The sequence below is a fragment of the Cololabis saira genome, chromosome 14 (assembly GCF_033807715.1).
Source record: "Cololabis saira isolate AMF1-May2022 chromosome 14, fColSai1.1, whole genome shotgun sequence".
Classification (NCBI taxonomy): domain Eukaryota; kingdom Metazoa; phylum Chordata; class Actinopteri; order Beloniformes; family Belonidae; genus Cololabis; species Cololabis saira.
In genome coordinates, this window is record NC_084600.1 from 12193533 (window position 1) to 12315655 (window position 122123).

Consider the following 122123-nt stretch of genomic DNA (forward strand, 5'->3'; position numbering starts at 1 on the left):
AAGCATTTGCTATATGAAGAAATATCCCGTCTAAATAGTCCATCTGAAAGAAGTATATGCAGTTCTTCTTAGCCCTTAGTTGAAAAATGGATGGTATGTGGGTTAGGATTTCCCTTATTTTAAAACCGTTCTGATTCAAGCTACATTGACCTTGTTTCATCACCTGATGCCCCGTTTAACTTCACAGTGCAAATCCTTTAACTACACCAGATCAGCACTCCACCAATAGTGTAAGGCTGCAGCTCCAAAGTGGATTATTTAAACTCTTGAAAGATCTAGCTTTTATTGAAACTGATCATCACTGATATTCTGCTTTTGGTCACAAGCTCAAAACTCTGGTAGTACTGTATCTGTGTTTCTTTTTTTAAAGTCTCATCCGTTAACGTTATTCAAAGCTGTGAGACTGCATGGGTGGGGATGATGAGTGAGATGGTGACGGTGCGACAGACGACCGACAGACACAGTGACATGTTGAAATATGGTGCTCTGCTCAGTACTTCTGCTTTTGTTAAAGTGAGCCTGCAAGAGTTATAAAAGCAAAAACACACAACTTAGCAGTGTCATACTACAAGAGAGAAGCCAAGCACAATATAATACATAAAGTTTAGGTAAGCATCGTTTTGGAAACACAAAGCATCAATAATCACATTGGAAGATCCTTGATAATACTTCTGTGGAATATAGCAACAGTTATTTTACAATACTATAGACCGAATGTAATGTCATCACATTCAAACATTAGTAACTATAGCGATACATCTGACTCCTTACACTCTCTCTTCAAGTTGCCATGACAAAAAAGAGAACATATCAGTAAGGCAAGGAAGTAAAAAACATATCGCCCCCCCACTGTTAACAAAATTGCACCCCAGCCCTGTTCCCCGCCTAAAAATGAGAAGAAAGAGAAATTACACACAGATGTCGGTGTCTCTGCACAAAAAGTTACCGTCACACAGTTCTAGTGGGCCATAAATAATGATCAGTTAACAGTTTACATGAGCCTTCGTAGGGCTGGGCGATATATCGAGATTTTAATATATATCGATATACTTTCAAACGCGATATGGTATGAGACAATATCGTTTATATCGATAATTAAAAAAAAAAAATATGATTTTGATATAGCTTATTTTGTGACAAATTGACTTGAATGTTTTATTTGAGATTTGCACAAATGTTTTGTTATTTGCACAACTGTCAACCTCAGTGGAAAAGTCTGCCTGTTACTGTCCACATTGTATTAATTTCACAGTGTATTTTAATTTAATTGTTATGCAGGAAAGGAATATTTGTTTTATTTTATTCAAGAAGCATTTTTATTCTATATATGCAGGCAGTTTATTTTTATTTCATTTGTTTTATACATTTTGATAATGTGCAGACCTCTGTTAATAAAGGAACCTGTGTGACATTTGGCACGAGGCTTTGTATTAAAACTGACTGTTTTTTTAAGGGTTTGCCTCAGAAAAAAATGAAGCTAACAGAGATGCTATGCTATAATGCTTTGGGGGAAACGCCAATTATGGCACAGAAAAAATATCGATATATATCGAGTATCGCCATTCAGCTAGAAAATATCTAGATATGACTTTTGGTCCATATCGCCCAGCCCTAAGCCTTCGTGTTGTTTTTAAATCACATTCTACTCAATAATTCTAGCATAATTTAAATGAACATCAGCCACCAGCTGAGATGTGAGCATTTTGATTTTCGAGAGCACGTGTTGCTGATCTGTTGTGTTGCAGCTGCATGGGAGTTTTTTACACCCCTGACCTTTCTGTCATGGTGTTGCAACACGGCTGCTTCCTGCGCCCTCAGTTTGCACCGTGTTTCTCAGTCTTGGTCCTCAGGACGCACAGTCCTGCACATTTTAGAGGATTCCCTGCTCCAACACATCTGAGTCAAATGTGCGGGTCATTAACGGCCTTGTGAGCATCCGTGTTAGGAACATAAGTGTGTTGTGGAAACAACACATTAAGCAATATGCTTGCGTGATAATATGCTGTACAGTATGTTAGCCAGCATGTAGCAAGAAACGTTATAAAAGCTCATATCAGATGCATAAAACTAAGATTGCTTGCTTTTATCTGCTACCTCGGTCTCTCGTAAACTGGTGACTACATTTATTAATCCGTGACATTCTATACACGAAGAAAGGATTTCCTCAATAAACGACAGATTAATCAACAGTTTAAAACAATCATTATGTGTAGCCCTACTCCAGGATCTTATATCTTTTAGAGTCAAACCTCCTATTCAAGCTCCTTTAGATCTGCCTCAAAAATTCAGTTGTGGAGCTTAAATGCTTAACATACTGTCCCCCCTCTAAAGCATGACGTAATCTAATGCAGCTTCTCCACGAAGGATTAAGACAAAGATGATGAAATACAGTTACAGTGAGCTCTGGGAAACTACGGTGGATTTTTTTCTCCTGCTTCTAGCATTTTACAAACAAAATCAAAGCTTCAATACTGTTTGTCTTCATTATTTGTCATTTTTCTTCATGAAAATCATTAAAGGTATTGTGACATCATTTTTAACATGCTTTTAACACTATTAAAAGTCTTGGCCAACATCCCTCAAATGTGTCTAAAAGAGTGTAACAAGAAAAACTTCACTCTTAGTACTCTTTTCCTGGCTTTTTATTACAGTGTTTTTTTGCGCCGTGAAAAATGCTTCCATTTCCCCCTTTCCTGTCAATCATTGCTCCGCTCCTCCTCCAAACCTCCTCCTCCTCCAGCCATACGCTCACAGCGGCGTCGGAGAGCGACAGGCGAAGCATGCACGGAAGAGCAGCAGGGAGAACCACAGCAAACAATCATAAAAATAAAGGCATGCAAGCAGCACTGTCCCCTTATCTTAAGTCCAGTCAGTGGCCGCGGGCCTTCTTAGCAGTTTTCCTCCGGTGATTAGAACAAAAGACGCTCTAAACAGCTCCGTGTTAAGCCTCATTTATGGTTCCGCGTTAAATCGACGCAGAGCCTTCGCCGTAGGGTTCAGCGTATGTTGCGCGTCGCAGCGTAACCCTACGCCGTAGGCTCTGCGTCGGTGTAACGCGGAACCATAAATCAGCCTTTATGGTGCGCTGGAGAGGAGCGGAGGCAGGGAGCTGGGTGGAGGGGGCGGTGATTTAGCGGATCGTTACGTAACGATCCGCCACCAAACCAGGTGCGCCGTTTTTGCATAGTTATGCGGAAAATCCCAGAAAGCACACAATACACTGAATGTTAAAAGTTTGTTGTTTTTTGGGTGTAATTGATGTCAAGACACCCAACAAAACACAAAAAATCAAGAAAAATGTGTTTTTCATGTCACAATCCCTTTAAACCGGATAGCCTTTGAGACAAGATCATGATTTCAAGCGAAATGCCGCAACATGTTTTGCATTTCTTAGAAAATGTGACTATAAAAGTAGCAAAAGCTCTCTTCATCCCCTTTCAGTTACATCCCTATAAAAAAACAGGCCAGACGCTCCACGCTGATGCAACAAAAACAGCTCTAAGAATTAGAGTCAACTGAGCAGGAAACACCGTCTGTCCATGCAAATTTTGATTCATCTTGTAGACGCTTTTGTTTAGAAGTGCAAAAAGGAAGGAGACTAGTAGAGAAAGTTTGTTACTCAATCTCAGCCTGAGCTGTGCCGAGTGGCATCAGCGGTGTATCACACCACTTAGACAAGAAATCAATTTCAGCCACTTGAGAATTTGTGAGTGCAAAAGAATAAGAAAGGTGCCAGCAAAACAAAACTCGACTTCTGTAGCCTCTCGGGAGAGAGAGCTCCGTTTGCTTCCTGCTTTGTTTGAGCGCCAGAAATGCTGGTAGGTGTTTGTGTGTGTGTGTGTGTGTGTGTGTGTGGGGGGGTCCTCTTCTGTCCATTGAGGTGCAGAACAACTACAGTGTTGACAGAGCAGAGGGGGGGGGGGGGGGGGGTGTGCAGAGGGACCAGGGAGTGTGTGGGAGACCAGAGAAGCATGCTCCGCTGGCCGTAACCGAGTGGGAGAAGCCTCACGTTGCCGTAGTGATTCAAGCTTGTATCTACGTTGCTGGGGTGATTCACACATGCCTCTTCTTGCCTCCAGCGATGACGCCGCCAGAGAGGAAAGGGAGAGTTTCCAAAACCGTAATAGGTCTGGACTGGGTGACCGATTCATCAAGATGCGCATGATCAACTCTGATAAACTGACTTCTGAGTAGGGCTGTTCGATTTTGCCCAAAAATAAAATCTCGATTTTTTTTCTCTCAAAATCCGATTTTCGATTACGATTATTTTGTGAATTGACAAAAGGCAAAGAAATTATTTCAAATATGCTGTTTTTTTATTGAACATTTGCCCCATTGGGCTTTAAGTGCAAACTTTGCTCTTATTAAATCAAAAATTAATGAATAAAGTGCAAAACTCTGTAAAATAAGTTGAAAACAAGTTTTAAAAAATATAATAAAATATAAAGTTTTATCTCTGAAAAAAAAAAATCAGCAAATCAGCACTTGCAAACATACAGTAAGTTATATTTCCAATTAAATAAAACAAGACATTTTCTAATTAAACTAAACTGGGTCTCTGCATGCTAAATAATAATGCAACCCATGAAGGAGGTAGAGGTGTGTAATGTCAGTCATTACATTTGCTATTCACATTTGCAAGTTTTTTGCAAGGAACACGAGCCGGTCTACCGCATCTGGCTTGAGGGATGCCCGGTGGCATGTTACAACGCCCCCTCCTACACTAAAGAGCCTCTCCGATGGGGCACTTGTCGCAGGTATTGAGAGGTATTTCCATCAATCATTAATATGGTATCAATCATTAATATGTGTGCAGACAAGGTAAAAAAAAAAAAAAAAGTGGTGAAAAATCGATTTTAAGAGTTTCACGTTTTAGCATCGTTCTAATTACATAATCGCGATTACGATTTAAAATCGATTAATCGAACAGCCCTACTTCTGAGTAGTGTTTCTAAAACTGGACAGTTTACAGAAGCTACAAGACTTTTCACTGGTTCTGGGTAAAAACATACTGAGCCAAAAGGATGTTCTCGGAGCTCCATAAGCTGTGATTATGTTGCAGTGGACCAGTGGGCACTCATCACACATCTACCTTCCTGAATTCCCTTGGCCTACACGATATAAATAAGATAAGATTGAAATGTTTTGGGTTTTTCCAGCATATATTCAAGAAAATACGAAACCTGAGTCCTCATTTTATTACTAACACATGGAACTATGATATACAAAATAAAAAAAGCCAGACAACAGGAAATAAAGCAAAAGATGGAGGATTTACATGCCAGCACCACCTTTTTAAAGAGCTCCAAGCAAATCCTGCTGCGTGTTTGCATGTTATCACACTCATGTAATGTACCTGTTGTGTAAGCAGCCTTTAAATAGTCAAACGCCCTTCTGCCACCTGTTAACTAACTTACATGTGAGTGTTCTTGTGTACATAAGAGGTTCGTGGCAGCTTCCTGGAGATTTAAGGGTGTGATATAATGAAAGAAAGAGCTGCATTAAGCTATTCTCGTGTACATGTTGGTACAGTTGTAGTCAAGGAGTTGCTGAATCCAGGCAGTGGTGTCTTTATAATTATAGGCATTGCTATCATGGTGTTTTCCACTGTGCAAACTAAAAAAAATAGAAAAAATTAGACAAGGATAAAAATGTCATCTTTTTTCTTTGGTTTATCTCAATTTGCTCAGGCATGTGAACATTCATAATTTTTTCTGACACTGGAAATGTATGCTGTGAGGTCTTAGCTATCCATTTAGACCAAGATTATGCATATTGTCCTTATAATTGTGGAGATATTGTTGATTTAATTTGGATAGGCCTGTTCAAGTGAAATTCAACTCAAAACAGGTTAAGTAATAAGACATGGTGAGTTTTCTTTGTGACCTTATGAAGAGGTCAGATACATGTAATGTGTCAAACGTATCACCTGACTTATGCATACAGGAGACAATGAGAAGTACATGTGAACACATTGTGCTTATGTTATCTTGTTTGGAAACGTTTTTGTGCGTGCATCTGTGTTTTGTTTCTGCAGCTCAGATAACACAAACGCATCAGCACTAACATGGCTTGTTCGTCTGCATAATATTTGTTTAAACCTTTTCCTATTTTTCATAAATGTTACCCTGATCTGTACTGGAGTATTTGTACGTGTGATTCTGCTGCTTGTTCGATGTCACAGCATATTGTTTCTATTATTTAAGAAAATAAAAACAAACCACAAAAGTGTTAATTTGCCCTGAACTACATGTGAAGCCAAGCAAAGGAACCCCTTCCAGTTTGAAACGATGCACGATGATCACTGTGCACCTCTCAGTGATATCACCATGAAGTGAAAGAATCCTGCTCAGGGTTGGATCTGTGGTAAAAACGTGTATAGTGAGTCATGCACTTGAAGCATTTAACTGTCATCTGAATTTTCCGGGACTCCTTCACTCCTCCATCAGTCCCTGCAGCCTGGTTACTCAGGCTGCATGGTGATGCTGAGCTCAGTACTGGACTAGTGCGATTCACGCATCTCATTCCGTGCTCACCAGGCAGGCTGACATAAAGATGTCAAAGGGGAGAGAGCTTGACGCAGATCTGCTGATAAGTTGGTAACATTGATGTATTATCATGTGATTCAACAGGGCCTATGGATTACATAAATAAGAAGACACCGTAATGACGTGATGCATGACTCATAAAAGCAGCTGTCACCTTTCAGCATCTTTGTCCCCGTTTCTCACACAAGCAGCAGCAGTGAACTTACTCTCGGTGATCTTCTGCAAGCCCAGCACGTCCTCCGGGGTGATGCCCGGGCTGGACAGCAGGTCTTCCTCCGTGGTCACCGGGACCCCCACGTCGGTGGAGTTGCAGCCCTTTTTCACCCTCATCTCCGCCGTTTGGCTGCTGCTGCTGCTGCTGCTGCTGCTGCTGCTGCCGGAGCCGTCCGTGCCGCCGTCGGTTCCTGCGCCGCGTCTGGCTGGATCAGTGCCGGCGGGCGGCTTAGCGCTCGACGGGTCCTGGCTGGTTCTGCTGGTACAGGAATAGCTCATTCTCCTCCCCCCTCCTCACCCAGGGCGCTCGAAGACTGGAAACTGTTGCCCCCCCCTCCTCCTCCCTGGAGGAGGATGCAGAGTTGCTCTCTGTTATCCGGTGCTTAATTGAAATCCGCTTCGTCTCTGTGATCCAACAGTGTGTGCAGACGCGCTTGCGTGCGAGCGGCGGCGCGTCTGCGCGTCTGCGCCTCTGCTGCGCGTCTGGTCTGGTCTGGTCTGGTCTGGTCAGTGTTGGGGTAGTTACTCAAAAAAGTAATCCATTACATATTACTAGTTACTTTTTAAAATCCCTTACACTTCTTAGTTACTGGTTGTGGAAAGTAACTAGTTACATTACTTTTGGATTACTCCGCAATATCACCTGAGCTGCATCATAACTCGATTGCCAATGAACAACATTTACAGGACTGTCTCATAAAATTAGAATATTGTGATTTTCTGTAATGCAATTAAAAAAACAAAAATGTCATACATTCTGGATTCATTACAAATCAACTGAAATATTGCAAGCCTTTTATTATTTTAATATTGCTGATTATGGCTTACAGTTTAAGAAAACTCAAATATCATATCTCAAAACATTAGGACATTCTGGGAATCTTAATCTGTAAACCATAATCAGCAATATTAAAATAATAAAAGGCTTGCAATATTTCAGTTGATTTGTAATGAATCCAGAATGTATGACATTTTAGTTTTTTTTAATTGCATTACAGAAAATAAAGAACTTTATCACAATATTCTAATTTTCTGAGACAGTCCTGTAGTTGGAACCTTATTACTGCAGTGACCAGATCAGCACCAGAACTCCCGTAAAATCCCGTAAAATCCCGTAAAATCACGTTAAATCACGTTAAAGGCTGATTTATGGTTCTGCGTTACACCAACGCAGAACTTACGGCGTAGGGTACGCGGCGACGCGCACCGTACGGTGTGGTCTGGTCCGGTCTGGTCTGGTCTGGTCTGGTCTGGACTGGTCTGGTCTGGTTTGGTTTGGTCTAATCTGGTCTGGTTTGGTCTGGTCTAATCTGGTCTGGTCTGGTCCGGTCTGGTCTGGTCTGGTCTGGTCTAATCTGGTCTGGTTTGGTCTGGTCTAATCTGGTCTGGTCTGGTCTGGTTTGGTCTGGTCTGGTCTGGTCTGGTCTGGTCTAATCTGGTCTGGTCTAATCTGGTCTAATCTGGTCCGGTCTGGTCTGGTCTGGTCTGGTCTGGTCTAATCTGGTCTGGTCTGGTCTAATCTGGTCTAATCTGGTCTAATCTGGTCCGGTCTGGTCTGGTCTGGTCTGGTCTGGTCTAATCTGGTCTGGTCTGGTCTAATCTGGTCTAATCTGGTCTAATCTGGTCCGGTCTGGTCTGGTCTGGTCTGGTCTAATCTGGTCTGGTCTAATCTGGTCTAATCTGGTCCGGTCTGGTCTGGTCTGGTCTGGTCTGGTCTGGTCTGGTTTGGTCTGGTCTGGTCTAATCTGGTCTGGTCTGGTCTGGTCTGGTCAGGTCTGGTCTAATCTGGTCTGGTCTGGTCTGGTTTGGTCTGGTCTGGTCTAATCTGGTCTGGTCTGGTCTGGTCTGGTCTGGGTCTGGTCTGGGTCAGGTGGAGTGAGACGTCTAAAGCCGAGGACACACCAACCCGACGTCACCCGCTGTCGGCCGACTGCTGTGTCGCCTCACGTCGCCTGTGTCTGGCTGGGTCGGGCTCAAAAAGAAGCACTTGAACACACCGCAAAGACGACACCCAACGGCCAACTAGCACGTACGTTCTGCGCAGTCTGCGTTTCAATTTGCTGCGATGTTTTGGGAGAAGAGCCGCCGGTCTGGGGCGCAGCAGCAGCAGCAGCTCACGTACAGACGTGATCACCAGGTCAACCTGCCGTCATCCCGGGGAGAAACCTGCAGCTCTGTGGAGAATTACAGCTGGCTGAAATAAATCATTTAGGAAGATAAATGTTGGTTTAATAGATGAAATCTAACAGTTGTAGCTACACCTGTTAAGAAATTTGCTCCGAAAATTTAGGGATTTCTGCCTTTAGGTGTATCTTTCCAATAACACGGTAACCAATCAACCAGCTTGTCCCTCGTGTTGGAGCTCATCTTTTGAGCTCTTTGAAGAGCATAAAATACAAGTCGTATAATTTTCACACTTATGGACAATAAGTATCATCTCAAGCTCCATGGATCAAGTCATTTTCAATCTGAAAAAGACCAGTAGCATCAATTCAAACATTTTCCATCCTGCACAATGGTAATCGCTAACTTGTAATAGTTTGCAACACAAACCATCAGCCACAAAGACTAACAGCGCCACTTCATCAACTCAGGAGTCAAGAGTTCAGATTGTTTTAATGCGTCATCTTTCTTTATATTCTTCATTGTCTCTCAAACATTTAGCAAGTGATAAAATCCAATTTATTAAATACTCCTTACTGCAAAGATTTCATTATCACCACTTCTTTTTCTTTTATTCCACTTCCTTTCATGTTCAAATAAACGTATGTGCCTTTTTAATGCACTGTTGAGTGAGTGTAATTGGGCTAAGTCTAAATATGTCATCTGGTGAGCAGGTAAGATTCTTAGGATACTGTGATGTCACAGACCCACGCCAGAGTAGAATGACCCACCTTTCTCACCACTTAACTTCAAGTCATGTGAGATTTATTGCACTTCAGAAGTGCAAGCACAAGGCTCTAAAAAGATATGTATTGCTGTTTCCTATAGTTTTTTTTAACCTAAACACATAATTAAGACTTCTTAAAATTGTGTCAAACTATTTTTTTTTAAAACAAAGAGCAAAACTCGTTTGCTGAAACTATGCCTTAACCACCGCTAACATTCTGTGACATTCCTCACCCAACAATTTTAAATCACTAAATGAAATAAAATAAAAGTGAAAGCCCTCTCAAGAAAAATAAATACAAGAAACGCTGCAGGCGTTGATGTTTCAAAAAAGAAGAAGTTATTTTTACATTGAAAATAAAACATTTGTGATTATGTGTTAGTGTCGTTATTTTTTCTGTATTATCATTTCATCATGACTGGGGCTCTGCCTGACCTTATTTTTACTATGTGTACGCAAAACTGAGTAACCATTTTAACATTAAACTCAGTTGAGAAAAGGCAAAAATAAATCCATTATAATAAAAAAAGAAGAATGTACGGATACTTTCTTTCTATGTAGCCACATTATTTAATTCCCAAATGTATGATTTTATAAATTCTTAATTAGCCTATATGGCCCCCATTGCTTTAAAAAAAAAAAAAGGTGCTTTACAGATCTGTTTGTGTTTTTTGGCACTACTATTTTTCTATACAATAACAACTGTTCAAAAGTTTGAAGTTAGGGGTCTCAGTGAGCAGTCCTCTCATTTTTAAATCTTTAATTACATTTTTCTGGCCGATACTTCAGTACTTGAGAAGGCTCTTGAATGCAACAGTTTTTAATTTAACTGTATATGTAATTTTCATGACTTTCACAACACAATCTTTAAACATTGATTCTTTTAGCAATAACCATTTATTAACTTTAAAGATATACATTTTCCATTTGATACGGTTTACAAATGAGTCTTTATGCACTTGCTTTTAAATAGCCCATACCTTTTTTGCATATTTTGAGTGTCATATTTACACTTTTTTTTAGCATTTTGCATGTCATTTAATGCTCCTGGTAATTGATAAGGCTAAAAACATTGCACCTGCATTAGACATGTGTCGCCTTTTGTCTCTCTCCAAACTAAACATGAGTAAAAAACATCAGTCTGTTTATCTGAATACTATCAGAGACCACTCTGTAATGGTCTAGGCCGGGTTTTTGTTTGGGGTTTATTTTCTATTCTTCTGGTTTCTTGGATTTCTGGTTTGGTCTCGTGCTTGACTTGTTTCCTGTTTTATTCTCAAAGTCTGGTTCCTTGTGTGTTGTTCCCTGTGTGTTATCCCTTGACTTCCCCTGATTGATTGCACCTGTGTCTTGTCTTTCCGTTCTGCTTTGCTGGCCCATATAATAATACTGAATGTCTCCTGTTGCCGATCCCTTACGGGTCCCTGGGGCAGAGGCGCTTCAGGCTTGGTTTTTGTTACCATTTTCATCCCTGTCTGCGTAGTGTTTTGTTTATTAAAGAATTTTTGTAAATTCCTCCTGCATTTGTGTCTGTAACACATTCGTTTAGGAACAACGTAATAGAGGCTAATTAACATACAATGGAAAATGTCTGACGGAGAACAAGGAGAGCTGTTTAGGACGAGAACATTACATTCCTTCTGGAGCATGGTCAGGGTGGCCCCTAACCAAGTATCCTTAACTCCAAAAAAGTAATAAAAAGTGTCTTGTGGTGTGAGTCTCAAATCCAGCTCTGGGGTCAACAGTAGTGATACTTCTTCAGACTTTACAAGTTTGCTCTTGCCACTGTGGCAGAATATGACGTGTGACAATCAAGTGTTGTCCACATATCAATGACAGTGACTAGATGAGCCTCATGGATCTCCGCCGTGGTCCACTTCCCTGTCCAGCCCTCAGATATAGTCAGGCCCATGTCCAATGGCCTTTCCTTCCTCCTTTCAAGCACTTTAGGCAAAGCCAGTGCTGTCTAAAGTGAATGTCATCAGGCGGTGAGCGTGCCCATGCTGTGATGGATGTAGTGAGAAAGAGATGTTGTGCATCAACATCAAGTAACAACAATTAGAATATCCACATTATCATGTTTTTGGTTGAGTCTGCAGGGAAAACAGTCATTTTTAAGCCTTTATGATGAAACTGCAATGTTTGCTGACATGGAGCCATTTCACTATTAACCCTTTGCTTCACTGGATTGATCTGAAGAGTACATGGGGCAAAAAATAAAACTATCTGTAAAAGAGGTGTCAGAATCTTCCCGGAGCGCAAAATTTCAATATTTTTGTAGACTATTGGAAAATATCATGATTGTGGTGTTGACTTTTATTTTTTTTATCCAAATATGTTGAAAAAGTCAACTTTATTACTTTATTCACAACCATCTTTTATTGGTTAAGAATTGGAACCTAATCTCTATCTTTATTGCAGTATTTGACAAATCATGGTGGATATAGTGGCAATCTTTCCCCCTGTACATCTATCACTGATTGAAATGATAAACTCATTCTCGATCTGTAAACAAATCTCCAGAGCCTTGTTGAAGCTGAGAAGTACGGAAGAGTATTAGGGCCAGGCAAGAGAAAAAAAATTTGAGAGTGGAAGATTTTTTTATATTGTGCACTTCGCGAAAAAAGACGAAATGTCGAGATTAATGTTGAAATACAATTTTGAGAAAAGTCGAAATTTCCTTTTTTTTTCTCAACATTTCGACTTTTTTCTCGAAATTATACTTCAAGAATATTCTCGACATTTTGACTTTTTCCTCAAAATTGTAGTTCGACATTAATCTCGACTTTTCGACTTTTTTCTCGACATTTCAACTTTTTTCCTAAAAATTCGACTTTTTTCTCAACATTTCGACTTTATTCACGAAATTTTGACTTTTTTCTCAAACATTTTGACTTTTTTCTCAACATTTCGACTTTTTTCTTGACATTTCGACTTTTTTCTCGAAATTCTACTTTAACATTAATCTCGACTTTTCGACTTTTTTCTCGACATTTCAACTTTTTTCCTAAAAATTCGACTTTTTTCTCAACATTTCGACTTTTTTCCCAACATTTCGACTTTATTCATGAAATTTTGACTTTTTTCTCTAACATTTCGACTTTTTTCTCAAACATTTCGACTTTTTTCTCGACATTTCGACTTGCGCATAATGAAAAAAAAAATCCTCCTCTAAAACATTATTTTATTTTTCTCCTGCCTGGCCCTAATACTCTTCCGTAGAGAAGAGAGCAGAGTGATACCAGCGGTGGGAAGTTTTACCTCCATTCCTGAACCTCTTTCACTCTCTGCTGGTGCATGTGTAGTCCCTGCAGCCCTCACTGCAGATCTCAGTCACACATTCCCGCCCACAGGGCTGCACGGTGAGGCTGTGAGGGATGATAACAGTGTTAACACACCGCTTCCACTGAGAATGTGAGGAGTGTGAAAATCGTCTAAATGAATCACACTTGAAAACTAGGAGTTTAAGCAGGAACGTTGCACCCTACAGGCGGTCTACGTTTACTGAGAAATCAGTTTCTAAATCCACTTCTGGGTTATTGATACTGCAATAATGATTGAAGTGATTACTAGCTTTTGTTGATCACTAAAACCAATCCTGAATAATTCTATCGAGCTAAGATCTGAGCTGAGATGAAGAAAGTTCTATGAGAAAACTAAGTTCCATTAAACATGCAGACTATTTCTCTGACCGTGTAGAGACGCCGCATGTGCTGCAGGATATGTGTAGGGTCTTTTTCTGGTATATGTCAACCATACAGAGAAGAAAGTGAATTTCAGGGGCGTGCACGTGTGTGATGTCTGATGTGCGCGCTGAGAGTCGGCTATATGGTGGCGGTGGGCTCTTCACATCGGCCTGCTGAGTTTGCTTGTCCCTTTGTCACGTCAGAGCGGCTGCTGCTATCATCAGCAGAAACGCACAAGCAAACACACATGCATATGTTCCCATTCCAGTCTCACATTCAGACCTGAATGAATCCCCTTTTCACCCCACAAAAAAGTTTCATTTTGATCTCATTTGTGGGTGTTCTAGTATTTCTCTCCCTTATTGTGTTCTCAGACACAATCAGGAAGTAACAAGGACATGCACATGAGCACATGCATATCCAGGCTCTCACAGACAGAGAGTCTGGGCAATGTGCTGACCTCAGTAGCCCGTTCCCTAAATGTTTATTGTTCAGCTCAGGGCGAGGAGAGAGGAGGGTGAATGCTCTGATGTATCTCCCAGCACTCAGTCTGCTTTTACTCTGTGTTGTTTTCTATTTTTGAATGACTTGTAAAAAAAATGAATAAATAAAACTGTTAAAACATGAGACGATACATATCAGGTCAGCTTCCTCCTTCTTCCTTCTTCTAATTACTGCAATATATTTCCTGTGTGATATCAAATCGGCCGTGTTTTGAAGGTATCGGAAGCGGATGCTGCCAGTTGCAACTCACTCGTCGATGCCACAGCACTGCCAGGTTTGCCACAGGGCCGTTCACATGGTGCCGCTGCCCCCAGTTAACCCTAAAATAGCAACAGGTTCTTTCTCATCTCACAAACAGAAAAAAAAAATCAAACAAAAACAAAACTATAGTAAACAGACCCTAAACAGATGCAGTTAGGCTGGTTCAGTCTCTGTACCAGACAAGATGAAGGTTATAATCTGCTGCCGTTTGATCCTGCTCCTCTTCAACCTGCATGGTTTGCAGCATTACTGTGATCAATAAAGAAGTTTGATCATTATTTATTACCAGAACCAGAGGTGTCAAAAGTATTCACATTCATTACTCAGGTAGAAGTATAGATACTAGAGTTTAAAAATACTCCTGTAGAAGTTGAAGTATCAACTCAAGTTTTTTACTCAAGTAAAAGTATAAAAGTAGTGGTTTCAAAACTACTTAAAGTATAAAACTAAAAGTAATGTAAGAGGGAAAAAAGCCATTAAGGACAAAAGCCATTGAAAATGAATGCATCTTAGTATAATGCACATATATTAAAGAACGGTATATGTGTACTATTGAGCATTAACATGTGTTTCAGAGAGCAGGAGATATGATGACTAGTTGCCTATAAGTATTGTAATGGTCCAAAAAGTCAAACTTCAGAGGCATGTTATCATTTATCCTAACCTTTATTGGAATGTACATCCAAGTTTAGTTGCAGGAATCTGAGGGAACGGATGTAAGAACAAAACTGGACAAGAACATCTGAAACAACCACAACCAAATTCACTCTATCCGGATGGAGCAATTTAACTGGATAGTTTTTTTTTAAAGGCCGAAATTAAATAGAGTAACGAGGCTGTTTTTAAAATGTAAGGAGTAAAAAGTACAGATAATTGCGTGAAAATGTAAGGAGTAAAAGTAAAAAGTCGTCTGAAAAATAATTACTCCAGTGAAGTATAGATAACCAAAATTTCTACTTAAGTAAGGTAACGAAGTATTTGTACTTCGTTACTTGACACCTCTGACCAGAACTGATCTAGTTTATCCAGGAAACTGGCTAAAAAAGCTTTCAAACTGATCCACTCACTAAGTACAAATGGATAAAGATGGAGGGACTTTGCATGTTGACAACAGTAGTTTACAGTTTTATTGTGGTCCCTCCGACACCTCGACTTCATGAATCTCTGTTTATGTGTGTGGTTGGATTTGTGACTCTACTGTGACCTACTCTGTACTGCCTGCTGCAGTGTGGAAATATATTTATTTATTTATTTAAAAGGAACAACGCACATTGATTGACATGAGTTAATCATGTAAATGTGCCAGATTTAGCCATACAGGCTAATTTACATCTGCAGTCCCTGGCAGGTTGATGGCATATGTAAAAACACACACTAAAACCTTAAAACACAGAGTACAATATAAACACCACAAACTGTGTTGATTTCTCATCTCTGAACATCTTTTAAAGTATGTTTAGCACAGCTGTAAGCACTGCATGTATGTTTTCCAAACATATAGATTCCCCCACTGAGCTGTAGGTAACGCATTATAGCCGCATAGTCTCTTTGTGTTTAGCGTGAATCGGTGTGTGTCTCCGTTAACCCCTCTGTGGCTCACACAACGAAACAATGGAGTCCAAAGCAAAGTGCTGACATGAGTCCAGGCGTGCCGGCCCCCCGGCCCCTGACACCGGTGGGTGTATATATACACCCCTGCACACACTGTCTCTACAGACTCGTTAGTGGAACCCCCACGGCACACAGATCACCAATTGTGGTAGGTCAAAGGAGTTAAAGTAGTCAACAGTGCAGTACAGTTGTACAATCTCTGATTTTGTCAAGCAGAAATGGTTCCTATTGGTTGACAGGGGTAAAAACTAGATTGGCTTGCTTACAATCTTTGCTTCTCATAAGAGAGATCATTTGAAACAGGGGGACTAAACAAACAAGAGACTATCAGGAGGCATTGGATTAGAGGTTCATTCTTTCCTCTAGTAGTTTCGTAGTTATTGAGCCTTAAAACAAAGAAATCTATTAACAGCCATGCTGGCACAAGCCATACAAAGATTGATAAGAAGAAGCTGCTGTGCATCATTTTCCAAAACTCATGTCCTTGTCCCCACAGGTACTCCTGGAAAATAAAGACAACATGGCTCAGACAAACCCTATCCCCATGGGCCCTTGGAAGGTAAGAAAATGCATTTCACATGATCCAATTTGAGCACCAGGGATAGAAACATGATCAGGGAAAGTCTTTTCAGCTATCGTTTATCTAAAATAGGCAATTACTTTTGTGTTTCCTGCATTGCAGATCACTGTGTACGACCAGGAGTACTTCCAGGGCAGGCGTATGGAGTTCACCGCCAGCTGCCAGAACATCATGGAGTGTGGGATGGAGAACGTCCGCTCCCTGAAGGTCGAGTGTGGCGCGTACGTAGAGCTTCTCCTTGCTTCTGTAAAATGGAGAGATTTTTGTGGATATTTTTGTGGGTCTTATGATATTGCTATTTTTGTTCCCCCTTGATTTCTGACCTGCAGCTGGGTGGGGTATGAGCACTCCAGCTTCTGCGGCCAGCAGTTTGTTCTGGAGAAGGGAGATTACCCTCGCTTTGAGGCCTACAGTGGCAGCAACTCCTACCGCATTGAGAGAATGATCTCTTTCAGGCCCATCTGCTGTGCTGTAGGTTCAACATAGCACTCCTATAACAGCGTTAGCCGCCTCCAGCTTCAGCCCAGCCTGTGGTAAACCTGTGTTTCCCGCCCTTTTCGCGCAGAACCACAAGGAGTCCCGCATGACCATCTTCGAGTCGGAGAACATGATGGGTCGTCAGTTTGAGCTTTGCGATGACTACCCCTCTCTGCAGGCCATGGGCTGGATGAATAACGAGGTTGGATCCATGATGGTCCAGAGTGGAGCGTAAGTATATTTTCATGATGTTTGGTAGAACAAACTTCCTGGGTCTTACCTTAAAGTATGACACAGTATAAAAGCACCATTTTGACCATGTGTTTTCAGCTCTGTTTGTATCAGCTAGCATAAGGGGTTATGGTTAGCATCACTGGTTTGAATGTGTGTCCCTCTTTTGACATAGATATTAACTTGCACCAACCATTTCCGAGGTACGGCTAATGCAGCAGGATTTGAAGTCGATGGTGGATAAAGATTAAAATTGGGATTCAGATTTGAATCTGGGTCTGTGATGTCACAGTCCCCTGCAAATCTCCCCAGGTTATTTACAGTCTTAGGTAGCCCCCATAAATAGACTAGGATGTGATATCTCAGAGCTGTGATTCTGGTGTCAGACACTCAAATCAGCTGTCTCTGGCATGAAAAAGAAGAAAACTCAGTGTGTGTGTGTCATAGACTGTGTATAACAATGGATGAAGCAATTGGTCACGTCACCCTTTGGGTTTCTGAAGACCAGTTTTGAAGCACATTTTCATGAGCCGACAGGACCACGCCCACTCCACGTCAATGAAAGTTAGCTTTGCTTCTAGCTCCTTCGGCTATAATATATTGGCTGAGGATGTATCATTTTTGACGGCTGCATTTAGCCAAAGATTACGGATGAGGAAGTGATAACAGCTAGCAACTCGCTGAGCCGACTGCCAAACAATCATATTAGAAATAAATGTATTTCTTTTTATAAACTCTCCTGGCGTGGTACAAAAAAATTCATCCTTCAGAGTTTAGACCAAAAGGCCTTTTTGAACCGGGCTGTAAATATGTTTATTTCTGCTCTAAAGTTGGACGTTTTAACGTGGAAATCAGTGGGGACTGAGTTGCTTTTGGAGCACGCCTCCATCAGTCAGCCGAGGAACTGCAGCGAATCTTAGTTCTGCATGAGACTCAGTGTGGAAGTTAAAATGGTTGGCGCTCAGTTTGTGCACATCCGTTTTGAGATCCCTGACTATTTTAAATATTAACATCACTCTTGCATCTATGTTTACTTGCTTCTATCAGTATTCAATTAGCCTGTTGTTGTATATTCCTTTAGCTTCGTGTGCTACCAGTTCCCTGGTTACCGTGGCCACCAGTACATCCTGGAGTCTGACGTCCGCGGAGGAGAGTTCAAGTGTTACCGTGAGTTTGGCTCCCACTCCCAGACTCCCCAGATTCAGTCCATCAGGAGGATCCAGCACTGAGACGGAACCACTTCCTTTGCACCTCCTCATCTCCTCCTCTCTCTCTGATCCTGCACTTCCATCTTTCCTTCCCTTCCTCCTCTCCTGCAACCACCATCTCCCCCACTTCTGTCGGTCCGGCTAGTTACAAGCAGGATCCAGAAGTGGACATCAGGTGCTTACTGACGTCAGTGGTTCACTGCACGTCCGCTTTTTTCTTTTTTTCTTTTTTTTTCTGAGGAAACATCATCAAGAAAGGAAATGTGAGAAAGACAGAAAATAGGAATGACAGAAAGTTGGATAAGGGAAAAAGAGAAGCCTCGTCTGCTGAAGTTCACTGCAGAACGGTGAAAACAGCACAAGGCTTTTCTCCTCTTTTTCATCCCCACCATCGATGGAGCCATCGTCACTGTCCTCTTCAGAAACACGCCCACCAGTCTTGCTGTTTCTGTGATATCCATGACTGCCTGTGTTCAAGACGATGAATAAAGAGAATAAACCAAGACTCAGAGAGATTCACGACATTGACGTGTACTTTAGTTACACAAGTGTTTTCTTTTCGGTTTAAATTATTTTATCATACTCCTCATTATTATTATCATCTGTTTTCAGTACATTCAGTACTTCTTTGGTGAATCATTCACATAAAGAGTTAAGGTATAAATGAGCAACATCCTTTACCGATCAATCCTCTTACTTAACTTACTGAACTTAAATTCAGTTAATCCTTTCACTTTTAGTTTTACATCAGGCTAAACTGAGAAGAAAAACAGTGCAGATGAGTTTTTAAATATTAAAAGCTACTTGAAGGGAGAAACTCTTCATTTAATAAAGTTAAAGTGACCTATTTCACTTTTCACTCCATTTAAAAAACACATTTTTAAATAAGAGTAGAGGCAACTAAACTTAAGGTAAGGAAGATTTGAGTCCTGTCTGACATTTGTGGAAACTATAAACATAGTACACAGATGTCAGCCTTAGGATGCAATTGGCATACATTCAATGTGTCTGAAGTAGAAGAGTCACATACTGTATATCTTTTCCCTTAAGATGTGTCTCCTTAAAGTATTTTTAATGAAGGAGTTAATCTTGTTAACCTTGATTAGCATGACATAGACTTACACCATCAATGAGAATACATTTACATTATTTTCAGTTTGAAAGGATTGCCAAAGTCATTTTGTAGATCTTTAAAACCTCTAGTAGGTTATCTTGTACCAGATAATGTGTATTCATCTCCATATACACTAAATATCTTATAAATATATTTATATATATTTCTCAAATGATTTTTTTCTTTTAAAAAAATATTGACTTTACTCAAATACAACTTTTTTCTTTCTAATTATCACGCTATATTGCTACACACTGAACATCATGATGAATAATGTAAAATCTATATCAATATAATAATTCTACCTGTGAAGTATTTCAAAACGACAGGCCTGTACTCTGTGATCAGTGAATATGATAAAAAGAAATAAACGCACACTTCTTGATAAAAAGAGAGAAACAAAACGTAATACAGCGATGTATCATTGATTTCATCCATCCATCCATCCATTGATGGAGCCCATGACCCTGTCCCAAAGGAGGAATGCTCCCTGCTCTTATAATTAGTTAATTTCAGGCCCCTTTAAGGTATTTCTTTTAACCTAGAGTTACATTTTGGTGATCTCGCAGCAGTGGTGTAGTGGCCAGTCTCTTGTCGTCCAACTTCAATCTTGCGGAATCAGTCCCCACAACTGTTGTGTCAGGAAGGGAATCCAATGTAAAAGCTTTGGCAAATCAATAAGCAAACCACAACGATCCACTGTGTACAACTCCGACAGAAAGGGAAAAGCTGAAAGAAATTGCCTTTGTTGATGAAAAGGTTTTATGTCAAGAAGCCAGTAGTTCCTACTGTCAGGGAAAACTAACGGAATAAACAGTATTAAAAAATAAAAAGTAAAAAAAAAAGTAGTCAAACTGTTTAAAACAATAAAAATCTGAAAAAATCTGAAAAAAACTTACAACTGTAACTTTCCACTGTTTATGTCTTGACCTTTTTTTAACCTTCAGGTTCAGTGACCTATACTGTAAGAATTTCATTTAAATTGCCATCTCTTAGGTGTTAGACATGCAAAAACCATTGTATATACCATAAGAACATAAACACTTGTATACATCTATGTATCTATATATAAATAGATACACATACATGTGTGCACACATACATTTTGAACATATAAAATCCCTTTTAAATAAATCAATATAAATAAGTGAATCTATGTTTAATGAATTTACAAAAAATAAATAATTGTATACTCAATGTGCATATGATGGACATAAATGGGTGTTCCATGTGTGGCCACCAGGGGCGCTGTGGCGTCAGGAGAAGTTGCGACAGTTGTCGCTCCTTTACGGCCGGTGATGACATGTCAACAACAAATATGGCAACCAGCAGTAACTACTGGGAGGGTATGTTATAAATTAAATATAAAACAGCCTTTTATTTGTACATTTAAACTGTTTTCGTTCATTGAAGCCACACACTTATATCTACTTACGAAATACAACACGTTAATTAAGTTTATACCTGTGGAAAAAGACGCTAACACTTCCGGCTAATCTGCTAGTTTAACGTCCACGTTGAAGTTTTAAAGTTTTTATTTGCTTGATTTTTGTCAACAGTATGACAGTAAAATGGTATTTTCTTAGTTGACTTCATTACTAATCAAAAAGTGCATTACTTGAATGTTTATTCCAGTTTCGAAGAACTTTTGACTAAAGTAAGACAACACCAGTGGACTTTTATGTAAACTAATCTGGTTTAGTGAAACTGTTTTATCTGTTTTTAACACATTAGGCTTTTACATTATTTCAGTCAATGTAAACGCGACAACACCATAAAAAACGATAGCTTTTATGTTTATAAACATTGTTGAACTGGATTATAATTCAGTTTAATTGTACTTTAATTGGAGTTTTCTTTCATGCAGTTTCTATGTGAAAATAATCATAAACAGTTAAATTATCAGTGAAGTCAATGTTGTTTATTTAACCGCCTCAGTTGACTTATATTAACTTATTGAGTTATGTACAGTAGAAACAATGTATATATTATCAGAAATGCACTATTCCATAAATGTGCATTAAATATATGCTGAAAAAAATCATTAAACAACTACAAATAAAAACAGGAATGAATTAAAATAAACAGCATGTGCAATAACATCTAAGGTCTCATACGAAATCTTGGCCAGAAGTCATTAAAAAGAGATGGATTTTCAACGGAGTTTTAAAACACTCAATATCTGGAACAGTCTAATGTAAAAAGGGAGTCAGCTTCACATTTCACCACCGAAAAAGCTCCACGTGGATCAAATGTAATTTCCCTACCGTTATAATGAGTGTGTCATGGTCAGTCATTTATGGCTTTTATTTTAGAGAGTGCTAATGAAAGCTCTCTCTCCAACTTCAAGAGTTAATGATAAAATCCATATACAGCCATCTCAGACTTTAAAGGATTTAAAAAATATATATTTATATGACCTGCTCATGTTAAATTCACAATATAATCAACAAGATCTCATTCTCGACAAAGTAATGATGCTTGCTGATGTTACAGTGGTATAGTCCAAACAAATAATTTAAAAAAGGTGGGATATTGATCTTTAAATGTTTTTATTTTGTGGTCTTCCTCTGTTTCTTCTATCAGATTTACGTAAACAGGCCAGACAGCTGGAGAATGAGCTGGACCTGAAGCTCGTCTCCTTCAGTAAACTTTGCACCGGCTACAGCAGCAGCCAGGAGCAGCGGTCAAGAGACAGCAGGTAGCACCACACCATCATTAACAAAAGGATTGCTCTCTGGCTCAAAGAACATCTCTATACATATTTAAAATTTATGGAAAACATTATGTAGCAAAATCCTATGTTAATGTTTTTTTGTCATTATTTGACATTTTGAATACACTCTATTCTATACCTCTAACATTAAAAAAAACACTCATTGCTAAGTAACTTGGCAGCAAAGTTGCTTTCAGTGCCATTGACTCTGTTCAGTTTTAATAGTAATAATGATGCAGAGTTTTTTTTCCTTCTTAAATCAGGTCTGATTCGTTTGGTTCATCTCAAGACGGAGTGCTTGTGCCCATGACAACTGAGCTGGAGCAGCTCTTGGCAAAAGTAAGTTACATATCACTCATGCTGGATGACTACAAACAACTGCAGAACATGTTTAGATTATGTTTACATGTTAGGAGAATAGCTGTCTGTTTCTCACCGACATTAACTGGTAGAACTATCTTCATGCTTTTTTGTGATACATGTGTGTTTATTTAAAAATAGTTTTCTCTATTTTAATATGTAAAATTTCAGTCTGTCATTGCATCCAATGCTTAATTTTTATTTTTTTTGGCAGCTTACAGTGACCAATGACAAAATGGCAGAATACACAAACTCCCCAGGAGCTTCACATCATAATGCAGCAGTAATGCACACCTTACAGAGACACAGAGACATTTTAAAGGTACTGCCATCTTCTCTCTCACTCTCAAAAGTGTCTCACCGCTGCATACGAGTCATTTTGTAAACCTTTCCGGTATTGTATCATGTTTTCTGACTTATGTTTTTTTAAATATTTTAATTAATGGTGCCGTTTTTCCATCTTTAACATGCCTTGATGACAGTGTTGCCTTGGTAACGGCAGTGCTTTATCTTGTAGGACTACACTCATGAGTTCCAAAAAACCAAAAGCAACTTCTTCAGTCTGCGGGAGCGAGAGGACCTGCTGGGCTCTGTTCACAGGGACATTGAGTAAGAACTTTCAGACATCTAAAAGACATCATATTTCCTGACAAAATATAACTTTACAGCAGCAGTTATTTTTAGATGCTGTTCATGACTTGTGCACCTGGCAGGTCTGGGCCAAAGTTAATGATCATTTTCCTGAGTCTGAGTTGCAATTTCATAATGTTAATATTTTTAAAATAGTTATCACTCATAATCACAGCATGCCACTGTGACAATAAAGAGCATATTTCTCTAAATAAGATAGATAAGATACACTTTATTGTCCCACGTGTGGGAAATTCGGGTTGGGCTTTAACCCATAGAAACACAGACAACAAGAATCAACAACAACAAAGGACAGGGACTTCTCAAGGACAAGAACATACACAATGTTTACATAGAAATAGACCACAGAGTGTGTGTACTAGATGATACCGTTTCAATAACACAGTTCAAAGATAACCCTCCTCCATATTTCATTTGCTGCTATTAAGTAGCCTTATTGAGGACGGGATAAAAGAGCTTTTAAATCTATTTAGCCTCCAGCGTGGGGCCCTAAACCTCCTCCCTGATGGTAGTAACTGGAACTCACTGTGTAACACGTGGGAAGGATCGCATATGATCTTGTTGGCCAGCCTTAGAGCAGCCTGCTCATGGGTGGACTGCAGGTGTGGGTGTTCCTGTACACCTGTTATCTTCCATGCCGTCTGCATGAGACCAACCAACTTGGACCTTAATTGTACAGACAAATTACCGTACCAAGCGGCGATGCAATATCTGATAAGACTCAAACAAGACTCAAACAAACGGCATGGTAAAAAATCAACATACATTTTTGTTCTACACCATGAACTCTCAATCGCCGCAAGAAGTGCAGGCGCTGTTGGAGTCTGCTACAGAGTAATGATAATACTCCAAGTAAGCGAGCTATCAATAAAAACACCCAGATATTTAAACGAGGCAACCTGTGAGATGGCTTCATTGTGTATGACCACAGGCCTGTGGTCACCCTCTCCTCTGGGGTCAAAAACCATCTCCTCTGTCTTCTTAACGTTCAAAAACAAGTGATTCTCATCACACCATGAGACAAAAAACTCTATTTCTGAATGATACTCCAAAATATTAGGCCTAAGTTGGCAGTGTCGTCTGAAAATGTAATGATACAATTATCACTGTTGCGGCTTCTGCATTCATTAGTGTATAATGTGAAAAGGACAGGTGAACTCACACACCCCTGGGGGGGCCCCTGTGTTCAAAATTTGGGGTGCAGACATAACACCATTAACACTACCAGTTTGTTTACGATTGGTTAAAAAAGAGTGGTTACAACTCTCTTATTAAGTGAATTGAGACCCAGGTTCCACTGGGAACATTAAGTAATAACTCAGATCTGCTCCTGGTCAAATACACCTGGCTCTGGTGATGAAGTGATGACCAAGTTTGGTTGATATCAAATTCAGTGACTATCTGGCAATTACTCCTTCATATTCACTTGGATATTTGGTCATTGCATGATCAGTTATTGAATACTAAGAGTACATTTTTTTTAACTCTGCAGGCACAGGTTGATGTATTTTCTTTGCTTGTACTGTCTAACCAAACCTAAAAAGTAATTTCAATTAAGAAGCTGGAGAAAAATAGTAGTGTTGCATTCTTTTCCTTTTCTTTTTTGTAAATGAGCAAATAATTTAAACCTCTGCAGGGTTAAATTCCCGTCGAGCAGCTTATAAACTGATTATAAACTTGAAGCAGTAACATTGTTACTGAAAAAAGGAAATTAGTTTAAAAAATACTTAAAAAAAAAAACTATGAATCCCAGATGAAAAAAAAGAAGATTTTATCAGTCACTTTCCTGTCCTGAAGTCTTTCCGTTCTTTTTTTTTTTCTCCGTACAATTTCTTATACCTTAATACATCTCTCATTTAATTTGTCTTTGATGATAAATAAAGTATTTTTGAATTTGAAGTTGAATTTGAATTCCTCTCTGAGTCTGATTCACGTTCCTATTTTCTTCCTTACCCTCCTCCGCTGTGGGTCTTTGAAATATTCTTCTTCACCAGCAGGAGGCAGCAATGCACAGTTTGCTTCTAAATCCCCTCCACCCTTGAGCATCCTCCATTTCCTCCATCATTAGTTGCCCTCTCATAGGAGGCTCCGGCTCCTATTAGCCACTCTTCCATCCTTCTCTCTGTATCTGTCTCTTGCTGTCAGCTTCTCCCTCTTTCTCCAGGGGATTTCCTTCCTAAGTGCTTTCTACAGTAAATCAAACCACAAGGCTTTCATTCACCCAAAGTTGATGGAGAATGGTTACATCAGGGCTGCCTCGGACAGAGACGTGTTCTATCAGGGGAGGAGAGGGAGAGTGAAACAATCAGGCAGAAGGAGAGAGATAAGTCATGATGTGAAGCTGACTGAAGGATGAGAGGGAATTTTGATCATTATTTGATTATTTTCATGTTATCCAGGAGTGTAGGTGTGTGGTGTAATCAGCACACAGACAGTGGCTAACAAGAGGGAGTGAAATACCTGTTTCAGACTGAAAGAGAAACCAGAGACAAGCGTGTTTATGAGGTGGCGTCTTCTGTTAGCCACTCTGGTGATTCCCTTCTCTTGTCAGTGGTTATTTCTAGCTATCTAACTACCACTTTTATTTGGTCATAACTCTCTTTAATGCAACTTAGACAACATATTTAATTAAGATTTAGTAAATAGTCTAGCTTCGTAGCTGCATCATGTCCTCTGATGTTTAACCCTGGTGTGGATCTGGGTTAAATTTTCATTTCTCTTTCACACACACAAGTTTTCCACCTGAAAAATGACAGTTTAAGTCAGAATAAGAAACGAAGTGTAACTACAAATGCATGGAGTGCTGCTGGGTGTGAGAAAAAAAAGTATACTTCAGGTGCTCTTCGGCATGGGGATCAAAAAGATTGAAAAACAATTTAGAAAAACCGAGGCACTCAAGAAGATAAAAAGCCTTTATTAAATCATGGCTTTGTAAAAGTTAAAAAATGCCAACAGGTTTGGGCCATGTAGGCCTTCTTCAAGGCAGATAACAAGAAACGAAGTGATCAAATTTTAGCTGAAAACATTCTCAATTCCTTGTTATTATCTCTTTTCTGTTCTCAGGTCCTACAAGAACAGCACGGGGGTGAATAACAGAAGGGCCGAGCTCTTTCTGAAGGAACATGAACATCTCAGAAAGTAAGACATTTTAAGATCACCCAGCACTCTGCAAAAACCCATTTCCAAGTACAAAAAAAAACTACCTTTAAGAAAACGAGTGGACTATTTTAGACTATTTTGCTAGTTTAACTAGTCAAGTAAAATGTTGTTGACGCTTGGACAAAGATATTTTTCCTTAAAATCAGACCATTTTGACTAGATTTATGAATAGTGTGCTTATTTCCAGAGGGGCAGAAGCTTGATTTTAGTTTGTTCAAAGGGATGAGAAATTGTTTCCTGTTCTCATTATAGAGCAGCACAGTTGTGGTTTTATGTCGGTGGTTCTTAGTTTACCGTGGCTGAGAATGTGAGGGTAGGAGTGAATGTGATGGACACACTCCGACATCTCCGGAGCGTGAGCTGCCTCTGGACTGGTGACGGCTGGGATAAGCTCCAGCAGACCCCCGTGACCCCGGACAGTAGGGATGGGCGGTATGGACAAAAAAATGTATCACGATAATTTCTGGCATTTATCCCGATAAAGATAAAAATGACGATAAAAGAAATACCAATTCAACTCCATCTTTGTAACTATAAATCTATCACCACATTCAGTCTTTGGAGCCAAATCACTGCTCTAAAAGAATACTAAATGCTACTAAACTACACCAATTAAATTGAATTATTAAAAACCAATTAAATGAGTTACACCTGTACTGCAAAACTGGAATGACTCAACCTCCTCGCTAACGGGAATTTATCTTTCTTTCTTTCTTTCTTTCTTTCTTTCTTTCTTTCTTTCTTTCTTTCTTTCTTTCTTTCTTTCTTTCTTTCTTTCTTTCTTTCTTTCTTTCTTTCTTTCTTTCTTTCTTTCTTTCTTTCTTTCTTTCTTTCTTTCTTTCTTTCTTTCTTTCTTTCTTACTTTCTTTCTTTCTTTCTTTCAGGCTCATATCTTTCTTTCTTTCTTTCTTTCTTTCTGGCTCATTTCCTTTCTTTCTTTCTTTCTTTCTTTCTTTCTTTCTTTCTGGCTCATTTCCTTTCTTTCTTTCTTTCTTTCTTTCTTTCTTTCTTTCTTTCTTTCTGGCTCATTTCCTTTCTTTCTTTCTTTCTTTCTTTCTTTCTTTCTTTCTTCTTTCTTTCTTTCTTTCTTTCTTTCTTTCTTTCTCTTCTTTCTTTCTTACTTTCTTTCTTTCAGGTTCATATCTTTCTTTCTTTCTTTCTGGCTCATTTTCTTTCTTTCTTTCTTTCTTTCTTTCTTTCTTTCTTTCTTTCTTTCTTTCTTTCTGGCTCATTTCCTTTCTTTCTTTCTTTCTTTCTTTCTTTCTTTCTTTCTTTCTGGCTCATTTCCTTTCTTTCTTTCTTTCTTTCTTTCTTTCTTTCTTTCTTTCTTACTTTCTTTCTTTCAGGCTCATATCTTTCTTTCTTTCTTTCTGGCTCATTTTCTTTCTTTCTTTCTTTCTTTCTGGCTCATTTCCTTTCTTTCTTCTTTCTTTCTTTCTTTCTTTCTTTCTTTCTTTCTTTCTTTCTTACTTTCTTTCTTTCAGGCTCATATCTTTCTTTCTTTCTTTCTGGCTCATTTTCTTTCTTTCTTTCTTTCTTTCTGGCTCATTTCCTTTCTTTCTTTCTTTCTTTCTTTCTTTCTTTCTTTCTTTCTTTCTTTCTTTCTTTCTTTCTTTCTTTCTTTCTTTCTTTCTTTCTTTCTTCTTTCTTACTTTCTTTCTTTCTTTCTTTCAGGCTCATATCTTTCTTTCTTTCTTTCTTTCTTTCTTTCTGGCTTGGCTCATTTCCTTTCTTTCTTTCTTTCTTTCTTTCTTTCTTTCTTTCTTTCTGGCTCATTTCCTTTCTTTCTTTCTTTCTTTCTTTCTTTCTTTCTTTCTTTCTGGCTCATTTCCTTTCTTTCTTTCTTTCTTTCTTTCTTTCTTTCTTTCTTTCTTTCTTTCTTTCTTTCTTTCTTTCTTTCTTTCTTTCTTACTTTCTTTCTTTCAGGTTCATTTCTTTCTTTCTTTCTTTCTGGCTCATTTTCTTTCTTTCTTTCTTTCTTTCTTTCTTTCTTTCTTTCTTTCTGGCTCATTTCCTTTCTTTCTTTCTTTCTTTCTTTCTTTCTTTCTTTCTTTCTGGCTCATTTCCTTTCTTTCTTTCTTTCTTTCTTTCTTTCTTTCTTTCTTTCTTTCTTTCTTTCTTTCTTTCTTTCTTTCTTTCTTTCTTACTTTCTTTCTTTCAGGCTCATATCTTTCTTTCTTTCTTTCTGGCTCATTTCCTTTCTTTCTTTCTTCTTTCTTTCTTTCTTTCTTTCTTTCTTTCTGGCTCATTTCCTTTCTTTCTTTCTTTCTTTCTTTCTTTCTTTCTTTCTTTCTTTCTTACTTTCTTTCTTTCAGGCTCATATCTTTCTTTCTTTCTTTCTGGCTCATTTCTTTCTTTCTTCTTTCTTTCTGCTCATTTCCTTTCTTTCTTTCTTTCTTTCTTTCTTTCTTTCTTTCTTTCTTTCTTTCTTTCTTTCTTTCTTTCTTTCTTTCTTTCTTTCTTTCTTTCTTTCTTTCTTTCAGGCTCATTTCTTTCTTTCTTTCTTTCTTTCTTTCTTTCTTTCAGGCTCATATCTTTCTTTCTTTCTTTCTTTCAGGCTCATATCTTTCTTTCTTTCTTTCTTTCAGGCTCATATCTTTCTTTCTTTCTTTCTTTCAGGCTCATATCTTTCTTTCTTTCTTTCTTTCTTTCTTTCTTACTATCTTTCTTTCAGGCTCATATCTTTCTTTCTTTCTTTCTTTCAGGCTCATATCTTTCTTTCTTTCTTTCTTTCTTTCTTTCTTTCTTACTATCTTTCTTTCAGGCTCATATCTTTCTTTCTTTCTTTCTTACTTTCTTTCTGGCTCATTTCCTTTCTTTCTTTCTTTCTTTCAGGCTCATATCTTTCTTTCTTTCTTTCTTTCTTTCTTTCTTTCTTTCTTTCTGGCTCATTTCCTTTCTTTCTTTCTTTCTTTCTTTCTTTCTTTCTTTCTTTCTTTCTTTCTTTCTTTCTTTCTTTCTTTCTTTCTTTCTTTCTTTCTTTCTTTCTTTCTTTCTTTCTTTCTTTCTTTCTGTCGATTTAACGCAGAACCATAAATCAGCTTTACACAAAAACGTCATCAAGGGGAATTTATCGTTTTTACTGCGAGATGACAAATTCTTACTGTGGGGAATTTTTTTGACGGTATATCGTGAACGGTAAAATATCACCCACTCCTACTGGATAGGATTGCTTTCGATGTGGAAAATGGCTGAATAATTCAGACACAGCCCAAGTGTAGTCACACCCTGGTTTTACCTCGTACCGAGAGGCTAGTGTGTTGGAGAGGCAAAGCAAAAATCTATCCATACAGAAAGAACCTGGAAAGAAAACCAAACTTGTCTGAACATGCCAGCACAACTGTAAAACAAAAGAACAAAATAGATGAAACTACAGAATTGAGAATTTGTAAAGTGAAAGTGTCTCGAGCCGATAATGGCCACAGATGGAGTGTGTCTCCGTTTCACGCAGAGCTGATTCCAGCAGTGTGCAGCATTACGGCTAAAAGCCATTAAATCATGTCTGGGTTTGAAAGCACGCCAAAACTCTCTGATCCCAGTCCCCGCAGATACGAGGCCTACGAGGCCTGTACTCAGGAAACGTATCTCTGTCATTTGGGCCGATGCAATCAAAGCCTCACATTTTATTGTGTGTATATTTAATCTGTTGTTTTCTTTTACATTTGATTCAGGCTTAAGCCATGGTTTGTGATCAGTCCCTAAGAAACAAAAGAGGGCGGGGAGAGAAGGAAGAGCAGTATATTTAAAAGAAAAGTCAAAGATCGTAAAACGATATTGATTGTAAAGAACTATTGTTTCATCATGAACCAACATGCACATGAACTTCCTTCTTTCTTCAGCTGATGTTGATGTTCTTAAAGGTGGATAACTGCACGAATAGGATATGATTTTGATAAAAATGGATTCAACCACAGTCAGAGGTGGTTTTATTAAAAATAGGAACATATGGTGTGCACATTCCCTCTGATGCCAGTCGTTCTTCCCTCGCTATCAAAGGGTTGTTTTACTGAGGTGAAGACTCTGCTTTTATGTCTCTGGAGGTTTACTGGAACTTCACATGTGTCTGTTTTGTTTTATTTTTATTTGACATAGATCAGCTTTCCATTGGAGCCACATAACTTATTTCATCAAATAGATGTGTATTTGAGGCAAGTACTACTCTTCATAGAGAGGGAAGGGTTTTAGAGGCTGGATCAGCGCTTTTCAGGCATTATAAAACCATATGAATGAATAGACGCTGGTATAAAGTGCTTGCATAAACACAAGAGAGAGGAGTTTCATAAGGAAAGCAAGAAAAAAGCACAGCTCTATACAAGCAGAAGCCTGTGGACTGTGCCAGCTAATGTAGGGTCGACAGAAAAGGCGGAGGACGGCTTTAGATAGATAGTGGAAGAGGTGGATGAATAGATGGAGGAAATATAAAGCACAATATTGATTTTCGGTCTCCAGTGGAGTCTGAAAGGATGCTCACTGTTGCCCATATACGCTCGGCTAAGCCTTGGACTGAACACTTCATTTTTCTGACCGTCGCTTTTCTCAGCGGTCAATGGCAGTCGGAAAAAACCTGGTAGAGGTGTTTGTTCAGGCTTTGTCTTCCATCCATATCCCTCACGTACTTAACACGAACTAAAGCACACTTGACGGGTCAGGCCACCACCCTGAAATGTAAACGTGTTCAATGACATTAATCGATGGAAATCCTATATCAAGCAGCATTTACTCCTCTCTGAAGGGACCTGAGGAAGTGCTTTATTTCTTCTTTTTAGTATTATTATTATTATGATTATTATCGTTATTATAGGGCCAACAAACCAGACCATGTTTCTGTTCATGATTCATAATAACTATAAACTGGATTTTAAGTCATCTGATAAAGTATCTTCAGGATTCAGGATGTATTTGACTTGATCTTGCTTTTATCTTTATTGTCTTTGTTTTTTTTGCAGCTCTGATAGCCTTATCGACAATGCAATAAGGTAAGCTTTATTGCTCCATGTGCTCTCTGAACACACACACACACGTCATGGGGAAACAGTTTATTCTGGTCGATTAAAACAGACCTCCTTACTTTGCAGCTCATCAGTAGAAACATTAAAAGCAGTGTAATGTGATGCTGTGGGGATGGCTATATTTCTCTTTTCTTGCTGCTAATCCCCCCCCCCCCCCCCCCACCCCCCTCTTCCCCGTCAGTATCGCCATGGCTACCAAAGAGAACATCACATTTCAGCGTGGGATGTTGAAGTCCATTCAAACCAGGGTCACAACTTTAGCCAGTATCCTTTCATTGCTGAAACTGATTCTTCTCCTGCTCTGCATCACTTTGTGTTCCATTAAAAATGTCCGCTTTACTGTATATCCACTGAAGATTTAAAAAAAAAAAAAACAGTCTAAATGTAATCTGGGCGGAACAGTGCAACAACCTCCCTCGCTGTCTTTATTCATTTATTTCAGCTTGATTGTGTTCAGAGTCCATCTAATGCTTATTTTTGGTCTCTGATGTCTGACTTGGATGTTAATTATTTTCCTTCACAACGCTTCCCCACCCTTCAGATCGTTTCCCTGCCATCAACAGTCTTATCCAGAAAATCAATTTGCGCAAGAGGCGGGACTCTTTAATTCTAGGTGGGGTGATTGGCGTCTGCACCATATTACTATTGCTCTACACTTTCCACTGATGGCCGGGGAGACGTTCATGCAACTCAGATCAACCCATGCCAGGGTGTTTTTTATGCTCTTGTGTTTTCTTCTTAATGTATAATCCCTCCCTCCCCCCCCTGAAAAATCACAGTTAAAAGAATAAAAGGGTTTAATTTGTGTATTTGGTATGTTGTGGAGGAACTATTTCCCTCACATTGCGCTCCGGTGATGTTATCCTTTCCTAATGGAGGCGTCGAGCTCACTTCCAAGCAGGTCATGCTCATTCAAGTTTATTTCAGACATGCAGAACTATGGCACAATAAACCAGTCATACAGTATAAATGTATAAACATGAACATCGGAGTGGCAAGATCAGTGCATACACGGGGAACAGCCCCCTTCATCAGTTGCAGTATATTGTAAACATAACAAGGTTTGGAGTCCAAAGAGGAATCAGTACAGTTTATCATGTTAGCGCGCGAAGCAGGATACGACACAATGACTGCAGAAAGGCATTGTTGTAATAAATATGTGTTAAACGTCGTGTAAACAGTGTATGAAAAGAGCGTATACATCTTCTCATAGCCGTGGAAGTCCAGTGTGAAACAAGGGAAGGTCTTCACTGCAAATATCAGGAGAAACAGGCGGCGGGGGCGTTGCAGGCTGGAGGACTCTGGTGTGTCTTACACATCATACAGTTGTTTCTTTTTTAACAATGATTGTTATTTTAAATTCAGAATTAAGAGCTTTCTTTTCAGTGGTTGTTTGAGGGATTCACTTGGTGAACTCATTACGTGTGACTTGATCTGTGAGCCGTTTGCTCTTTTTCCACAAACTGTCTTAACCCGACAGTCCCACACGGTAACTGGGAGCATCCTTCCTTTTCTCTTGATTCCTGAGTTTGTGGAGGTTAGTGGACATAAAGATAAAAAAAAGATAAATGATTTGTACTTTCATTCCTTTTTTCTTTTTCTTTTTTTTAAGTACATTGCAGGAAAAAAAGAAGTTGTTCATTGGAGTCTCTTCAGCCAGTTTTCGACTCATATTTGTGCTTTTTCATCTTCAAAATGACACCATCCTCTTTTCTTCTGTGCAAATTCCAGATCCGATGAAGTTAAAGGAGACTCTCTCCATCCCACACTTCACTTTGCGGTCTCTGAGAGACAGAGCAGAGACATTAGGACACACATTGTTGTACGGAACCGTGTGTGTGTGTGTGTGTGTGTGTGTGTGTGTGTGTGTGTGTGTGTGTGTGTGTGTGTGTGTGTGTGTGTGTGTGTGTGTGTGTGTGTGTGTGTGTGTGTGTGTGTGTGTGTGTGTGTGTGTGTGTGTGTGTGTGTGTGTGTGTGTGTGTGTGTGTGTGTGTGTAGGGATGTTTCCATACCTAATGTGAACACTATGAAGATGATCACAGCCACACCCAGCAACATTGCCAGAACACTAAGCATCATAGAGAGACGGCCGTATTTCTTTGCTCCATCAATATCTCCAGTGTGGAGAACAGTCCTCGACTAACGGGGAAGGAGACCAGCCAGTCAATAATTACATTAAACACAGGAGCAAACCACCTGTACGGCTCACAAACATTACATTTATAACCAGTACTCGAGTTGTAAAAAGAATCAGGGGGGATGGTGGATTTTATCATATGGGGACAGATAATTTGTGCTGATTACAAATAATATAATATATTACAAATAATAGCAGTGACCAAAACACCTGCAGAAATACTGCAGGAATGACATAGCAGCAGTTAAATGCAGCCTTCTGTAAGCTTTAAATATCCACTGGGCTTACATCAAATACATCAAAACACAACAATAAAAAACACTTTTCTGAACTTAACAATATGATTCTGTCCTTCACAGGATAAGTAAAATGGATCACTGCAAAAACTCACAATCTTAACAAGAATATTTGTCTTATTTCTAGTTAAAATGTCTCATTTTAGTAAAGAAAATCTCATTACACTTAAAACAAGACTCCTCACGGGAAAAAACAACAATTTTCACCTGGTTCAAGTAGATTTTCACTTGAAATAAGTAGAAAAATCTGCCAGTGGAACAAGATTTCTTTGCTTGTAATAAGATACATCCCACTTGCAGATTTTCCTACTTATTTCAAGTGAAAATGTACTTGAAACAGGTGAAAATTGTCAAATAAGGTATTTTTCTGGTGATGACTCTAAATGTTGAAATAGCAGTAAAACCACATTCATTGATGAAATGACATAAGGGATGGAAAGGGGGGATGGCAGTTTTACAGGGGGGATGATTTGGACCGTTTTTATTTCAGGGGGGATGCAAATCCCACCTCATCCCCCCTCAACTCCAGTACTGTTTATAACATTATTCAAGATATGCCCTAATAGGAAGCATGCACCCCCAGTAAAGGTGTAAGCACTCACCACGTTGGCGTACCAGAGCGCGCACATGTTGAGCGGCGCGGCCGGGCAGAAGCAGGACAGCACGGCCAGCCACAGGTAGCTGGGGGGCGCGGAGCCGCGCGGCACCGGGGACGGCAGCTGGCCCAGGCTGACCCGGGACGAGGACCGGGGCGGGGTGGCCAGCTGGCCCACGGAGCCGGACTTGAGCGGGGAGCGGTGGCCGTTCAGGTCCGCGTCCAGGGAGCGCACGCTGCCGCGCAGCGTCAGCGAGAAGGAGTCGCAGGGCTTCAGGTTGTTGCTCTGGCCGCTCGGCTCGGTGCCGGCGCTGCCCCCGCCGCCGGAGCTCAGCAGCTTCTCCGTGTCCTGGAAGTCGCTGGGGTTGGACACTTCCCTCTCCCCAAGTCCGCTTTTCCCAAAGGCAGCATCAGTGTTGATAGCCATCTTTGAAATGTGAGAAGAATGATGTCCAAGTCCTATTGTTTGTGCTGAAGACGGGGATGCTGGAGAGTCTTCCCTTAGATTTTGTCCATTGGGGGGTCATCAGATTAGATGTTATAAATTCATAAAACGCAAAACAGTTGAAGAACCTTATTTAATTAAGAATCCGGACTCTAAATGTTGTTATTGATGAGGGAGATATAATTGTGTGTGTTGTCTTCAGCTGGTGGCGAGCGTCCGGACGCACGCCTTGCTTTTAACCCCCACCTCCCACCACCAACGTATCGTGTTGTAGAGAGGTATTAGCGCATCCCTGCATCTCCACAGCACATCCCCAGTTGCCGGGGGGCTTACTTAAGCACCGAGCCAGGCGTGGGACAGGCACAGAACTGCATTTAAACCTCTTTTTTTGGAGTGAACGTGTGGCGCGTAAAAGCTTTCCATTTACGCACGGGGGTAGTAGCTAAATCAGCATAAAGGACACAGCAAAGAGCGTGTGATGGAGAGAGGGAGGGAAGCACACGCAGAATCAGAAGCCTTTTCAGCATATTCACGACCTGCTGAGTCAGAAACTCATTTAAAAGTCTATTAAAATTAGGCTTTTAACAGGAAGCGAACTGTCCTGAAACACTAAGAACAGCAGATCAGAGACATGTTAAGTCAGAGTTGCACTGTTGGCTTAGAATTTTTGGAAGGAAAGATAGAACATCTTCATGTTTTTCTCCATCCATCCATCCATCCATCCATCCATCCATCCATCCATCCATCCATCCATCCATCCATCCATCCATTTTATTATCTCGTCATGGGGCCAAAGTTTTCTGTCAAGGAGCCAACAGCTCCTTGAGCTCTGCACTTTGCTTTAACAGAAGACTAGATTGAGCTTTTGCACTATGTAACTGTTTCACTAATGAAAATTATACAATTAATCTTGTGTAAAATAATAAAGTTGTGTGTCACAGCTGTGAGTTTGTTTGTTTTTTTTGTTTTCCAAATTCAGCTGAATGAATATCCTTCAAGAATCATGCATCATCATCTGAACTGAAGTGATATTTAGGATCAGGGGAAGCTTATGTTACCAGGCGAGAGCAGGGGTGCACCCTGAACACGTCACCAGTCACAAACAAGCATACAAACTAGAGTCAGTCAGAGTTAGACCTAACAAGTTTGCTTTTGGACTGAAGGACCCTGCACAAGCACAGAGAACATGCACCTCCACATGCAGGCCCCGGCCGGGATTCAAACCAGAACCTCCTGGCTTTCCTCCATGTTGCCCCTTCAAGAAAGGTGATCCCATGTTTTGCCATGAGTGTTTAAGGGGAATGAATGAGTGCTGCATCAATGTCAGATGCACAAACGTTGCAGCTCACACACTCTGGATCATGCATACACACATTCTTGGAGCTGTTTAAGTCGGAATTTAAACAAAAGAGACCGTTTCACTCAAATTAAATAAGGATTTATTTTTTCTTAACTTTAAAAAGATACTTCTAAAGGCATGTTCCTGAAACTGATTGCAGCAGTTGTCACATTATATATAGTGTTTATATTTATGTGATTACTATTTTTCTTTTGACTATTTTGGTACTTTTTCTCCTGCTGCTGTTGTAACACAAAAATGTCTCCACTGTGAGACGAATGAAGGAGTTTTTATTCTTATTGTTCTTATTCAACGTGGGCCATGCACCAGGACGGCTTCTCTGGGGTTGCTGGTAGGTTTTTCCGTTGCGACTTGAAGAATAGAAGAAGTACTTAGCTATTTCCTGATTTACTAGCACTAGATTACAGTTCACATGTCAAAAGTCAGACTTCATTAGATCTATCTTTCTCCTGATCATTTTCATTTGAGGCCTTGTGACTCAAGAAGCTTTCTATTCATTAGATGCAGATAAAAGAGGGATCGCTGGCCCTTCTTCCATACCATTTTGTCATATTTATTCCAGGCTCATTTGCTCTAAATTCAGAGAGACGATTGCCTCTTTTTTCCACTCTGCAATACATTTCCTTTTTGAGATTCCAGCTCTGAGATGCCAAGTGAAACAGATTTCCTGACCAGTGTCTGCTTCATATTCAGGCCTTTCTTTTCTTTGCTGTTGGTTTTATTCAATTGTCAATGTAATTATGAGACAAAAAATGTGTTTTAATATGTAAACTGATGAGCAGAAAAATGCTGCAGCATTAATGGCTAAAGAAGCTCATGGTGTGGTTATAATTCCACAATAACTCTGATTCATAAAAAATACCCATGCATATGCATGGCTTAGTAAGATGTGTAATATGTTGTATTAGTCACAACACTGAGTCGTGCATGTGGCTCCTCCTTGCCTCCACAATCACCTCACCCGAACCCGGCTGAGATGAAGATGAGTGAAAGGAAAGTCATTCAACACTGACAAGCCTTCCAGGCGATCACCTCATGAAGCTCCGTGCGTAAAGTTGCCATTAAAGCAAAACATGGCTAGTTCTTATTAAGATGACAAAATATGAAACACTTTTTGGATTTTATAACACTCTCTTTATCACATGATTCCAACAGGGTTATTTCATTCTCTGATCCATTTCAAGTATTGTTTAACCAAAACCAATAAATCCACTGGTGTGTCCAGATATTGCCACCACATGTGTTTTAGCCCATGTGTGCAGCTGGGGGAGGCTACTGGGCAGGAGTGATGCTGGCAGCAGTGTGCAGGGTTGAGTCTGGAAAATATCTGAGTAGGTTTCAAGTGTCAGACATCCATGATGTGCCAAAGCCTGCACACTGGCATACACGACGAACTGTGTTTATTTACTTCAACTGTCAATGGTTTCAATTTCAGGGCTTATCAGTGCAGAGGAAGTACTTAATCAATGATAACAGATTATTTATTTCGGCAGGTTTGTTGAAAATGGCGGATATAGTTGAACTTCAAACTTTAAAAATAATGTTTAAAGCAAAAAATAGATCTTTACCAGAACAGTTACAAAATTTGTTCAGATTGGAGGATGAGGACAACAGACTTAAACTTGATTTCAAACATACTTTTGCAAGGCTAAACATAAAACAAATGTAAAATTATGGCAGGGACAAGGCAAGGAACTGAAAAGTTGCACAAGTTTGTATCAGCTTAAGAAAATGTTTAAAAAAGAAAAGATAAGTGCCTGCAAAAAAGAAGAAGGAGAAAGAGAAAAAAATAGATAGAAGAGTGGTATTTTTGTTTGTTTTCTTTTTTTGTATAGATGTCTTTATTGAGGGCATTAAAAAAAGAAACAAGATTTACAATAACAATATAATTATCAATATTTTCCCCCCCTTTTTTTTACTTTTCATAACATTAATTAAACCAAAATAAATAATAATAATAATAATAATAATAATAATAATAATAATAATAATAATAATAATAATAATAATAATAATAATAATAATAATAATAAAAAATAAAAAAGTAAATAAAAATAAAAAACAACAGCACACCCTCTCCCCTTCCCTCCCTCATATGGTCAATAAATTACATCATTCAAAATTATTTAACATATGTCTATCAATACTAGATATACTTTGTTTGTTTTCTTGTTATAAATATATGTATAGATAGATTGGTGTTCAGTAAGTGAACGTAATTGTATTAAGTACAGAGAGGGGCAGGTATCATAAGTTTTTTTCTTCCTGCTCCTTTTCTTTCATGGTACACATTCTTTCAATGTGTACTTCATGGAATTTTGTACAACATTATTAAGAATATATACCATGAATGGAATAAATGAAATGAAATGAAATGAAATGAAATGCACTCTTACATTAGGAAGAACCCGGCAGTCTGCCACTGTGGTTCTGAGATGCTGAGAGTCCTATTGTGAAATGTTGACCCTCACTTTCACCATTACTCAGTGCTCTACAAAGTGTACATATCATTTTATTGTCAGCATGTGTAAATCAGTAACAATATGTAGTAAACAAAAAGGAACATTTATTATTTCTCCATTAATAATTTAGACAATACATGTGGAGCTAACACTCTGAAATTGCTCTGTGTACTATTTGAGTATAGTGAGCTGAGTTTCCCACATAAACCGTTTTAATGTTGCCATCATGTGGTTCCTTTTAGATTGCACTATGAATCTGTGTAATCACTGGAACTCCTCTTAAGCTGCACGCTGGGCTTTCATTTAAGGCAGTTGGTATTATATAATGGCATTATAGTTTACATCAGCATCTGCCCTTGAGCAACCTGATCTGGATCTGAATGTATTTGCTGTAAGCAAACATTCAAAAACTTAAACCTAAGCCATTTTCTGAAAGTTTTCAAGCATGCAACATTTACTTATCAAACCTAATGCCATTGCAGCTAAGGTGGATTTGCTGTCCTTCCTTTATTAACCTGTTCAATAACAGCAGCATCACCGACTCACTGGGTGTTTATAATTAAACAGTTTGATTTGTAGAAGTAAAAAGGTCAGTGTTTGGAGGTTTTGAAATCTCATTCTCCACATAAAATTTAGTGAATTACACTATTTTAAAGGTGTATTTATCATAGAGACGAAGCCTGGCTTTAAAATGATGAAGCCGTTATTGACAGACTTTCTTGATATTTTTCAAATGAAGTCTGAAAAAAACCTTCCTGACATTAAATGTGGCGGATTGTCCAGAAACAAGTGGATTGTGACAAGATGAAGGCGGTTTGAGAAAATCCTCTGATTACATTTGAAAAGAAAAAGCATCTTGCATAAGAAAATTATTTCTATCATAAATTCTTTTCTATTATAAATTATAAAATACTGGCCAAATGAGACTTCACCATGATATGAAGTCTGTGTTTTACTGTCCCGCGGCGAGATGGGGGTCCCTGAACGCCTCAGTCCATATTCAAACTCACTTTTGCACTATTATTTCATCTGGTGGTGATTTCGGGAAAGCACACCGGCCTTCATACTGCAGATTTAACAGAACTTGACCAAATCAAATCCCCTCAGCTACAAACTCATATTGGTCAGGAACTTTGACACAAATGTATTCAAGTTTCCACATCCACTCTCCCATCAGATTTCCAACAGAATAACTCACCTCTGTTTCAAAAAAGTGTGACTTTTAGGCTAAATCCTTAATATTGTGTGAACATTGTCCATCCAGGAACATTTTCGGTAACCCCTCTCAGTACCTCCACCAGTTTGAGTCTTGTGACTTCACAAGTGAACATGCTGTGAAGGAATTCCAGGAAGCAGCTGGTGATGCCTTCAGGCCCCGAAGAACAGACATTAGGTAAGTATGTTTTTTTCCACGTCTCTCCCTTGTTTATATGGAACAGCAGCTGAACTGCATCGACTGCTCTGACTAAATATGAGCTTGTTGACTCATTACGCCAGAGAAGGCTTCAGTAGGAACACAGGCTATACGAAACCAATTAATGCACAACTTTACTCTTCAAGAACATTCAAACTCTTTTTTTTTATTGTATTTTTATTGAATCAACAGATTCTACCGAGTTAGTGTGTTTTAAAACTAACATTTCACATCAGGATTTCTGAGAACGTCTTATTTCTGAACAAGAGTAACTTCAGTGCTGGTATGCATTTTATTGCCTGCAGTGTGCGGTTGACACAATAAAAGTTCTGAGAGAACATTTTGTTCTTTATTGTAAGGAGGGGGAAAAAAACAAAAGCTCATAGGCATTATTTAAGCAGCTTTGTGAGAAACAGACATCATGTGTGACCACAAAACCAATAAATATTCTCCACAGCACAACTAAAAATAATAGAGGCTCAAATCTGGCAGGATACGAAACTCCAGTCGTACTACTGAGTCTTTTATCCGCTTCTCCTACTCGAGTCGTCCGGGGCAGGGCTGGCCAGAGCAGTTCTTCAGCTGGCAGCTTTAGCATGTGTATAGGAACATAAAGCTTGCCAGTGAAGAACTGCTGTGTGTCAGCCATTTGAGGGTGAGAGGGAGTCGGCCGTGGAGCACGAGACTTCCACACGGGCCGCGCGGGGTGACGCACAGTCCCGTTAAAGACCCAAACGCCGTCGGTGGCTTCTTCTTCTTCCTTCTTCCCATTTAGGTGTGAGTGTTTCTGCAGAAAGAGAAGAGGAGACTGTTTAACTTCCCCATGTAAAGTCCCTGCTTCAGAAGCGTGGGCATGAGGTGGCCTGCAGCCAGTCACACACGTACGGCAAGTGGGTGCAGGCGAGCCGGAGTGTGTGTGATCAGCTGTGAGTAAGTGGTGGAAATAAGATGGTATATGAAAATGCCCGGGGAGACGCACACACTGGCCGTGCCTCAGAGTGCTCGCCTCTCCCAGCTCTGCCCCGAGTGCGTTGCATCGGGCCGGGCCAGAAAGTCTTACATTTTCTCCCATTTATGATGGCTTAGGAAAAGAGAAAAATAGACCAGCCTGTTGGAGAATTATTTCCGTCGGTTACCGTGGTTACAAAGGATGAGTGAGAGCCAGTGAAGAGGAGTAGACAGCCTGCACATGAAGAACGGAGATCTTGGAATTCTTTGATCAGCTCAGAAAGGGCCACTTGTTAGATAGAAGTGGATATTCAGAGGTAGATGCTCAGGAGTTCTCTGGTAGAGTCGGCAATAGCTACACCTGATATACAGTCACATGAAAAGGAAAGAACAGTCCGTTTCAATTCAGTTATCTCACCCTAACTTAAAATAAAGAGAGAAAAACAAAAACTAAAATGAACCAAACACAAGACAGCACATCATATTATACATATATAAGAAATATATGATGTGTTAAAAGGCAATGGACGTATGGTCTGGGAAAACCAAGTGCACCCCATAATTCATTCATTATAGCATAACGTGTAGCAGAAGTAACTTGAGTTTTGGCCCACTGCTCTTTGAAGCATTAGTTTGGTTCATTGAGATTTGTGGAGGTTTTAGATGAAGTAGGGCTGGGCAATTTTGGACAAAAATAAAATCCCGATTTTTTTCTCTGAAAACTCGATTTTCGATTTCGATTTCAATTTTTTTGGTAAAACTACAAAAGACAATGGAATAAATTGTTTCAAATATTCTATCTTTATTTAAAAAAAAAAATAGCAAACAAATTTCCCTATTGGGAATGAAGTGCAATTGAAAGATACTGTAAATCCTCCTTGAGTTTAGTAAAGTGACAACATTTACAATTTTCTTGACCAAACAAAGATGACTAGACGAGTTCTGTCTGTAATGCAGACAGCTGCAAAAAAGGAAAATCGATTTCCCGATTTTCCTTTTTTTAACATCGTCTTGAATAATAAATCCGATTTAGATTTAAAAAAATCGATTAATCGCACAGCCCTGATGAAGATGAAGTCGAGGTCTGGGCTTTGGATCGTTGCTACACCTTGATTCTTCTTTAGCCATGACCTTGTAGTTTTTGTACTTGGGATCATCGTCCTGTTGTATGATCCCATTCCAACCTTTAGCTGTCAGGCAGATGGCTTCACATTTGACTCAAGAATACACTCTTAGCCAGAGGAGTTCATAAGTGACTCACTGAATATAAGGTGACCAGGTGTGGTCTAACAGTAGGCATGAAGGGTTTGGAACTAACCCTCTTCTTTTAGGGAGTATTCCCCCCCGACAACCTCTCAAAACAGGCCTTGCTGAAGTTTTTCTCCAACTGTGCCATCGTGAAGTTTATCATTTAGGGAGTTTTTGGGATGCAGCTCTCATGTGTTTCCCTGAGTATTGCAGAGCCTTATCTACAGGTAAACCTGCTGACATGTCTACTAAAGACTGCCAGTCTTCTCAAGCACAACACTGTCAGCCTCACTGAAGGTGTGACCGATGGCCGCTTGGAGCCAAACACACTTAATGCTAACAGGTCTGTTTTCTTTTTTCTTTTAAGTTATTATTGCCTTCCAAGGACCTAATCTTGTGTTGATCTTGAGATATTGAGAACATTTTCCCATAAGAACGATGAGTAACACATGCTGCAGCCTACATTCCTGCAGTCAGGGGAACCAGAATAATTGCAGGTATTTGAGAGCTCTGTTAACTGTGTACAGCAGGGTGTGTCCAAATCAACAGGACTTATGAAAATATTCAAGAAAATCCTGTGCGAGGAACCTTTGTAACACGATCACTTCATCCTGGGAGAAATGCATTTGCATTTGACGAGCAACGCACCTCCAGGCGCATGCATCAGTGACACATGAAAGATCTCTCCTAGCTCGGTGAGTCAGCAATAGGCCCGTCCGCCTGTTCAGACTTGTGACTGACGTAGGTTCAAAATGTACCCATAATCAAATCGAACTGAAACCCGCCAATGCCGTGCCAGATTTACACTTGTTCTTTGGTAAAAATCAAACTTGTGTTATCCAAAAATGAAGGCAAATATAAGCTCGGTCCATCTTGCAGCCAGTTTGAACATACGCCCCTGACATCCCATTAGGGATGGGCGGTATGGACTAAAAATTTTATCACGATAATTTCTGGCATTTATCCCGATATCGATAAAAATGACGATAGAAAAAATACCAATTCAACTCCACCTTTTTAACTATAAATCTATCACCACATTCAGTCTTTGGAGCCCCCAAAACAAGTTTTCTTAGCTTATAAAATCACAAAGTAGAAAAAAATACAACTTGATAAATAAAGAAACAGGACAAATAGATAAAAGTTCACTGAAAATAAAATCCTATCAGTGATGATGACCTCTTCTAATATAAATAAAATGTGCAAATTAACCTGTGGTTGGAACATGCCACAAATTAGATACAATTGCAATTTTTTTTCATAATGGTCAAACGTTATATCAAAATGTAACAACCATTTCCTTCTGTTTTTGCAGACTCTGCATATAATAGATGATGTTTGTTCCTCGTCACTCTTTTTAAATCCAAACCAGTTCCAGATAACGGAGCTGGAGCCTCGTTTAACAACGAGCTCCTCGCTCTCAGATCCGCCTTCCGCCATGTTTGTTACACAAAAACGTCATCAACGGGAATTTATCCTTTTTACCCCGAGATGACAAATTCTTACCGTGGGGAATTTTTTTGACGGTATATCGTGAACGGAAAAATATCGCCCATTCCTACTGTCCATCCATCCTAGTTTTATATGTTCCAGTATTGTCCTCTGAAACAGGAACAGGACAGTCTGGCGAGGCGGCTAGGCCCCAGCCGGGGGATCATGGGCGGCTAGACTGAAGCTCACCGGTGGTCCCGGCCTCCAGCCGAGACCTAATGTTGGCCGAGAACTCTGCCCAAAGGCAGGTAGCCAGTCGGGGGCTGTCAAACCCAACCGTCCAGAGGCTAAGCTGCCGCCGCCGGCCTCGGCCTCGGGCTAAAGGCTGCTAGTCGCTTCTGGCTACTGCTGGTAATTCAGAAAATTACCAAAAATGGACATAGTTAGATAAAAGGGGATGACAGCTAAACATTTTAACATCACACACTGGAATGTTTGCCATTCAAAATGCCCCTAATTGTGCATACATTGGTAACTTAATACCGATTCACCCAGTTCTCTTGAATGGGGAATTTAAATATGAAGCCCAATGCTATTTCTTTTCGTACAAGGCTGCAGGTTTCTGCTGTCAAGTTGGACATTTTAACATGTGTTGATGGAGATGGACCCACTTTTATAGTCAGCCCCTTGTGGAAGTTGCAGGAACTCCACCTATCAACACTTCCTCGCGTGAGCCGGTTAGCAGGCTGCACGCAGACCCCCGTTTCTCCTCCGTCAGCATCTTCCAGTGGCAGCAGTGCTGACATGTGTCAACAGTTAGCAATGGCATCTTAAAAAGAGGAAGGGGAAAAAAAATAAAAGCAAAGAGCTTCTCTAAGGGGAATGTGTCTTTTCCATGTTCTCCCAAACATCTTCACCCAGATTTTGATTTACTCGCTGGCCGCGCTCCGTTGATCTGGTCGGTTGGAATCCCTCCACGATAGACAGATGGGTCATGCAGTCATCTACAAAGGAGTTTTAAACCGCCTACCCTTTTGAAAACCATGTCTGCGATTCTCAGATGGTTTGGACAAATCCTGTGGCTACATGTGTTTTTAACTACACCCACCCATCCATTATTATAGCTGCTTCTTCCTATTAGGGGTCACAGGATCTGCTGGAGCCCGGCCCAGCCGCCTTCAGCTGCAAGGCAGGGGTACATCCCCGACAGCCCACCAGTCCGCTTGCAGGGCTACTTTTTACTCTTACTTTAGTAGTACTAAACATTTTATGTACAAATGTGTCGATAGAACAATATTTGGAGTCTCTGTGGATGTTACGCCCCACAAGCCAGGGCCTGCGTGTGAGCCAGGAAAAGAGAACTGCTCACGCGCTTGAAGTTCTGAGGGTACTTGCATAACTTGTTTGAAGACGACGCTGTGTAAGAAGATCCGCCATTATTTAAAACTATTTCAGTCATTGAAACCGTGGACCCACACAGACAAAACATAAAACATGTCATGATTCCATCCATGTGCATCCAGTCAACAGGAAGTCAACCAGTGAACCTCAGAAAAGTCTCACAGCTTCTCTAGCAGCGTTACCGAACAGGACGCTGATATAAAACTATAAGGATCGCCTGGAATAATTCAGGCATCTTATAAAAAGGTAGTTTACAAATATTCCTCCAACTCCACACTAATGGATATCTTTTATTCCAATGAATGAAGCATCATCTTGTAAACTAACTAATCTATGATATACAGGCATGTTAACACCTCTGTGAGGCTGCACTAAAGCCAGATGTTGTTAGGTAACGTACGGGTAAAGTTAATGTGCAGATGTTTGCCTTGGCGAGCATAAAGAAAGAGATTTATCTTCCAGACACCACATTTGTCTCCGTCTATCGTCATATAGTTGGTGGTAAAGTTGGTGGTATGATGGATATAACTGGGTTTACTGCAGAGCGTAGTCAAAAGTAGTGAACTACTAGGTTAGAAAAATGGAAAACCACTCAGTGTGGTTCCATCCACATCTAAATCAAGCTATTGGCAACAATCTAGCTAAGGATTAAACTGGAGGTTCAGACAAATCCAAGTTTACATGTGCGAGAAGTCAACTGGTTATTGAAGGAGGTGCGTTCGACTCCGTGCTGCTAGGTGGCGCCACACGCACTTTCGCGTCGGCGTTCTTCTGTTAGTTGTTTGTGTTTTGTCTTCTTCTTCTCCTACTGAGTTGATATTCTGGCTTTCGGGGTGTCATCACTTCCAGAAGGGGGGGTCCCGGGGAAGTCGCTAGCTCGGCTAAGCGTGGGTTGGTATACAAACCGGAATAACTCGGATTAGGACCCGTTATCTGGCACCGATAGCTCGATCTCAAGAGCTTCAGTTTGTTTCAACTACAGCCCGACTAAGGTGTGTACATGGCTGTTAAAACGTCCATATCGGTCAGATTAAGGCAACGTACTGAATGAGATCCAGAGGTCTTATCTCCTCAATATCTAACCCAGTTACACGATCAACATGTCGATCCCAACTTGACGCTTGGTGATGAGCCCTTTGCATCTTTTTTATTTAAAAACACAAAGGGTGCCTTAATTTTTTTCAATTTGTAGGTCGTGTCCCAGCTGTCGACCTAATTATCATGGGATGCATCACCCTGATGATGCTGAATATGTCTGCAAATTATTATTCTTATATTGAGTAATTAATTCATTTACTTACATTAAACTGGCTATTATTTTAACAATAAAAGTTATTTCTGCTGCTTTAAAATATGTTTAATTTCATTTGAAGTATACTTGCTTATTTTATGGAAGTGTTGTTCAACCCTTGCAGTCTCCCGTACCGATAGTCGACGACCAAAGTAACTTTGAACTCTCGTTCCAGTCGTCTCTTGGCAAGTAACATTTAGGAAAATAAGTCTTCAGCGTCAAAAGTAAATGTAGACGGTGTCGCAGAAATAACTCGACCTCCACTGAGCTACAACCTGCACAAGTTCCTTTGTGCTGCTTTAACACTTAGGCATGTTTCCATTTTCAGTGAGAATCCCATGGTTGCTGATCCTGGGACTACCCTGCCCCCCCCCATCCAACCTCATTCTGAACACGTCCTGTTCAGGTTTTTCTTTGTAGGTATTCCAGTTTTGGAAGCAGGAGGAGACCTGGACAGATGTGGCGAAAGAGCAGATCCCTTGGTGTCAAAATAATGATGGCAGAGGGACACGAGCGCATTAAAGCCACCGTGAAAGACTCCGAGCGAAGCATCTAAGACAACTAACACATGCTGGGAATGAGTGTGCTGACACGCTCATGCTAGTGTTAGTTTAAATATGGACTGGGAGGAGTGCGTAGAGTTCAAGGGAATCCACGCGGCCACTGAAAGATGCAGCAGTTGGCCGTCATAACCTCTAACTACATTACTAACTATATTTTTAACAGTTTGAGCACCCTTCTCTTCTGCCATGCCACTCTTTTCCATATTTGCTAATTTTTTTGTTTAGTTTTTTTAGTCTTTCCTGACTCGCGTGTCCTCTCCAACCTCTCTCTCTCTCGGTCAGATCAGACTGTCCTGCATTCCTGACATTCCAGCTGCGTACGTTAGAAATTCCATTCGGCTGCTGTGGGTGCGCACAGTCTCCTCCACTCCTCCTTTTCCATCCCGACTCCGTCTACATCTGCTCTGCTCGGGACGAGTGCTCACTCCAAGGTTGACCCTCGCCTTTTTCTCCAGCGCCCACCCTCTTCCTCCTCCTCCTCCTCCTCCTCCTCATCTTCAACCGTCTGTCTGCCACATATAAGAAAGAGGGGGAAAAAGCCACATGACAGGCAGTGTGCAAGGCCTTGAGACGGGCCTTTATACACGGGGTAACAATGTAAAGAGAGATAACGCACACAGTCCGACACACAAAAGACTGAGCTTATCTGGGACCTTAACACGCACATTCTCTGCCACAGCAGGGCGGATAAGAGGAAAGACGAGCTGCAATTGAACAAGCAGGATGTGTGCGTGTCTGAGAAAATGGGAAAGATGTTGTGTAAACGCAAACAAGAAAGGAAGCTGCTGACATTTCAGCTCTCGAGAAGATTGTCTTATCAATTCTTAGTCATAAGTCCGAGAGCAGAGCTTGAATATGTTTATCTCGAAAATATGTTCCCTAAGTGACTCATTCAAAGAGGAAATGGAGAGGTAGCATACATCTGATGAAGCTAAAGAAGACAAAGAGAAGGCGGCACGCTTGACCTTTCTGTGTTTATGTGAGATATCGTGAAATGAGGAGATAAAAGTGCTGCGGCCGTTAGCTTGACTTTGGTTTTGCGCCAGCAATTAAACTACATGACAAAATGTGCAAAAAACAGAGAAAAATGTTCACATTGCAACTGTGATACATGATAATTAAAATGTTCAGCCCAGGTGCATTCCTTGGCTGTGGGTGTGGCCCGGCTGAGGAGCGTTTGCTGCTCCAGATTGCATCTCCACACAGACCGGTCATTTCAGAGTGGGAACGGGGACAAAGGCAAGCAAAGGGCAGCAGCTCACTGGGGCAGAGAGCCTCTTAAATGCCCCTTCCTCGCTGGACTTTAAATGCTACACCCCTTTAACCCCTAGATCATCACAAATAGGAGATCTGTGTTGAGTCAAAGAACAGCCGAGGGCCATTTTCAGTTCATATAGCCGGCTGTAAATGGTAACTTGCTGCACGAGGCCCACGGACCCGTCCTCAGGCGTTCGCTGCCATTTTCTTTAGGAAAAAAAAGTGCCTTTTCTTATGAACCCAGATAGCACATCCCGTCTTGCCCCATCCTCCCTTGACAAGGCATGCAATAGGAATGAAGGGTGGAACCCAGGTTGAGCAAGATGGCTTCACTTCTGCAAATCAGAGCAGCATTGAGGACGCTGCTCATTTTGTCAGGACATGAAGAAAAGCGCACATGTAGGCTAGATGGACTACTTTTTGTGTGACTTCCTGTAAATGCCATGTGATTCCTCATTGACAGGGTAGATTATGTCACACTCTGGATTGCAATGGCATAAATGCAGCTCGTGACACAGCCTATTGCGCATTCCTACCGGCATGCTGAACTCTGGCTTCACAATTATGTAAGACAGGCCCCATCGATGTAAAATCCATAACAGTAATCTTTCCTCGCCAACCTTTTATCTAACATAAAATGTTTATACTGCATTTCAATGTAAAATAATAATTAAAACTATACACAAGTAACATTAGGAGACCTGGGAGTAAAAAGCTAGACATCTTAAATACTTGTTAATACATGTTAATAATGTTTTATTGGTTTTTAAAAACAACAACATAAACTTAAAGTAGTTCAACAATGTTCCATCTCTGTCAAATGACTTCTGATGTCACTGCGTTTATGAGAAATGACTCTGCTTCAGTTATCCTGATTTTCACCCATCACCTACTTGAGCTCAGGCTTTTTCATTGGCCTATCATGACCTCAGCACATTTTTTAAAAGCATTTGGAGAAAGATATTTCTTGACAAGTTACACAAACACAAACCTCATCTCCTCACCTCAGCATCCTACAAATGGCCCATTAATCCATCAAACGAAATGCATTCACCCGAGATTTGATAGATTGATAGCTTTCATTACACACAGTGGATTAAAAAAATGGCTGTAAAACTATATTGATCTTTTCATCAGTGATAAAAAAATCCCAGCACGTCTATGCAGACTCCTCTGATCCCCTCACGTTTTTTACCAACTATGAAGCAGCTCTTTAGCTGCTGTGAGTCTTCATTATATAAATGCATGAGCACATACCCCAGTCTATTTAGGAAGAGCGAAGTTAACTAAATCTCTATTGACACTTTTTTAAAAACCGGAATTAAAAGAATGTGGGTTGTGGTGGGGTGGCCAAAATGTCAAGTTTCTATTGTGCTCCTAAATCTAAATGAGACGGGCCTTCAGCCACCACCCAGGAACATCCACCCAGGGACATCCACCCAGGAACATCCACCCTGATCCAGCAGGATCCTGCAGGACCAGGTCTGCAGGATCCAGACCTGGGTCCTGCAGACCTGGATCCTGCAGGATCAGGGGGATCAAACCAGACCCGCAGTGTGGGATCTTACTTGATTAAAAACCCGTCAAACACCGTTTCGCAGTTGCCATTTCCATGCAAAGTGGGTCACGGAGCCATCCCTGCGTAAAGCAGCCTAGAGTCAGCGGCAGACAGCCTCACGGCCAGCAAGGAAGTTAATACCCCACCTTGATCCCCGTCCTGGCCGGGCCGGGCCGGGCCGGGCCGCTCCTGCAGGCTCGTGCCCGCGGCCGCCGGCTCCTGCCCGCGCGTGCCCGCGGCCCCGGCTCCGCCGGCCGGACCTCGGCTCTCTCTCACGCAGCCAGGGCGTGGTGTCGCTGCCCGCGGCTCCGCTGGACCTCCGCGGAGCCGGGAGAAGGAGTCAGCCGGGGACTTGTTCTGCTCCTCTTCTCCTCCTTCTCCTCCTTTAAACCCGCCGCAGCGGCGCAAAGGAGGAAACGCAGGACTTCAGTCCCCTTTCCACAACTCCTGCTCGCTCCGCGCTCCCTCCCTCTATATCCTCTCGCACACACTCAAGCCGGATTTATGGTTCCGCGTTAAATCGACGCAGAACCTACGCCGTAGGGGACGCTTCGACGTGCACCGTACGGCGTAGGCTCTGCGTCGGTGTGACGCAGAACCATAAATCAGCCTTCACTCACACACGCCCAGCCCAGACGCTCACCCGGCTTCCACTAGATCAGCTGGCGGCGTCATGACGTCATGACGCAGGCGTCACGAGGAGCGCGCGTCAGGACCTGCACGGATCTGACGCGCGCACGCGAGCCAACTGTACGCCATGAGGCAGCACATTGAACTATTTATAATATTTGTCATACACCTATAAGGAGAGTTTTATTAGCCACAGCTCGGAGCTTGTAGCCTTTTACAGCTGCAGAGGAAGGACAGGGAGCTGTTAAACACGTTAAACCCGCCTCATTTACGTGTTCTGCTTTAAAGATGAACTTTATGTTCAGGTTGATAATGTATTCAATTCAATTCAATTCAATTCACACTTTATTAAAGACACATCTCGAGAAGAGGTCCATAGTACCATAAAAAATTATACATATAACACACAATATAAAAGACAACAACCTATGATATAAAAGACAACAAAAACCACAATACAGAAGACTTAAAAACAACAGTGACACAAAAAGAAAACAGTGTCAGGCGCAAGTGTACAGACATGAACGCCAGTGGTTCCACAACGTAGACGTGAACCTGACTGAGCTGAGTGCAGGATTCATTAAGCAGGTAATAATGCTATTTAAAGGGTTATATACTCTACATATACATTTGTACATCAAATTCCGTAGCACAGCAGCACAGGTTGGTACTCCAACACTAACGAACAGATGACTGGCACTAGTACAGCTCCTTGGGACTTTAAGAAGCAGCCTCAGTATCGTTTGCACGAACTACTTTAAAACAAATGTGTATTTCAGTATGTGGTTTAAAATTATGGAACTCCTTAACAATTGATTTAAAGGATTGTAAAAATATTCACCAGTTCAAGAAATTGTATAAAGACAACATAATCACACAATATGAATTTAATGGGTAAAATATCTTTTGTTGTTTTTTTTTGTTTTTGGTGTTGTTGGTGAGTTATTGTGTATGTTTTCTTATTTTTTGTCTTGTTTTGTTTTTTTAATGTTTTTTTTTTTGTATTATATAAGCAGTGACTGTTGAACAGACGGACAGACCATCTTCATATGTATTGTTTTATTTTTTTGAGAAAGGGGCTTGTAATATAAGGCTTTCTTCTTCTCGCCCCTTTTCGATCATGGAATGGAACATGTATGTGAACTACCATTTCCATGATAAGGAATAAATAACATTGAAATGAAATGAAATTAAATGAAATTATAAGCCACAGTGAGCCTCTGCATGCTGCTTTTCCTGTTGCGACACCACAAGTGGCCAGTGTATAAGGATGTACAATATGTTTTAAACAAAGACATTTTAATATCCATGTGTATTCATACACAGGCGTATAAAACATTGATGAAACATCACATTTGGACAGCCTGGCACACATTTCAAAAGCTCACTCCTGTGCTGACACTGTGCACGACCATGTGCAACTCACTTCAGTAGTGATCTCTTCCTCTCACAAATAAACAGTATTTTTAATTACATTTTTCATTGAACCTTTATTTAAGCAGGTAAGTCCGTTGATAACAGTTTATCATTAAGGCAAGGCAAGTTTATTTGTATAGCACAATTCAACACAAGGTAATTCAAAGTGCTTTACATCAACATTAAAAGTGGCAAGACACAATTCAACAGTAAATAACAAATAAAATGAAATAAAATGATAAGAAAAGAGGTAAAATAATAAAAAGCACAAGTTGTTAAAAAGTAAGGGCAGTAGAGTAAAGCAGGTACATCTCATTCTTAAAATGGCAAGAATTACGTTTCTTTACGGTAAAAACGTACAAAGACCAGGTCAAATACAGTATTACAAAAGTAATCTGTAACAATTTGTACGGTGAATTAAACCAATTTGACAATTCTATGCCACAATGCCTGTTTCCAGGTCTTATTTGACACAACTGACGAGAATTACGTTTCTATACGGTCAAAACGTACAAAGACCGGGTCAAATACAGTATTACAAAAAGTAATCTGTAACAATTCGTACGGTGGATTACAATGACGACCTGGGCAGGAGGCAGCACAAAGAGTCAAACACATACAATCAAAGCGAAGCAAACAATCAAACACCATAAAAACACACAACACAAAACAAAAATATGAGTAAAAAGTGGCAGCGCTGGTCCGGAAGAGTTACAAACATGTGCAATGATCACAGATGAATGTTGGGAGTGTATTTTTGGAGGAGGAGAATGGGATGGATGTGTGAAGTTTAAGTGTTTGTTGCAGATGATTCCAATCACTAGCAGCAGAGAACTGAAATGAATGCTGGCCGAAGGAGGTGCGGGCTTCTTGAATGACCAGGTTAATGTAACTGCTGATGTTGATATTAAGTAGTGAGCCAAGATATGAAGGGGGGCTTCCAGTGATGGTTTTGTAGATGAAGTGATACCAGTGGATCAGTCTACGGTAAATTTCCCTTTCAGGCATTAAAAGAACTGGACTGGCTCTTATCGGTGGTCACTGGTATCGTTTTACAGCAGAAGCATTGTGTTTCAGCCAGAGTCATAAATGTAGAGACAAGCACTAAAACGAGCTGATTAAATCTCTTTCCTGTTGACAGAAGTAGCATTTTTTTTTTCACAATCAGCAGTCTGGGGGTTATGCAGAACTGTTACATCCAGTAACTGCCGCCTCCCCCCATGGGAGAGTTTCTGATGGCGTCAACTTTCAGAGATAATCAGTTTAGCTGCATTAGAAAAAGCCTGTCAAATGTAGGCAAATCAACTTAAAGGTGGGGTAGGCAATTTCCGCATTGTGGTCATGCCTCTTCATATTAAAAAAAAAACATAAACACAGCATGGAGAGGTAGCTCATGCCTCTCAACTTCAGCCTATAGGGTTTCCTGAGGACACACGCACCACCTTTAGAGTGCACTTCCACTTCACATGCACAAGCACCAACCCTTGCCCTGCCAGTGGTTGGCTGGAGCAAGGTTTGTTGTGGGTTGCTTTGGGGCGTGCCTCACTATATTTTTTTTTCGTTTTATGGCACGAGAGCTCTATATGATGACTTATGATGATGATTTATGAGATAGGCGGCTGAGGGATGGTGAGACAATGTTCGCTAAATGTGATTAAAAAAGAGTGTTCTGGTTTAGAAATTACCTAGAATTGTCAACTCTGCCTTTATGAGTAAAACTAAATCAGAAATTTGCTTGCAGACATGTGGGCCGTATTAGGCCAGAGTCTCATAAAACATGTCAAAAGACTAAGACTTATCTGGCATTGAAGTTGAGAAGAAGTGAAGAGGTTTTCATGGACTTTCTGTTCAGGATTTTTAATGCTGGTTGGAAACAAGGCATGGAGACACAGCTGGGTATCAGGCAAGCCAACACCAGCCCCGTCCCTAACGGTCCCAATGTTATAAACACGGCTGCTACCATGCATTACGTTGCATGAGCCAAATATTCCATCCATCTGTTTGTCTAATAACTAGCTGATGAACAGTTCAGCCTTCATCACAGAAATACAGTTTTCCTTGATGCCTGACTTTGCAGGATTTGTCTGCTTAAATTGCAGAGGAATAATGAGAGAAATAAGATCTGCATCCATTTTACAAAAACTAAAGTGGAAATGCAGCACAGCGGATGTTGAGGAGGGTACACACAAGCTAGCTATGGTCAGTAAATCTTCAGAAAGCTGAAGTTGGTTGCTCCAGAATTTGACATGCATGTCGTTACTGGAGGGAATATGACATCACTGATTAATTTTGTGGAGACACAACAACTGGATATGGATGTCTAATGGCTATGCACCAACTAAGAGCACCAAAGTTAAAGGTTTAGGTGAAGGCTCTGTCCTCTGGTTATGTGTAGTCATGGGGATCAACAGCTAATCCCGGCAGTTTCAGAAACTTTCACAGAAGAAGCCAAAGACATGAATGCAGCTCTGCTCTTGGCCTATCTGGTTCAAAGCATTAGGAAGAAAGAAGCAAGACCTCCACCTGTCAACATTCCAGCATCTCCAGCGTGAGTTTGCTGAGACATCAGCTGTTAATGTTTCATTTGGAAGTTGCACTAATTGCACAAAAGCTGTGTTGCTGCACCATTAAGACATTGTAAGCGTCTGCAAATGGCCCCTGGAGACACACGCGGGTAGAGGTGAACCTGTTACCCTCCCCATGCTGACGCATACAGACACACACACACAGCGAGGAGTGGAAGGCCAGGCTCTCTTTCTCTCCCCCCCGTGAACCTGGGCTTGTCAGTCTGCAGCTTTAAGGTTACTGCAGCTTGAAAATTTGCTTCTTCACTGTCACCTGACACAGCGAACACACAGTAAATCCACGCAATGCACAAGCCGCTCTCCTCAGCGGCCTGTTTAGTAATGACTCCACAGATCCTATTAAGAAAGCAACAATATCAGGTGGATTTTCCTGAGGACATGGATATATATATGGTCTTAATTCCAAGTCTGCATCCACGTCTTCCGAGGCTGCGTTGACCTGCCACATGCTGTTGCTGTGGGATTGTTAATCACTCCACTCTTTGCCGTCTCTCAGCCTGTAACCTTGACTGCTTTCTGAGTCAGACAGAATGTCCTTTTTAGAAATTTGTGGGGGAGGAAGTCATTATGAATCAGTGGCTTTCATTATAAAGCTGCATTATTTTGGATCAGTATAGAAAACAAAAGAGCAGAAGTCCATCCTATGGCTCATTGTGTTATGTAGTGTAAACCCCTTATTTCCTCATACATAAACATCCTGATTACAATCATGTGCCTTTTCTTTGCTCAGTTAGCCTCCTGTGAAAACCTTTTGTTAAGAGCTCACCAGTTAAATAACTTGTATATGATTATATAACATTCACTAATTTAAGGTACCAATGATCTCAGAGACGGAGCTGTGCTCTACATCTGTTACTCAATATATTAAACGCAGAATAACCTACTTCAGTTTGTAAGATGATCTAGTTGCTCTCTCAAAATATCTGGAGTGCCTGGAGGGATACCTTTACCCCGACTGAACTGACATTTATTTTATGTTCAAGTCCCTCCTAATAAAGATGAAGATTGCATGTCTGTAAAAGCTGTTGAGTAACTGTTAACGATGCCCTGCAAACGGATCGCTCCAACCTCAATGTGTCTACTTTTCTACTGACGGCCAGATCAGAAAGAGAAGCATGAGAGTCACGTGCTCCCCCATCACTGTCGGTGACCTGCAGGTTCACTAGCAGAAGATACGATGGAAGCATGGTTTACAATGCAGTAGAAAGAGAGAGAAAAAGACTTTTGAAGCGGAGATTGAAAAGTGCAGGTCAGAATTCATGTGAAAAGTATTAGTTCAGTCCCTTTAGCCGTGCTCGTATAAATCTGTGACGTATCATTCTGTGGAAACGGGTTTCTGAGAGCCACCTCTGTCAGTTCAAGAAGAGGGCCCTAGGAACACTTGTGTCGTGTCGGCGTCTCAGTGTGAACTTTGTCACTCCTGCGTGGATAAATGCTACGTGTCCTCTCTGACTCAGCATGATGATTTATCCTCCTCCCGTCAGTCCTTCTGACTGCTGGATATGTGGGGAAATACAGAAGCTGAACACACTTGTTTGAGCTCTGACACTGAACTATTCTTAGCGCCGGTGCGAGCGGTCAGAGGTTAAATTGGGATTTGTTACTGCGTGTGTGCCGGCGCGTGTATGAGCGTAGACTAGAAACACTGAGTAATGCGATTTGACGAAATGTAAATAAGAGTTTGACGAATACCTTTGGTCTGCTGACCAAACAGAATCATTCTTTGTACATTTGTGCAAAGAGTGCACAGCTGATAAGAGTCAGACATTTCCTTACATGCACTCATGTGTCTGGGTCACAATAATTGTTGCTATGGTACTCTGTACAAAAGAAGATGATAAGAATGTAAAGATATATGAGAAGAACATCAGAAGGATTTCATCACCATCACTGTTCTCCATTATTCTTGTAGTTTGTTGTTTGGCTTAATGTTTTTTTCTCCCACTAGGGGAGTTTTTACCTGTCATTGTTTATGTAATAATTGCTTGTGGGTCATGTTCTGGATCTCTGGAAAGATCCTAAAGACAACTTCTGTTGTAATAGACGCTATATAAATAAAACTGAATTGAATTGAACAGTCTTTTACTTGATTCGTGACACACAAACTGATGAATACCTCACGGTCGGTTACAAAACACACAGGTTGCATTTACGTTTTGGACATTTTTTTTATTGCTTTTCGTAACTTTTCATAGTACCATAACGTTTCAGAAACCAGTTCATCTCAATCTAGAAAAACAGTGAGCATATTTTCAGCAAATATCCAAGGTACTCTTTCAATATGTCTGAAAAGTTGCCATTTGTTGAGAGACCACTGGGTCAATCTCTCTCGACACCCACAGGGAAACTTCATAACCATGGCAACAGTGTGGGGGAGGATGTTTTTACCACATCATGTAAAACTATAAAGCACGTAGGCTATGTATAATCGGGGTGTGGTGTTGTGATTGACGGTACACATAGCCATGGGCTAGTTGTATTGTATCTGTATTGTATCTGATTTGTAACTTAGCTTTTAGCAACTTAGTAACCTTTAGTAACCTAGCACATCCTCTGAGTCGTGAAAAAAGATCTAACAGAGAATAATCATTCACATTTTAAATCAAATGTGTTCTGTTGTGCTGCTAGATTTACGAACAAATCCCCATGACTGGCTGTGGGTTGGGCTGGAAGCATGGGTGCAGATCCTGGGGGGTCCCCCCCAATTTCTGAAAAACATGAATTGTCCCCTCCAATAAAAATACCCTAAATTATTCAAAATTGAACAAATGTATTTTCAGACTTAAAGGTTGAATATGTAGAATATTTATTAAAAATATATTTCTAAAAACATAATACATCCACGGTGCGTTTTCATGTGTACAGAATGAAAGTATTGCTACTCCATAAATCTTTTTTTTTTTAGTCTGAATTAATATTTTTAAGATTTTTGACGGGCTCGACAATGACTTTTTGTCAACGTTCTGTTTACATTCGTACCTGCCCGTAGCCAACATGTGGCTCACTTCTCCGCTGTTTTCCTGCCTCCTCCCGGTCGTATGCGTCTGTTTTCAACGAAGCCTTTTCAATAATCTATTGGTGGATCAATGGACCAATTTATGGCATGGTATGAGTTGCATATTGGCAAAAAATAAAAAATTTAAATCACGTTGTTGTCCCCCCCCCAATCCTGATATCGGATCTGCACCCCTGGCTGGAAGGGTCCAACAACGACACTCAGACAAGCAGCAGGCGCTTATGCCATCCACATCTAAGCTAAACATGGCGGTCACTTCTGATGTCGCCATTGGAATTTGCAACCGGAGGTCTGAGCGTCAACGTTCGCTGGCAGCTTAGCTGCTCAGCTGCTCGGCTGAAGGGGCCGGGAGCCGTGACAGATCATTTCAGGTCCCTGGCGAGCAGAAAACTGCTGAGACTCTCGGTCAATCTGGCTGACGGTGGTAGCTGCCCCCACTGCTACGGACGTAGCCTTTCAAGTGGAAGGTTAAGTCACGGGGAGTCCCAGCATAACTCTGCCAGTCCTTTCTCCAGCTCTGATGGCACTCCTCAGGTGTCATTTTGGGAGCAACACTTGAACCGAGGATGTGTGGACAGATTTTATCATCATGACTTAGCACAAGCTAAAGTAACTTCTGTGACTGGCACATGGGCGTGTTACAGCGAGATACCAGGCCTGACTGTTTTGCCCAGTTGCAAACATGGCGCTGTGTGCAAAAACACTCCAGAGAAAACGTATGAATGACATCACAGGGGTTGTCCATCTTCTTATACAGTGTTTGATTTGGAACTTGAGCTCAGTACTGGAGTTGAAGGGGGATGAGGGGGGATGGCATCTCCCCTGATAAAAACAGTCCAAATCATCCCCCCTGTAAAACTGCCATCCCCCCTTTCCATCTCTTATGTCATTTCATCAATGAATGTGGTTTTACTGCTATTTCAACATTTAGAGTCATCACCAGAAAAATAACACCAGAAAAATAACTTATTTGACCATTTTCACCTATTTCAAGTAAATTTTCACTTGAAATAAGTAGGAAAATCTGCCAGTGGAACAAGATTTATCTTCTTATTACAAGCAAAAAAATCTTGCTCCACTGGCAGATTTTTCTACTTATTTCAAGTGAAAATCTACTTGAAACAGGTGAAAATTGTTGTTTTTTCCAGTGATGAGTCTTTTTTAAGTGTAATGAGATTTTTTTTACTAAAATGAGACATTTTAACAAGAAATAAGACAAATATTCTTGTTAAGATTTTGAGTTTTTGCAGTGATCCATGTTACTTATCCTGTGAAGGACAGAGTCATATTGATAAGTTCAGAAAACTGTTTTTTATTGTTGTGTTTTGATGTATTTGATGTAAACCCAATGGATATTTAAAGCTTACAGAAGGCTGCATTTAACTGCTGCTATGTCATTCCTGCAGTATTTCTGCAGGTGTTTTGGTCAGTGCTATTATTTGTAATATATTATATTATTTGTAATCAGCACAAATTATCTGTCCATGTGATAAAATCCACCATCCCCCCTGATTTTTTTTTACAACTCGAGTACTGCTTGAGCTCAACACGTAACCTAACAGGACTGGTTAAGGAAACCCAGGTCACATTATTAGTTTCTTTCTTTTGAGTCTTTGAAGTGTCATGAGTAATACTGACTGGGTGAGGCACAGTGAGTCGCAGGTGCAACTATTTGAGATGCTTTGTTATAGGTTTGCTGAACACTAGTCCAAGTGGATTAAATAGTCTAGCAGCCATGTTACCAGCAAGCTGGTGGATCACTTTGGACTTCATTAGTTTCTTTTGTGTTAATCCTACACCAGCTCAACCCTCAAGGAGAGGGTGACTGACAGCCAGAGCTCAGCTGAAACTGTCTGCACCTGTAATGATGAAGGAAGAGACCTTTCAAACATGTTATTCTTGTTTTAAATGAAGAGGCTACATCCTGTCAAGACACTGACAGGGATACTTGTTAATGTTTACTATATAACAAAGTCTATTACCAAGAGAATAAGGTGTGCTTAAAGGATAAGTACAGGAGAACAGTTTAGATCTTCATAACCTGAGTAGCTTTGTTTGATTCACATTCATATATAAAGAATGCCTAACATTATTATATTTCTGTGTTATGTTCATTTTTTTTTAAATCTGGTATGCCCGTACAAGGTTTTCACACCTTTGTGTCTTTTGTTCGTACACCAGCATGTCCCTTATAACCTGCTGCAGAGATAAGAGGATGGAGCCCCTATTTCTCATATTGTAAGCTGCAGTTTTTAATTTTACAAGCTGAATGTCCACACTGATATCCCGGATATCATTTCCTGTTCCCTTGAACCTACATTTAACAGCTAGTGAGTCAAGAGGTCTTTTACAAGTACTGATTCATATGAAAAAGCTGTAGTGTGTATTTACAGTGCAGTACAAGATATTAGATGGTAAATGCCTCTAAATGTCTAAGTCACACATTGAATTACGTTAAACACTATTAATTTTATGTTTTTGTTTGTCAGTTCACCTAGTCACTTTAATTCCACAAACATTTCCATTTGTGCATTCACCGTCTTCTCTACCTTGTTCAGTAAGTGTTTTTGCTTCATAATCAGTAACAGGAAGACCATAACCTACATTTATCCAAGTGTCTAAACTCAACAGGTCCCTCTGGTTTCGTCTGATGAGCATGTGCACAGTCTGAGGTTTCATTTCACTGTGAAAACAGGGAATGTGCCATCAAAATATTCATGATATCATTACACACCGGTGTTCTGCCAATTTCTGCTGCTTTGCCAAAAAATGCTACCTAATGGTTTTCTACCTTTTGTAGAGCTACATTTAACTGTGTTTTACTCATGGATCTATTATAAAACTTTATTATAGGTTTTACTCCCTAAACCACTTCTTTTCCCCCCCAAGTGGTCCTTGTCTCTTGCCAGGCCGTCATTGTAAATAAGAATGTTCTTAATGACCTGCCTGGCTAAATAAAGGCAAATGACTGAATGAATATCAAATAAAGCGATAGAATTTTTTTTTCTTCTTTATTGTATAATGTTCACAAAGTGTAAAGCAATTCATGTCATGGGTAGTGTATTTTGAAGGATCAAATACTCAACATCCCATATTATCAATTTTACATCGTGCAAGAAATGATTGGCGTGGCAATCAAACTTTGAAAATCGACTGTGCGCATGCGTAGAACCACAAAGTAGCATTTCTCGGCGGGTAGCAAGGATTGGCAGAACACCGGCAACAGTCAAGACCTGCTTTAGTTGAGGGCAGCGTCACAGGACTTAAGCGCTAAAACAGGACGTGCACATAAAAGTTAGGGAAACGAAAAAGCACATAACACACCGACAAGAGGGGCCATTTCTGCAGAATTACTCTCAGCGGTGTCGCCCTGACGGGATCTCGTGGCGCAACGGTAGCGCGTCTGACTCCAGATCAGAAGGTTGCGTGTTCAAATCACGTCGGGATCATTCTTGTTGCTGCAGCTCAACGAGCTGGCTTCACATACATGGCGTCACGTGACGCCTTTCGCTTTGTCTCTTATCCAATAACGTTAATATTCAAGAAGTCAACTATCATTATTAAATAACTAACTTCCGCGTAATAATAGTGTATTATTATATTATGTTAATGAGATCTCATGGGTTATTATATTATAGTATTATTATATTGTTATATAGTATAGTATGGTGATATCATTTTGTTATATGTTATAATATTATAAAAATTATTATGTTATATTAGGATATTATTATATTATTATATGCTATTATAGTATTACTTTATATTATATCGTGCTATATTATATCACTCTATGATAATTATCTATTTATTTATTTTTCAAATTAATTTTCTTAATTTATTTATTTACTTTCATTATATTATTATTATTTACACACACACACACACACACACACACACACACACACACACACACACACACACACACACACACACACACACACACACACACACACACACACACACACACACACACACCTACATACATAGATACATATCATTGTAACTCGATGTTGTCTTTTGTTGTTGTTTGTACTGTATGTTAATAAAAAAAGAAAATAAATAACTTACTTCCGGATATTAGAGCTCTTGTATATATATATATATATATATATATATATATATATATATATATATATATATATATATATATATATATATATATATACATACAAGTATATCTGCAACTGAAATGCGTATGAAAAATATTACATTTTCTACTTAAGGTGAAAGTTTTTTTTTTTGTGTTTTTTTTTTAAGGTGAAAGTTTAAAGTTTACGAGCCGACGTGTCGGAGCCCGCCGTTGCCATGGCGACGCGTCCCCGTGCAGCCGTGCGGGGGAACGAGCAGGGAAAGTGGCGATAGCACGCAGCTACATTTCTCACTGCTTTCCCTTTTCTCCACCGTGTAAACCACTTTAAAAAAAACAACAACACCAACAAAACAACCGACGAACAGAGATTTATTTGAAGACTGAAGCTGTTCAGCCACACCCACTGTAAGTACGTGATATCTTCTTTATTTCCATTTCTTTTCTCTATTATGCAGCAACAATGAGGTATAAACTCTGCACTCCAAACATCTATATGGGCATATATTTAGGGACTGCGTGCCAAGATATCACCATGTCAGAAAATAAAAACTGGAAGCTGCTGCAGGGATCCAGAATCACTGATGACGGAAAGAAGAAAAAGAAGAAGAAAAAGAAAGCCTCAACATCCACTCCTGTTCCGAGAAATAAAGGTGAATATATTTCCATGTGAAAATACACGTTCCTGTGCTTGAGTAGACATTGCAATACCATGCAGAGTTACACATTTTATTAATTTATTTAGTTATTTTGTTGGCATTAGTTATACATAAACAGCAGTTTCACACAGGTAAAATGAACCTTTATATAGAACCTGCAGCATTTAATGGGATAAGTAAATAACCAGATTGCATGCTCTCTACAAACAGAAAGACATAGATGCATAATACAATACCTGGCAAAGTTCTCATGAAAAAGCAAAGGATTTTTAAACAGTTTTTCAACTCAGTGATTAGTTGCATAAAAGAAAATAAAAAGACTGAAATACAAATCAGGTATAAGATACAACAAATGTTATCAGTACATTACAAGCTGACATTGAGAACTGAGGGCTCAGGTAAAAACAGAACACGTTCTCATTCCTCAACTCACCAAATCTTAATGCTATATCCTCCTCAGACCTGGCATCCACATATGTGGACATCACAAATTGGATTTCTTTGGTATGATTTGCAATGAGAAAAAAAATGCATCAGGTTTCAGGAGGAAATTATCAAGAACTTTCACATCCGTTTTCAATCCACGGGATACTGCTTTGGTGTCACTTTCAGTACTCTGAGAGAAAGGTTCAGATGTGTGCATTTGACACATTTCTAATTGCTGTTAATGCCAAGTCAAGGAGCACAAATTGGTGCAAGACTTAAAGTTTTATCATTTGAGCTCAGTCTAAGGCAGTGGTTCTCAAATGGGGGAACGCGTACCCCTGGGGGTACCTGAAGGCACTCCAGGGGGTACGTGAGATTTTAAAATATACATATATTTAAAAAGTAGCATCCATGCAAAAATCCTTCAAAAATAAATATTTCATAAATAATTGAGGAAAATATAAGTCTAAATTCATAAAATGAATTTTATCTTCAGGAGTAGTCTATTCAACTTATTATCCCCCACACCAGGATGGTTCCACCTAACCTGTCAATCACCTGGCTTCACCCGTCAATCACTTGGACCAATGATGCAGTCGTGGTTGAAGCGTAGCAGCAATATTTTTATGTTTAATAAATCAGTTACTGATGGTACCGTGCTCTGTTTTAGGTCTTTTTTTTAACAACCAAAAGTGCTTTGCGCTGGTTAGGGGGTACTTGGCTGAAAAAATATTTCACAGGGGGTACATCACTGAAAAAAGGTTGAGGACCACTGGTCTAAGGAATAGCCCCTCTAGTTGACACTAAGGCCACCAAGTGTAAATACTGATGGCATAAAGAGGGTGTGGTGCTGGTGGAGGGGTTCAATCAGTTTTTGGAGACAAGGTCTCCAGTGTCACCTCACATGATCAATAAAAGATGCTACTTTAAGCCAAGGCGCTATCCCTCCAAATCCACTAAAGACATTGGTTCTATTAATATTTCCCTTTGAGGACGTGTACGAGTCTGGCTGTATCTTTTGTCTCTCTGCAGAAAAGCCCATGGCTGTATCTTTGTGTCCTGAGACTTCCCCGGTATCCAAGCTGCCCCCCCTGGATCCGCGTCGGACTCCAGGCCAACTTCCCAAGCTCAAAGCTACTGGTAAGAAGAACGGAAAGCAGTCCACTGGAAGTGTCCAGAAGAGCAAAAAATACTCCAGGGATTCACAGAGCTTGCTTCCAGTCACTCGTAAAACCAGCAGCAGCAAAGATCCTGCACATGTGACTGAGCTCCAGATCCAGGCCAGGGAGTCTCTGAGGTGGGAAGGTGTATTGCAGGATCCCCAGGAAGAAGCAGAGAGGCTGGAGCAGTACAGGGCCAACAGGAGGCAGCGTTATATTGCACACAGAGAGGCTCTGTTGAAATAAATCCTCAGGACTGATATTTTTTTAAATACAAAGGAAATATGATATGTCTTATTCTGACTAACAAGTCTGTATTTACTGCATCCAAGGACAGAAAATAAACAAATACGTACAAATAAAATTGGAATCTGGTGTTGTTGGTCATTATGGGATTCATTTATCAACAGCTAGTAGATAATAGACTGAGCCAGTGTTAGACACTAAGTTGAGATGGTTTTGGATTGAGGAACCAGAGCTGTTTTTAATTCAGTACCCCAAACAGAAATACTCATTTGCAATGTTTGCATTCACAGAGCTGTCCCGAGAACAGGAACTTCTCCTTCTGAAAGGCCTGTTAAAATCTCATAAAAGGTTCATCTCATACACACAGTACTGGAGTTGAGGGGGGATGAGGGGAGATGGCATCCCCCCCAGAAATAAAAACGGTCAAAATCATCCCCCCTGTAAAACTGCCATCCCCCCTTTCCATCCCTTATGTCATTTCATCAATGAATGTGGTTTTACTGTTATTTCAACATTTAGAGTCATCACCAGAAAAATAACACCAGAAAAATAACTTATTTGACAATTTTCACCTGTTTCAAGTAAAGTTTCACTTGAAATAAGTAGGAACAAGATTTATCTTCTCATTACAAGCAAAAAAATCTTGTTCCACTGGCAGATTTTTCTACTTATTTTAAGTAAAAATCTACTTGAAACAGGTGAAAATTGTTGTTTTTTCCAGTGATGAGTCTTGTTTTAAATGTAATGAGATTTTTTTTACTAAAATGAGACATTTTAACTAGAAATAAGACAAATATTCTTGTTAAGATTTTGAGTTTTTGCAGTGATCCATTTTACTTATCCTGTGAAGGACAGAGTCATATTGATAAGTTCAGAAAACAGTTTTTTATTGTTGTGTTTTGATGTATTTGATGTAAGTCCAGTGGATATTTAAAGCTTACAGAAGGCTGCATTTAACTGCTGCTATGTCATTCCTGCAGTATTTCTGCAGGTGTTTTGGTCAGTGCTATTATTTGTAATATATTATATTATTTGTAATCAGCACAAATTATCTGTCCCCATATGATAAAATCCACCATCCCTCCTGATTTTTTTTTACAACTTGAGTACTGCATACACATTATATGAAACAGCTACTGTAGAGACCCAAACACGGTCCTGCAAGAGAGAAACCTAACCAGGAGAAGATGATGGTCACATAAGTCAGTGTGTAGATGTGTGTATCTAACTGAGCTCACATGTATATCTATACAGAGTATCTATAGGAACACTATCAGTGGCGGTCATCAGAGGGCATGTGCTCCCTGAGTGAGTCAGACGCAGACCAGTCAGTGAATACAAAAGAGACAGTAGTGCTGTGCCTGAGATTTTTTTATATGTGTGAACAAAAGTGAAACACAAAAACAGAGAGTTTAAATGACAAGTCTATCACTGTTCATGTCTTGCTCGATGTGAGGGATCACTCTGCATTGATGATAAAGTTGTGTTACGAGGATTGATGCTGATTGATAGGCCAAACTTCCTGTGATGACTTAACTGCAACATCTCCAAGTTGTTCCTGATTCTGTAGATACATTGATGCAATATGACTGATAATATACCTTTTATGCAGGAATATGAGGGTAATCAGTGCTGACTTCTATTAAGATTACCCAAAATATGGATCTTAATTCACAGTTAAGTCTAAGAGTGAAATATTGGCCTTGTGATGAAATTTGCCTAATCTTTTCTTATATGTTTAAATTTTTGGGAAACAAGTTAAATAACTTAGTTTACTTTGAGTTAAGAAATAATTGTGCTTATGTAGTTATTTTTTATGTACATTTTCTCACAATCCAGAGCAATAACAACAGTATTATGCTTTTACATGATGTGAAATTAAGAAAAGAACGTAATACAAGCAGCAGATTCAATCCATCTCTTGCATCCATTTCAGAATGGTCAGAAACAATTCAAATGTAAATGCTATTCAGAATTAAAATACAGTATAACTGTTAATGTGAAAAGAAATTAAAGGATTGTGAAGTCTGACAGGTAAAGACAGTGATAAACCAGCAGAGCGCGATGGGGGGGAGAGAAAAACACAGCATTTCTTTTGTAAAGGTTTTGTGCGCCATTGTTTGCTGTTTGTTGGAGGCCTATTGTTCCCTGTTGATGTGTTTTGTTACTGTTGCTTGTTTCAGCATCTCTGTTTCAAAGAGCTGGCCACCCCCTCTCTGTTCTCGTAATCCCCCCCTCCGACTCGCTGAATGAACCTCGTACAGGGCTGCAGTGGGCATTAAGGTCACTTATGTTTTTACAGCACCCCCATCCAAGTAAAGGGGAACATCCGCTGCTTTTTCTGACATGTGATGTCTCTGGACCTTTAGCTGAAACACCCCTGGAGGTTTAAATCCATAAAATGAAAACATAACTCATATAATGACAAATACTAAGATTAAAAAAAAAAAAAAAAAAAAGCCCAAAAAGCTGCATCCATTTGAGGTATCTGTTGTGTACACGGTGAACCGCCCTCCACATAAATGCTGACTACATGGCATACAGTTTTGTAACAGGGCCTGCATCAGAACCTGCAACTGTAACGTTCACTGCAGCGCTCTCTGACTCCACCAGTGAAGTCTGTCTCGTCTCTGTCTGGAACATTTCAGTCAAGGTCTCCAGACTCTTCTGCCTTGAAGAGCCGTGGCAACCCAGGCAGAGGGAGCACGTAGCGACTGAGTTAGCACGGATGAGCGGAGGACGATGTGGATCATGACAACTGCAACCAGCTTAGATCATCTGATCTGTGAGGGAGAGGGAAAAGGTCAAACGGATTCACACCCTTTGACGTACTGGGTTAAAAATGTACTTTTCTAAAATATGCAATTACATCAGAGCCATCGTTGTACAGCCTACATGTTGCTATCGGTTAGCTGTTGCATGCTTTGGATATGTAGTTTGGGTTGCCAACCGTCCCTTGAAAAACGGAATCGTCCCGTATTTATAAACTAAAGTACGCTTCCCGTATTGAGCTAAAAAGGGATGCACTTTGTCCCGTATTACTGTGAGAGTCAAAAAATAGTCATAAAATGCCAATGGAAAATGGCATTGAGCTGTTGAGTTCACAAGTTGTTTTTTTTTTCTGTTTTACTACAACTGTAGCTTACAGCATATGTTTACAAGTTTTCTACAGACTTTCTGTTTGCACTTGTTATTGCACTAAAAATGTGCACTATTACAGAATGGATGTTCTGCTTTCTATTGTTTTATATTAATTTATACAATTAGGCCAGATTTCTGTTTAAGAAATATGCTTTTTTTATTCAGTTCATTTTGTTATTTTGTATTCAAGTAAATTGGATAATAATTTGTTTTCCATGTGTTCATGCCATTCAAAAATATGCATCTAATTCAATTCAGGTTCGAGTCAAATAGTTAAAAAAACATTTCACTCACAAAAAAAGGGGCTCAAAAAATTCACCATGCCAGGAAGGTTGAAGGCAATCGGGTTGGCCGGCCCTGTCGATGAGGTGACCCTTATTTATTTTACAGGGAGTTGGCAACCCTATATGTAGTGCTATTGTAGCTATTGGTTATACTAGTCCTAAAAAGTAACATGTTTTACTGAGTTAAAGGGGACAACAAAACTGAAAGGATTAACTCCGACTAAAAATGGTTGGACACATAAAGCCGAAAGGAAGACAAAATAAATGAAAGACAGAAAATAGCAAACAAACAATCAGACATTACATACAGAGCCTCTGTCTTTGTGATGAGTTTTCCTGAGAAGAGTCTCTCAGCAACTGCAGCCACAGCTGGATCGAAATTGAGACCCGCTGCTGCTATGACCTCATCATTCCTGCAAGTAAACAAGAGAAAAACATATTCGGACATCTCTGTAAATGACTTAAATGTTGTTGTTTGCAACAGCGGATGTTTTTCTAAACTTACTTTATGTACAAGGCTAGGAACTTCCCATCTCCAACGTTCCCTTTCATTACAACATCTGTGTATCCTTCCCCATAACCTGAACAAAGCACACAGGGGAAACATGAGGGGGAGGATATACAAATAACTGTTTTTTTACTTATATATATATATATATATATATTTCTGATAGATAGATAGATAGATAGATAGATAGATAGATAGATAGATAGATAGATAGATAGATAGATAGATAGATAGATAGATAGATAGATAGATAGATAGATAGATAGATAGATAGATAGATAGATAGATAGATAGATAGATAGATAGATAGATAGATAGATAGATAGATAGATAGCGCCATCGTTGTTTTGGCTAAACCAGGGGTCGGCAACCGCCCTAGTGGCTCCTGGAGCTTTTTCAAAAATCTTTTTTTTCTTTTTTCCTTTTTTCTTCTTTTTTTCTTCTCTTTTTTCCTTTTTTTTCCTATTTTTTCTTTTTTTTCCTTTTTTTTCTTCCTTTCTCCTTTCTTTTTTAATCTCGACATTTTGACTTTTTTCTCGACATTTTGACTTTTTTCGACTGTTTTTTCAACATTTCAACTTTTTTCTCGACATTTCAGGTTTTTTCTCAAGATTGTATTTCAACATTAATCTTGACATTTCGACTTTTTTCTCGACATTTAGACTTTTTTCTCGACATTTAGACTTTTCTCGAAGTGCATAATGAAAAAAAAATCTCCCCCAGTTATAACTAATATAGAAACATGCAGCATGTGTTGCCTTCATTCTAAGGCTGATACAAGATTTTTCATGTTTTGCGGCTCCAGACATATTTGTGTTTTGTGTTTTTGGTCCAGTATGGCTCTTTCAACATTTTGGGTTGCCGACCCCTGGGCTAAACAGAGCGGTGGCTGCAAGAACATGTCTTTGCGACGGTGCATGGACATTCGGGGGGGGCTGTGGGTCGGCAGACTGAGGTACTGGTTCCCCTTTCTCATAAGGAACTGGAGGGTTGGTCTATACACGGGTGCAAGAGAAACCAGTCCAGTTGATCTCAGATTCGGGAGGAACAATGTGGGTTCTGTCTTGGTTGTGGAACAGTGGACTCAACTCCGTACTCCCACTAGGGTCCTGGAGAGAGCATGGGAGTGTGCCCGGCCGCTCCACATGTGCTTTGTGCTCCTGGAGAGGTCATGTAAGTGTCCCTCAGGCTGTTCTGGGGGGGCTGCTAAGGAAGTTTGAGAACAGCTCTGCTGGTGCGAGCAGCTGAGTCCCCGTACAGGCACAGCCACAGTTTGGTGCCTACTGTTGGCAGTAAGTTGGGTTTTTTCCATCAGCTTGTTGTGGTGAAGACAGAGCTGAGGGGGAAAAGACAGGCTCTCTATTGGCTGGTCAATCGATTCCCTTACTGATGGTTATGAACTGTGGGTTCAAGGCAGTAGTGGAACATATAAAAGCCGGGCCGGGGGGCGGGGCGTATGACCGGGCCCTTTGCAGCAATTTACCACAAACTCACATTTTCTTGCTGCCAGTGTGTGTCTGTGATTGTTGTAACTGTATCTACCTGTAAACCTGCTCCCTGACCACGATGCAGCTTCTGGCGGCCCGGGCCCGGGGATGAATCGCTGCTTAAAATGTCAGGTTCATCTCCCACAGGAGGAGGATTAGGGCCAACAAAATATGCATCTAACTTGGGCAATTTGGCTTTTTCTTGCTCCCTTTTTTCTTGTTCTTTGCGTTTTATAAACACTTTTGTGTTTATAACTCCCGCTCATGTTTAGGCTGTAGGATTACTGAGCTCTGTTGACAAGTGATCGATGATGACGTTGAGAGGCGGCTGTTGATGACGAACAATTTCACCCAAAATACATTTGAAGATTCACTTGCAATTTTTGTTTTAACGTTAAAGGAGCCGTCTGTAAGAAATGTCCAAAACTGGTACTGCAGTCACTTTCAAAATATTGTTGAGCGGCGTGTACCCTCCCCCTCCTCCCCCCGACCAGAGGTTGCCAGGTAGGCTGCAGAATGCAGCAGGAACGTAGGCTGCCATGGCTGCCATAATTAGAGCCGAGCTGGCAACCTGGATGCCGAAACAATACTGACTTGGTGATTGGGAGATAGGTGGAGGGTGGAGCTTCAGAAACAATACTGACTTGGTGATTGGGAGATAGGTGGAGGGTGGAGCTTCAGAAACAATACTGACTTGGTGATTGGGAGATAGGTGGAGGGTGGAGCTTCAACATAAACATCAGTTGAGGGCTGCAACTCCTCTTTTTAAACTGGAATATCCTGGCTTGAGTGCTGTTGTCAGTGACATAAGTATTTGAAATGAACATGATTTTTAAATGTCTGTTGACATATCGGGGTCATTTTATGATTCGTTTTATCATTGCTCTTACATACAGATCCTTTAACTGTGAGTGTGAAAATCTCAGCACAACATATTATACAATGCTTTATACCTAATATGAACCAAGTGGTGCCCCCTTAGGCCCCGGGCCGGGGGAGTACCGTCCCTGGTTCAAGGTCATGCATGCACGCGCTCTAAAGCTGCTTCCTCCAGCAGGCGGCTGCACTCTCCCTTAGAGATGCTGCGACAAGTTCAGTCAATTGGAGCTCAGAATAGAGTGGTTGCTCCTTCACGTCAAGAGGAGCTAACTGATCCTCCCGTACACATACGTGTGCGTGTTGGTGTGCATGCCCACCTGCATATCTGATGGTTTTACCCAGTAGGACGGTCCAGTAGAAAGGAACTGAGGTGAGTTCAGTTGTTTTGCCCAGCATGTTCATGGCTGCTACCCTCCCTTAGCACAAGCAAATATGAAATACGGTAAAAATAAAACATTGTAAGGTATGTATACGTGCATGGATGGATGGGTAGCCGTTGTTTGTCATTCACCTTGTGCTTGTGCCATCTGCCAGTGTCCGATGCTGACCATTTGGCCTTTAGCCGTCGCCAGCGGGAAGTAGGTCAAGTCGCCCGCGCAGAACACATCTGGGACATTTGTTCGCATGTGCTAGAGGAGAAGAAATAGAAAAATATGATCACTTAAATACTGATTTACATCAGAATTCACATATTCATTAATCCTTAGGAAGCATCTTCAATGACGAGAAAAACAACAGATGGGCTGATGCCAATTTCCTCCAACTCCAACATCAACAAGAAAAGTCATGAGTCTGAATCAGGAATGAAGGTGCTGTACAGAACATAGACCAGGGGTCGGCAACCCGCGGCTCTAGAGCCGCATGCGGCTCTAGAGCCGCCCTAGTGGCTCCGGGAGCTTTTTCAAAAATGTTTGAATATGGAAATAGATGGGGGAGGGAAATATATTTTTTGTTTTAATATGGTTTCTGTAGGAGGACAAACATGACACAAACATTTCTGTTAACGAAGATTTGTACAGAAGAGTATCAGGGCCATGCAGGAGAAAAAATACTGGACAGGGGAAGATTTTTTTTTATTGTGCACTTCGAGAAAAAAGTCAAAATGTCGAGAAAAAAGTTTAAATGTCGAGAAAAAAGTCAAAATTTTGAGGAAAAAAAGCCGAAATGATGAGAAGAAAGTTGAAATTTTGAGATTAATGTTGAAATAAAATTTAGAGAAAAAAAGTCCTGCATGGCCCTGATACTCTCCTGTAGAGGATTCAATGTTTCTTGGAGCGAATCATTTGCATTCATTGCCTGAATGTTTGCTCTGTAGCGAGAAGTTGTCCAATAACAAAAAGAGTCATGTGTAAAGACATTAGCAGCTACATTTGCAGCCGAGGACCCAGTTAATATACTGTAGAAACATGCAGCATGTGCTGCCTTCATTCTAAGGCTTATACAAGACTTTTAATTTTTTGCGGCTCCAGACATGTTTGTTTTTTGTGTTTTTGGTCCAATATGGCTCTTTCAACATTTTGGGTTGCCGACCCCTGACCTAGACAATGGATGAGGATCAGACTTGAGGCTAACCTTGTCAACGACTACAAAGTTTCTTGCGTTCATCTGTACTTTACTGCCTTGTAGCATCTCAGAGTTGGGGAGGCTGCCTGGTAGAGAGAACAAGACAGGGAAGAACAAGGTCTGTCCAGAGAAATCTCATGTTCACATGTTTCTCAAAGAAAGTTGAAGCAAGAGTCTAACATCGTTGGAAATGCAATTATTCTTTATGATTAATGAAAAGGCTGCATCTGTGTTCTGATCTTAGTTCTGTCCACAAAATATGAGACTTGCTGGCTGGTTGGTTTAGTTTGGCATGAAGACCTAAACTGCATACCCTGACTAAGTGAAAAGGGGACGAGTCGGCCTGTCTTGCGAGTAAATGTCGACTCTCTTGTTAAAATGAGTTATGTTTTTATATTTTATGCATCAAGTGAAGTGTTTTTATGTTTCCTTCCACTTCTGTACAAAATAATAAACAACAGCTGCACTGGGCAATCTCTGTAATCTGAAGGCTTTGTTCCTCCTGACTGAAAAGCAGATTTCTGTCCACGACGGCCTGCTCCTCCTTTGCAATAGCAGAGCAGAGCTAAAGAACCAGCAGTACACTCAGATTGTTCCACATTTTTATTTGACTGCCCTCAAGAGGCATCAGCATGCTATAACATGCAGACATGCCTCTGAAAAGCAGCAGAGGGAAAAAAGGAGAAAAGAAATCTAAAGAAAAGTGGCCTTACGGGTAAAACTGTTGTTGCACTGGCAATTGATATTTCCCATTCAATTTTTCAATTCAATTTTATTTATATAGCGTCTATTACAGCAGAAGTTGTCTCTAGGATCTTTCCAGAGACCAGAACATAAACCCCCGAGCAATTGTTACTTAAACATGAACAATGGCAGGTAAAAACTCCCCTAGTGGGAGAAAAACCTGAAGCCAACCAGTGCAAGGAAAACTCCCCTTTAGGAGGGAAGAAACCGGGACCAGTACCTGGATCATATGGGGAGACCCTATTTGCACACTAAGGGCCTGATTTACTAAGATCCTAAATAAAGAGTACTAAATTGCGTGCGCACTGAAAAAGTTTGCACGTGCTGTTTTGCGGGTGATCAACTAAGAATGCTTGCGCAATTGATAACAGGCGCAAACCTCATTATTTAAATGAGGTGTTGCGCGTCTTACGGTTTGCGCCATGGAGAGTCTGGATGGAAAGCAGTATAGTCGCAAGCGCAAAATGAAATTTGACGAGTTGGAGTTAGAGATATTAGTGGAAGAGGTAAATAAACACATTCATGAACTACAGCAAAGAAATTTAAACATTACCAAAAGAAACGCAATATGGGAGAAAATCTGCGATAGAATAAATGCAGTTGGTAAGACAAAAAGAACGGCAGATGAGGTTAAAAGAATGTGGCAAGATATAAGTCGAAGAACTAAAGAAAAAGTGGCCTTTAATAAAACTTCGGCAAACAAGACAGGTGGAGGGCCTGCAGAAGAGATGCCTCTAACCAGCATTGAGCAGCAGGTGCAGCTCACCTTCTGCGAGGAGCAGATAACTGGGATACCGGGGTATGACACGCTAGAGCCAACTGCAGAACAGGCGCACAATAAGAAACACTCTTTTCTCCATAAAAACACGTGATTTATTTATTATCACGAATAAAAAAAAATGAATGTGCCTCCTGTGGCAACCTTTTGCTGAATAATACTGGATTTAACATTCAAATAAAATATTTCTCGTTTTGCATGTGGAGAATCCTCACCACAAGTTGAGCCATCCCCACCCCAGTCCTCAAATCAGCCCTTAACTCATTCAACAGCTCCAAGATGGAAGCGCTAGATAGTCGATATGTTTCAACTATCTGGTTTTCATTCATTCCAAACAAATTTACACGAGTCCGAAAGACTCTCTCTCTCTGCGTATTCTTTGATTTTGGCGATGTCGCCTCCTTGCCACAATAACAGCAGCCATCGGTGCGTAATGCTGGGCAGATTAGCACCTTCCTTTCGAACGTATTAAATACAGACGCAATCACAATCCCCGCAATTACTTTCAGGCTTGGTAAATCTCATTGCGTGTGGTAAATGGAACTATTTGCATTTTCCCCTCCCAGTATTTAGTGCTTTCTGGCGGGTACGCCCCATATTGATTATTCATCAGGGCAAAGTACTAAATGAACAGCGTGTGCTATTTTGCTCATTTGAGAGGCGCAGTCCTCTTTGCACGCTGTGGGTGCTGTCAAGTGCTATCAAGTGTGCACACGTTTTTACGCACGCAAACCTTTAGTAAATCAGGCCCTAAGACAGTAAAAACAACACAACCATAAGATAAGATAAGATAAGATAAGATAAGATAAGATAAGATAAGATAATCCTTTAATAGTTCCACAGAGGGGAAATTTGCAAATTTGCATAGGTGTCCTCTCCACAAATATACATGTTTAGACTGAGGGGGTGTTCTTCTATCCATTAGCTATCCAAGGAAGCTCAATCAAAGTTTAGGAAAATGAAGAAATCCACAGAGCAGTGGTGAATTGATTATATCGCTGTCAAAACCTTTTTCTGGCTCAGTTATTCAACAGAAACAGTGCTAAATCCTCCACACTCACATCCAGTAATCAAAATGATTTATCCCAATCTCTGTCTGCTTCATTTTACTCACCAATACCCACAATCAGAACATCAGCTGGGACGACTTTTCCACTTTTAAGCACAACCTCCTTCACCTTGGAGGAAAGTGGAGAAGAAGAGAAATGTCAGAAGGGTTTATGCTGTTGATCACACAGGTGTTTTTCTTACTTTACCTTGCCATTCACGCCTTTGATCTCTATCACACTATCATTCATGTAGAATTTGATATCTTTGTCTGACAGCATCTGCAAAAACAGCAGAGATGAAAGAAGAGTAACCATGAAGAAAAGTTCTGGGTAGATGTCGGGGTATGGGTAGCCTCTCTCTTACCTTCATGGTGATTTTGCCGACCTCCCGGCCCAGTGTGTTCTGGTACGGGAGCTCGCTGCTGCCGATCACTGTGATGTTGGAGGCTTTGTTGAGCAAATAGGACGCAACTTCCATCCCTGAGAAAATCACAGTGTATGGGCTCTAGGAAATGTCAAAATACTGAAACAAAAACACTTACAAATGTAAAGGAAATATAGCAATAATGGGTGCCATAACTGGACTGAGCCCAAAACACCAGCTTTTCATATCAGGTCACAACCTGTTGGATGTTCATTTGTCTAAAACAAGGGTCAGCAACCCGCGGCTCTAGAGCCGCATGCGGCTCTTTAGCGCCGCCCTACTGGCTCCTGGAGCTTTTTCAAAAATGTTTTACCTTTTTTTTCCTTTTTTTCATTCTTTTTTCTCTTTTTTTCCTTTTTTTCTCTTCTTTTTTCTTTTTTTCATTCTTTTTTTCCTTTTTTTCTTTTTTTTCTTCCTTTTTCTTTTCCTTTTTAATCTCGACATTTTGACTTTTATCTCGATATTTCGACTTTTTTCTCAACATTTCGACTTTTTTCTCGTCATTTCGACTTTTTTCTCAACATTTCGACTTTTTCTCGACATTTCTACTTTTTTTCAACATTTCAACTTTTTTCTCGACATTTCGACTTTTTTCTCGAGATTGTACTACAACATTAATCTCGACATTTCGACTTTTTTCTTGAAATTTTGACTATTTCTGCGACATTTCGACTTTTTTCTTGAAATTTTGACTATTTCCGCGACATTTCGACTATTTTCTTGAAATTTTGACTTTTTTCTCGACATTTCGACTTTTTTCTCGACATTTCGTCTTTTTTCTCCACATTTCGCCTTTCGCCATTTGCCTTCATTCTAAGGCTTATACAAGACTTTTCATTTTTTGCGGCTCCAGACATATTTGTTTTTTGTGTTTTTGGTCCAATATGGCTCTTTCAACATTTTGGGTTGCCGACCCTTGGTCTAAAACAAATGTACAAATAAGTTCTTTGCTCTCGGAGGGCACCGTACCAACAAAAGAGGTTCCCACGAGGACGACGTTGCAGCCCAGGCAGGTGGAGTGAATTTGCCGGGCGTCCTCTGGTGTTTCCAACATCTTGATGTTGTCCAGCTTCATACCGGGCAGGTTCAGAGCCTTGGCTCTGAGGGAATGACCATGACTCTGTTCAGAAGCGCGTCAGTGCAGTGTTGCTGCAAAAAGCAACTCTCCCCTACTAAAAGCTGCAGTTATAACAGCTGCTGTTAATCACGGTTTTTGCCACGCAATAAAATGTCTTTGGACCCAGAATTCCGATAAGAAAAAATCTTTGAATGCTCGAAAATCTTTTTTTGCATGCTCGAAATGGAGCAGGGAGAAGTTAAAAAACTTATTTAGCCCTGCCCCGGTAATACTGTATCATGTAAGCAAAATACATGAAATGAAATAGTAAACCGTTTAAAAGGGTCAGCTTGTTGCACTATGGCTACAATCATAAAAGTTACTTTGTCGATTAAATAGTTACATCTTAAATTGTTCTCAAGTATGTGTGTATAACAAAATATGCACCACAAATAAAAAGAAAACAGTCCTGAAACCTCAAAATTTCCTGTCAAAAAAGTTAGTGACAAAGTGTTGTTTTGCCTTTACAACATGATCCACTATTGTACTTCATCAGTGAACAATAATTACTCTTCAAGTTCAAAGTCCAGGCTTAAAAATAAACCAAAACATGTTGAGATACTTAGAGGCTCCTAAAATAGTAAAGGTGTTAAACCTGTCTTTAGTTGTGATACATTTAGAAAAATAATGTTAATAAATATATATATAAAATGTATTTTGAAATTATTTTGGACCTTTTAGTAAATACTACAAAGTTCTTTCTTTTCCACTTAAGCCTGGTTCAACGTAATAGTCGACCCAATATACAGATAAGCTCTTTTTTTGGTATCAGCAGATCATCATGTACAGTAGTGTTTCTGACTTAGATCAGCTCGGTCCAGAAGGAAGTAGCAAAGAGGAGGACAAGAAGAACCTCAAAAAACCTTCAAACTCACTATATTTTATGTACATGCTCATTTTATCCAAAGGAACAATTCTAAAAAAGTATTTATCAGATTTAACGTGTTCGATTTGGATTTGGCTTTTTTCATTTCAGTTTATTTAACCATACAGGGTTAAGTTCTTGAGTTCTACTAACTGGTGTGAACATTTTAACATTGGGATGATCAACAGCAGCTCTCTGCAGAACGCGATAAAAGATAAGTAAATAAACACACCTGAACCTGAAATGAAATGCTCGTCCACACACGGCGTTCAGGTCCCTACCTGCAGCCTGTCGAGATGAGGAGCTGGTCATAGCTCTGGATTATACCGTCATCAAATGTGACCGTTTTTTTGTCTGTGTCCACAAACAGCGCCTGTAAACACAGGATTTTACCACTTGACACCATGTGCACTCTAACAAATATTATTAACACTGAACACAATGATTCTATCAATACATAACGTTCACTTTTTGTATGTTAACTGTTCAAGGCAAGGCAAGGCAAGGCAAGGCAAGGCAAGGCAAGGCAAGGCAAGGCAAGGCAAGGCAAGGCAAGGCAAGGCAAGGCAAGGCAAGGCAAGTTTATTTATATAGCACAATTCAAGACAAGGTGATTCAAAGTGATTTACATCTACATTAAAAGCAGCAAGACATAATTGTACAGTAAATAGCAAATAAAATTATGAGAAAAGAAGGTAAAATAATAATAATAAAAGCACAGGTTGCTAATTTAAGAGTACGCTTAAATAATGAATAAATGAAATAAAATGATGAAGAAAAGAAGTCAAATAATAAAAAAAGGCAAGCAAGTAGAATTCAAGCACGTGTAGAACACATTCTGAGTTAGTGCAGTGACAGAAGTACTCACTTCTTTCCTGAGCCACACCTCGATGTCATATTGATGAAAAAACTCCATCCTCCGCAGCACAATGGTGTTGCTCTCCACATTCATTACCTGGAGGAAGGGGGCGGGGCTGTAGCATTCAAATACTGGCAGTACATTAAAAAAAACTCACATTTTCATCATTTAAAGTGTCATTTGCATGATGTACCTTGCTCAGTCTGGTTTTGTCATAAGGCAGGAGCTCGTCTCTACTGACCATAATGATTCTGCCACCAAAGGTTTGCTGGCGCAGAGTCTCAGCGCAGATAAGTGAAGCTATTCCTGAAAGTCCATGCACAGTGACACCAGATGAGGAAGTGTACTAGGACAGACTTATTACTACTTTACCCTCATGTAAAGGTCATTACATTAACATGCATAACCTTTTACCACAGCAGCACACAGAGAGACATTGTGTAATCGTATACAGGACTGTCTCAGAAAATTAGAATATTGTGATAAAGTCCTTTATTTTCTGTAATGCAAAAATGTCAAACATTCTGGATTCATTACAAATCAACTGAAATATTGCAAGCCTTTTATTATTTTAATATTGCTGATCATGGCTTACGGCTTAAGAAAACTCAAATATCCTATCTCAAAAAATATTCTGGGAATCTTAATCTTAAACTGTAAGCCATAATCAGCAATATTAAAATAATAAAAGGCTTGCAATATTTCAGTTGATTTGTAATGAATCCAGAATGTGTGACATTTTTGTTTTTTTAATTGCATTACAGAAAATAAAGAACTTTATCACAATATTGTAATTTTCTGAGACAGTCCTGTACTGTCCGACACCTACCTCCTCCCAGCAGCAGGACAGTGTGGGTGACTCCTGCTACTGCGGATCCCATGCCTTGTAATCTTTTCTGCTGCCTCAGATTCTGAAAGATGTGGAAAACACAGCAACATCCATAAACCCAGGGAGAACTTGTTCCGTCTATGTAATAAAACCTGTAAAGGTTATAGTCCAAACTGTAAAAGATGCACCTTTAGTTACCTAAATCATACTAAAAGATCTTCAAATTATGTGACATGACTTCAGACTAACAACACATAGCCTGTAGAAGCGTGTTAAGCAGCAATGACTCAGTCATCATGTTCTTTGTGATGCAATCAGCCTCTCTCTTTGTTGGTCTTTTCACAACATTGCTTCAGTTCATTGCTTTAATTGTATGTTTTCTTTTGATAGAAACAGCTTTTTCTTCGGCTGGAAATCCTCCCAAACAAGAGCTATTGTGCAGTTCTATGGGGTTGTCTATTATCACTTATGTTCTTCCTCCTTGGCATTTGCTCAACACACAAAAACATAGTTGAATGCTTCTGAGCAGAAAAAACATCTGCTTTTATAGAAATGGTTGCACCTGCTGAGGATCATTTGAATAACCCCACCTGTCTCCTACTGACTCTCTTAGTTCCTATAGAAGCAGTAGGGTGAACTTAGCTTTTCACCCACCGTGTTCGCATTTTAGCTTTTTAGTGTGAAGAAATAATGACACAGAGTAACCCGGTACATCAGGGGGTTGTCATTTGTCTTAGATTGTAATTACTGATTAAGACTATATGAGTTTATTGTGTCCTTATACATAAAACATTGGAAATGGAAGAACTTCTTTGTTTAACATGACCTGTAAAACTTCTAGTCTCGTTCTTGTTTTGTTATTCCAGTGGAAGCCATCAAAGTTGAATTAACCCTAAGATATTTTTCAAAAGGCTTACTGATACTGATTTTGCAAAGTCGTCGACAGGATATAAAATGCAAGCAACTGCACATTCTGCAGGAAGTAAAAAATATATGGATAATTTTAGAAAAAAAACGTATAGCATGCAACAAGCCAATCTATCTCACATACTGTAATGCACATACACATAACTGTGTATAATGCAATGGCCATTACAGCAATAGCTTGTCAGTGGTCACACGCCTAGCTTCCACATATTCTAAGGTATAATTGTTTTCATGGTGGCATAATCCACCTATCAATCAACACTATGCAGTACACAATATATATGGAAACAGTACACTGTGTATGGTTTCAAAAACACCCAAACACCTCAGGCTTTACAACTCTTTAACTATTGAGTTTGACAAACTACATCTTCAATGAGAGAAGAAGTAGAGAGAAAAGAGAGAGGAAGTAGAACCAAACATTACCAGAATAAGATAGTTAATCCACTTACCTGTTTGTTTACAGTCACATAAACTTTGTGGTTCTGAATTTTGACCTTGAAAATGAAAAAAAAGGGACAAATTAGAATGACAGCAAATACCCTCCTGAGCTTAACATCTGCCTCCGTCTCTGGTTTGTACCTTGTGACACGGTAAGCTGTCCATGCCAGGGAACTCCTCCATATCTCCCGTGATGGCGTTGAAACAGGAGCCGTGCCAGGGGCAACGCACTTTGTGGCCTATAATATATCCTGAAAACACCAACACAATATGTAGGAATATATTTGCAGGGTTACAAGCAGTACTCGAGTTGAGGGGGGATGAAATAAAAATGGTCAAAATCATCCCCCCTTTCCATCCCTTATGTCATTTCATCAATGAATGTGGTTTTACTGCTATTTCAACATTTAGAGTCATCACCAGAAAAATAACACCAGAAAAATAACTTATTTGACAATTTTCAACTGTTTCAAGTAAATTTTCACTTGAAATAAGTAGAAAAATCTGCCAATGGGACAAGACTTATCTTCTCATTACAAGCAATATAATCTTGTTCCACATGCAGATTTTTCGACTTACTTCAAGTTTAAATCTACTTGAGACAGGTGAAAATTGTTGTTTTTTCCAGTGATGAGTCTTGTTTTAAGTGTAATGAGATTTTCTTTACTAAAATGAGACATTTTAACTAGAAATAAGACAAATATTCTTGTTAAGATTGTGAGTTTTTGCAGTGATCCATGTTACTTATCCTGTGAAGGACAGAGTCATATTGATAAGTTCAGAAAACTGTTTTTTATTGTTGTGTTTTGATGTATTTGATGTAAGCCCAGTGGATATTTAAAGCTTACAGAAGGCTGCATTTAACTGCTGCTATGTCATTCCTGCAGTATTTCTGCAGGTGTTTTGGTCACTGCTATTATTTGTAATATATTATATTATTTGTAATCAGCACAAATTATCTGTCCCCATATGATAAAATCCACCATCCCCCCTGATTTTTTTTTTACAACTCGAGTACTGGTTACAAGCAGTCAATTAAATGAGAAACATACAAAACTCAGACGATAGTATTCTGTATTTTTTCAGATGAGTCGCAGACAGCAAACAGTCAAACACATTGGTGTGGGTTGTGGAGGTCTTGGGGCGTCCCCCCTCTTTCATGCTCTGTGCTCTGGATGTACAGTGTACCTTTGCTAAGCGGAGCGCCGTAGTGTGTGCACTGGTTCCCAATGGCACTGAATTTGCCATCGCAGTGCGTCAACAGCACACCTTGATGTCCAACTTCAACCTCCATCATCCTCAGGTCACACACAGACACACAAACAAACACAACATTATTTCTGTCTGCAATTGTATACTTGGAAAAGGTCTGAACTTGAAATCGACAGTTAGCTGCAAGTCCTCCACATCTGGATTGGGCTTGTTTATGTAATCTACGCATGGGGCATATTATCTTAAGGAATGGGAGGATATCGGTCTTAACTGGGAGGTGTTTTAATAAAAGTTAATGGATTAACAGGGAATATAAAGCAAACAGTACCAATAAACAGCTCGTCCAGCCGAACCCATTTCCTTCGCAGAATCTCTCTCATTGACATTTTTTGTATCAAAAAGGAAAATAATGAGAATGGTAGGTTTAAACTTAAACTTGAAATTACACACTCGTGCTTGAAAATGAAGGAACAATATTTTATTCTAAAATGTACGACTTTTGCACTTTGCTTTTACAAATATTACCCACAAATCAATATTCAGAGACTGTTCTTATAGTTGGAAATTTCTGCCAGATGATTTTGGACCCAACACCTGGTTCACACGTCCTGCTCCGTGTGTTGTAGCTTTTTATTTGAACTCAAAGGCCCTTTTAAGCTACTGACCAAAGGCTAGACAATAAAAAGAAAAAGGAACAAAAGAAAAACATTAAGAAGTGTTATGGATGGGCGGCTGGTCCAGTGTGTTTCAACACATACATGTGTTTGTGTAGCTGACAGGTAACCCAGACATACACGATCATTTCACGAGTCAGTAATTGTTGGTCCTTCCCTGTTGTGTAATCAGAATCAGAATCAGATTTTATTGGCCAAGTTTGAACATTGCCCGACAAGGAATTTCACTCCGGTTATTTCGCTCACTGTACCCAGATTTAGAAAATAGCCAACAGTAAATAAACAAATGTGGCACTTATTAACATATATATAATTAAAAAACTGAAAGGTTCAGCAGTATGAGGTAGGCGCTAAATAACAATGTACTTATAACACCTTTATCCCGGTTGCCTCAGTAAAAGAACATTTAAAAAAAGATGTTGGTGTTGACTATCAGAGACTAATTCATGACCATTAACAGAAACTTGAAAGTGCTGCCAGTATTGGTCCATCATCCTACTGCTGCCTGTGTCAGATGACGGCTACTTTTTTTATTTCTTTTTCCCCCAGTTGCATTTCCGTGTGGTCAAAGTGCCACACATTGAAAAATTTAATTAAGAAACTACTACTACTACTACTACTACCACCACTACTACTATTACTACTACTACTACTACTACTACTACTGCTACTACTACTGCTGCTACTACTGCTACTACTACAACTGTCATTTAGTAGATGCTTTTATCTAAAGCGACTGGTCAGACTGCTGAGAGTCCAGTTGGACACAGGTGCTGCCATGCTAGTGCCGACACAACCATCCCATATTCAGCAAAACAAGGTCTTAAAGATCATCTTGTCATAAGTGCATGCAGCTTTTTCAGTGCTGAGTCCTGCAGAGAGCTGGACAAATCTTCTAAGTGAACTAAACCCTGCAGATGGGACAGAGTTTGGTAGGTCGTTCCACCATCTGGGAACAGTTGAGGAGAAGAGTCTGGCTACTGATTTCACGACACATTGTGGTGGAAGAACCAGACTGGACTGTTTTTGAGTGGCTTCCATCATTCTGTCTTATGTCCAAAAATTATCCTGGAGACAAAGTTTGGCTGTCACGAGCTTGTACAAAATTATGTAGGTAACGCTTGCTACCAGTTCTTGGATGCTTATCTCCTTTGAAAGAAGTAATGTTTGGAAATTAAGTCGAAAGGTTTTTTTTGTTCTTGTCTGTTCTTTTCACATCAGACAAGTTTGTAATAGTTAGCATGCTTTAATCTAGAAACATATATGCTTAAACACAACAACTATTGTAATTTATCAAACATATTACCTCTGACAAAATGTGGTTAAAATTATGCAATTATGCAACCTTTCTAGTTTTCGAAGTTTTGAATCCATATGTGGTTTTTGCCATGAAAAACGCTGACTGAGCTGTTACATGCAGAACAAAACAATCGTCATATACTGTATGTATGCAATATGCTATTTATAGATTTCTTTTCTTTTTAATTTAAAGAGAGCCAGACTGAGAAGCCTAACGAGTCTTTATGGCTCTTGAGCAATACATTTTATATTAACAAATGACAATAAATCACATTCAATATCTCAGGTATCAACAAAATTACACACAATAATCACTGTTTTTTTTCTTTTTACGTTTTCCAGATCATCTCAACTTTTTCTAATTTGGGGTTGTGCACTTTATATGTATATGTGTGAATATAAATGAGTAATATCACACTGAGGTTTGCCCCACATGTGCACCCTTACTATTTCAAGAGTTTTTATACTTCACTGTCATCGTAAATCATTTTTGTCTTCATTGATGGTTTCGTTAGGTTTAGGCTAAAATGCTGCTCACTAATTAGCTTAGCGCTTGAAAGCAGTATGCCTGTGGTTCCCGCCCATGACAATCTCTCAGTTACCCAGAAAACAATAAAATGGTCCAGGCTCAAAAAAGAAAGAAAAGAAAAGCAGCATGGGTCAACAACATGTTTGAAATATGAACTAAAAAGTGACTTTTTAAATTGGCACAGAGGCACATTTTTAATTTTTTCAGCTAAGACGGCATGACGGTTAAATGGCTTTTTTGGCCAAGATTTGCTCTTGTTCAGTCATTTATCTTGAGTCCTTTAATCCCCTCTGACAGGATCTCCACCGTAGCTCTGCGAGATGGTTTCATTATGGCCAGAAAGTGTTACGTAGTTGTTGCAAGAGACAACTGAAATGGGAGTCCAGAGTAGCTTTGGCCCATAAATATTTTAATATTTGAATCACTTGAACGATTTGAATCCTGAATTTATGATACACTATTGCATCCTATTTTGTTTATAGTAGACACATTTTGTTCATATATTGGTTGATAAAATGGTTTATCATCCTCCTTACTGTCCGTCCTGCAGATCTGACTCCAAACACACCATCTCTGTCAGCTCCTCCTTGTCGTCCGAATCAGAGTCCGTAAACTGACCACGAGCTGAATGAACCATTTCCAAAACAGATATTATTAGTTTTCTTTGAGACTTTTGAAAATAGCCAATCAGCTATTAAGCCGCTCTAGTAAAGAACAAGCAGGTTACTCACGTGGTTTGGTCCCGGACATGTTTGTTATGCAACTGTAACACCACAGAACTACATAAAGCACTCCCAAAACATTAAAAAATAAAAGTCTGAGGTCACTTTGTTTTCCTCTGAGCGGACGAATGGTGACAGGTTGTTTCCACAAGTAACCAGTCCATCCCTAACTCGCGTCCGTCGGTCCTGGAGGCTGGAGGAGGGCGATATTCACATCTGATCATAAAAGACAAATCTCCCCAAAAAGTGGATTTTGTGAGTCCGGTGAATGAAACGTTTAGGTAGTGGGACAGCTCATGTTCAGCCCCATTATTGTTTGACAGAAAGGCGATGATGCTCTTTTGTTTGTCGCGGTGACAGCACAGAGAAAGGCTGACGAGGCTGAACACTGAATGAACATGCAACAAAGCACCACTCACAAAACCAGAGGTGGTTCCTATCATTCAGACACCGATTCAAGCTTTAGCATTGCCAAGCAGAAGGACTTATAACGCTCTGAAGAAAACCACTTTTGGAGTGAACTGTGTGTGAGACACGGAGGAATAAACACTGGAGAAATAAAAGTAGAAATACACTGTCATTTAATTCAAATAATAGTTCCTATAAGTACCTTTTAATTCATTACAAATCTGAGTTTGGGGGGGGGTTGTGCCGTCATTTATCCGTGATTTAAAGAGCTCAGGAGTCTTATGATCAGATGGTGCTCGACAGAACCGTAAAGTATCAAGGCAAAAGGATCCCGAGGGATTCGGTTTTGTACCGTATTTTCCGCACTATAAGGCGCACCTAAAAGCCTTCAATTTTTTCAAAAGCTGACCATGCGCCTTATGATCCGGTGCGCCTTATACAGTATATGGATCAGGATATTTTTCAGCAAAGGCTCTGTGTGTATTGTTGAAATGTCTTGCGACATTTGACCGTTTATTGTTAGACAGTTTTTCTCCACAAATTAGGCGTACTGGTAGTCCACTCTCATCAGAGGGAAATGCAAATGAATCATTGAATGTTTGATTTTCTTCAGATATTTTTCTTTTCTTACATTTCTCCATACTTGGCCTTGCTGGGGTTGAAAGTCGCGACGAATGGATGGCGTTTTGGGGGGTATACCAGCTTTCGCGAGTATGACGTCCAATTTAGAACTAAAATATTAAAGAACTAACACAAATAAAATACACTTCAATTAAATACTTAGTTTTTTTTTTTTTTTGTAATTTATTTTCCTAAGCCACTCAGAGCCGCAGTATAAGGATGAAAGAGCGGCATGCGGCTCCGGAGCCGCGAGTTGCCGACCCTTGGTCTAATGGATGCATAACGTAACCCCAGCTCTACTGTAGCGCCTTATAATGTGGTGGGCCTTATATATGGAAAAAGTTTTAAAATATGTCATTCATTGAAGGTGCCTTATAATGCGGTGCGCCTTATAGTGTGGAAAATACGGTACTTGTTGTGATAAAATGTTTGATTGTGCTGCTCAAACCTGTCCTCAAGCAGCAAGAGGAATAAGTAAGTAAACGTGAGTTGGGACTTTTTCAGAGCTTGACAGGAGGAAGAACTGGAGAGATGATGGAGTGTCATCGTAGACACATTCGTAGTGAGAACACATGAGAAGATATGCCGTTATCCAGCACACCGGAGTAGACAAGAGAGACACAGATGAGTAGAAGGGAGTGTTATATCTTTATTTTTTAACACATCTCTTTATGCATCCATCCACTTTCTATGCCTCTGTATTCCTATTCAGCGTCATGTGGTTCTACAATCACCAATAACTCTAATCTGCCTGTTCTGGAAGTGGGGAGGACGTGCACACTCCCCAAAGAGACGCCACTGTGAGGATTCGAACCAGGAACCTTCCTGCAGAGAAACAACAGCAGTCTGTGATATCAGGTCTGGGATTTTGCCCCCAGGACCTCTTTAAAACAGTGCTGTGTTTTTATGTTCATTTTTTAAGTCTATGTGCTTCCACCAAAGAGAGTTTGAAGCACATTTTAAATTCTTGAAGTGTTCCTAATCATTTATTATCAATAGTATTAGAAGTAATAATATTATTAACATTTTTACGTCTAGTTTCTTCTTTTTATTCCTCCTTTCAAACTAAACAGCATTTATCTTGGCAACTGAATAGTCTGAATTAAAACTGCAAAGAGTCTTTTCTTGACTTTAATAAAGGTCACATCTAGATTTTAAATCTTACTGTAATAGATGTGCCATGAGCTTTAGCTTCATCACCATTAATGTCAAGATTCATTTCTGTCAGAGGTGTCAAGTAACGAAGTACAAATACTTTGTTACCTTACTTAAGTAGAAATTTTGGTTATCTATACTTCACTGGAGTAATTATTTTTCAGACGACTTTTTACTTTTACTCCTTACATTTTCACACAATTATCTGTACTCCTTACATTTTAAAAACAGCCTCGTTACTCTATTTCATTTCGGCCTTTAAAAAATAACTATCCAGTTAAATTGCTCCATCCGGATAGAGTGAATTTGGTTGTGGTTGTTTCAGATGTTCTTGTCCAGTTTTGTTCTTACATCCGTTCCCTCAGATTCCTGCAACTAAACTTGGATGTACATTCCAATAAAGGTTAGGATAAATGATAACATGCCTCTGAAGTTTGACTTTTTGCACCATTACAATACTTATAGGCAACTAGTCATCATATCTCCTGCTCTCTGAAACACATGTTAATGCTCAATAGTACACATATATGGTTCTTTAATATATTTGCATTATACTAAGATGCATTCTTAGTATGCATAAGAATTTGTTTAAAGAAAATACTGTAAATAAATATAAAACACTATAATTATAAAGTATACTATCAAAAACATTCAAGAATGTGAAACGTCAATTTTATATTTTGTCTTACTTATTTTTGTCTTCTTTATGTATTGTTTGTTTCCACTGAGTAAAAGCTAATGTCTCATATTTTTGCTGATCATAAGAAAAAAGGGTAGGCACTATAAGCTACGGCTTCAGCCTACACCTTTTCGGCAAAAGAAATGTTGTTTTTTTCTTTCCTGTTCATCTTGTTCTGCAAAAAGTGTGTACAAGCCGAAATAAAGATTCATAACAATAACAATAACAATTCATTTTCAATGGCTTTTGTCCTTAATGGCTTTTTTCCCCTTTACATTACTTTTACTTTTATACTTTAAGTAGTTTTGAAACCAGTACTTTTATACTGTTACTTGAGTAAAAAACTTGAGTTGATACTTCAACTTCTACAGGAGTATTTTTAAACTCTAGTATCTATACTTCTACCTGAGTAATGAATGTGAATACTTTTGACACCTCTGATTTCTGTATCTATTTTTCTCAGGAACTTGGAACGAGGGAGGATAAAAGATGGCAAGAGCCATGACAGTCCAGATCTCTCTGATTTGTGCTAAAAGCTACATCATGATGCTGTTCTGGTGGAACTGGGACACCAGCGTGGCCCCCTTGCAGCTCTTGTTAGCTAGGACCTCTCGGATGCGCGGGAGCTGAATCTTCTCCGTCTGGGCCACCACCTCATTGTACGGACAGAACTTCAGATGCTCGGAGATGGGCGGCTGGTCTCTGAAGGACCAGGCGTCTACAGGAGAGAACAAGGTGCTGAAGCTCCAGACCTGCAGACACAGAGAGGAACAGCACCGTGAGAAGTGAACGGGGCTCTTTTCCACTGGTGACGAGCAGTGTTGGGACTAACGCGTCATTTAGTAACGCGTTACAGTAACGCCGTTAGTTTTGGCGGTAACTAATACTCTAACGCATTACTTTTTAAATTCAGTAACGCAATTACCGTTACCAAACGGTGCGTTACTCCGTTATTTCTGGCTACAGTGAAGCTTTTTTTCCCCACACGCGGAGACCAGAGGAAACGTAGTGTGTGTTTATTCAAAAACATGACGGTCATGAGCCAAGAGAAGGAGAGTTTCACAACGTGGAGATATTGTCATTACAGTAATCCCTGGTTTTTCGCAGTTCCAATGTGTTCCAAAAAGAACCTGTGATAAGTGAAATTCTTTTTACAATTATTATAGAAGGCTTCAAATTGCAGAGATCAGCACCGCCTCGCACGTATTTCACTGCTCTTCTGAGCCGCTACATCCCGACTCTGTAGCGTCTTTTTCTCTAAAGCCGCGGTGCAGGTGTGTTTTTTCGAGAGAATAAAATAGTTATGGGTCGTTGTTGTCGCTCTTTTTTCTTCTAGGCAAAAAGATTCTTATAAACCGACCATGGATTATATCTGAGACTGTAATGAACGATTCAACAAAGGGTCCCGCTCTTGAGCTGCTGCTGAAGCTCATTGGCCGTTCTCAGCTTGTTGCTAAGCAACCAACGTTATTGACACAGGAAGTGAAGAAGCGGGGAGACTGTTTAGAATGCAGAACACGATGCACAATGCAAATCTATACAGTACCTGCTCAAATGAAGGCTAGAGGGGCGTTAAATGGGAGCATTTAAAATAATGTTTTTATTTAAAGCAGTACAACGTAACTTTCAGCTTTTGTTGAGTTTGGCGGCTTCTTTGGACAAAAGCGGTAGTGCTTACATTTCCCATGAGCACCAGCGCGTACTGCTGGAAAGATCCTGTCCTGTCGTGTGCATTTGTTTTGAGAGAAGACGGGACGCTTTTCTGTTTCACCAAGTGAACAGACGGAACGCAAAAAAAAGATGTTAAACTGCTGGAAAGGAACTGGAATTTACCGGGATACCTTAAACAAGGAAGCCAGGGAGCAGTATATGGAGAAAATAATGATTATTAACAGTTTGGGTTCATATGAAATCTCTATCAAAGAGTTGAGCTCCTCGTCGGAGCTGCACTCTTTAGTAAGGACTTACTGCCTCAGTTCTGCACAACCCACGTCTTACTACCTTGTTTAGGAGTGTTTGGCAGCTGCTTTGTTAAATGTTTGACTCGCCATGTGTTTCAATAAATTTGTATAATAGTACAACATACAGTACATGTTTTGTATCCCTCTTACTTCTCTTTTCTTTTTTTTTTTACTGCTATATTATGCTGAAGAGGCTCCGAGGCGTGAGCAATATTTTTGTTTTCCTCGTGAGATTATTTTTTTCCTCTGCAGCTACAAACAGAGTTAATATCGTTTCCTCAACAAACTAGTTTTATCTGAAGATTGGGGTTAATGGCACCGCAGAGAGCTGGCCAGCAACTGCGTTTAGCTGGAGAAGTGGGGAATAAAACCTGATCCGACCCCGGTCTGTTTGTTTGTTTGTTTGTGGTTTAATAAACCCGTGTTTTGATCGCACCCCGGTCTGTGTGCGTGTTTGTGATCATGTGTGGAAAGTTATGTTTGGTCGTTACAGCTGCGATCCAACCGAGACTCTTTTACTCTGTTATATCAGATACTTGGCCTCCGTGGTTCTTCCTCCGAGCAGTAAACCGGTGAAAAGTTAAACCATTAGGATCTTTTCCCCACGTCTGTTGTGTGGAGCTGCTGCAGCCACAACGCAGCAACGGGTTACCAGCTTCTGCGGAGCTTTGCGCTACACGCCCCGCCCATTTTCATCTCAACTGCGAATCGGGAAGGAGGTGGAAGTGACGTATGCCGTTAAGCAGTCAAAGCCGTAAAGATTTGTAGTTTTTTAGTGTGGCAGGGTTCCTACCATGCACCTCAAAGTACCATAGTGCCAGTGAAGGCAATACAGACCCCCCCAGACCATGACAGAGGTTCATTAAACCTGTTGGAAGTTGATGTACCATCACAATGACTCTGGAAATAAATTAGATTAAGGTGGAAAAGTTACATAGTGCTGCTTTAAAGTAACTAAAAAGTTACTTTTCATAGTACGCATTACTTTTTGGTCTAAGTAACTGAGTTACTAACTGAGTTACTTTTTAATGAAGTAACTAGTAACGGTAACTAGTTACTAATTTTCAGTAACTAGCACAACACTGGTGACGAGTCCATGTGGTCTCTCCCTGATCCATCCGGGCTCTCAGCTTACACTCTGCTTCACCCTCCACCGGGCTCCTCCGTGTGAGGAGACCTTCTCCCAGCCGAGCGTCACCATCCCCCGGTCCTGCAGCTGAGAGGAGCACACCTGCCTCATGAGGTGGGACACCAGAGCCAGCTGGGACAGGGACAGGCTGTCCAGGAAACCGGCCATGTGGCACAGAACCTCGTAGGGCAGCGAGCTCAGAGAGTCTTCCTCCTCCCGGCCTTCACCTCCTCTCCCACTCGGAGCGGCGGAGGAGTTGTCTGTGCTCCTGGATGTCTCAGAGACACCGCCCATAAAGGACTGGATGGTGGGATGAAGGCTAAAGCAACCCAGCTCCTCACTGAAATGGTGAAAGGGGATGTCATTAAGCTTTCTCGGAGTGTTACGATCAGTACTCGAGTTGTAAAAAAGAATCAGGGGGGATGGTGGATTTTATCATATAGGGACAGATAATTTGTGCTGATTACAAATGATATAATATATTACAAATAATAGCACTGACCAAAACACCTGCAGAAATACTGCAGGAATGACATAGCAGCAGTTAAATGCAGCCTTCTGTAAGCTTTAAATATCCACTGGGCTTACATCAAATACATCAAAACACAACAATAAAAAACAGTTTCCTGAACTTATCAATATGACTCTGTCCTTCACAGGATAAGTAAAATGGATCACTGCAAAAACTTAAAATCTTAACAAGAATATTTGTCTTATTTCTAGTTAAAAAGTCTCATTTTAGTAAAAAAAATCTCATTGCACTTAAAACAAGACTCATCACTGGAAAAAACAACAATTTTCACCTGTTTCAAGTAGATTTTCACTTAAAATAAGTAGAAAAATCTGCATGTGGAACAAGATTTTTTTTAATAAGAAGATAAATCCTGTCCCACTGGCAGATTTTTCTACTTATTTCAAGTGAAAATTTACTTGAAACAGGTGAAAATTGTCAAATAAGTTATTATTCTGGTGATGACTCTAAATGTTGAAATAGCAGTAAAACCACATTCATTGATGAAATGACATAAGGGATGGAAAGGGGGGATGGCAGTTTTACAGGGGGGATGATTTGGACCGTTTTTATTTCAGGGGGGGATGCCATCCCCCCTCATCCCCCCTCATCCCCCCTCAACTCGAGCACTGGTTACGATGCAAGTTTTACAGAAATATTTGAGTTTCATCTCACTTGTAGGTGACGGAGGCTTCATGTGTGGAGGGCTGAAACCTTCTCTGGCTGTAGGTGCATCCCAGGTAGGCCAGTGGGCATCTCTGCTCAAACCAGCCGTTCACACCCATCTGGATGTCGCAGTGGACGTTCCTGGATTTTGCAGATTGTTCGTTATTAGCAACGGATCATTTTCTTTTTTTTTTCTTTTTTTTTACTTTACTTGATGCAAAACAGCTGCACCTCTCACTTTTTAAAAAATTTTATATTTGTTATTACAGAGCTATCATTATCATGTCTTCCTCAGTACTGCTGCACCTTTCACTTTTTTAATTGTATATATGTTACACATTGTTTATTTACTGTACATTTGTTATTTACTGTTGCTACTTTTAAATCTGGGTACAGTGAGCGAAATAACCCGGAGTCAAATTCCTTGTCGGGCAATTGTTCAAACTTGGCCAATAAAGCTGATTCTGATTCTGATTCTGATACAAGTGCGGAAAACAGAAACGCATACAGGTACAGGACAAGAGGGGACACTAGAAAACCAACTGACAAACAAAACAGTACAAAACAACAAAGTAAATGTTTTTGCTCAGATTTCTTCTATGTGGCCGTGTATGTGTGTGTGTGTGTGTGTGTGTGTGTGTGTGTGTGTGTGTGTGTGTGTGTGTGTGTGTGTGTGTGTGTGTGTGTGTGTGTGTGTGTGTGTGTGTGCGTGTATGTGTGTGTGTGTGTGTATGTGTGTGTGTGTGTGTGTGTGTGTGTGTGTGTGTATGTGTGTGTGAGTGCGTTTATGTATGTATGCAAGCACGTGTGTGGTGTGTATGAGTATGATGGTTTTCTAGAATGATGGTTATTTTAGGAGAAAGACAGCAGACAAAAAAATAAAGCTAAATAAATAAATAGGATAAATAAAAAAAAATAAAGCTAAATAAATAAATAAGATAAATTAAAAAAAACTAAATAAATAAATATGATAAATAAAAAATAAATAAATCTAAATAAATAAGATAAATAAAGAAATAAATAAAGCTAAATAAATAAATAGGATTAAAATAAATAAATAAATAAATAGGATAAGTTAAAAAGAATTAAGCTAAATAAATAAATAAGATAAATAAAGATAGTTCTTTATTGTCATTATAACGTATGTACAACGAAATTAAAATAAAATTTAAATAATAAAGCAAAATAAATAAATAGGATAAATTAAAAGAATTAAGCTAAATAAATAGGATAAATAAAATAAATTAAGCTAAATAGATAAATAGGATAAATAAAATAAATAAATAAGTAAAAAAAGGGTTTAAAAGGGGGAGTCATTAATGCAGGAAGAAATGCAACGGATCATTTTCAAGTCATTGTAATCCCGGTCAGACTGTGTTTGATGCATTAGGATGAACCCCAAGGGGCCTTGAACCCCTACAGATTAGAACAGATTAGGATTTAGGGCTAAAGAAACATCTTGTGTGAAGGTCATGGCAGATCTTGTGTGTGATTATCATCGCTAACTGCTTCTCTAGTGTGCTTTTCTCCTGCTTTTTAACTAAACTCACTTGTAATGTGTGCCATAGTCTCTGCGCTGGAAGTCGTGTCCACAGAGGAAGGTGAAGGTGGAGTTGGCCTTGTGGTGCCTGCTGGTGACGCTCTCCACCTGCAGCTGCAGGTGCAGCTCCAGCTGCTTCCCGGCCGTCAGGTGGAGCAGCGACATGTTTCTCTGGAACGGAGCGGACGGGAAGCTGTAGGTCTGCGTGCCTTCGTCCGTCAGCAGGCAGTCGGAGTTGGCGCTCTCAGCGATGAGGTGGCCCCTCTGCTCCTTCTCCAGGGAACACAGCAGCGAGGCCTGCGGGCGAGTCCAGCACACGCAGGTTCAACGGGGTCAACGGGGTCAACGGGTCTGAGGACCGCAGCACGGCAGTGACAGAACACATCCATACATCACCAACAGAACAAAGTTGGACTTTCAGTCTTTTTCCAGGCCCAACAGATTCACATTTGTAAAAATCTAGGGCCGTTAACTTTAAAAATGGCTTAAAATAGCATCATTTTTTGGGAAACATGAGGATTTACAAAAAAGTAGTATCGGGAGCATTGAGGGGATGTGAGGCCGAGAATCCAGGAGCGGTATGACTGGTAAAGTAGGTGTGACGAAGGCCCGTCACTGAGGACAGGCAGCACATGGAATACTCAGTAACACACACTGCCCCTCATATTCATTATTTCCCTCTGTCATTGTGGTGAGCATCGCAATAAAACAACAATTGAACATTTACAACATCACTTGCAGTCATATATATATACATACATATACAGGACTGTCTCAGAAAATTTGAATATTGTGATTTTTCTGTAATGCAATTACAAAAACAAAAATGTCATACATTCTGGATTCATTACAAATCAACTGAAATATTGCAAGCCTTTTATTATTTAATATTGCTGATCATGGCTTACAGATTAAGAAAACTCAAATATCCTATCTCAAAACATTTAATTTAATTTAAAATTAATTAATTTAAAACGTTTAAGATTAAGATTCCCAGAATATTCTAATTTTTATTAATTATTATTATTATTAACACACAGTAAAGCTGTATTTTTGGGATCACTTCCACTTTTATCAGAACTGTAAAATACAGACTGCTGCTGAACTGACAGCTGGACTGGACACAGAAATAATGTTGAACTAAACCTGCACAGTAAGGTCTGTGACGCAAATAAAGTTCCATGTTCAGGTTTAACCATAGACTGTAAAAAAACATATAATTGGGCTCTATACACACTCTGATGGGTCACCCCATGGCCTAAGGCCCGCTCACGGGCCGTGGGGCCCACGTGGGTCACTCGTAATTTGGATCAATCAGCAGCCACGTAACGTGCGTATAGAGCAGGGGTCGGCAACCCGCGGCTCTAGAGCCGCATTCGGCTCTTTAGCGCCGCCCTAGTGGCTCCCTGGAGCTTTTTCAAAAATGTTTCACCTTTTTTTCTTCTTTTTTTTCTCTTTTCTTCTTTTTTTTTCCTCTTTTTTTCTTCTTTTTTTCTTCTTCTTCTTTTGTTTTTTTTCTTCTTATTTTTTTTCCTTTTTTCCCTTTTTTTCTCTTTTTTCTCTTTTTTTTCTCTTTTTTCGCTTTTTTATCTTTTTTTTTTCTTCTTTGTGGGAGCCAAAGTGTTATTTAGGTGCTTCTACTTGATTTTTGTTGGTTTATTAGTTCATGTTAAAATAAATAAATATTGAATTTCATTGAATAAATAGATCATTAAAATAGGTAAAATGTTATTAAAATGTTAACTTAAGAGAGGTTAAGAAAGCTTGTTTTTGTAACTGCTTTGAGAGTTACTTTCATGTTACTGTCGCTTTAAGAGCAAAGCAGAAGGGGCAGATGCAGTTGAGGTTTTGTTAGGATAGTGCCAAACAGTTTTCTTACCGTAGCGCTTTTTCTTTTGGAAAACTGTGGAATAGGATAACTCCTGTAACTAGATGCCGTGGAAATTAAGGAATAAATCTACTTTTGATTCATCTTTTTACATCGGAGTCCTGTGGATGTTTTTTCCATGCTGTGAAAGCACACGAGTCAAGTCTACTCTGGTTCAAAGCTTCAACTCCCACATTGTAAGAAAACTTGCTCAACATTGGATGAATGGAAGAATAAAAAGGACTGCATGCCACAAGGAAAGAGGAATCACCAACAACAGGATAAATGGTCGTGAGTAGAGCCAAAGGAAAAGTCAAGAAAAGTGCTGAGTAACCTGCTAGTTAGCCAATTAGCTGCAACAACATTGCTAACGGAGCAGCATGCTACTTTGATAGCTTCAATCTTCAGACTGCAGATAATACACTCTAGCTGTTGTGTAGTTTGTGGACAAGCTATGGAGCACAAAGATAATGATTCAGACTCACTTGTGGATGTTAGAGCAAAGACATTCTCTGTGAAGGCAATGGAGGAAAAGCTGCAACGTGCTGTTGGCACACGCAAGGCCAAGCTGGCTAAGCTAACAGGTAAAATGAACCAGATTCGTCATGCTATGGATGAAAAGGGTGACAGCAGCTTAGCAGTGGTTCAGACCAAAATGGTGGAGTTTAACAGACTCTTTGGAGAGTTTTGTGACTTGAATATCAGTGTTAAAGAGACATTACACCAACTTTCTGTGGAAGACATGAAAGAGGACCAAGCTAACTGGTTCGAACCTAAGGCTGACAGCTTTAAGGAATTTGCAGAGAAATCTGAGGCTTGGATAATGGAAGCTCAGCTACGTGTTGAAGAAGCTAAAAGATACAATGAAGCAGTTCAGCCATCTGACAGCATATCCAGTGCACCTTTACCAAGATTAAAGGCAAGTTCTGCGCATTCTTCACGCACATCATCATCAGCTTCATCTACTCGGCTAAAAGCAGAATTGGAGGGAGCTACATTGCTAGCACAGGCTTCCGCTTTGAAAGGGAAACAGAGTTTGGAGGAGCAGGAAGCCAAGCTAAAAATAGAAAAGGAGGAATTAAAGATTCAAACTGCTTTAGCAGCATCTGATGCTAAAATCAAGATCTTGGATGAGTTTGAAGCTCTGCGTGTGACATCCAGAGCATCAAGTCGTGATGGAATGAACTCTTACCTTGGTTCAAAACACTCATCACACAAAGACAAACAAGGAGTACAAGGAAACAAAATTCAACCTTATGTCCAACCACCAGTCGGTGCAGTCACTCAACCACAAGCACAGGTGCCAGAAACTTTGCATGGTTTTGCTGAAATGTTAACAAAGCAACAGAGACTAGCTTCACTGCCCCCACAAAGTATTCCTGTGTTCAAAGGAGACCCCTTGGAATATCTGCTGTTTAAAAGAGCGTTTGAACATGGAGTCGAGAATAAGACAGAGAGCAGCAAAGACCGTCGCTATTACATGGAGCAGTATACCGCTGGACAACCTAGGGAGCTAGTAAGGAGCTGTTTCCATATGGAACCTGATCGTGGCTACTGTGAAGCTAAGGGACTCTTGGAAGAACATTTTGGAAACGCTTACAAGATTTCAGTGGCATATATTAACAAGGCTCTGAAGTGGCCTCCCATAAAGTCAGATGATAGAGAGGCTCTTCAGTCGTTCGGCCTCTATCTCACAGCATGTTGTAATGCGATGTCTGATGTAGAGTACATGGAAGAGCTCGATAATTCAGTAAACTTGCGTGCTATCATTGCCAAGCTCCCCTATAAATTGAGGGAGAGATGGAGAAGCATGGTCTGTAGAATTCAGGACTACAATTGTCGCAGAGCAAAGTTCAAAGACTTGGTGGAGTTCATTAACAAGCAAGCAAAAGAAGCATTGCATCCACTGTTTGGAGACATAAAAGACTCGAAGAGTTCAGCTAAAGGTCAAATGAGTGAGAGGTTGCATCGGCCAAGTGACAACAGGAGAGGTTTCGTCACAGCAGCAACTATCACAAGCAATGAAGCAAGGAGGCCCGCAGACCAGCCACAGAGTAAAGCTAATGACAGCAAAGCGCACGCATTTGCCAAACCCTGTCTTTTCTGTCATGGCGCAGAACATTCAATGGAACAATGCAAGAAAATGAAAAATTCTCTGCATAAGGACAAGATTGACTTTTTACGAGCCAAAGGTTTGTGCTTCAGCTGTCTTAAGAGGGGTCACATGAGTAGCTCGTGTACTGGGAAAATTACTTGCCAAGTTTGCACGCAGTCACACCCTACAGTATTGCACATGAAGGCCAAAAACGGCATTTCAAACAAAGACATAAGCACAGAACATGAGTCACGCAAAGACAAGGAAAGGCCGCTAGATTCAGTTGTAAGTGGGTTTGTGGGTACCAGCACTACAACTAACGGAGAAACGAGTACTGAGAACGTGGAGAGTATACTAGCTATAGTTCCAGTTCAAGTAAAGACCAAGAAGGGCCAAAAGGTGACAACGACATATGCCTTTCTCGACCCTGGCAGTACTGCGTGTTTCTGCACTGAAAATCTATTAAAGGAGCTTAACCTCACAGGCAGAAAGACACACATCTTACTGAAGACCATGGGAGAAGAAAGGATTGTGAGCAGCGATGTGGTGTATGGCTTGGAAGTAAGCAGCTTGGACTGTAATGATTTTCTGGAGCTCCCTGAGGCATATTCTCAAAAAACCATTCCTGCAACAAAAGGTAATATCCCTTTACAAGAAGATGTTAACAAATGGCCACACCTACAGGAGGTGTCACTTCCAAAAATAGAAGCAGATATAGGGCTGCTTATTGGGACTAATGCACCAAAGGCTATTGAGCCCTGGCAAATTATTGCCAGTGTAGAGGACGGTCCATACGCTGTAAGAACACGCCTTGGTTGGAGCATTAATGGACCACTGCGAGAGTTCACTGGCCATAATACAACATCTGGATTGATGCAGGTTCAAGCAAACCGAATAGCAGTTACCCGATTGGAGGAACTCTGGAATCAACAGTTTCAGTGTGACTTCCCTGAGTGCAACCAGAGTGAAAAGCTGGAGATGTGTAGGGAGGATCGTCAGTTTTTTAACATGGTCACACAGTCAGCCAAACTTGTGGATGGACATTATAGCATTGCTCTGCCATTGAGAGACAAAGAACTAAAAATGCCGAACAACCGAAAGGTAGCTGAGCAACGTGCTCTGAACTTAAGGCGGAAGTTTGTGAAGAACCCAGCGTTCCACTCAGAGTACTCAGCATTCATGGACAGCATTATCAAAGGGGATATGCTGTGAAGGTACCCGACAAGGACATCAGCCGGGACGATGGTCGCGTATGGTACTTGCCACATCATGGGGTGTATCACCCGAGGAAAAAGATGCTTAGAGTGGTGCTGCAGGGACCAAATCTCACCAGCACTCTCCTTGGTGTGATAACCAGATTTAGACAAGAGGAAGTCGCAGTCATGGCCGATGTGGAAGCGATGTTCCATCAAGTAAAGATGCCTGATGAGGACTCTGATCTTCTCCGGTTCCTCTGGTGGACATCAGGTGACATAACTCAGGAGCCAGTGGAGTACAAGACGGCGGTGCACTTGTTCGGTGCAGCTTCGTCTCCAAGTTGTGCCAACTTCGCCCTTCGAAAATGTGCTGAAGACAGCAGAACGCTATCAAATGCACAGGCAGTTTACACAGTGCTCCACAACTTCTACGTGGACGACTGTCTCAAATCAGTCCACTCTGAAGAGGAGGCAGTATCGTTGTATCACACCCTACGAGCTGTGTGTGAAAAAGGTGGATTCAGGCTCGTCAAGTGGATCAGCAATAGCAGGGCCGTGCTGTCTGCTATACCAGAAGAACATAGAGCAACTGAGGTTAAAGACCTTGACCTGGATCGGGATATGCTTCCTATTGAGAGAGCTCTAGGAGTTCATTGGTGTATCGAGTCTGACAGCTTCAGGTTCAAGATCATCTTGCCAGACAAAGCAGCCACCAGGAGAAATATTCTCTCCCTCATGAGCTCAGTTTACGATCCATTGGGTATCTTGGCGCCTGTTGTGCTCTCAGCAAAGATAATTCTACAAGAGCTCTGCAGATTAAAGATAGGCTGGGACGTACTGATACCTGAAGAGCTAGCTCATGAGTGGTCCACTTGGAAGGCTGAAATACAACTGCTAGTGAACGTCAGCATTCCTAGGTGTTTCAAGCCCGCAGGTTTTGGTTAAGCAGTGTTTAATCAGCTGCATCATTTCGCTGACACCAGCGAAGAAGGTTACGGAACGGTGAGCTACTTGCTACAGAGGAATAGCAGCAACAAAGCACATTGTGCATTCATCATCGGGAAAGCTAGAGTGGCTCCACTCAAGCCCATGACCATCCCTAGCATGGAGCTCACTGCAGCTACTATGGCTGCACGCATGGACCAAATGTTAAGATCGGAACTTCACCTCCAACTTCAAGAATCTGTATTTTGGACAGATAGCACCACGGTGCAGAAGTACATTAGGAACAGAACAAGCAGATTCCGCACATTCGTTGCTAATCGTGTGGAAACCATCTTGAAGATGTCTAGTCCTCATCAGTGGCGGTATGTCAACACCTCACTGAACCCTGCAGATTATGCATCGAGGGGTCAAAGGGCAGATAAATTCATCCAAAGCCATGCTTGGTTACAGGGGCCGGAATTTCTCACCAAAGACACAGAAGATTGGCCCGAGAACCCAGACCTCCCTGTAAACGTAACTATGGAAGACCCTGAGGTGAGGAACACTGTGGTCTGTGCTACTGCAGCCGAGGAACAAAGAGATGCAATGCTGGACTTAATGCAGTACTTCTCTTCATGGCTGAGCTTGAGTAGAAAGAGGAAGGAGTTGAACACAACTCTTACTCCAACTGAAGTTGACATAGACATGAGTAACTTCAAGGCAAGTGTTTCCAGAGCAAGTGCTGCTAAGCTCACAGTGGAGAACCTTAATGAAGCAGAGCGTGCGGTCATCCGCTACTGCCAGGGAAAGACTTTCAAAGATGAAATCAAGGCACTCTTAAAGGGTGAATGTGTAAAGAAAGGCAGTAGTCTTTTCAAGCTTGATCCAGTTCTTCAAGAAGGCCTTGTCAGAGTAGGAGGAAGACTCAGCAGAGCTGCTATGCCTGAGGAAGCAAGGCAACCAGTGATTTTGCATAAAGACCTTCACATCGCAAAGCTGATCCTCAGAGATATCCATGAGAACCTTGGACACAGCGGTCGCAATCATGTGCTCTCAAAGTTGAGATCTAAATATTGGATCCCTGGAGCAAACTCAGCTATAAGGAGAATCTTATCCAAGTGTCAGGTCTGTCGGCGCTCTCATGGAGCTACAGGTCAACAACAGATGGCTAACCTACCTCGAGACAGAGTCCTGCCAGATGAGCCACCGTTCACCAACACTGGAGTGGACTACTTCGGTCCATTCGAGGTAAAACGCGGAAGGAGTTTGGTGAAAAGATATGGTGTGATCTTTACATGCCTGACAACTCGTGCAATACACTTGGAGTTAGCATCTTCTCTGGATACGGATTCCTTCATAGCTGCTCTTCGTCGATTCATCGCTAGAAGAGGCCAGGTGAAGATTCTCCGTTCAGACAACGGAACAAATTTCGTTGGAGCCGAACGTGAGCTAAAGAGAGCCATCCAGGAGTGGAATAGCTCAAAGATTCAAAACACTCTACACCAGAGAGGCATCCAGTGGATATTCAATCCTCCCACTGGCTCCCATCACGGAGGGGTATGGGAGAGGATGATCAAGTCTGTAAGGAAGATCCTGAACGTCACCATGAGACTACAGAAACTTGATGAGGAGAGCCTGTATACCCTGCTATGTGAGGCAGAGGCCATCATCAATAGCCGGCCTATAACTAAGGCATCCGATGATCCTAACGATCTAGAGGAACTTACTCCTAATCATCTTTTGCTCCTCAAGACAAAGCCATCTCTCCCACCAGCCCTATGTGACAAGCAGGATCTCTATTCCCGAAGGAGATGGAAACAGGTCCAGTACATGGCGGACATGTTCTGGAAACGGTGGACAAGAGAATATCTACCGCTGCTACAAAAACGTCACAAGTGGTCCTGCCCATCTCGCAACTTTGTCATAGGAGACATTGTGTTGGTCGTTGACGACACTGCACCACGCAACTCCTGGGTGATGGGGAAAGTGATCCAGGTCATCCCTGATAAGTATGGACTGATACGGCAGGTCCGTATAAGGACTAAGACCAGTACACTGGATAGGCCGATTACAAAGCTTTGTCTTCTCGAGGAGGCTGAGTGAAGAAAATCCTCAAGTTATGGAAAGAAAGACTACTTAGGTTAAAACACTTTAATTTATGGCTCCTCGTTTTATATATTGTGGTAATTGTCTCCAGTTAAGAGTACAATTCGGGGCCGGTATGTGGGACCCAAAATGTTATTTAGGTGCTTCTACTTGATTTTTGTTGGTTTATTAGTTAATGTTAAAATAAATAAATATTTAATTTCATTGAATGAATAGATCATTAAAATAGGTAAAATGTTATTAAAATGTTAACTTAAGAGAGGTTAAGAAAGCTTGTTTTTGTAACTGCTTTGAGAGTTACTTTCATGTTACTGTCGCTTTAAGAGCAAAGCAGAAGGGGCAGATGCAGTTGAGGTTTTGTTAGGATAGAGCCAAACAGTTTTCTTACCGTAGTGCTTTTTCTTTTGGAAAACTGTGGAATAGGATAACTCCTGTAACTAGATGCCGTGGAAATTAAGGAATAAATCTACTTTTGATTCATCTTTTTACATCAGAGTCCTGTGGATGTTTTTTCCATGCTGTGAAAGCACACGAGTCAAGTCTACTCTGGTTCAAAGCTTCAACTCCCACATTCTTTTTTTGTTTTTTTTCTTCTTTTTTTCCTTTTTTTCTCTTTTTTCTTCCTTTCCTTTTTAATCTCGACATTTCAACTTTTTTTTCGACATTTCGACTTTTCTCGACATTTCGACATTCTTTTCAACATTTTAACTTTTTTCTCGAGATTGTACTTCAACATTAATCTTGACATTTCAACTTTTTTCTCGACATTTTGACTTTTTTCTTGACATTTCGACTTTTTTCTCGACATTTCGACTTTTTTCTCGAGATTTTACTTTTCACCTTTCGCCATTTGCCTTCATTCTAAGGCTTATATACAAGGCTTATATACATTTTTGCGGCTCCAGACATATTTGTTTTTTGGGGTTTTTGGTCCAATATGGCTCTTTCAACATTTTGGGTTGCCGACCCCTGGTATAGAGTGATAAGTGATTGACAGGAAACCTGACAAGTTACAAAACAATATGACTTTTTCAGCTCATCATGACCCCAAAATGATAGGCCCCTGAACTTGGCGGGCCCCTGGGCTTCAGCCCAGGTAAGCCCGTGCACTTGAGCGTGTGTCTCACCTGAACTTCCTCCCAGACGGGCATGTCCTGCAGCGCCACCCCCAGGTCGCTGGTGTCCACAGCCACACTCTCTCTCTTGTAGAAATTCGGGTTGCGGATGCGTCCCTGCCTGGCAGCAAAGCTGGTCGGGACTTTAAAGCTGCGAACGGTAATGATCTTCATTGGCTCCACGTGTCCATAAAAAAACGTCTTCACTGGTTTCTGTGGAAGACGGGAGGAGGACGATGTGGAGGGAGCTGCATCTGCACAGGTATCTGCCTCATCTTCTTCCATCAGACTGTCCAGGCCTTTCTCCCCGGCTTTGGCCGAGCCTTTGCCTGCTCCGGCTTCCCTGCAGCCCCCCATCTCCATGCTGAACATGCGCTCCCAGGCACTGTAGTTTTCCAACAGACTATCATCCACACCTGCCCTGGCAATAGCCTCCCTCTCCTCCTGCGTTAGCTCTAACTGAACCTGAGCGTCATCTTCATCTTCATCTTCATCTACGTCCTCTTTATGCTCAGGAATCATGTTGTGAAACATGTTGACAGGCTGCCAGATGTAGTCTCCTTTTGCAGCTTCCCTCTCGGCTGCCTCCTTCTTCTTCTTTTCCCTTCTCTTCTCCTCCTCCTTTCTCTCTTCCTCCTCCTCCTCCTCCTCCACACTCTGGACCAGCTCTGGGAACAGCTTCTTCATCTTGATGGAGTGGAACAGACGGTCCTGGTCCTTCAGGGCCATGGCCAGGTCCAGGCATCCGTTCCGGTCTCGCTCCACGAGCAGGTTCTCGTGCAGCTCTGTGTTGGGGTGAGAGTGGGCATCGTTGGCTGGCCAGCGGTTCCACTCCATGGAGCAGCAGACCACGCTGGCCGGACACGCCTGCAGGTGAGCGGCCCTGGCGGAGCGGGGCAGATGCAGCGGACACCCGTACCCGGCGTTGAGGCAGGGCACCCTCACGTTGGGGCAGAGCAGCAGGTGGTCCTCCTCTTTGCACAGGTGGAACACAGCACCGCAGTGCAGACGGCACTGGGTGATGGCGCAGCACACGGAGGGCTCCACCCGAGCCCTGCAGCGCCGGCTGTAGCAGGAATCACAGTGGACATGCCCTGGACGCTGGCGCACCCTGGGCGCTCGAGAACGGTGGCTCTGACAAAGCATGAAGGCTCAAGTTATTGTTTCTTTATTTGCAGTAAACCACATATCTGGGTTTATCATCCATCAAACCTACAGACTCCAATTAATGACATACCGTATTTTCTGGACCATAAGCCGCTACTTTTTTCATAGGTTTTCAACCGTGCAGCTTATACAAAGGTGCAGCCATTCTGTGGATTTTTCTTCCACTGCTCGGGGCGCTCTAACCGGAATTAGAATCAAAACTAAGACAAAATAAATGCAAAGAAGAATACGCTACTTCTTCTTCAGGAGATAGAAGTAAGTAGAAGCAGATTTCAAACAGATAAATAGATAAATAAATACCGGTTATTTTTTCTTGGTACTGTCCCGTTTTAATCAGCAAAGTTGCTGCCGTGTTAAAAGACACTGTTAGGAAAGGATCTATTTAGGTACAAACATGTACATAATTTACAGTTCAAAATCCTTATGTACATGTAGTAAATATCTAATCTAACAATATAAATATCTGCGGCTTGCATATCTTTTTTTTAAATAGAGCGGATGTGGCTTATATACAGGTGCGGCTTATAGTCCAGAAAATACGGTACTTCTAATACCAAGGGTTAATCAAAACTGTCGCAAAACATGTCAAGCATGTCAGGCTCGGTTGAGAAATGTGTGCATAAAAATGCAAAACACATGAACAGTATTCAAGACGTCTGTGTGGCACACTAAGATACATGTAGAGTGATTCATTCATCCTCCAAACGAACGTCTTTTTCAGGATCACAGAGGCTGAATCTCATCTCAGCTTTCATCACACAGCGGGCAGCGTGCAACCTGGACAGGTTGCCAGGCAATCGCAGGAGGTCACGGAGACAAACAAATATGCACACGCAGCACTAGAGTCAGAAACACGACCAGGCCAGGGTTCATGTGTCGGGGATCTGGGAGAAAGCTGGAGATGCTAGAGGCACATGAGCACAGGGAGAACATGCAAACTCCATGCAGAAACCACCCGTAACCTTAGCTGCGAGCTAACAGGGCTAACCATAGAGGCAAAGGTCAAGGATTTGTGAAAGTATTTGATTTTACAGTTGGATAATAAAGCAGTACCATCCTTCAGTTCTTGTCCTGTCAGGCTTCTCAAACTGAAGCTGCTGATTAGTCCTGCAAAGAGAGAGGAAACTATGACTCTGCAAGTCTTTAGGTCTCAGCTTGTAATACACACACACACACACACACACACACCCAGGAGGGCAAACACAGAGTCACAGTACTGAGTCAAGTAAAGCCTTTAGCCTACCAACTTATCACCTGAAGAGAAGAACAGAATTCTCCCTGCACGCTGTCTTGATCTTTTAAAGATCGAGTGTTTGTGTGTGTGTGTGTGTGTTTGTGTGTCTGTTGGATGCATATGTGTCTGTGTGTGTGTTATAAATAGAGCTGAGCGCTGACACAGAAATGCTTCACACGTGGTCAGTAACATGGTTTGGGTTACATCAGGGAGCTGTCTCTGATGCATCATGTGCTGCTGTGGGACGTTAAAGTCAACCCCTCCACCTGCAAATCTGCCCAAGGATTAATTCACATCTAAACACTGTCCTCTAGTGGAGATTGGATTACATTTCTGCAGCACTTGTGTGTTTTCCTGTGTGTTTTCCAAATATATATTCTGAATAAGGTTTTTCTATGTATCGAGCATGCATCTTGAATAAAGTGTAGCATTGATGAACCTGCAGGTTGCTGGCGGGGGGGGGGGGGGGGGGGGCGGGGGGGGGGGGGGGGGGGGGGGGGTTCTCCTCCTGAAACTGCTTGGTATTACTTGGCTAATTTTAACCTGCCAGCTGAAAGGGCAAGCGCAAGGACCGAGAGCAACGTTACAGAATCAAGGAGACAAAGCAAAACATCTGACTTGGTAAAACCTTTTAGATTCCACTGGGAGTTTGCTGAAATCCTTTTGTTTTGATTGGTCTAAAGTGACTGAAAAGACGACAGTGTCACAAGGTAGGTAATTGGAGTAATTAAATATAGTAATTCAAACTTTTGATGGCTTTTAATGTAAGATTTACAGGATTGAACAATGTAACCCACATAGTTATATTGTGTTCATTATGTCTCCAGATAGATATCCTAAAGTTTATTTTTTCCAGACAAAGTTCCGACTTCTTACCTTCAATCTAACAGTTTAGGTGGTTCTCCCGCCTTGTCACACTCTGAGAGGTCAGGAGGTAACAGATTTAGAAACCTAAGAGAAAAAGAGTGTGAGAGTGTCACACTCTGAGGAAGGCGGGAGAACCGTTGAAACTGTTAGATTGAAGGTAAGAAGTCGGAACTTTGTCTGGGAAAAAATAAACTTTAGCATAATGTAACCCACAGTTAGAAACTGGTCCTGTCTATTGGTCCTGTGTACTGGGTCTTTGTACTGGGTCTGTAAAAGCACAAAAAAATAGCTGAGCCTGAGCTGCATGGAGAACCAAATCCTCCTGCATCAGTAGCTGTTTTTTCTTTCTTTTTCTGCTATTGCTTTATCGTCACAACACCTGAGAGGTCAGGAGGTGACAGATTAAGAAACCTAACAGAAAAAGAGGGAGACTCTATTTGATGTAACTATAGATACTGTCAGGCACACGAGGAATGGACACAAATGCAGACACAAAGGGAAAACGATTCAAAAGATTTATTGTAAAAATCAGAGCAGGCAAGGATCAGGCAAAAATCCGACGAGGGGCAGGCAAAGGTCAAAGTCCAAAAAAGCTGTCAAGCGAAGGCAGAGGTACCGGCAAGGGCTTAGGCAAAAACGTGGTCTGGGGGCAGAAAAAGATCAAGAGGTCAAAAACTTGGCTTGAAAGACGGCTGAAGGCTTGGAGAACACAAGACAATCTGGCATGGATTGAAGAGTGACTGAGGCATAAATGCTGTGGGCCTGATTGCAGGTGTTGTCAGGTAGCAGGTAGGGGCAGACACACCCACTCAACCTCAGATCGTGACAGGACCCCCTCTCCGACGGCCATCCAAGGCCCCAGGATTGTCACGGTGAAAGTCCTGAATGAGGGAACGAGCCAGGATGAACCTGGAAGGGACCCAACACCGCTCCTCAGGCCCATAGCCCTCCCAGTCGACCAGGTACTGGAGGCCCCTGCCCCTGCGGCGGACCTTCAGCAACTTCTGGACAGCAAACACCTCACCACCAATGGGCGGGACAAAGGGCTGAGAACAACAGGTTTGATTTGGGAGACATGAAAGGCAGGGTGAACACGTTGCATTGGTCGAGGCAGTGAGAGTCGTACAGATGAAGATTGACGACCTTAGAAAAAGGGAAGGGTCCAATAAACCTGGGCGCCAGCTTCCGGGACAGGACCCTCAGAGGTAGATTCCTGGTGGAAAGCAGGACCTTCTGTCCAACACTGTAGAGGGGGGCTGCCGAGCAACGTTTGTCAGCCTGTCTCTTGAAATAAGCCACAGACCTTAACATGCAAGCTCTGGCCTGCATCCAGGTTTGCCGACATCGCCTAATAAAGGCCTGGGCTGAGGGAACTGCCACTTCCTCTTTTTGTGCAGGAAACAGTGGAGGCTGGTAACCCAGGCAGCACTGAAAAGGGGAAAGACCAGTAGCAGTAGTGGGAAGGGAGTTATGTGCATACTCCACCCAGTGAAGCATCTTATTCCACAATGCTGAGTTGGAGGTCATGCACCGGAGAACCACCTCCAGGTCCTGGTTGGCGCGCTCCGTCTGGCCGTTGGTCTGTGGATGAAAACCAGATGACAGGCTGGCAGTGGCACCGATGAGTTTGCAGAATGCCCTCCAAAATTGAGAAGAGAACTGTGGGCCTCTGTCCGAAACAATATCCTGGGGTAAACCATGAAGCCTGAAAACATGGGTGATCAGTAGCTCTGCTGTCTCCTTGGCTGTGGGTAATTTAGTCAAAGGAATGAAATGAACTGCCTTAGAGAATCTGTCAACAACAGTAAGTATACAGGTGTTACCTTCGGACACCTCCAGACCAGTGACAAAATCGATGGCAATGTGGGACCAAGATCGATGTGGAACAGGAAGGGGTCTGAGAAGGCCAGCTGGGGGTCGGTTACTGTGCTTGTTCCGGGAGCATGTATCACAGGCTGCCACAAACTGCTCCACATCTGTCCTCATAGATGGCCACCAGAAGCGTTGTTTAATGAAGGCCAGAGTCCGCTTCGTACCCGGGTGTCACGCCAACTTAGAATCATGTCCCTAGGTCAGTACCGCAGGGCGAACAGCTGTGGGGACAAACAAGCAGCCAGTAGGCCCATTACCTGGGTCTGGTTCCTGATGCTGGGCCCTCCGAACCTGAGACTCGATGTCAAAATTCGCAGCTCCGACTATCAGCTCGGGAGACAAAATGGGCTTAGGAGCTACAGACTCCTTCTCTGGCGAATAAATCCTGGACAAGGCATCTGGCTTAGTATTCTTAGAACCAGGGCGATATGAGAGGGTAAAATTGAAACGTGAAAAGAACAAAGACCATCTAGCTTGGTGGGAATTGAGGCGTTTAGCTGACCTGATGTACTCAAGATTCTTGTGATCCGTCCAAACGAGGAAGGGCAAAACTGCACCCTCGAGGTTGTGCCGCCACTCTTCAAGGGCCAGCCTCACAGCCAACAGTTTGCGGCCCCCTATGGTGTCGTTGCGCTCTGTAGGAGACAGGCGATGAGAGTAATAGGCACAGGGGTCCAGTTTTTTGTCTTTGGGGGACCTCTGGGACAGCACTGCACCGACTCCGGTCTCTGAGGCATCAACTTCCACTATGAACTGCAGAGAGGGATCAGGGACAGTTAAAACAGGTGCAGTAGTGAAACAGTTCTCGAGCTTAGAAAAAGCATCCTCCTGCTGGGCATTCCAGTGAAAGGGCACCTTGGGAGATGTCAGAGCTGTGAGTGGGGCAGCAACAGTACTAAAGTTGCGTACAAACTTGCGGTCAAAATTGGCGAAACCTAAAAAGCCTTGGAGGTCACGCCTCCTGGTTGGGGTGGGCCAATCAGTGACTGCCTTAACTTTGCAGGGATCCACATGAACTTGGCCTGCACTTACAATGTGTCCCAAAAATGACATTTTGCTTTGGTGGAACTCGCATTTCTCTGCCTTCACAAAGAGACGGTTCTCCAGGAGTCGTTGGAGGACCTGCCTGACATGATGTCTGTGTTGTTCGAGGGAGGAAGAGAAAATCAAAATGTCATCTAGAAAACAAAACGATTGACCATGTTGACCAAGGCCTGAAAAACAGCAGGGGCATTAGTCAAACCAAAAGGCAAAACAAGATATTCATAATGCCCTGTGGGAGTGTTGAAGGCTGTTTTCCATTCATCTCCCTCCTTTATCCTCACCAGGTGGTAGGCATTACGCAGTAAGATCCTGATGTTCCATCTTAAGGCCAATTTTACATTTATTTATTAGTTTAAGACAACATTCCAGCAAAATAAGGTTTGTGTCTACTCGGGAAGTTAAGACGTTGAACATTGAAAAATGCTGGAAAACATTATGACAACGTCAGGATTTAGTTCCTTGAAGAGCGCTCAATCTGTCTGTATTTTTCCCCGTGCATTCTTCTTCTCTCTGTGATCAGTATGAAACAGTAATCTGAAATGTGATTAGTGGAGGTGGATTACGCCTGCACATACACTGCTTTGCTCTCAGGAGTCACAAAACAATAATTTCTGATTTGTGGGATTCACCCTGTAGAGATGTGACTTAAACACAGACTGTTTTCTCTGTTTCCCCTGCAGGGCCGCGACACCAGCCAGATATGGTAATCCAGACTTTTACAGAGAACACCGCTTAGTAATGTGTTGTAATATGGCTTTCTTGGTTTTTCATCATAGCTGGCTGAACAGTGGTTTTTGAATTTTAACCATAACACAGGATCAATAAACCAAGAGATTGTGAGCAAAACTCACAAACTTTGATCATGCAAAGAGAATATACATATGATTTAAATGTAAACCTAAATTTGGTTTGTAATCATGACCACCTTCTGCCTTAGTGATGGCATGAATACAGTATATCCAGTACTGGAGTTGAGGGGGGATGAGGGGGGATGGCATCCCCTCCTGAAATAAAAACGGTCAAAATCATCCCCCCTGTAAAACTGCCATCCCCCCTTTCCATCCCTTATGTCATTTCATCAATAAATGTGGTTTTACTGCTATTTCAACATTTAGAGTCATCACCAGAAAAATAACTTATTTGACAATTTTCACCTGTTTCAAGTAAATTTTCACTTGAAATAAGTAGAAAAATCTTCCAGTAGGACAATATTTATCTTCTCATTACAAGCAAAAAAATCTTGTTCCACTGGCAGATTTTTCTACTTATTTCAAGTGAAAATCTACTTGAAACAGGTGAAAATTGTAGTTTTTTCCAGTGATGAGTCTTGTTTTAAGTGTAATGAGATTTTTTTACTAAAATGAGACATTTTAACTAGAAATAAGACAAATATTCTTGTTAAGATTTTGAGTTTTTGCAGTGATCCATTTTACTTATCATGTGAAGGACAGAGTCATATTGATAAGTTCAGAAAACTGTTTTTTATTGTTGTGTTTTGATGTATTTGATGTAAGCCCAGTGGATATTTAAAGCTTTCAGAAGGCTGCATTTAACTGCTGCTATGTCATTCCTGCAGTATTTCTGCAGGTGTTTTGGTCAGTGCTATTATTTGTAATATATTATATTATTTGTACATTTACATTCACAAAGGAAAAGGAATCAGTTGTTAGAATATAAATACATTAGAGTTAATCCATTTCTAATTGTCCTTCCTCTCAGAGCCACCGTTCTCGAGCGTCCAGGGACAGGGTGCGCCAGCATGTCCACTGTGATTCCTGCTACAGCCGGCGCTGCAGGGCTCGGGTGGAGCCCTCTGTGTGCTGCGCCATCACCCAGTGCCGTCTGCACTGCGGTGCTGTGTTCCACCTGTGCAAAGAGGAGGACCACCTGCTGCTCTGCCCCAACGTGAGGGTGCCCTGCCTCAACGCCGGGTACGGGTGTCCGCTGCATCTGCCCCGCTCCGCCCGGGCCGCTCACCTGCAGGCGTGTCCGGCCAGCGTGGTCTGCTGCTCCATGGAGTGGCTCCGCTGGCCGACCGATGAAACGGACCCCCACGGCTTTGAAGCCCTGCAGAACAATGTGCAGCAGGACGGGGACTCCCAAGGGGAAGCCCTAGATGTTGCCATGGCCAGGGTTGACCAGTCAGACCTTTACAGTCGCCTCAAGATGAAGCCCCTCTATCCAGAGCTGGTGGAGGAGGAGGTGGAGGAGGAGGAGGTGGAGGAGGAGGAATTAAAAGACGAGAAGAAAGAGGAGATGGCAGTGGGAGAGGTTGTCAGCGACGTTCCACACAAAGATACCAGTGAAGGTTGGTCAGCGTCTCCTCTGACAAAACCGAAAATGGTGTCAGGGGTCAGATTCTTCTCAACAAAAACAATTTAATGTCATTTAAAGTTGATTCTAACTCCGATTGTGGGATCATTCTTTTCTTCATCGTAGAAGAAACCTCCCTGAAAACTGCTGGAAAAGGTGCCGCCATCAGCAAAGAGAAATACGACATTTGTGAGATGATGTTCAGCATGGAGAAGGGGGGCTGTGCAGCTGCTCAGGAAAACCTAGAGCGTCCACCGCGTGATGAGAAGGGACGGCGGCACGGTGAGACGCTTCCAGAGGAGGAGGAGAGTTCTGCGGGGGACAGCGACTGCCCTCATGACACGACCAAGATGGGACTGGCCCCGTGGCAGGAGGGGGTCATGGAGCGCCTCGGCCAGGAGCTCACCCCCCAGGAGTACAACATATACATGGTGCATCATGGACGCATGCTGATCACCTTCGGGCACATCGCGGCCTGTACGCCGAGGGAGAAAGACTTTGTCTACGGCAGCCTGGAGCCTATCCCAGTGCAGACGCTGCGATCCTTCAAGGTGACGCCCTCAAAAACCTGTATTCACTGTAAAGCTGCACGTTTCACAGAGGAAAACCAGGCCATGGCCTCTCCGGAGTCAATTAAATTCAATTAAATTCAATTAAATTCAATTCAATTCAATTCAATTCAATTCAATTCAATTCAATTCAATTCAATTCAATTCAATTCAATTTTACAGTGTCTATTACAATACAAGTTGTCTCTAGGATCTTTCCACAGATGCAGAACATGACCCCTGAGCGATTATTACATAAACTTAACGTAAACAATGGCAGGTAAAAACTCCCCTAGTGGGAGAAAAACCTTAAGCCAAACAGTGGCAGAAAAAACTCCCCTTTAGGAGGGAAGAAACCTGGACCTGGACCTGGATCATAAGGGGGGACCCTCCTGCTGAAGACCAGCTGGGCAGAGCAGAAAAATAGAAAACAGACAGAGATAATGAATAACAGAGACAGGAGAGACACAGACACAATGCCTAACTGGTGCACTGCAGAGATAACTATATAAGTAGATGTAGACAGCAGACACTGGGGTGGTCAGGGGGGGGGGGGGCTGCTGGTCAGCATGCAGCTCCTGAAGCTCTGGCCTGCAAACATGCACAGAAGAGAAAAGGGGGGCAGACCAGCACAACAAACTACAAGAACGATGAACAACAATGATGGCTATGAGATACTTATAATTAATAAAAAATGGAAGAGAAGAGAAGAAGGGTGAGGGGCACCGCGCAGTGGATCATGTCGGTGACCCCCTGCAGCATAGCTCTATAGCAGCATATCTACCACAAAGCTATGTTTGAGACTAACTATTATAGTCTTTTTCGATAGCTACAGCTATGACTACTGACTCTAACACACTAGAGGTTTACTAACACTAACTAGAGGTTTACTAACACTAACTGGAGGTTTACTAACACTAACTAGAGGTTTACTAACACTAACTAGAGGTTTACTAACACTAACTAGAGGTTTACTAACACTAACTAGAGGTTTACTAGCACTAGCTAGAGGTTTACTAACACTAACTAGAGGTTTACTATCACTAACTAGAGGTTTACTAAACACTAACTAGAGGTTTACTAACACTAACTAGAGGTTTACTAAACACAACTAGAGGTTTACTAACACTAACTAGAGGTTTACTAACACTAACTAGAGGTTTACTCACACTAACTACAGGTTTACTGAACACTCACTACAGGTTTACTGAACACTAACTAGAGGTTTACTAACACTAACTAGAGGTTTACTCACACTAACTACAGGTTAACTAACAAAGTAACTAGAGGATTACTAACACTAACTAGAGGTTTACTGAACACTCACTACAGGTTTACTGAACACTAACTAGAGGTTTACTATCACTAACTAGAGGTTTACTAACACTAACTAGAGGTTTACTATCACTAACTAGAGGTTTACTGAACACTAACTAGAGGTTTACTAACACTAACTAGATGTTTACTAACACTAACTAGAGGTTTACTAACACTAACTAGAGGTTTACTGACACTAACTAGAGGTTAACTAAAACTAACTAGAGGTTTACTGAACACTGGAGATATTACATCATCTCCACTCTGCATTTCTCCCTGTCAGGTCCCGGTCAGCTATCACTACCGGCGACGGGTCCAACTGTACGACGTGGCGTCTCGAGTACCGACCGAAAGTCGTTGTGTGGACACGTCTGACCTTGGAGTCAGCGAGGACACCTGGTTCAGAGACGAGGCAGAAACCACCTTGTTGGGCTACGCTGACATGTCAGTCATGGGTCACAAGGTATAAAGATCACAAGGAACGATGACTCGATTGGGAAACTGTTGTGAGCAGGTACACGGCACCTAATGGACGCCTTGCGACTGTCGTTGCAGATCAGCGAGTCGAAGGCAGCGGACGGACTCTACGTTGACGTGGGGACACAAACGCAGTCTTTCCGCTCGGCTCCGTTTAAAGCGAAGACGACCCTGGCGGAGGTGATGGCGGGCAGGCCGCAGAAGCTTCGTCTGCAGCTGCAGGAGCGGAGCGTGAGCAGCAGGAACCACAGAGCCAACTGTGTTTTCACCTTCGTCTGTGGTCACAGCTTCCACCGCAGGGAGTTCTCCACGCACTTCAGGTGAAGGAGCTCCAGCAGTCACGGGATCGATGCCTATCTGCCTACAGGGGTCTATATTTAGCAAGGTCGTGCAGCTGCTTATGCAGAAACGGTAGCAAGCAGATCAGTAACTTCTCTTACGTTTCTACACCGCCTCCAAAGCACTTTTATACACTGATAGTTGTGTAATTGATGCATACGTTGTCATCCCTTTCCAGGAATGCGCACAGTGACATCCAGACATGTTTGAGTGGCTGGTTTGAGCAGAGGTGCCCTCTGGCGTATCTGGGCTGCACCTACAGCCAGAAGAGGTTTCAGCCCTCCACACATACGGCAACCGTCACCTACGAGTGAGCACTTCTCCAGTTTATACATCTTTTTTTATTTTTTTTTACATTGTCTGCATATATATTAATGGTTAATACTGTAGCAAGGCTAGTGCTACGGCGGTCGACCGACAGGACAGAGGACACAGGGTTTAGTGCAGGAACTCTTTATTCTCTTCTTTCACCCAAGACACACGTGCCGTCACCTTCAGCAGCTGCTCTTTATGAAGGCAGGCAGGGTGGAGAGGCTGATTGGGCACAGGTGTGCCCAATCAGCTGAGTGGCTGCTCCTCCACCCTGCCACACACCCCCATCGCCCAACTCAGGCCGGGGACATCCGGCCTAGCCAACCCCCCCCCCCCCCGGAGCGGGAGAGGAAGCCAGGAACCGCCATCTGAACCTCCTTATAGGTCCGGCCGACCACCAAGACCAGTCGGGAGGTTGCCCTCGGGGTCGGGCCGACCACCGAGAGGGCCTCTCTCGGGACTGGGCCCAGGGTGGCCTCGGGCCAGACGGCATCCGCGGCCCTGGCCGGGGTGTGCGTCCAGGACCACCCCCTCCCTGATGCAGCACTGCTCCAGCAGCTGGTCCGCCTCCGGAAACGGCACGTCCGGAAACGGCACGTCCGGAACCGCCGCGTCCAGGACCGCCGAGGGCTGCCCCAGACGGTCCCGCACCGCTCGCCTCACGTAAGGGCATGTGAAGGAGAAGGGGTCGTCCTCCGAGGACCACCCTGGACAGATTAGTTTTATATAGCAGTTTATACATCTAAAAGCCCTCGAATGAATTCAGTCTCTTCAGACAGAAACACAGCTTCAGACAAAAGCTGATGTTGCTCTGTAACTGCCAGATGTGTAGGAGGGGGATGCACTCACCCCTGGTGATGGAGAAACATGAAACTAGCCTGGAACCTCACTTGTAGAAACTTCCCTTTCTCCCCCCCAGAAACATTCATTCATTAATAACTACAGCTGTTGCTTTTATCTCAAGACCTGGTCGAGTTAAGACGGACGACTCTGATCCTTCTAAACTTATATAAATATATAAGTCATCTTAATGTCATCTTTTTTCTCTCTTTCTTCCCAATAGTCAGCACCTGAAGTGTTTCAATCTGCGTCCGACTGTTGAACCCTCCACTGGTGGGAGGAAGAGTGGAGGTGGAGCTGAGGGGGAGGAGGACTCTCTGAGCTCGCTGCCCTACGAGGTGCTGTGCCACGTGGCGGGTTTCCTGGACAGCCTGTCCCTGTCCCAGCTGGCTCTGGTGTCCCGCCTCATGAGGCAGGTGTGCTCCTCTCAGCTGCAGGACCGAGGGATGGTGACGCTCCGCTGGGAGAGGACGGCCTGCACCCGTGGGGGCGCCAGGTGGACCGCCAAGCCGGTGAGATTTGTAGTCTGCACTAAATCATCTCATCCTTCGTGAACTGCGACCCACGTTTTTCTTCGTCCCACTTGGTGGTTCTAACCCGGTTTCTCTCCAGGTGTGGGAGTTCAGCCGTCTGTTCTCGGCAGTGGATTCATGGCACATGGCAGATGTTCCTCCTATTTCTGCTCATCTAAAAGTCTGCCCTTACTACCAGACGTTTGCACGCGACGAGCCGGTTCCCCTGGTCAGGATGAATGAGCAACACAGCGGTGGCCAGAGAGACCCCAGCCTTGTCAACCACTTTAAAGAAAAGACATTGAAACAATAAAAACACACCCAAACCCCTTTGAAACCCTTTAGTGACCACATTGAATCAAATGTATACAGCAACAATGAACAACGCAATTAGAGGGTGTCACAAAGTGGAACATATAACACTTTTTAAGGGATTTAGAGGGAGGAACATCTGGTCTAGGTCAGATCCTTGTTAGTTATCACTTCCCCCGTCAACAAATAATGTGAAGAACTTTGATTTCATCTGTATATTAAATGCTGTTTTAGAATTCATTTAGCATTTAAGATGTTTATTGTGCTGAAAGTAAAGAAGCTGCTTTCTATTCGCCTTTTTAAGTTGATTGATTTTCTTCTCTGCTTTTGGCGCCTTCACTTGCATTCCTTCTGTGGGTTCTCGGTGACAACTTAATGAAAATGTCCCATTTGACCTTTTACTTTTGGTCAGAGGAACAGGAGGTAATGTCCTGCCAAAAATCCTTCAGGTATCCAATCAAATATTCAGGTGCAGTGATAAAACCTTCCTCCGATTTAGATTAGGGTACAGAGCCTGCATTTCGGCCCATGATCATGACAGCATTGATATGTTTACGGGAAACTATGGCTCAAAATGTGTTTTTATGGATTTAACATTTTATTAGGAATAAATAATGCACATATAAATAAATAATGCCTGCCTTGCTGGCAGCAGCTGGTCCATGTTGAAGCCCCGCACCCGGCTCCTTTTCCTCCTGCTGCTCGGTGGCACTAACAGCTCCTCATACCAGGTGAATAGAAATAGAAATAGAATAGAATAGAATAGAATAGTCTTTATTGTCATTATAGTATAATGAGATTTAGCAGTATTTAGCATCCATAAAAGTGCACACATGTAAAAGGCTATGTAAAAAAAAAACAAGAAACAGACAATACACTATAAAAATGAGTGAATAAAAGAATATTGCACATAAATGAATGAAAGAATATTGGCAGTGCAGTTGTATTAGTGCAGATGAGTTCAGAATGCCCACAGCTTTGGGAAAGAAGCTGTCTGAGTGTGTTTGTTCTGGCCCTAACACTGACACTACCAGCTCCTCATACCAGGTGGCACTAAAGGCTGATTTATGGTTCTGCGTTAAATCGACGCAAAGTCTACGCCGTGGGGTACGCGGCGACGCGTAACCTACGGCGTAGGCTCTGCGTCGATTTAACGCAGAACCATAAATCAGGCTTACCAGCTCCTCGTACCAGGTGGCACTAACAGCTCCTCATACAGGCTGCTTTGTTGCGAAAGCAGCGCCGCGGACTGCGCGTACAGCCTTAAGGTGACCAGGAGGTTATTCCGCCTCAGGTATGCTGCAGGACTCCGTGGAAAAGGCAAACATCGAACCGACTCGCCTCTAGGAAACGACTGTGGTTTTTTGCACAAGGGTTTTTTTCTGCATCCGTGCTGCATCGGGGGCAGAGAGAAGAGATCCAGGCCACACGGAGGTCCATGAAAGACGCGCTGGAGAGGACGCCGTCTCAGCATCGCGGGAGGCCACGGTCAGTGATGCTGATGCTGCTGCTGCAGCTCCGGGATGACATCCCTGCAGAAACCAGGACGGTTGTAAAAGGGATGATGCGAGACAGAGTACCTAATGCATGTCATAGATACATGCACGAGTGGCGTGATGCCGCAGTAAGCGCTGAGTGGCGACAGCGGACCTAATCATATGAAATCTATACACAATATTGCCTTGTTTGGTGTAGAGACGGGTCTCAGCATCGATGCTGCAAGTTGGAGTGAAATGCATCCTCTCCCACATGTGCAGGTTGTGCGCGGCTGCAGCGATGGATGCGGGGAGGCTGGAGCAGCAGGTGGCCAGTGTGGAGCGAGGCATCGCCTTCCTGAAGCACGAGCACCTGGCCATGCTGACAGGTCTGCAGCTGGAGATCACACACCTGAAGAGGCGCTGCCAGGGTCAGTGGCTGCTTCCCTACCTGCTCTCATCCCTGCATGTGCTGCAGCTCTGCAGCTCTGCAGCTCTGCTGCCCTGTCTCACCTTCTCCTCTGCTTCTCAATCCTCCTGTGTGCAGAGCTGAGTTGTGAGCTGGACTCCAGGTTTCCTGACAGAAACACAGCAGGTGAGAAGATACGATGTCTGAGACACCGTCTGGTGGTGATACTGCATTATGTTTTGAGGGCTGGATGGACGGATCCATCCATTTTCAGGTCTCTGTGGTAAAAATGGTGAAGGCTTCTTTGTGCTTTGATGTTCTTATGGCCTCATTCCAGACTTATGCAGGCGGAAACTGTGAAAACTGTCTGGTATTTACCTGTCACGCAAGATGAGATATCACACAGATTACACAGATCTGTGCATTTGTATTTCAGGCTTCGGTGGTTGCACTTCTCACTTACTTCCAGTGGGGTGTCATCTTATCCATGTGTATTTGATTGATTGATTGAAATTCTTTATTCAGTCACATCACACTACAAACATTAAACACAAACATTATCGAAAAATAGTGACTGAAAAGGCATCCAATCCATTCTTTGGTTTTTGCGCCAAAAGGATCAATGAAAAATCCAAATGGCTGTGAGAAGGTCCCGTATGGAGCACGACCTTCCAAGAAGGAAGTGTACTTTCTGCTTTGGAAATAGTTCATAAGACAGAGCCAGCCATTTACCCGTCTAAACCAGGGGTCTTCAACCCTGGTCCTCGGGACCCCCTGTCCTGCATGTTTTAGATGTTTCCTTGCATCATCACACCTGATTCTAATTCATGGTTGTCATCAGCATGTCATCAAGGTCTGCACAAGTCTGTTAATGTCATTTTTATCAGGGTGCTGAAGCAGGGAAACATCTAAAACATGCAGGACCGGGGGTCCTGAGGACCAGGCTTGAAGACCACTGGTCTAAACCCTTTACAATCCTCCTTCCTACTCCTTTTCCCAGAATTCCATCATGCAAGAAAGCAGCTAACCCTATTTTCCATACTGCTGTTGAGTATTTAAAATGAATCACACCTGAATTATTGTGACTGATTGAGCTGGAATGTGTGATTTTATAAAAAAATATCACCTCTCTATCTAGTTTTTTTCTATACTCGTTGAGGAGCCAGCTTTCACCATTAGAGTCCACTTTACCTCAGCGCAGGGCACTGACCCCCAGGCTGGAGCAACCACTCACAGTGCGTTATACCAGGACAGGAGGGGTCTCTGATGTGAAGCTTGTGCCAAATCAATATGGAAGACACTGATCTACCGTATTTTCTGGACTATAAGCCGCTACGTTTTTCATAGGTTTTGAACCATGCGGCTTATACAAAGGTGCAGCTATTCTGTGGATTTTTCAGGGATTTTCCGGAATTAGAATCAAAACTAAGACAAAATAAATGCAAAGAAGAATACGCTACTTCTTCTTTAGCAGATAGAAATAGGTAGAAGCAGATTTCAAACAAATAAATAGATAAATAAATACCCGTTATTTTCTCTTGGTTCTGTCCCGTTTTAATCAGCAAAGTTGCTGCCGTGTTAAAAGACACTGTTAGGAAAGGATCTATTTAGGTACAAACATGTACATCATTTACAGTTCAAAATGGTTCTGTACATGTAGTAAATATCTAATCTAACAACATAAATATCTGCGGCTTGCATATCTTTTTTTTAAAGTAGAGCAGATGCGGCTTGTATATCTTTTTTTTATTATTTTTTTAAAAATAGAGTGGATGCGGCTTATATGCAGGTGCGGCTTATAGTCCAGAAAATATGGTTTACGTGGCACCCACAGCAGTGTTGGTGATAGGAACTCAGGTGTGAGCACCGGTACCTGTCCCTGTGTGAGATAAACATGTGAACTCGTGTCTGTCAGGGGAAGAAGCCGAGCTGGCAGCACGCTGTGAGGCCGCCGAGCGCCTGCTGGAGCACCAGCAATGCATGATGGTCGCTGCGCGTGGCGATCTGCGGGCCGGCCGGGCGCGAGCGTCGGCGCTGGGTCGGAGTCTCAGGGAAGAGGAGCGACGTTTCCTGGAGGAGCTGAAGCGTCGCAGTCACAAGATCACGCTCCTGAACAGAGAGCTTCAGCGGCAGAACGTCACCACCATGACTCTCTACCACGAGCTACACACGGCACGCTTAAAACTGTTCCAGCAGCGCCAGGGGGCCGGCTCCGCCGCTGACGCGGAGCAGCAGGCCGGAGGAGAGGCGGGAGATGAGGAGGAGGTGGATGAAGATCAGGAGGAGGAGGAGGAGGAGGAGGAGGAGGAGGAGGAGGAGGAGGAGGCCTCGGACTGGCTCCTGTCTCCACCCGCCCCTGCCTCCCCTGGCCAGCCTCAGGTAAAACACAGGAGGTACGTGAGCGTGAGGGAGGAGCGGGTCCGAGCCTGCGTCCCGCGGGAGAGAGTGACATCACCGCAGAGGCCACACCCCATGCCTGACCCCGCCCTCTTCCTGGTGCCGCTGAGGTACCGGCTTCTCCGCCTCAGCAAACCCACCAGACCCCAGGATGGAGAGGGGGTGGAGGACGAGTGGGAGGACATAGAGGACATCGGGGTGCACAGGAGGGTGGACATGGGAGCCGGGGAAGGAGAAACGGCCCTGTGATGGTGCAGGTGTGAGGTCGTCGTGCACAGTACTCGAGTTGTAAAAAAAAATCAGGGGGGATGGTGGATTTTATCATATGGGGACAGATAATTTGTGCTGATTACAAATAATATAATATATTACAAATAATAGCACTGACCAAAACACCTGCAGAAATACTGCAGGAATGACATAGCAGCAGTTAAATGCAGCCTTCTGTAAGCTTTAAATATCCACTGGGCTTACATCAAATACATCAAAACACAACAATAAAAAACACTTTTCTGAACTTATCAATATGATTCTGTCCTTCACAGGATAAGTAAAATGGATCACTGCAAAAACTCAAAATCTTAACAAGAATATTTGTCTTATTTCTAGTTAAAATGTCTCATTTTAGTAAAAAAATCTCATTACACTTAAAACAAGACTCATCACTGGAAAAAACAACAATTTTCACCTGTTTCAAGTAGATTTTCACTTGAAATAAGTAGAAAAATCTGCCAGTGGAACAATATTTTTTTGCTTGTAATAAGAAGATAAATCTTGTCCCACTGGCAGATTTTCCTACTTATTTCAAGTGAAAATGTACCTGAAACAGGTGAAATCTGTCAAATAAGTTATTTTTCTGGTGTTATTTTTCTGGTGATGACTCTAAATGTTGAAATAGCAGTAAAACCACATTCATTGATGAAATGACATAAGGGATGGAAAGGGAGGGATGGCAGTTTCACAAGGGGGATGATTTGGACTGTTTTTATTTCAGGGGGGATGCCACCCCCCCTCATCCCCCCTCAACTCGAGTACTGGTCGTGCAGCCAAGGTGAAGACGGCTCAGACTTCACTCCGTTACCTTGTTACTGTCGGTAGAGTCCAGAAAGTGAGTTAGATCACGGTAGTTTCACAGGAGTGTGTGATCAGACGTACTGTACTTAGAGATGCATTATCTGAATTTATCACACTGATGGTGCGAGCTGCACTTTGAAAGTGAGAAGAAATGGGATTTAAAAAAAAGGTTGATTAGTTATTATATGAATGACTCATGTTAACACTGTTGATCACAGCTTTAGCCTTCAAATAGCAGCCTTTCCTCGGGATCAGCACCTTCACCATACTGTTCAAAGTGGCTGCTCTTTCACTGCTTTCGCTGTATTCCAGGTTCAGAGGTCACTGTAGAAGGCTTAGGGGCATTTTGTATGATTTGCACTTTATTAAACTCATGCAATGTGCCTGGTAATGGCAAAAAAAACGATTTTTATTGTCATGTCTGTTTTTTTGGGGGTCGGAAACCTTTTATAAAGTACAACGGTAGGAGAATAATTCATCCACCGTCTACTCCAGTATTTCTCAAGCTACTATGAAGCTCCAACTGTACATTATTGCTAATTCTTCTGCTTCTATTCCTGTAAATCTGTCGGCTGGTCTTAAAAAAGTCTTTAAAAGGCTTAAAAAGGGTTATGCAAATGAGGACAAAAAGACTAGTAAAGTCAATACCTGGGATTTATTAATGTCTGGTGGTTAATTCAAGAATATAGTCAAGATGTCCTAGAAACAAAAAGGATGAAGGCAACAGATTATAAAAAGCATAAAATTATGCATATAAAAAATTATGCAAGTAATTATAAAGTGCTGCAGGTCAAAGCAACTGTTTAATGGGATTAGGGATAAAATGGTTTAATTCATTGCCTCACATGATTATTTTACCGTAGCAACTTTCAGTTCATCGAAACATAGACCATGTTAACATAATGTATGGATTATTATCTAATACACCTATGGTGATCAATTTTCTGGACTTTCACATTCAAGTACATGGTCAAAGATTCAGTTTTGTTTGAGTTCAGTCATGATGAATCTGAGAAGTTACCAGAAAAACTGTCACGACTCAAACAAGCCTTTATTTGCCTTCTGAGATGTGGGAGTATTCATTTCAGAGCAGATTAATCTTCATCATAATGTAACAGTCGCAGCGTTGTGGGTTACATGGGATAAATGTGCACACAAGCCCCAGAACTTTAGGTTTGTTGTATAAAAAATTCATACGATGCAGTAAAATTACATTTCAATGAAAGATAAGTCATCAGTGACAAGAGGATAATGTGAGCTGGTGAATTAACAGGAATACAGATAAATGAACTGGGTAAAAAAAAAAGACATGTTTTAATGGTAATTTAATATTCTGTTTATTGTTCGTATCATCACAATAATGACATGAGAGTTGTGAGATTATATTTTTTGTTGTTTTGTCCTGGAAGCATTAACAGTAAGAGCCAGACATCACAAACTCACAAATTGTCCCCTTTA

The 122123-nt window shown here is 41.3% G+C and overlaps 9 protein-coding genes, 1 long non-coding RNA gene and 1 other non-coding gene across 12 annotated transcripts in view; 6 read left to right on the forward strand and 5 right to left on the reverse strand.

The window, feature by feature from the left end:
* unc119b (unc-119 homolog b (C. elegans)) overlaps window positions 1–7172 on the reverse strand; it is a 25441-nt gene extending 18269 nt beyond the window's left edge. Inside the window, exon 1 of one of the 2 annotated variants that reach the window (XM_061739706.1) lies at window positions 6755–7172. In XM_061739706.1, coding sequence (XP_061595690.1) covers window positions 6755–7040 — 286 coding nt within the window. In that variant the 5' untranslated portion in view covers window positions 7041–7172. The remainder of the gene's footprint in view (window positions 1–6754) is intronic. The other variant, XM_061739707.1, reaches the window with a different exon arrangement.
* Window positions 7173–15819: 8647 nt separating this feature from the next.
* LOC133459598 (beta-crystallin A1-like) lies at window positions 15820–18714 on the forward strand. The gene is made up of 6 exons (XM_061739708.1): window positions 15820–15861; window positions 16210–16272; window positions 16396–16514; window positions 16623–16764; window positions 16859–17001; window positions 18083–18714. Exons 2-6 carry the CDS (start codon window positions 16234–16236, stop codon window positions 18228–18230), a joined length of 591 nt encoding a protein of 196 aa, XP_061595692.1. The 5' UTR covers window positions 15820–15861; window positions 16210–16233; the 3' UTR covers window positions 18231–18714.
* Window positions 18715–20588: 1874 nt separating this feature from the next.
* Window positions 20589–33506, forward strand: LOC133459599 (Golgi SNAP receptor complex member 1-like). Its single transcript, XM_061739711.1, has 9 exons — window positions 20589–20669; window positions 21910–22024; window positions 22303–22378; window positions 22614–22721; window positions 22917–23008; window positions 26114–26188; window positions 31156–31185; window positions 31400–31482; window positions 31760–33506. The coding sequence occupies exons 1-9, from the start codon at window positions 20627–20629 to the stop codon at window positions 31882–31884; spliced, it is 747 nt and encodes a 248-aa protein (XP_061595695.1). The 5' UTR covers window positions 20589–20626; the 3' UTR covers window positions 31885–33506.
* LOC133459600 (trafficking regulator of GLUT4 1-like) lies at window positions 31984–35121 on the reverse strand. Its single transcript, XM_061739712.1, has 3 exons — window positions 34254–35121; window positions 33231–33357; window positions 31984–33002 (listed from the first exon to the last, which is right to left on the reverse strand). Exons 1-3 carry the CDS (start codon window positions 34671–34673, stop codon window positions 32989–32991), a joined length of 561 nt encoding a protein of 186 aa, XP_061595696.1. The 5' UTR covers window positions 34674–35121; the 3' UTR covers window positions 31984–32988.
* A 5142-nt stretch (window positions 35122–40263) lies between these two features.
* Window positions 40264–50069, reverse strand: LOC133460254 (uncharacterized). Its single transcript, XR_009784098.1, has 2 exons — window positions 49771–50069; window positions 40264–40714 (listed from the first exon to the last, which is right to left on the reverse strand). It is a non-coding gene; the product is annotated as an uncharacterized LOC133460254 (long non-coding RNA).
* A 10579-nt stretch (window positions 50070–60648) lies between these two features.
* trnaw-cca (transfer RNA tryptophan (anticodon CCA)) lies at window positions 60649–60720 on the forward strand. The gene has a single exon. It is a non-coding gene; the product is annotated as a tRNA-Trp (tRNA).
* Window positions 60721–61694: 974 nt separating this feature from the next.
* liat1 (ligand of ATE1) lies at window positions 61695–63961 on the forward strand. The gene is made up of 3 exons (XM_061740847.1): window positions 61695–61769; window positions 61874–62014; window positions 63479–63961. The coding sequence occupies exons 2-3, from the start codon at window positions 61897–61899 to the stop codon at window positions 63850–63852; spliced, it is 492 nt and encodes a 163-aa protein (XP_061596831.1). The 5' UTR covers window positions 61695–61769; window positions 61874–61896; the 3' UTR covers window positions 63853–63961.
* A 1168-nt stretch (window positions 63962–65129) lies between these two features.
* On the reverse strand, window positions 65130–84486 carry aifm5 (apoptosis inducing factor mitochondria associated 5). The gene is made up of 19 exons (XM_061740848.1): window positions 84193–84486; window positions 83998–84085; window positions 80936–81045; window positions 79889–79998; window positions 79759–79803; window positions 78380–78461; window positions 77744–77856; window positions 77560–77646; window positions 76973–77064; window positions 75679–75809; window positions 74650–74765; window positions 74493–74564; window positions 74351–74414; window positions 71724–71800; window positions 70663–70780; window positions 70469–70567; window positions 67783–67858; window positions 67586–67690; window positions 65130–66635 (listed from the first exon to the last, which is right to left on the reverse strand). Exons 1-19 carry the CDS (start codon window positions 84209–84211, stop codon window positions 66602–66604), a joined length of 1638 nt encoding a protein of 545 aa, XP_061596832.1. The 5' UTR covers window positions 84212–84486; the 3' UTR covers window positions 65130–66601.
* A 3022-nt stretch (window positions 84487–87508) lies between these two features.
* On the reverse strand, window positions 87509–108349 carry LOC133460168 (F-box only protein 40-like). The gene is made up of 12 exons (XM_061740731.1): window positions 107799–108349; window positions 107248–107353; window positions 106910–107005; window positions 106334–106470; window positions 105446–105508; window positions 104567–104618; window positions 102169–103290; window positions 92864–93150; window positions 91323–91454; window positions 90443–90476; window positions 90143–90394; window positions 87509–87798 (listed from the first exon to the last, which is right to left on the reverse strand). The coding sequence occupies exons 1-12, from the start codon at window positions 108347–108349 to the stop codon at window positions 87583–87585; spliced, it is 3048 nt and encodes a 1015-aa protein (XP_061596715.1). The 3' UTR covers window positions 87509–87582.
* Window positions 105125–115449, forward strand: LOC133460257 (F-box only protein 40-like). Its single transcript, XM_061740849.1, has 9 exons — window positions 105125–105267; window positions 109021–109043; window positions 110060–110648; window positions 110780–111204; window positions 112802–112981; window positions 113074–113315; window positions 113513–113644; window positions 114710–114998; window positions 115099–115449. The coding sequence occupies exons 2-9, from the start codon at window positions 109041–109043 to the stop codon at window positions 115309–115311; spliced, it is 2073 nt and encodes a 690-aa protein (XP_061596833.1). The 5' UTR covers window positions 105125–105267; window positions 109021–109040; the 3' UTR covers window positions 115312–115449.
* Window positions 115450–116550: 1101 nt separating this feature from the next.
* Window positions 116551–119976, forward strand: ccdc92bb (coiled-coil domain containing 92Bb). The gene is made up of 5 exons (XM_061740850.1): window positions 116551–116798; window positions 117068–117216; window positions 117333–117380; window positions 119110–119459; window positions 119499–119976. The coding sequence occupies exons 1-5, from the start codon at window positions 116749–116751 to the stop codon at window positions 119838–119840; spliced, it is 939 nt and encodes a 312-aa protein (XP_061596834.1). The 5' UTR covers window positions 116551–116748; the 3' UTR covers window positions 119841–119976.
* Window positions 119977–122123: the final 2147 nt, after the last annotated feature.

Coding starts and splice junctions, on each gene's coding strand:
- LOC133460257 (XM_061740849.1), top strand. Junction 112,982..113,073: donor TGTCAGTCATGGGTCACAAG/GTATAAAGATCA, acceptor CTGTCGTTGCAG/ATCAGCGAGTCGAAGGCAGC. Junction 113,316..113,512: donor GAGTTCTCCACGCACTTCAG/GTGAAGGAGCTC, acceptor ATCCCTTTCCAG/GAATGCGCACAGTGACATCC.
- LOC133460168 (XM_061740731.1), bottom strand. CDS start 108,349: ATGTCATTTTTGGGACACATTGTAAGTGCAGGCCAAGTTCATGTGGAT. Junction 107,354..107,798: donor AAGAATCTTGAGTACATCAG/GTCAGCTAAACG, acceptor TCCCGGAACAAG/CACAGTAACCGACCCCCAGC. Junction 93,151..102,168: donor CCGTCTGGGAGGAAGTTCAG/GTGAGACACACG, acceptor ACTCGCCCGCAG/GCCTCGCTGCTGTGTTCCCT.
- LOC133459599 (XM_061739711.1), top strand. CDS start 20,627: ATGTCAACAACAAATATGGCAACCAGCAGTAACTACTGGGAGG. Junction 20,670..21,909: donor CAGCAGTAACTACTGGGAGG/GTATGTTATAAA, acceptor TTCTTCTATCAG/ATTTACGTAAACAGGCCAGA. Junction 22,722..22,916: donor GACACAGAGACATTTTAAAG/GTACTGCCATCT, acceptor TTTATCTTGTAG/GACTACACTCATGAGTTCCA.
- LOC133459600 (XM_061739712.1), bottom strand. CDS start 34,673: ATGGCTATCAACACTGATGCTGCCTTTGGGAAAAGCGGACTTGGGGAG. Junction 33,358..34,253: donor CGCTCTGGTACGCCAACGTG/GTGAGTGCTTAC, acceptor CTTCCCCGTTAG/TCGAGGACTGTTCTCCACAC.
- liat1 (XM_061740847.1), top strand. CDS start 61,897: ATGTCAGAAAATAAAAACTGGAAGCTGCTGCAGGGATCCAGAATCACT. Junction 62,015..63,478: donor TCCTGTTCCGAGAAATAAAG/GTGAATATATTT, acceptor GTCTCTCTGCAG/AAAAGCCCATGGCTGTATCT.
- ccdc92bb (XM_061740850.1), top strand. CDS start 116,749: ATGAAAGACGCGCTGGAGAGGACGCCGTCTCAGCATCGCGGGAGGCCA. Junction 116,799..117,067: donor CAGCATCGCGGGAGGCCACG/GTCAGTGATGCT, acceptor CCACATGTGCAG/GTTGTGCGCGGCTGCAGCGA. Junction 119,460..119,498: donor AGGCGGGAGATGAGGAGGAG/GTGGATGAAGAT, acceptor GAGGAGGAGGAG/GAGGAGGAGGAGGAGGAGGA.
- LOC133459598 (XM_061739708.1), top strand. CDS start 16,234: ATGGCTCAGACAAACCCTATCCCCATGGGCCCTTGGAAG. Junction 16,765..16,858: donor TCAGGCCCATCTGCTGTGCT/GTAGGTTCAACA, acceptor CTTTTCGCGCAG/AACCACAAGGAGTCCCGCAT. Junction 17,002..18,082: donor ATGATGGTCCAGAGTGGAGC/GTAAGTATATTT, acceptor ATATTCCTTTAG/CTTCGTGTGCTACCAGTTCC.
- aifm5 (XM_061740848.1), bottom strand. Junction 74,766..75,678: donor CGTGGGAACCTCTTTTGTTG/GTACGGTGCCCT, acceptor TGATTTTCTCAG/GGATGGAAGTTGCGTCCTAT. Junction 67,859..70,468: donor TAAAACCATCAGATATGCAG/GTGGGCATGCAC, acceptor TGCTTTGTTCAG/GTTATGGGGAAGGATACACA.